The 144,179-nt window shown below is 38.7% G+C and overlaps 4 protein-coding genes, 2 long non-coding RNA genes and 2 pseudogenes across 11 annotated transcripts; 3 read left to right on the plus strand and 5 right to left on the minus strand.

The window, feature by feature from the left end:
• The first annotated feature begins 8,095 nt into the window (after nt 1-8,095).
• LOC104602482 (regulatory-associated protein of TOR 1-like) lies at nt 8,096-60,770 on the plus strand. 6 transcript variants are annotated; one of them, XM_010266176.3, is made up of 24 exons: nt 8,276-8,475; nt 8,592-8,869; nt 15,095-15,197; nt 37,348-37,430; nt 37,516-37,674; nt 37,773-37,889; nt 38,070-38,233; nt 40,730-40,884; nt 40,999-41,143; nt 41,253-41,331; nt 41,458-41,559; nt 42,767-42,850; nt 42,966-43,076; nt 44,186-44,539; nt 44,654-44,840; nt 47,145-47,765; nt 55,700-56,029; nt 56,147-56,270; nt 56,802-56,926; nt 57,285-57,430; nt 57,529-57,630; nt 58,626-58,711; nt 58,886-58,970; nt 59,930-60,770. In XM_010266176.3, the coding sequence occupies exons 2-24, from the start codon at nt 8,597-8,599 to the stop codon at nt 60,266-60,268; spliced, it is 4,074 nt and encodes a 1,357-aa protein (XP_010264478.1). In that variant the 5' UTR covers nt 8,276-8,475; nt 8,592-8,596; the 3' UTR covers nt 60,269-60,770. The 6 variants fall into 6 exon arrangements, with proteins under 6 accessions (XP_010264477.1, XP_010264478.1, XP_088754277.1 ...); XM_010266175.3 differs by having other exon boundaries at nt 8,096-8,869; XM_010266177.3 differs by lacking the exon at nt 8,276-8,475 and having other exon boundaries at nt 8,749-8,869; nt 15,090-15,197.
• Nucleotides 60,771-67,835: 7,065 nt separating this feature from the next.
• Nucleotides 67,836-72,203, minus strand: LOC104602481 (alanine--glyoxylate aminotransferase 2 homolog 3, mitochondrial). The gene is made up of 9 exons (XM_010266173.3): nt 71,848-72,203; nt 70,801-71,031; nt 70,504-70,674; nt 69,316-69,459; nt 68,976-69,155; nt 68,622-68,847; nt 68,395-68,508; nt 68,217-68,303; nt 67,836-68,050 (listed from the first exon to the last, which is right to left on the minus strand). The coding sequence occupies exons 1-9, from the start codon at nt 72,088-72,090 to the stop codon at nt 68,007-68,009; spliced, it is 1,440 nt and encodes a 479-aa protein (XP_010264475.1). The 5' UTR covers nt 72,091-72,203; the 3' UTR covers nt 67,836-68,006.
• A 24,399-nt stretch (nt 72,204-96,602) lies between these two features.
• Nucleotides 96,603-98,673, minus strand: LOC104602480 (transcription factor bHLH93-like). The gene is made up of 4 exons (XM_010266172.3): nt 98,474-98,673; nt 97,792-97,917; nt 97,460-97,630; nt 96,603-96,840 (listed from the first exon to the last, which is right to left on the minus strand). The coding sequence occupies exons 1-4, from the start codon at nt 98,549-98,551 to the stop codon at nt 96,742-96,744; spliced, it is 474 nt and encodes a 157-aa protein (XP_010264474.1). The 5' UTR covers nt 98,552-98,673; the 3' UTR covers nt 96,603-96,741.
• Nucleotides 98,674-111,203: 12,530 nt separating this feature from the next.
• On the minus strand, nt 111,204-112,138 carry LOC104602479 (uncharacterized). The gene is made up of 3 exons (XR_016082868.1): nt 111,792-112,138; nt 111,586-111,676; nt 111,204-111,488 (listed from the first exon to the last, which is right to left on the minus strand). It is a non-coding gene; the product is annotated as an uncharacterized LOC104602479 (long non-coding RNA).
• Nucleotides 112,139-114,839: 2,701 nt separating this feature from the next.
• LOC148802185 (uncharacterized) lies at nt 114,840-115,326 on the plus strand (annotated as a pseudogene).
• Nucleotides 115,327-130,772: 15,446 nt separating this feature from the next.
• Nucleotides 130,773-133,294, plus strand: LOC104602477 (cationic peroxidase 1-like). The gene is made up of 4 exons (XM_010266170.2): nt 130,773-131,103; nt 131,943-132,134; nt 132,237-132,402; nt 132,617-133,294. Exons 1-4 carry the CDS (start codon nt 130,870-130,872, stop codon nt 133,000-133,002), a joined length of 978 nt encoding a protein of 325 aa, XP_010264472.1. The 5' UTR covers nt 130,773-130,869; the 3' UTR covers nt 133,003-133,294.
• A 2,798-nt stretch (nt 133,295-136,092) lies between these two features.
• On the minus strand, nt 136,093-137,088 carry LOC104602476 (uncharacterized). The gene is made up of 3 exons (XR_016081986.1): nt 136,893-137,088; nt 136,444-136,537; nt 136,093-136,326 (listed from the first exon to the last, which is right to left on the minus strand). It is a non-coding gene; the product is annotated as an uncharacterized LOC104602476 (long non-coding RNA).
• A 1,120-nt stretch (nt 137,089-138,208) lies between these two features.
• Nucleotides 138,209-139,365, minus strand: LOC104602676 (subtilisin-like protease SBT3 pseudogene; annotated as a pseudogene).
• Between the last annotated feature and the right edge of the window lie 4,814 nt (nt 139,366-144,179).

Genomic DNA, 144,179 nt, shown 5'->3' on the forward strand with positions numbered 1-144,179 from the left:
TTGACTTGTTTAACTAAAAAGGAAATGAGGAACGCCATTTTTTAGCAGTGCTTTTATCCCATAATCAAATCAATTGGATGGACTAGCTAATCCATTGCTTGATCAAAATTTTGGATCTATTTCCGAAAAGCTTGCCTATAAAAACCATTGATTTAGTCAACATGATGACTTAGAATTATTTTAGTGTGGTTATATATGAGTTAAACAAATAATTAATGTTTTCCTAATTTTTGTATTAAATTTTCATTATTAATAAAAATGTAAAAAATTAGGATGTGGAAAAGACAAGATACGAGAACATAGGCCACACTCACCCAATAACACATTATGGACATCTTATGTACTTTATATCACTGATATTTCCAATGTGTGACTGGATGAACATGACTAGCAATATATTGTGGTCAATACATCTGAGCAAAACTGTATGAATAGGGGTCCTAATATAGTAGACATGTTAGGTAAACACAATGAGTGAACACGTAATAGCTGTGTGACACATGTTCTAGTCATCCAAACATTTTTGATTCATTAGACAAAAAATATCCATTATTTTATTATCTTTTTCCTGATCAATTGTAATTTACAAGTTTTATGAGGTTGCCCTTTATCGGGTTTGATATGCAATTTTCCAAACCGATGCATTGTCAACATTCTAGAACTGTTTATTCGTCAATCGATCACTTGTATCCTAATGGCAACACCGCTTATGCAATGGACACCACAGGGTGCACGCCACAACAAATTAAAGCCAATAATGTTAGTTGAGACGACATTAGAGTGGAACTCCTCCATTCCTCCCCCTCCCCTCTCTCTGCATAATGGTCAAAAGCTCTATCTCTAAAACAAATAGAACTTGGATTAGGATGAGGTAGCTATAGTGACTCTGCTTAAGGTATCTGTCAAATGCTCCAAGTGACCAAGTTCGACCCTAAACCGGGACATGTGAACATTAGATAAGTCGATGTCCTCACAACACCCATCCATGTCTTTCTTTCTTTCTGTTTTGGTTATTGCTGAAAAAGCAGAGATGAAAGCTGTTGAAAAGGTTGTGAATTTGTGATGGAGTAAAATTCATCTTTTTATTAAATGGAAACTTAGATTCTTTAGCCAAAACTTTAACTATATATGGCTTGGAAGGTGGTGGTCGTCTTTTAGAGAGAGAGAGAGAAGGAGCTCTTTTTTCATTGGAGTTTAGGTTTTGCGCGAGAGGGAGTCCACTAACTTGATTCCCGGCCTCTTCAACGCTTTTCTCCACTTCACTTTGGATTCTGAAAATAACCCCACATACATTATTCGAATTCTTGGCTTGACTAATTGATGGCTTCTCTCACTTTCTGTTTATGTTTGTATTCGTTACAGGTCCCCAGTGATGAAAAACAAAGATGTGGGATGGTTGGTGGGCCATTGCATGTACGTAGTAGCCACTGGTCATCATATAGCTAATATTTAAATTTCATTTTTTCTAACATAACGTTCATTTTTTTTTTTTTTGGCGAGCAACAAAATGAATGACTTGAAATTATATATGTACCCTTCACCTTTTTGGTAGGACTATACTACATACTGTCAATCTGTCGCTTGGGTGCGTGGAATGACTCAAGGTCTCCTGCACCTGCAAACAAGACGTGTACAATGGGATTGGGTTACGTAGACCGCTGTATTTGTAGATTGTAGGAGATAGGAGTTGGGCATGGAAATGAGTGAATTGACCTTGTTTCATTTTCTACTTATTATATATATAACCCTCTATGATTTTATATAAGCTCTTCCCAGAAACTAGCTAGCTAGCTTGTCCAGTTAAGGCTCGTAGTGAACCTGTGGGCTAGCTCAAGCTTCACTGTTAGAGAAAATTCCCAGTTTACCTCGCAAGGTGTCTACAACATATACCATTGCCTTACAGTGCATATATAAGTTATTTACGATCATCTCGTATGTACCCAGTTGAAACCATGGCAGAAACAGGAGGGTTCCGGTGAAGATTGAAACCACAACGTTGAGGATTATACGTTTCCGGAGAAGATTGAAACCATGCTAGAGCTGGTGATGAAGCTTTTGCTGAACCGGTTCTGTTTTTGACTTTTTGTCTCTGTTCCCAAGCAAAGGAGGCAGATGGTTGCCGGAGCCGGTGATGAAGCTTCTGCCTATGTTCCCATGAAACTATTTCTACTGAGCCGGTGATGGTTGCCATGGAGCCAGTTTCCATGGAGAACATAGGTGGGTTCAGATCTGCCGCTGCAACTGAGGTGATGGAGAAGAAGAAGAAGGGAGGAAGAAGAATAAGAAGAAGAGAGAGAGAGAGAAGAAGAAGAAGAAGAGAAAGATGTAATAAATACATAAAAAATTTCAATGTATTTATTACACCAATTATCGATGTAATTCAACAATAGCATGTAATTTTACACTGATTTTTGGTGTAAAATTACATGCTTATCAAATGCTTACAAAATCAAATCGGGGTGTAAAATTTACCCTGGTTCGATTTTACACCTTTATCAAACGCAGCCTAAATAAAAAAAAGAGGTCAAAAGAACAGCTTAAAGAGTAAGCATGCCTTCAAATTTGGTCTGCTGATCATATGGAGAAGAATATTAATCAGCCGGGTGGTCCAATTACAAGTTATTTGATTTTTTTTAATCCCCAAAAAGAAACTGGTGGATGAGAAGCCACCGAGGATTTTATTTAACCATTGTCAAATGGAAACATCAATGGTACAAGAGAGAACATTAAGCACTACTGAGCCCCAAAGGAAAAAAGGGACATTATATATCAAAACTAGCAAAAACCAAAATGGAGGAAACCGGATTAAATCCTTCTGCAATTGGGAATGCCATGAAAATCCTTATCAAGCAGGACACTAAGCTCTCTTGGAAGGTGCCATGGAGGGTAAAAGATGGCAAAATTTGCTTCATCAATCCCTTTGTTGGCCAGGAAGTTGGCACAATTTGTTATTACCTTCTTGAAGATAGTTGTCATGGGAGAGAGAAGATGTTTTATCTTCCTCACAAGATGAGTTAGGTTCCAAGGGCAGTGGGATACATCATTCATTATGTCTATGAGAGTTTTATTGTCACTTTCGATTTCCTTAGAGAGCAAATTCTTGCTGCGAAAGCAGATGAAACCGTCAAAGAAGCGCCCAATCAAATTCAGCTTTGGAAGGAAGTTGTGTTACCATAGTATAATTGTGAAAAGCCAGGATTAGTCTGACACAACGATCTCTAATCACTCCACCCTTAAATAGATATTATGGAAATTTTAAAGGCATGAGGGGGGGGGGGGCATGGCTCTCCTCCGCCACCCCTGACTTGGACCAGGGTTACCTCGGCAGGCACCTATCAGTTATTTGATCTTGTACAGTAGAAAGGAGGATACTACGTGATCCTTCAAATGAAAGATTAATTAATCAGTGTCGTCGTCGTCGTCCTCCTCTATAGCTGACTGGGAGAAGGATTATTTAGCTAATTAAGACTTAATTACTGGCTTGCAAAATTTAAAATGAAGTACCGTCTTTCCTTCTTTTCTATTATGTGTCCTCCACTTTCAAATTGTAACCGGATCGTTCTCGGCCGGCTTAGCCAAATCACACGCGCTGACGCGCACGCACCTCAAATTCAAAAATAATTGAAATTAATGCAACAATTAACTTAATTTATTAAATCCACTCAAATTGAGCCAAATGGAGCCCCACTAGATAATGTGTTGGTGCCTGGTGGTCTCCCAAGTCCCAAACTTTAGTAGACTATCTCTTCCTTCTAAATTAATACAACTTAAAAAATAGCATCTCTTTACCAGCAAACTGCAAAGTAGTTGCACGAATATAATTACTTTTTTGTTGTGCACTGAAGTTGAAAGGGACCATTAATGGGACCATTGCACCTTTGCAACCCCAACTTATTGACCCAATCCAAATGCCCATCAGCAGTCAGCAAAGTATCTGTTCAAGAGATTGTGGACATTTGAACGAATGCCTTAATCGAAATACGATTTTTCTATTGAAAAACTTTTAGTTGAACCTTTGCCAAATGGAGGATGACCAAGGATGACCAAATTCGTTGCTTGTCACACGCAAGGCAACGATAAGTACGTGGACGGCCTGTTGAGCTAGTGATGCAAGCAAATGTGTGGTAATAAAGCTTACGATCGTACAAGTAATACATAATGAAATATAATAAGATTGAAGTTTTATTATATAAATCACGGTTATTAAAATTATTGTTATGGCCTTTTCCTGCTGTTGGTATGTTATATCATGCGAGTCTGATTTTTGGTTAAACGTTATTATGTGGATACATCAATTTGATGTTCAGCAAACCCACTGAAAAGATTATTTCTTTGTCCTTCCTATTTGGCTCTTCATACTCGTCCTTTTGTTTGCTTTATTTCATTTTGGCTTTTTTGGATGATAATCCAATTAAAATTAATTAGCAAGATTGATATGATATGATATGATATGATATGATATGATATACAGCAATAGGGCCAATTAAATATTGCTCCAAAAACGTTTCTGTTTGATTTCACAGCATGGGTCATGTTATGGATGACCATGGGCTAGGTCCGGATGAGCCCACGCTAGGTTATTGTATGGTTATTACAAGAGCATTTTGAGCTGTCTAGCCTGGCCCTGCCAGCCTGCATCCCAAGCCTAATATATATATGCTGGGCATCCACACTTGATTGTACATGCTAATGAAATTAAATTGTTTAAATCAAGAATTTAAATAAAGTTTCATTATACATATATATACGAGTGAAGCGATATTTTTGTAGAAAATTTTGGTAACATACATTTTCTAAACACCACAACCATGGTTTTAATAATTGGACCGGACTAGATGGTCAGACCATTTGGCTGATAATCAGTCATGTCTCTGGATCCAGTTTTCGGCCCAAAAACCGTTTAACCGGAATTCAAATGAATGGTCAAATTGTTTGACCCAAAAACCAGTGGCCAAAGCGTTTTGGCCACTTTTGTCTGGTGGGGGCATAAATCATTGCCTTAAATTTGTTTCTGTTCATGGGCTCCAATCCACCTTTTGTCTCGTTATGTTGCTTTGGTGGAATCCGGGGCCGGATTATTTGTTGGAAGTTGTGAGGGAATTTCACCGTACCATGTGAAACTGGTATCACCAATTCAGTCGAGGCATCACATTACAGTAACACAAGCTACCGGAAATTCATGCCAATACAAGACAAATATGACACTGAATGAAAGATTCTACCAAAGGGTTCCTGTTGCAACTGATGCCCCTCCTAAATTCTCTTTGCACCAATATGAATTCCTGTAAGTTAGTTTTATGACTAATACTGGTTTTTGATGACTGCTGGCGCCTAAGTAAAATAAGTAAATGGTCATCAGTTACTGAAATGCTGAACATGACATTTAAAAGTAGGTTACTTTGATGCCGTAATGCCGGAAAGACATAATACCTGAAGAGTTTTTTTGACAATCAACACTCCCAAATGAATATTGTATCATTGATACATACCACCTATATGGTCACTACTTTTATGATATGGATTCGTTGGTTGTAAGTTTTTTTTGGTATCATGTTTGAACCCTAAAGATGGAATCCTTTTCTATCCCACTACTTCTAACACCCATTTCAACAATTACCAAACATCTCACATCTCAACTTACTTAAAAAAAGCAAAATTCACTTGTAAGTAGACTTTTGTTAGCACATCTAATGGGACAAGGCTTAAATTATAATAACGATGATGAAAAAACTTTTAGGGTTCTGGTTTTTAACATAGTGGAAAAATTTGTTATATAGATGATCTTCTAGATTAGTCAGGCATTAATATCCCATCCCATCAAGTTATGTTGAAGGATTTGTGGTGGAACTGTCTATTGGATTGAAGACCCTCTATATCACGAGTTTGGATCTGTGCCCCACAACGTTCCAACATCTCTAGATGATGATATCATCATTTCTGGTATTATCATCGGGAGATATTCCTAATACAAAATTTATGCATTACAAATAATAAAAAATAAAATAAAGTTATTAATCAAATTAACATTTATTTAAATTCAACTCAAAAATATCTTTCTACTTCAGAAACTGATCTAATATAAAAGTTCCTTTGCCCCTCTCTCTCTTGACAAAACCGACGCATGGCACAGGTCCTGACCAGTAAGGCATAAAACCCACCGACTCCCCGCATACTGAGATGCATTTTTTTCCCAAGTGATACCTGTCAAGGTTGAGGGATTCATTGTCAAACTGTCCATTTGATGGATGATGACCCTCTACATCATCTAGGTTAGTGTTCAATTTCCTAATTTATCTTTACTATATTATGTTGATATTTGCCTTGGCTTGACATGAAGACCATCGTACCAAGAATCTAATCCATTGTTTTTCTTCCATCTTGCAGGTGTCATTTAATTAGTATATATGAAATGAAATGCCTAATGCCAATTGCATATTGACATTTCCCCTAAAGTAATATCTCCCATCCCAACTTTCAGTTTTCTTTTGAAGTTTGCCCTGTGAAAAAAGGACTTTGGATCTCCTAAAAAAAATAAAAAAATAAAATCTTGCATTCAATGTGCAATAATAGTCCTCTATACACGTGTACACCTGTCATAGACGGCATGAAAGTGTAGGAGATCCAGATCCATAAAAAGAGAGGCTTGTCTTCAACAGTTTGGATAGGTTTTGGGACTGAAATTGACTCCATTAACAGAAGGTGGTGAGAGGCATGCCCTTAATAGTTGGGGCACTTTCAGCCCCAACCATGTTGCAGGAGTTGAAGCTTCCTGGTCCTGGGCCATAAACAAGTTGCCATCCTAGCTAATCCGTCGTCCCTTATAGAGATATAAACGCGTGTACGCTTGTTTCTTTCTGGGGCAAAATCCATACAATACAACTCATCAAAACATAACAACCAACATATAATCTATAGAGGGGAAGACGGTAAGAACTTTGGACGGCTAGAAGTGGCTACTTCATATAATGAGCCCACTCTATTTGATGATGATATTTGATATGAGGAAATGTATATAATAATGTGGTTGTGGCCCAAATTGGTGATGAAGTCCCAATCGCCAAGCTTCATTAATTATTAACTTCCAACATAACTGATTACATGTATGATTCTACCTGCAGCTTTCTCACGGTCGAATGAACAATTAATCAAATTAATCTCCATATAGATATAATTGCCCATAATTCTGCTTACTCGGAATTACCACAGTTCTTTTAGCAATTAACACCTCCTCTATTAGACTATATATGACTATCCCCTTTCAAATATCATGATAAATATTCTTCATCAATCAATTACTTTGCTTGCTGACAGTTGATTTTCTGTTCGTATTCCGTAGTACTGAAAGGGAAAAAAAGAGGAAAACATGACCATTAATTAAATTGCAGTAGGCTCTCTGATAGTGATATAACAAGCGTGTGCGTGACCCACATGCCATAAAGGGAAGCAGGAGGGTGTTTGCGTGTTTCATTAACGTGCAGAGCAATTACCCCCCCCCCCCCCCCACACGGTGGGATTAGTGAGTGAGCGAGCGGCTGCACTAAACATTATTCGTGCTTGTGTGCTGCATCGCTGCACTAAACAAGTATACGTATATTACGTTACGTTACGTTACGTTACGGAGACCGGGAGACGGGAGATGTCCGATTTCAAGTCCCACATGTGAAGACGACTGAACTGCCAACCGAACACGGTGCTAAAACGACATGGGTTGGTCAATGGCCGAGTTCGCATCTGCCCTCGACAGAATGCACCCCACATTCACATCTCAGCGTGCTTTGAGAACATTTCAATGGCCTATTTTCTTTGTCATATATAAAATTAAATATTTTAATAACTTTTCACATTTTTTCGAACAAAAAAAAAAAAGAGAATGGACGACTGAGTGAGTCCTGAGAGGCAGAGCCCAGGGGCCTGTAACTATGTTCTGTTTTGGGGCTTGCTGAGCTACACTCGACCAAACATAAAATCGCGGGCAGCATTTACGGGCAGTTCGGGTAAAGCAGCGTATGCGCGCAGTATATAGTATGCACACACAGTCGCTTTCTCCCTCACGCACACCTATTATAACGGCGGCTCCGCTCCGAACTTGTGCTTTATAATCGAAAGTTCGGAATGGAGATTAAAATAGAGGAGAGAGAAACGAAACATAAAATAGATAAAAAGGGGTAAAAGAAAAAAAAAAAAAAAGAGAAAGGAAGAAAAAAATAGTAACACAGACTCAACACGCACTCTGTTTCTAAAATCCTTTTTCTTCGTTTGCTCTGCCGCCATTACTATGAATACCCTTCCTCCAATTTTTGGGGTTTTAGGGTTTTCAGAGCGGTTTTAAGGTTTTAGGTTTTATATAAGCTGGATTCTCTATCTTTCTTGCGAAGAATATCATTCATGCGTCGTTGGTTTAGCGGTTTTGTTGATTAGGTCTAGTTTCTGGACGAGTACTCAGCTCTGCTCTGCTCCGCAAGTGTGGAAGAAAAGGTTTTGGTTTTGGATTTTATTATTCTTTATTGCTTGTTTATGATATTTGAAATATAATTGTAACGATGCGATTGAGGCAAGGTTGATTTTTTATGGGATTTGAATGGCATTGGAAGATCTGATGGCATCTCGATTTTCACAATCTTCGGTATCGGTTTCGAATCACTTGGACGAGTTTTCAAGTCGTGAAGATGGGGATTTTATTGGGCAAAGAAGAGATTTAGAGGCTGCTGCTAGTAGCAGCAGCAATGCGGCTGGGATGACAACGACAAGTATGGCGTATTTGCCACATACTGTTGTATTGTGTGAGCTTCGACATGAAGCATTTGAAGATTGCCTTCCATCGGGCCCATCTGAGAATGGGTTGGTCTCCAAGTGGCGACCTAAGGACCGGGTGAGCTATCGTTTCTTCACTTTCTCTTCTGTTTGCGTTTGAATTTTATTATCCTATACGCTCGTCGGTGACATTGTTAATTTGGTGCATTTTTGAACCAATAAACTTGATTTACCAACCTATTACTGTGTCTCTGTCAATAATTGGTGCTTCTATCGACTATTAGAGTTGGTGTTTATTATTGCGATTGGGCATGAATAACAGCTAGGTGGAGTGACACCATCTTCGTTGGAGAATATAGAACACATCAAAAGATGGAATAACTTATTTTGATTAAACTTATTAGGGAAATGCCGCATTCTCAATTGATCTTTCCTTTTTTTGTTATATTTCCTACTCATAGCTCGCCATAGTAGTCCATAAGATGAATCCTGTAGGATTTGGACTTTGGGTGATGGCTTGTAGCTGTCTAAGGTATGGATATTTCCTTTGGATGTTTGACATTTTGTAGTTGGTGCACTTTAAGCTTTTTGTTATTGAGGAAGCTTATTAATTCCCCAACCGGAAGAAAAAGGTGCTGCTAGGACAGGGTGGCAGGTGCTCAAGAAAGATGTTATCTAGGAGCGGTTGTTCTTGTCATTTGTTTCTGTAGTGCGACTCCCAGTTTGTGGTGCAAATCCCTGTGCAATTTCTTGTGCGATTCCCACAGCCCAAGTTGAATTACAGGGCGAGCCCTGTTTGAACACCAAAATCACAGCTCCCAAACAATGAACCACGTAATCGCAACCCAGGAACCCATGTTTGTTAGGCTCAAAAATGTCAAGGAAATTAAGTATAAATGAATGCAATAGGAGAAAGAAGAAGAACAATAACAGGGAAACAAGTGCACAGAGATTTACATGGTTTGGCTTAGCCTACATCCATTACACTCCATGCTCTCTCTCTCTTTCTCTCTTTTGCTTCTATGGCCTTTGGAAAGAGAGAGATTGTGGCATGAGGTGGTGGGAAGCATTCATGGGAGGTCAGAGAATGGATGGGATGTTGGTGTATCGAGGCAAGCTAACCTAGCAGCACCTTGGAAGGCTATTCACAACACCCTTCCTCAATTCCTCAATTTTATCAGGTATGAAGTTTGTTCTGGCAACTCTATCCTTTTTTGGGAGGATATTTGGGTAGGAGACTCACCGTTAAAGGATTTGTTCCCCTCGCTTTTTTCTATTTCTTTGTACAAAAAAGAGGTGGTCTCAAAATTTGTTTCACCCTTGGGAACACCCTTAGATCCTACTTGAGATTTTGGTTTTCGTAGAGGACTTAGGGATGCTGAAATTGAGTCTCTTTCTTTTTTGCTTGGGTGTCTTAATCAGGTTTGTTTGGATCCCTCCAAGCCAGATAAGAGGGTTTGGACTCCTAGACCCAATGGAACCTTCACTTGTGCTTCTTTTTTCAAGTCCATCTCTCAACTTTCTACTCACCAACCCTTTCCGTCAAAAGAAATTTGGTGTAGGCCAGTCCCCCCAAAAATTATGGCTTTTTGTTGGGAAGTTTTCCATGGGAAAGTAAACACTTTAGACAACCTACAAAAGAGAAGACCTTTTCTCTGTATTTCTCCTAATTGGTGTATCCTCTGTAGAGCTCACGGTGAGGATTGTTACCATCTGTTAGTATCTTGTCCCTTTTCTGCAGACCTTTGGGCTTGGCTACTTTCGTTGTTTGGGGGTAGTTGGAGTCTACCAGCAGAAGTTCACATGCTCTTCAACCATTATACCTTTTATTGGCCTACAAAAATAGGGAGAATTATGTGGAGATGTGCTCGTGCTGCCTTGACTTGGACTCTTTGGGAAGAGAGGAATCTCAGAATTTTTCAAGATAAGGAAAGGAACAGCCAAGATTTGAAAGACTGTGTGTTAAACAGGGCAATACATTGGCTGAAGACCTTGGAAATATTTCATCAATTCTCCTTTAATGACATTTGGAGAAATTGGTCAGCAGTAGCAAGGTGTTCATCTTTAAAGGCCAAATCAATTACAAGCTGGTCTCCTCCACCCGAAGGCTCAATTAAGTTGAACTTTGATGGAAGCAGCATGGGTAATCCAGGATTATCCGGAGTGGGGGATGCTTTGAGAAATGAGAAGGGAGAGATTTTGTTGCTCTACTCAGGTTCTTTGGGAATTGGGAATTCCATCAGGGCAGAACTTTTAGCTGCTGTACAAGGGGTCGAATTTGCAAACCAGCTGGGGGTACAACAACTAATAATCGAGGGGGATTCCAAAGTGGTGGTGGGTTGGTTGAAAAATTCTAAAGAGGCTATGTGGCGATACAAGAATGAAATGAAGAAATTTAGTTAGTTGACAAGGAATATGTTGGTCACTGTACAGTGGGTGGGGAGATAAGCAAATACCTTGTCAGATGTGTTAGCTAAGCAAGGGGTAAATAGGGAAGAATTATTTTGGGCTCAGTTGTGATTCTTGTTTTTCTTTCCTAGTTTACTTGTAAGTTTCAAGGAGGGGCTGCAGCTCGCGCCTCTCACTGGGATGATGTATGAACTCACTCTAATTTGCTTCTGAATCAATAAATTTATTATTATTCATCAAAAAAAAAAAAAGATAACACCTTTAGCAGATATCACTCTTCAACTTTTGCATATGCCTAGACTTACATTTCCCCCCAAAAACTTGCAATTTTTTTTTCTTTTCTATCTTCCTAGATGCTTTTTCTCCCATTGGATATGTGGCCTTTGTGGTACACTTTTGGGGCTGATAGATTTCTATTATACCGATGAAAAAATATGAATGGATGGGTGTTGATTAAAAGAAAAACCTAAGCTGGGTTAGTTAAGAAATGTAATGGAGTTACGTGGCCTTTGAAATGGGGATGCTATCTTTGAAGATGCTACAATGCTTAGGCCCATTTAGGATTGAGAGCATAGAAATAGTAAGCTGCTTCGTGATGTGAATTGCATCCTGAATATCCAATATGCTAAACTTGCTTGGATGGTCTCTAACATTCTCTAGCCTCCTGTGGTCTTTTCTCATCAGAATATAAAGTTTTTTTTTTTTTTGTTTTCTTTTCTAACATGTAATTTCTCCCTTTTTACCTATATGCATTTAGTTTCCTCTCCTTGTACAAGCAAGAGTATGCTTCTGCATGTTCTATTAATTATACAAGCTTCATGTTACTTGCACATTTATATTTTGTAACATTTTATAAGGTGAATCCATCATACACGTGCCATTTTCTGATAAAAATATAAAGCTCTAATTGCATTTTTTACTTCAATTATAAATTTTTTTAGTATTCTGCCATAGGTACTAACATTAGGCATCTATTCCTTTTTGAAAAATGAGTAGAGGAATAAATCAACAAATATTTTTAATGGATAAGAAACTAGGAAGATTTTGCAGTGTCAAAATGATAAAATCTGACATGGGATATGGTGATTTTTATTTGGCTTAGAGTGTTGCTTGGTATTTTTAATTCCCTCTCTCTTTGTTTAAAAATTCCAACTAAACATTTTCTTTTGCTCTCCTTTATTTTAGGATCAATTTATTAAAATTCTTGAAGTTTGTATTCCCTCAAGGCATATCCTACTTTATCTCTCATTTATGCCTTTTGCCTTATAAAAAATTTGCACTACCTAGCTTACACCAACAGGTATATGAAAAATTTCTTAAGCTGTAACTTAGAAAGAAAAAAAAAAACGTTCAACAATCTTTTAGACATTGGCACTAAATTTGTCAGCATCCTTTGCTCATTTGTCTTCCAATATGTGCTGAGGGTCTGTGAAGTTTTTTTAAATAATTAAAGCGGATCTGTGGAATTATCCACAAAATTGGATCTACAGAGTTATCATTACAGTATTTATAAGTTGAGTATGGTTTGGAAGAGATGCCTCTGTCAGTGTAAATATTATGAGTTGGAAGAAATTTCTACTTCTGCAATGAATTGCTGTAGTCTAGGTCATAGCTGATCAAATCTTCTAATTATTATGGGAAGCTTTCTTTTGATAGGCAATAGAGTCTTCATTACCATAACGAGTAGCGAGGCAGGTACAATAAATGTGATGTTGAATCGTTGATAGTAGACAAAAAGGATAAGAAATCTGCTAATAATAGATTTCTTCAATGGTGGGGTATCTGCGTTATATAGTAATAAGTGACAAGAAAGGGCTAAGCTATATATAAATGATGTATATAATGCCCAATCTAGCTCATGTACACGATCTAGACATCATCTGGATATGGGAAAGTGATAGAATGCTAGTAATTACAAAAACAATAGAAATTAAAATCTGAGAATTGACCAATGTTGAAGACCAAATGTACATAATGCATTCCTCTTTACCGGTGTCAGACAACTTGGGACAATGGTTGTTGTCATATATATGCTTGTTACATTCTTTCCATATGCACCAGCTGATTTGAGGGTTCTAAATACCAGAGGATGTGTCCCTTTTCACTATTACCCTTCGGCCTTCACAGGCTATGTTTCAACAGTCCATACTCCATAGCAGGCTAGGTCCCTTCATTGGCTTTCAGACAGTGGAAGTGATTCTGGTAGGAATAGTTACAATGAATGAAAAGATGAGAAACTGATTCCTCCTTGGATCTGCAGAGTTGGAATAGGTTGTTGGAGTATCATTCAGTGTTGCCAATGTGCTGAAGCAATAACTACTCGTTTTGGGCTCCCTATACAGTATTTTAGTTAGTTTGAGATAATGATATTTAAACAGTTCAAGATTAGCACAACTAAAATATTAGTTGACCTTTGGTTGTTATAAGCCACATCATCATGGGATTAACTGACTAATGAATGTTGCAGTTGGCATGCTCGTCAACTTAATAGTTGGTTGGCTAGTCAATATTTGATAAGGTGGTCTCTTTCTCTTGAGATAAGTGATCGTTGTAGGATCTTGTTGATATTATCCTTGTTCATGTTTTCTTCTTGAGGGAATCTCTCCCTCTTTTAATACAATTACCATTTATAAAAAAAAGTCAAAAGTAGGATCTTATAAAGATAGGCTGTCCACATAAAGAGACATACATTGGATGGTGTATTTGAAGGCCATACCCATCTTATAGGTAATAAACTGTTATTGCTCCCATTTAGAGTGGTGTAGGATTTACTTGAGTAATTGCATCTAATTAGGGATAATAATCTTTTCTCCTCTTGGAAAGTAAAAGTGTCACTTTTTGGGTATGAAATGCTTTCTTTTCCTTTTCCAATAAAATTTGTTTTTTTTTTTAATGTTGTAGGTGTTGCTACATGCCACAAACTAAAGAACAGTTTAATTTCAATTTTTATTATCACTATTTTTCTTGCCTAATTTATGAACTTCTATATATATTGGTTTTTGCTAGATTTTAGGGTCATGGCCTGACTCCCCTATCGGGATTAGGATGTGGGTATTGGGCCTATTGGTCATAAAGATATTGATGGCTCTGGACTTCTCATGGAAACATTACTTGTGATTTTAAAGTTTTAAGACACCTATCAAAAAAATTGTAAAGTTTTAAGAGGTTTTGTTTAGGAGGACTCATCCAGGAAATGAAATGGACCTTCCTCCTGCCTTACTCCAGATTTCTGGAAATGGATTTAAAAATTATTTAATGCGAATTTCCTTATATCAGTTTGGAAGAACTATTGATCCCCTCCAAAACAAACAATTCATTAGGACAAGAAGAAAGGGAGAAGATAAAGAAGCTTGGAAGAAACCCACATGCTATTGCAGTTGAAGGAACGGTTACCTAATCTTGGCCAATATAGCTTAGAATTATTGAATTATTCTCAAAACTTATTTCTGTGAAGTGTGACCTTAGATGAAGGACAAATAGAAGGTTATAAAAAACTAGACTTTTTCTTTTTATAATCTAGCTGTTGACCTAGAATTATTTGCTTTTACTAGGATCTCTTGAGTTCCATTCTGGCTTTTAATAGTTATTTTTTCAAAGCAAATCCTAGCAATCTAGCGTATAGCTTATGCCATTTATTAATTTAAGCTTTTAAGAACTATCTATTTCGAAACAATGTTGGAGTCAATAGGTATGGAGTAAACAATTATCCTTACCCAGAGATCATGGTATTTCTATGCTCTGCTGCATTCAAATGTTAAATCCAATATTGTCACATGGCTTGATTAGTTGCTTTTTCCCTTAGTCTTCTCATTGGTATTTCTATTGCTGTTCTTATTCCATTTTTATTGTTCTGTAATTGATATATTGCATAGTGCATTTTTCTATTTGACAGCCATGCTAATTTGACAATTTTAACCCTTAATTTCTAGTGCAGATGAAGACTGGGTGTGTAGCACTTGTGCTGTGTTTAAACATTAGTGTTGATCCACCTGATGTTATTAAAATCTCTCCTTGTGCAAGAATGGAGTGCTGGATAGGTAAAGTGATCAAGCACTGCCAAATTTCTTTTTTATATTTTATCTTAGATTCTCTTGTGTTTTACCAGTTTCTGCTGCCTGTAAAAGGTCCATTTGTCAGATAATTTAATTTTTCTGGACATTTCTAACTCTGCAAGAGAAAGAAAAATTTCTTGTCCATGGTTTTTTGTCTTTGAGGACTTGAATGGTCAACTGTTAACATGATATGCACCCTTGCTGAAGTGGGGTGAGTGATTTTAGCCTCGTTGCAGTTTGTGAAGTTTTATGTTATTTCTTTAAAGAAGTGTTGTATTGGTTGGAGGGAATCTCTTGTAAACTTCTAGGCAGGCAGGCTTATATTTTTGGGCCGTGGGGAGTGAGGATGTAGGATCTTATTTTTCTTTAGTGGTGCAAATTTGCTGCTTGATTTTTTATTTTTATTCTAATATGGTTATGCATAAAATTGATATGCACCCTTTCCAAGAATAAAAGAGGCAGTGGCACCAATCATCTGTCTCACATGGTTGTCATTTGCTTCATTTTTGGTGTCTTAATTTGACTTAGTCTGAAGATAAGAAAGTCTTAAATGTCTGTGTAGCAGTGTTTTAAAATGCGAGGGTGTAGTTCATAATGCAAGGTGTAAGCCTCCCGAGCACAAGGATTCTCCTCAAGAGGAGGAAGAGGAAGGAGGATCTCATCTTGTTTTTTTTTTGTTTCTGTTAGTGGTGTTAGTGAAGGGGTATTTCAGTCTTTGTACTTGTTGAGAATGCTGATGTGTACTGTTATGTTAGTTCGAGTGCCTCTTACTTAAAGAAGGGCACTCAAGTCTTTTTCAATAAGTCAATAATATAATAATAGGTCTGGCCGAATCAAGGGATTAACTTTTTTCCCTAATTCGAACCAGCCTTTCTCTCTTTTCTCTCTTCTCTCTTTTCTTCTTTCCTCTCCTACTTCTTGCTGTCTACTTTACTCTACAGTCAACGAACAAGACAGAATTCTATGGCAGGTCAAACTTCAACATGGTATCAGAGCTAGGTTCACCAAATCAGACTTGCTAGAATTCTGCCTTCTGCGCATTCGAATTAGGGTTTCACTTGGGGTTCTCAGTTGTGAGTTGGAGACTGGGAAAAGGGCTGAAAAGGAGTGATCGCCCTCTTCCCTAGGAGGTCTCTATGCCTCCGATTGTGTCGTTGGTGATTGGTTGCTGTGGTTTCTAAGCCCTAGTTAGGGCTGGTACGTGTGGTGCAGTGGTGTCTCAGCCCCTTCGTATGGTTGGCCTTCAGGCGATGAGGTAAAGTTTTTTTTATATATTTTTTTTGTTATGGAATACATGAGAGGTGTAGTACAGTTCGCATGATGGGTTTTCAGATCGCAGTATGCTAGGGTTTATGCTAGGGTTTATTCTGGTTTGTGTGTGATTCGAATGGCAATAGTGTCTACTTAATGGTGAAGCTTCCTATAGTTGTGGATTAATGTTGGTGGTGTTACAAGTGTGGTTTTCAGCTTTTGATATCGCTGAAATCAGTGTGTAGACCTCGGTGAGTAGGGGTTGTGGTGTTGTAGTTTTCAACATTTAATACTGCTGAAATCAGTGTACAGACTTCGGTGAGTAGGGTTTGTGGTGTTGCAGTTCTCAGCTGTTGAAATCAGTGTGCAGATTTCGATGAAGTGTCTGTGTGTAGTGTGCAGTGTGTAGTGCTCCTAATTCAGTGCTCAGAATTAAGGGAGTTCGGCAATGGCAGATAACAGTGATAGTAAACCTAGTGTCATGATATCTACTGACTACCTGAATGTCCAAATGACCTCCATTAAACTGAATGGAGAGAATTATGTCCCTTGGGCCAAGTCTGTAGAGGTTTTTCTGAAGGCGAAGAAGAAAGTGAAGCATATAAGAGAGGAGAAACCCCCCGCTAATTCTCAGGAGTATGAAGACTGGGAACAGGAAGATGCACAGATCATTACATGGTTGTGGAACAGTATGGAACCCAAAATCAGTGTGAACTTCATGTTTCTTGACACAGCCAAAGAGGTGTGGGATCATGCCAAGAAACTGTATTCAGGTCAGGATAATACCACTAGGGTATATCAACTGTATCAGGAATACTTCAATCTGCAACAGGGAAATCAGAGCCTTGAGGAGTACTATGCCAATGTGAGGAATATCCGTAATGAGTTAAATGTCTATCATCCTCTCACTTCAGATGTCAAAGTTCAACAGCAACAGCGAGAGCAGCTTGATGTAACACGGTTTCTGGTGGGGCTGAAGTCTGAGTATGAACCAGTACGAGCCCAGATACTAGGGGGATCTGCTCTTCCATCTTTAGAGGAGGTGTTTGCTCGTCTTCGGAGGGCTTCCATTGGATCTATGGACTCTAATGTCTCCGATAAATCAGCATTTGCAGTGTCAAGAGGCCGAGGTGGCAGAAGTGGGACTCGAGGAACCCAGCCTGGCAGGAGTGGTAGTGGTGGATCTACACATATCCGTGGTGGTGGTCGTACTGGAGGCAGAGATTCAGGGGGAGCTCGTGGTAGAGGACGTGGCTCGGGTCCACGGAAGTGTACTCACTGTGGTTTGGATGGACATACCATTAACTACTGCTATGACTTACATGGTCCTCCCTCGACGTGGGCCAACCATGCCATGACTAGTGACACCAGTTTCAGCCCTACACAGGAGAAACGGTCAGCTGACCCGATGCCTTCTACTCCCTCAGATGGTCCAGGCAAGGAGATGGTGAGTGTTCCTCGTGATGAGTATGAGAGGTTTGTTCAATCCAAGTCGCAGCAGAACACAGCTTCCTTTGCACACTCAGGTATGGCTTGTTTGGCATCCACACCCAACCCCTGGATTATTGACTCTGGAGCCTCCGATCACATGACGGGAACTCCAGGTGTGTTTTCATCTCTCACTCATTGCTCAACATCACAATCTGTTACCCTTGCTAATGGCTCCACGTCATCTATCTGTGGTGTTGGTAATGTTGACCTAGACCCTGTATCCCTATCCTCTGTTTTATATGTACCTAAGCTTCCATTTAATCTTATGTCTGTTAGTAAGCTGACCAAGTCACTTAAGTGCTCCATCACTTTTTACCCTTCTCTGTGTGTTTTTCAGGATCTCAAGACGGGGATGAAGATTGGTGGAGGGCATGAAGCCGGTGGACTGTATTATCTTGATGGTGGTGGACGAACGTCAACGGCTCTTCAGTCATCCATTTCTCCTCTCCAGTGGCACTGTAGATTTGGTCATCCTTCGCTGAAAGTGTTGCAGTCCTTAGTCCCTTCATTGAGTCAACTTTCTGTTTTAGATTGTGAGTCTTGTCAATTTGGGAAACACCATCGTGTTCCCTTTCGTTCTAGGGTCGATAACCGTGTGTCGAGTCTTTTTTCTTTAATTCATTCAGATGTTTGGGGTCCTTATAAAGTGATGTCATATAATGGATACCGATATTTTGTTATTTTTGTTGATGACTGTTCAAGAATGACGTGGCTCTATTTAATGAAAGAAAGAAGTGAATTATTTTCCATCTTCCAGAAATTTTATGCTGAGATCCGTAATCAATTTGGTGTTCACATCAAAATTTTCCGTTCTGATAATGGTCGTGAATACTTGTCTTCATCTTTTCGAGAATACTTGGACCAACATGGCATTATACACCAAACTTCATGTACCTATACTCCGCAACAAAATGGGGTTGCTGAGAGAAAGAACCGCCATCTTGTAGAAACGGCACGCTCCCTCATGCACCACATGAATGTTCCCAAAACTTTTTGGAGCGATGCAATGCTCACCTCTTGTTTCTTAATTAATCGGATGCCCACGTCTATCCTTGATGGTCGTTCTCCTTTTAGTGTCTTATTACCCAACATGTCTCCGTTTCCGCTTTCTCCTCGGGTATTTGGGTGTGTCTGCTTCGTTCATAATCTGAGTCCCGGGATTGACAAGTTAGATGCACGTTCCATGAAGTGTATCTTCCTTGGTTATTCCCGAACTCAGAAAGGGTACAAGTGTTATCATCCTAGTTCTCGTCGTTCCTTGGTATGTGCTGATGTTACATTCTTTGAGTCTACTCCGTTCTTCGTGGGGTCCGGTGCTGCTGCTTCCCCCACATCACCACCTCCTCTTCCTCTTCCTGTGGCTGATCCACCTCCTTTGGTTCCAGTCATGCCTACGTCCTTGCCTCCGGTGCCACCATTGGTTGACCGTCCACCCATCCGTCACGTGTATACACATCGCCCACGTGTACCGGCTGCAGCTCCTCCAGCTTCATCACCGTCGACAGATCCAGCTCCAGCTTCGACACCAGCCTCCGACCTAGATCTTCCTATTGCCTTACGGAAAGGTAAGCGTACTTGCACCCTTCACCCTATTTCCAATTTTGTTTCACTTACCCACCTCTCCGCTTCCCATCGCCAGTTCATATCTTTGTTATCCTCCGTGGTTGTTCCTAAGGATGTCCAGGAAGCCCTTACCTCTCCAGAGTGGTGCCGTGCTATGGAAGAAGAGCTCTCTGCTTTGCATCATAATCACACTTGGGATCTCACCGCTCTTCCTCCTGGGAAGCAGGCTGTCGGTTGTAAGTGGGTGTATAGTGTTAAGTACTTGCCAGATGGTCGTGTTGAGCGCCTGAAGGCGCGGCTGGTTGCCAAAGGGTACTCCCAAACCTATGGCATTGACTACACGGAGACGTTCTCCCCGGTTGCTAAGATAGGGTCAGTTCGTGTCGTCATCTCTCTTGCAGCTATGTCTGGTTGGCCTCTCCATCAGCTCGATATCAAAAATGCCTTTTTGCATGGGGATTTGCTCGAGGAGGTCTACATGGAGCAACCACCTGGGTTTGTTGCTCAGGGGGAGGATGGTAAGGTATGTAGACTTAAGAAGGCTATTTATGGACTTAAACAGTCCCCTCGAGCATGGTTTGGTAGGTTCAGTGAGGTGGTCAAGAAGTTTGGTCTGAAACAGTGCCAAGTTGATCACTCTGTCTTCAGTCTTGACTCTTCGGCAGGTAAAATAATATTGGTGGTGTATGTGGATGATATCGTTGTGACTGGGAATGATAAAATGGGCATTGACAGATTGAAGGCATTCCTACAGGAACACTTTCAGACAAAGGACCTTGGCAAGTTGAAATACTTTTTGGGCATAGAGGTAGCAAGATCTAAGCATGGCATTAATTTGTGCCAGAGGAAATATGTGCTTGATTTACTGGAAGAAACAGGATTGTTGGGTACTAAACCGGCTGAGACACCTATGGAAACAAATACGAGGCTGAGCAGTGATATAGGTGAAGTGTTTGAAGAGCCTGGAAGATACCGACGACTTGTAGGCAAACTAAACTATCTAACCATTACTCGGCCAGATATTTCATTTGCAGTTAGTGTGGTGAGTCAGTTCATGCAGAAACCTTTGGTCCCACATTGGAATGCAGTGCTAAGGATTGTGAGGTATCTGAAAGGAGCTCCTGGTCGTGGTTTGCTGTACAGAAGTGGTGGAAAACTGGTAGTAGAAGGATACACCGATGCTGATTGGGCAGGTTCTATGTCTGATAGACGATCTACCACAGGCTATTGCACCTTTCTGGGGGGTAACCTGGTAATATGGAAAAGTAAGAAGCAAACAGTTGTGGCAAGAAGCAGTGCAGAAGCGGAATATAGGGCCATGGCACATACTGCTTGTGAACTAGTGTGGCTGAGGAACCTTCTACAGGAGATAGGATATGACATCAGTACTCCAATGAAGCTCTACTGTGACAATCAGGCAGCGGTTCATATCTCTTCCAATCCAGTGTTTCATGAAAGAACCAAGCACATCGAAGTTGACTGTCATTTTGTGAGAGAGAAGGTGCTGAATGGGGTGATAGAAACTGCATATGTTAGTACGGGAAACCAGTGGGCAGACTTGTTTACAAAAGGCTTGAGTCGGGGGAGAGTGGACTACATATGTAACAAGCTGGGATTATATGATATATACTCACCAGCTTGAGGGGGAGTGTTAGTGGTGTTAGTGAAGGGGTATTTCAGTCTTTGTACTTGTTGAGAATGCTGATGTGTACTGTTATGTTAGTTCGAGTGCCTCTTACTTAAAGAAGGGCACTCAAGTCTTTTTCAATAAGTCAATAATATAATAATAGGTCTGGCCGAATCAAGGGATTAACTTTTTTCCCTAATTCGAACCAGCCTTTCTCTCTTTTCTCTCTTCTCTCTTTTCTTCTTTCCTCTCCTACTTCTTGCTGTCTACTTTACTCTACAGTCAACGAACAAGACAGAATTCTATGGCAGGTCAAACTTCAACAGTTTCTTTTTGATGAAAAATGTGTTTTTTTTTTTTTTTAAGATGTATGAAGAAGATAACGCTAGCTGAAAGGTGTTTGGGGGGGGGGGTTAATTTTGGGGATGAACCCCCTGGCCCAGACTTTCCCTTCTCTTCCCTTTCCTTTCCTTTCCTTTCCTTTCCTTTCCTTTCCTTTTCTTTTTCTTCTTTTCTTTTCTTTCTTTATGCATGAGGTGTACATGAAGTGTGCCTCATGCAAAAGATGTTGATGCGTATTCCTCATGCACCTGATGCGCCTCAGGGCGTTTTGGGGGCGTCTCACCTGGAGGCACTGATGTTTCTAATCCTAAAAGGAAGTCTTCTGTGGATAATAAGTTATGTCTTTGAATTGTTGGGGGGGGGGAGCATGAAGATATTTTTTTTAGGAAAAGGTAAAGTGTTGTATTAAGATCTCTGAAATGTGTCAGAGTTACATATAGGCCATGTGAAAGCTCAGTATGCATCATGCACAGTCAGAAACTATACATCAATTGAAGGCCAAAAAATCCAGCCCCCACAAAGCAAAAACCAAAAATCTGAACACCCATATGGATCTGTATAATAAATAAATTAACCATCTTAACCATTAAATATGCTACTATGTTCAAAAAGCTGCTGAAAAGGAACTCCTTTGAAGTGATCATCAGCTGCCAGTCATGAGTAGACTGTGGCCTCAGCCCAACCACCAACTCATCTTCAGAGCTTCTCCTGTTCTTAAATACTCTTCAGTTCCTTTCCTTCCAGGTTACCCAACAGATTGCAAGTGGAATTGCCTTCAAAGCTTCTTGCCCCTCTGAACTAGACATGTTAACTTCCAGGATCGAAGCAGTTAAAACATGTTTCTTGGGGGGCACCAGCTAATGTTGAGAGGATCACAAAAATGGTTAAACAATAGACCCGCCACTCTGCAGTGTAGAAACAAGCGATTTATTTCCTCTTCCTCTCTCCCATACATTGCATATTCCAGAACTCCAGTGCCAAACCTGTCCTTGCTAGATGAACCTTGGCAAGGCATTTCCCATTGACGGCAGCCCAGACTAAAAAGCTAACTTCTGTTGGAACGTAGGGAAGCCAAGTGTCCATCCAAGGGGAGTCTAGTATCCTACTTTCTGATAAATTGTTATAAAAAGACTTAACTGTAAATATGCTGTCCTTGGATCACTTCCATCCTCTCTTGTCTGCTTGGTTTGGGGTGAGTTTAAAGCCCTGCAGCTGTTGCAAAAGTCCGGTCAGATTAGCTATTTCCCAATCAGTGACTTGCCTTCTGAAAGTGGGGCACCAAAATCCTTCCTTGCCACTCCCATCGTATTGGTCAGCTACCAAAACATTCCTGTTTCCTGCTATAAGGTATAAAGAAGGGAACTCATTCATCAAGGCCCTGCTGCCACACCAAGTGTCTTGCCCGAACTGCACCCTACTCCCATCACCAACTTTCAGATTTCCTCCCTGCAGGAAGCTTGTGAGTGTCTTCTCTATTCCTCTCCCGATAGAGCAACCATAAGAAGAATTTGAGCTGCCTGGGTTCCACCCATCATTGCTTGTTCCAAGCTTTTCCACTATTATGTTTTTCTCCAAAGACTTTGAGGTCAAGCATTGAAGAGCCAGAACCACCTTCCTAGGAGGGGTGAGTTCATTTGCCTCAGACTTCTCACTCCCAGCCCACTTGTGGCCAAAGCTTTGCAAGCCTTTTCCCATTGCACTGATGAGTCTTCCTGTCCCCATCTTTTTTTTTTGAAAGGTAAAGTAAGAAATTTATTAATTCAGAAAGAACTCATTACGTCAGGAGAGCTAACCACATGTGGCTACTCAGATCACAGGACATGTTACAGATCCCAAATGGATACAGATCTAAACAATTCAGGAACATTCAAATTTTTAAAATCAGGGGCTACAGACACCAAAGAAATCAGCTTGCTGACTGCCTGCTGCACAATCTCCTCAGTGCTCTTAGATTTATTCCTGAAGACTCTTCTGTTCCTCTCTGACCAAATTACCCACATCACAACTGCAGGAATAGTTCTCCAAATTAGATTTCCTTTTTTCTTCAGACCTTGAGAATTCCAGAAAATCAGCAGATCTTTTACTGAATTTGGCGACCAACAAAGACCAACTGCTCCTATAAAGTGGTACCAGACTCTCGAAGAGATAGGACAATGAATACACAGATGATCTGTGGACTCAGGCAATAAACCACACAAACCACACACCAGAGAAGGGAGCTGAATACCCCTTCTATCCAGGTTGAGTCTTGAGAGACATTTGTTCAGTACCATAGTCCACACAAGGAAGATAGACTTCGAGGGAGCACAAGACTTCCACACTTGCTGGCAGGGGAACTCAGTAACCCCTGTACCGCTAAGCTTAACAGTAAGGGATTTGACAGAGAGACAGCCATCTCTACTCCAGGACCAGCTCCATTCATCTTCGCAAGAAATGTCTATCGACTGCTCCTGTAAGATCTGCATTAGTTGCATCACTCCATCAATTTCCCAGTCAAACAAATCTCTTCTAAACTGAGGACTCCTAGTCACTGTGTTGTTAGAATTCACATAGGATTCCGCCACTGATATTTCTTGGTTAACTGCACATTGGAAAAGAAGGGGAAACGCCTCAGGCCTCAGCTAAAGGTTTGTCCAACACCAGGGATCTTTCCAAAATTTCAGCCTGCCCCCATTTCCCACCTTAAACTTCAAACCTTCATCCATCACAGGAAGAAATTTAAGAATCCCTTTCCAAACCAAACAACCCCATGTTGGGTATGGATCCTGAGACTTCCAACTTCCCCAATCCACCCCAAATTTTGAGGCAATAAGGGACCTCCACCAAGAAGATCTTTCTGCAGCAAACCTCCAACACCATTTACTCAATAAAGCCGAATTTACCACATTTAACCGTCTTAGGCCTAAACCTCCCTCTGCCTTAGGAAGACATACTTGGTCCCAATTCACAAGATGCATTTTCTTCCCATCCTCTCCAGAGAAAATCTCTCTGCAACCTCTCAAGTTTCTTTGCAATTTTAGATGGCATAGGAAACAGGGACATGAAGTAAGTAGGGAGGTTTGCATGTGTACTCTTGATAAGGGTCACTCTCCCTCCTATAGACAAATATTTTGCCTTCCAGGAGGTCAATTTTTTTCCAATTCTCTCAATGACTGGATCCCATAAAGCAGAAGAATAACACTTGGCACCTAATGGCAGCTAATAGACAAATATTTTGCCTTCCTACCTGTCCCCATCTTTACCACCGCAAAGGAAGTCCCTAGCTAATTTCTTCAGCCTATCTACCACCTTTGCTGGATTTTGGAACAAAGATAGAAGATAAGTAGGGAGATTTTCAGGGGAGCTTTTTATCAATGTTAATTTGGCTCCCTTTGACAGATATTTAAACTTCCATCCAGCTAACCTCCTCTCCAGCCTCTCAACTACCAGATTCGAGATAGACATGGAGTTGCATTTGACTCCAATAGGTAACCCTAAATACTTTACTGGTAGTCTACCAACCTTACACCCAAGTTCAGCTGCTAAAACAGAACCATTTGAATGAAGTATCTCCAACCAGGAACAACTCGCTCTTCCTTCAATTTGTAAGGTATGACACTCGCTCTGGGAAATTGGTTCTTTTTTGGGAAGACACTTGGGTGGGCAATCAACCTCTAAAAGACCTCTTCCCTTCCCTTTATTTCCTTTCCCTTTATAAAAAGGAGGTTATTTCTGTCTTTCTCCCCCCTCTGGTCTTAACTTTTCCTTGAACCGGGACTTTGGTTTTCGTAGGGGCTTAAGGGAGGCTGAGCTTGTTTGTGTTACTGATCTTCTATCCATTTTTACAGTGTTTGTTTGGACCCTCTTCTCTTGATGGAAGACTGTGGATCCCTATCCCAAAGGTTCCTTCATTTATGCATCCTTCTTCATATCCCTTTGTTCTAGTTCTTCCCTTGATCCCTTTTTTTTGATAAATGATTGAAAATTTATTTATGATAATCAGAATGATATTACAATACAGCCTGCCCAAATGAGAGGCATGAGCTGGTACCTCTCCACAACAACAACAAAGTACTACTTCAGACTAGGAAAAGAAAGTTTACAGTGCTGCCCAGAATAAATGTTCCCTTGATACCCCCTGTTTAGCTAACCCATCCACTATGGTATTAGCTGTTCTACCCACCCACTGATACTTAACAGTCATGTTATTTGAAAACCAGTTAGCTTTCCTCATAAGATCCCTGTAGTACCAAATAATTGAAGCTGGATTTTTCAACCAGCCCACAATGACTTTGGAGTCCCCTTCAATAAGCAATTTCTGAACTCCTAACTGGTCTGCAATCTGAATAACTTGTACTGCCGCTAGAAGCTCGGCTCTAATAGAATCTCCTATACCCACGGAGCCTGAGAATAAAGCTACTATATTACTATCTGTATCTCTCAGCACCCCACCTATTCCTGATGGACCCAGATTTCCTTGGCTGCTACCGACAAAGTTCAGCTTTGTCCAGTCTTCTGAAGGAGGCACCCACACAGCTGGTACCCTGTTGTTCCTGTTACTGCTACTAGCCACAGCAATCCAGTTCCTCCAAATGTCATCAAAGGAATATGTTTTAAAGGAATCCAATGATCTCAACCAATGGATTTCCCTGGTCATAGTGCAAATCCCTTACATTCTGAATATTTGTCTCCTTCTCTTGGAAAATCCTCACATTTCTTTCTTCCCAAATTGTCAACAAAGCAGCAGCTCTAATGCACCTCCACATTGTTTTACCAATTTTTGTGGGCCACACAAAGAAGGAAGGGTCAAAAATCTGATATACGGCTGTGGTCAATCTCCATCTGCAACCAAGCAAAGCAAAGATCCAACCCAAATAGCAACAGAAAAAGAATAGGTTAAAAGTAAGTGAGAGCAACCCTCACCATTAGCCCTGCAAAGTACACACCAATTTGGAGACAGACACATAGAAGGCCTTCTCTTCTGCAATAAGTCTGAAGTGTTGATTTTCCTATAGAACACCTCCCACTAGAAAATAATAATTTTAGGGGGTACAGGTTTAGACCAAATCTTCTTAGCTGGGAAACCCACTTGTCCCGAGGGAGAGCAAAGGGACTTAAAGAAGGAAGCACACATGAAGTAACCTTTTGGATTAGGGGACCAAAGTCTCACATCAGATCTTAAAGGGTCCAGAAAAACACTTTCAAGTAGTGACAAAAGGTCTGAAACACAAGAGAGTTCATGATCCCTCAAGCCCTTACGAAACCCAAAGTCCCAATTCAGAGAGTGAGAGATTGTTTTATCCTTGTAGCAAGAAAGGGAATAAAGAGAAGGGAAACTGTCCTTAAGGGCAGAATTGCCCACTCAGATGTCTTCCCAGAACAAAACAGAAGTACTGGAATTGACATCATACCTGATACAGTTGAGGAAAAAAGGGAGAATACTCTGAATTGCTTTTCAAGGAGTTGCCAATGTGGCTCGATGCGATACACCACCATCCCATCCATTTCCCGAACTGCCATGTATACTATCTATCACCTCATGCCATAGTCTCTCCTGTTCTAAGGGCCATCTCCACAACCATTTTCCTAGGAGTGCTTTATTCTTCAAAACTAAGTTCCCCAGTCCCAACCCACCCTCCTCTTTTCTCCTACACACTATTTCCCAATTTATTAAGTGATCCTTTTTTTCCTCCCCTGGCTCCCAAAGAAAATTTCTCATTAATTTCTCCAACTTCTTGGCCTCCCTAACAGGAATCCTAAACACAGAGAAGTAATAAATTGACAGATTTGCTAAGGAAGCTTTTAGTAAAGTAACTCTACCCCCTAAAGAAATATAGTTCATTTTCCACGAGGCTAACTTTTTCTCAAACTTTTCCAGAACCAGGGCCCAAAAGGTGCTCTCCTTAGGTTGGCTCCTAGAGGAAGACCTAAATACTACAAGGGCCAAGAGGAAATGGGACAACCTAGATACTCAGCCACCGACTCAATAGTCCTCTCATCCAGATTCACACCCACCACACAACACTTTTCCATGTTTATTTTAAGATTTGATACTCTCTCAAAGCGCTTTATCAAAGATTTGAGATTACTTACTGTTCTCCTGTCACCCCCTTCACAAAAAGATTATTAGGTCATCAACAAACCTCTCACTACACCTTCCATGTTTGCCTTAGAGATCAAACTACTGAAAACATCTGCAACTAGGGTAAAGAGGAAAGGGGAAAGGGGGTCACCTTGCCTTAACCCTCTAAAAGCTGGGAAGAAATCCTTGACTACCCCATTAACCAAGACCGAAAAGTGGCAAGAACTTATGCAGCCCTTTATCCATCTACACCATCTAACTCCAAACTCACAACACCATAGGATCTATAATAAGAGACTCCAATCCACAAGATCATAGGCCTTTTCTAAATCCAGCTTGCAAACAAAACCTTGCTTTCTAGACTTTCTCATATCCTCCACACACTCATTAGCTATTTGAATCTAATCTGCTATTTGTCTCCCTTGCACGAATGCTCCCTGGGCTTGACTAATGATGGAGGGTAGCACTAGTTTAATCCTCAAAGATATCACTTTAGCCAAAATTTTGTAAATGCTAGTCACCAAACTGATTAGCCTAAAATCTTTAGAATTTTTTGCTTCTTTCTTCTTAGGGATTAGAGCTATGAAAGTAGCATCAACTCTGGGGCTTACGTTGTTATTATCCTCAAATTCCTTAAACACAACACTAATGTCTTCTCTTACCACATTCCAACAGTCTTGATAAAAAGCCATGGTGAAGCCATCTGGCCCAGGGGCTTTGGATCTGTCCATTGAAAACACTGCATGGCTAATTTCCTCTTCTTCAAAACTTCTCTCTAACCAGATTGCTTGCTCTTCAGACAGCCTGGGCCAATCTAGACCTTCCAGCCTTAGTCTATTATTCAATGGCTTCCCTACAATTGATTTAAAGTGATCAACCAACACTTTTGCTATCTCATCTTGATTTGTGACTTCCTTCCCATCCACTTCTAATTTGGCTACACAGTTTTTTCTTCTCCTCCCATTAGCCAACGCATGGACAATTTTTGTATTGTCGTCCCCTTCTTTGATCCATTTGTGTCTTGACTTTTGCCTCCAGGAAATCTCCTCTCTAAGAAGAGCTTTTTCCAATTCCTTTTTTAAGCTATTTCTCAAAATCCTTTCTTGCTCATTCATAATGCTCTGGGATTCTTTGGAGTCTAGCTCATCAATCCTGGACATCAAAATATTCTTGTGATCCTCTACCCTTCCAAAATGTTCTCAATTCCACTCTTTGATCCTAGCTCTCAATCTCTTCAACTTCTTGTGGAACCTTACACCTTTCCACTTTAGCCTTCTGAAGTCTTCATTCCACCACTCACCAACCTTCCGTTCAAAGTTCGGATGAGTCAGCCACATGTTCTCAAATCTAAAGGGTTGTGGTCCAAAGCCTAGAATTTCTTGACCTAATAGTATAGGGCAGTGATCAGATGTAACTTTAGGAAGGGTTCTAGCCACTAAATTCCTCCAATGGTCCTCCCGCTCTACATTAAAAAGGAATCTATCGAGTTTGGAGTAAAGGGGGTTTTCTTGGAAATTGGACCATGTAAAATTAGCTTGTAGAAGGGGTAATTCCTTTAGCCCATAGATGTTAATTAATTCATTGAAATTTCTCATGCTTGTAGCAATCGATCTTTGGGGATTATTTGATTCATTACAAAACCTGATTACATTGAAATCCCCCCCAGGCACCATGGGCCATCCCACAAGCCTTGAATTCCATACAACTCCTCCCACATTTCCTTCCTTTCTCTATAACCATTTGGCCTGTAGACATTGGTTAACACACCCAAATGAATCCATCTTCCACAGTTCTGAATTTTATAGACAGAGAATCTCCCTATAAGTTCTTCCACGGATTCTACAACATCCTCCGTCCACAAGGTCACTATCCCTCCCGAGGCTCCCCATGAGGGAGCTAAAGTCCAGCACACTCCTCTTGATTTCCACACACTTTTGACCCATCTTCTATCTAGATCTGCCAACTTGGTTTCCTGTAACATGACTATATTAGGCTTCTCTCTTCTCTGCAGATCTTTAATTGCCCTTCTCTTTCTTGCACTCCCTAATCCTCTCACATTCCTACTAATGATTTTCAAAGTAAGACTCCTTTCAAACGCCCCTTACTAACCCGGTTCCATCTCACGAAGAACCCTTCCTTCTTTCTCCCCTTCCACTAAACTCGATATCACCCTCTATATCTGATATTAGTCTCTCCACTTTTGATCTCTTTTTCTTTTTCCTTCTCACATTCCCCTCTATCTTTTTAGCCAACCCACTGACTTCACCCACCTCCCCCCCCAGCCTAGAACTTCCTTGTTCTGAGAATTTGCTTCAGGTTCCCTACCATCTAACCCCTCCTCCTTCGCTTTATACTCCTCCAATAATGCACAGATTTGCTCCCATATTTTTTCTAACTCTTCCTTCCGCTTCTTCTTAACCTTCAACTCTCCCTCACTCCTCTCACCTTCACCAGTGCTAAGCTCTCTGTTTTCCTCCTCGCCTAAAGATTCCTCGGGATGCTGGAGTATCTGTTTCAACCACAGGAAAAGCATCAGTAACTAAAACCGAATTGACAAAAGTACCTTCATTGTTGGGAACCAAATGAGCTTCTTCCAAGGGAACAGGACTGGCATAGGGAGGCAAGTCTAATCCTGTCTCCTGTATTCTGATATGCTTAGGAGAATTTTCATAGGAGTCGACAACTTGTCAACTTCCGCATTTGAGTTAGTCTTCCATTGCTGTCTGGCTTTAGGCAATACATCACAGAGCAATCCGGTAGAGTCTTTTCTTTCCAAACCCAAAACCTGTTCTTCCTGGGATAAGGAGTTAACCTCCCTTGCAAGTATAGACAAAACTTGCATCCCAATTGTAGTTGCCTTCTGCCGTTCCTTCGTACTCTTCAGGCCTCCCTCAAAACTTTGAGAATCATCTCCCTCCTCCTGAAATAATACTTCCGTACCAAAGTTATCTTCTTCAGAAATGTCCTTTGATCTGCTGAGATCGATGCTACCCAGACTCTCAGAATCATCCGATTCAGAATCGCTCAAGTCTTCATTCTTAGAGAGCTCCCTCCTTCTTTTGCTCTAAATCACTTCGTTTAACATACCTTGGATTACGCTTTTCTGGTGACGATTTCTCTAATCTTACCGTCGGAATCCACTGTTTCGAAGCTCTAGTATGCACCGAGTTCAGTCTTCCCGCTGCTCGGTTTGTTGCACTCGAAGAAGAAGAAGATAGATGGTAATAACCATCTATCGAAGGCACATGCTTAGTCACGTGCCTTTTTAAGTAATAATCTTTTGGGTTGGGCCCCTGAAATGGGCTTCCTATATCCACCTGACCCGCCTTAAGTGGGCCTGATTTTTGCGGCCCATTTAAAGCCTCCGCCCCTGATCTTTTAGGGCCTTCTTTAAATCGCCCAATACCCATAGCTTCCGATTTATCCGGCCCAATTTTTAGAGTTCTGGGCCCACCAAACCTATCTTTATCTTTTTCCCCTTGGCCCAAACGTTTAATCTCCCCATTATCAGCATATCCTCCTAATTCTTTCTGGTCTTCTTGCAGAATAACAGTTGTAATAGCTGGTTTAGGATAGGCACCACTAGTAACTGCATGGGCATAAGATTTGTCAGAGGCCCAACAGCTAGCTTGTTGCGCACGATTCAAACTTTCTATCTTCTGCAAGTCTTTTGAACTTCCCAAGTTTTGTTCGCCCTTTTTTGTATAACTTTCCTTTCCTTGCAGGTCCTCCAATCCTTTGCTGCCACGCAAGACTTCATCTTCAACCTTTGCATCTTCCTCCTTCCTAGCTTCCCTCCACAGTTCGGCTTCCATGGAGGAAGCCAACCACACCTCCATGAAAGCACCGTCCACCTTCACATTCACTTTCCTGGGAATATCCTCGGGCTTGATTCCATTTAACAAGATAGCTGCAGACCTGAGATCTCCCCAGAATACACCCTCCAATTTCGCTCCACACACCACTGCTATCGCTTCTGCAACTTCATCCTTCCAAAGATGGAAAGGTAAACCCACAATATGCACTACCACCCCATTTGAAATCGAGGATACCTTTGAGTTGGAAGAAGGGGACCACCTGAAGATATTAATCAAGCCAAAATTGCTACTTCCCTTGAGCCTTTCCTAGTAAAAGAAGTTTGGACTAAGCTTGTTTCCCCCAAAATTGCTATTTTTTGTTGGGAAGTGTACCTTGGTAAGACCAATACTTTGGAGAACTTACAAAAGAAAAAGCCTTTCCTGTGTTTATCCCCAAACTGGTGTGTGTTGTGCAAATCTCATAGCGAGGATTGTTACCACTTACAGGTTTTTTGTTCTTTTGCTGCAGCGCTTTGGGATTGGATGTTTGTTTTGTTTGGATGTAAGTGGAATCAGCCAACAAAGGTAAAATTATTGTTTTCTTCGTCTACCTTTGCTTGCCCAACAAAAAGAGGGAGCAATATGTAGAGATGTTTTAGTGCAGCCTCCCTATGGACAATTTGGGAAGAAAGAAATGCTAGAATCTTCCAAGATAAGGAGAGGTTCGTTACAGAAGTGACAGAATGTATTTTAACCAGGGATATTAACTGGCTGAAATCCTTGGCTTCTTTCAACTCTTTCTCATTTGATGACATTTGGAGGAATTGGGCTGCAGTTGCACACACTTCGGTTAGGAAAACCAGGGCTGCAGCAGTTTGGGTAACTCCTTCGGAAGGGGTTATTAAACTAAATTTTGACGGATGCAATGAGGGTAACCTAGGACTGTCTGGCATAGGAGTCTTGAGAAATGAGAATGGCAACACCATATCCTTATTGTTCTCAGGCCCAGTGGTGATAGGGGATTCTACAATAGTTGAGTTGTTGGCTGCAGTAGAAGGAATTCAGATTGCTAGTCAACTAGGAGTGGAGAACTTATTAATTGAAGGGGATCGTAAGGTGATTGTGGGCTGGTTGTCAAGTCCAGATTCAGTTGTTTGGAGTTATAGGGATCACATTAAAAATGTTAATGTTTAACAAGGCACATATCATATAGATACCGTTGGGTGGGTAGGGAGGCATATGCTTTGCCTGATTATCATGCTAAACAGGGGTCTTCTAGGGATCGGTTATTTTGAGCAGCTTTGTAATCTTTTTTCTCTGACCACTTGTAATGTTAGGGGAGGCTGCATCTTGTGCCTATCCAAGGGATGCTTGTAAAGTTTTATTCTGCTTGATTAATGAAATTAATTTTCAATTATCAAAAAAAAGTTTACCCTCAAACCCAAGACCACTTCGAACCAAGCAAGCACCACCCTAAGATGGACTGTTTGATTCTTATCTGCTTGGAGAAAAAGGAGGATATCATCAACATACTGAAGGAGAGGCACTTTGGCTCCTTTAGAACTGACTTTATAACTTTCCAACAGACCATCCTCCATAGCTCTCTTTGTCATTCTGATAAGTGTCTTCACCACACATTTAAAGAAGCCTAAGAAGAATAGAAACCCAAAACAGGAGATTTAGGATAACTTTGTAGGGCCCACATGGTAGTGGTTAGACTGACTAATTATTGCACCCTTGGAAAGATTAAAAATAACCTATGGCTGGATATGCCATTATTATATGCATTTAGTTGACACTTGACAAGAAAGATCTGATATGGTCTGTTCTTACAATTGTGGGTCTAGGTCTGACAGGATGTATTTTGGTCTTGCTACTAAAGACTTAATAATGACGTATGCATGCATACATGCATGTGGAATCTATATGCTCCGTTATTATATACATGCATATGGCATCTATATTCAATCAGAGAAGAAAATAAATTGGCTAGTGAGGTAGAATCTCAGGATGAAAAAGACTTGGATTGTATGACTTGTCTTGTTTGATCAAGAAAAATAATATAAAACAGATCAGAAATAAGAAGATTTAAGCAAGCAGAATCAGTAGAAGAAGAGAAAAGCAGAGAGAAGGGAACCAAATAAGACGGAGTAACTGTCTTGGGGTGCATGTGCCCCAGCCCCACTCTATTGCTTATATGAACATGTTACAGATAATGGTAAAAGGACAATAATGCCCCTAAATTGGCAGCAATAAGATAATAATAAATACAAAGAAAAGTAAAGCAAATAGAGCCCACTAAGGGCTCAATAACTCAATCAACCCACTTCTCAAAGGTCTGAAGAAGAGATGAGCTTCTGAAAGAATGTTTTAAGGTGATTGACAGGCAAATTTCTCTTAGCAAGAAGCTGGGTTATTTATTTATTCATTTATTTTGGTGGGTGGTGGTGGTGGGAGAGGCACTAGAGCAAATGAATGCTTTCATTTTCTGTAGGAACAGGACTAGCAGGAACAAATGGAATCAGAAAGAGACTTAATAATTTACAGCTAACAGAAGGCAAGGAATTAGGCAATTAGCTAGTGATGTGAATGCAAGTGGCAAACAAGCAAATGGTAAATTTTTACCTTTTATCAGAATAGAAGGGTGGAGGATTCCTTGCTCAATGAGAAAAGGAAGTCTGGATGGGGAAGGCTGAGAGTTAGTACCAGAGAGGTAGGGGTTGTAAAGGAGCCACCTCTAGAGCTCATTAAAGTAGTTGTTGGGTTCTGTGCAATGGTTATGTTGGTTGGCTGTGGGCTGATATTTGATAGGTGGGGATTTTTGTTGAAGAATGTCCTTGCTAGCATGGCTATGTTGATTGAGGAATAATTTTCTTAAGTGTATAGGTTTCCTTTCACATGGACTGAGTTATTCCGTTTTTTTTTTTTTTTTGATAAGTCATAAGTAAAGAAATTTTAGTAATAAAGCAGAAAAGTAACTTTACAATGAGGCTTCCCAAAGAGAGGCACAAGATGCAGCCTCAGTTACAAGTTAGATTGCAATTGTTCCCAAAACAAGTGCTCCCTATGCACCCACTGCTTAGCTAAATAATCAGCTATCCCATTGGCTGATCTTTTTTGCCACAGAATCCTTATGTTCATGTTAGTGGTTAACCATTTACACCTTTGCACAGCTTCCCTATAGGTCCAGATTACAGTTTCTGGATCTGTCAACCAACCCATTACCAGCTTTGAATCCATCTCTATTATCAAACTGTTCACATTCAGTTCTCTAGCTAGCCCTGGAATACAGCTATGAACTCGGAATGGATGGAGTCCTCTACTCCTGCAGGACCCAGTGTTTTAAAAGCGCAAGGTGCAAAAAAGGCACAAGGGCCAATTTGTTCCCGAGGCGCACGCCTTTTTGAAGCAAGGTGCAAAAATACAAAAAAAAATGCTAAAAAAATAAAAAATACCAAAAATTCAGAAAACATTAAACATAATATTAATAAAATATATAAACTTAAATTTTAAAATTAATGTTTTAAAAAACCATTATCTTAAATTAAAATACATAAACATAACATGTAAAGCGTATTCAAATGAAAATTTAAAAATAAAATCAAACATATAAAACATTTTCAAGTATGTAAGGCCCACGATCTCTTTTTTTCTTTAATTGCATTACTTCAAGTAGCTAATGTGATGTAAAACATATTAGATTCCTGTTCTACGAGCTGCCTTTGTGCCATGCCCCTCGAGGCAAGCCCAAACAAGTCCATGTTAGGGTCTTAAAATCTTAATTTTCACACAAAAAGTAATAATTTTATAATTTTAATTGCCTTTTAAGAAGATATTTTATTAAGATAAATGAATGAACAACATTAGCAAATAGGGGGTTCTTGGAGCTTCAGTGAGTGAGCGAACATGGACTTGTTTGGGCTTCCTTTTTTAGGTTTGGGTGTTTAATCATCTTGAATTCTTTGTCAGTCCGACCCTAAGTGCCTTTCTTGGTCTGTGCTGACTACAGATCTTTTGTTTTGTTTTGTTTTTTTTTTCTGACTCCCACCTTTTCTCTATTAGATCCTTCAAGTGATTTTGGAAGTGATCAAAAGAGCTGCCACAGAATTATTCAGAAAAAAAAGGCCTGCCATGAAATTCATTCAATATGGCTCACCACCAATCATCATTGTCTAATTTTCCAATTGAGGCTTCCTTATGTGCACTCTTCCAATGTAACATACTGCTATTTTCCCCACATAAAGACCAGTACAAAGCAAAAAGTAATAGACTCTCGAGAATTGCACCTCTGTTCTGATACTCTTTCATTGGCGAGGGGAGAGTAGCATTGGAAAGGTCACAAGGAATTGCACATGATCTTTTGAATAACCTGATGAAGTAGCACCAAGCTCCACAAGTCACCTTGCAATGTAACAACAGATGTGGAATCAATTCAGCTTCTGACTGGCATAGACAACACATTTTCCACCCCAGAGCCTTCTGATATCAAGTGATTAATATAAAATACATTAATTGTTACCAATCAAAAAATAGTTATGGGAAAACTACAAGGGGATGAGATAACAATGTCTACAAAAAGATGGTTCTGTAGACAGCTGCATGTATAGCATGCACATTTGGTAGCTCAGGGGCATCATAATTCATAAATGGTACCATTCTACTCTAGTGATTATGGAATGATCTAAATTAGTCCCTCCTGAAACCTTCTAAAATAGAAATGATTAAAGATTTTTGCTGTTAAATGGTAAAAGAAAAATATAATCTATGGAAATATTCTTTTACTTGGTGGTTAAATATTGCTGCTAGGCTTTCTTGTATTTTCATAATTTTCTCAAATAACCCAGAAAACAGCTGCAGGGATCATTTCCAAAAAGACTGAAGTTTGATCAGAAAAAATAAATAATATGTCCAATAATTATGATTATATGGGTAGTGATATTTTTTCTCGTGATTGGTCATAGAGGTAGCAATTTAGTGATCAACCATCTGAAAAATCTGATATTCCGAGCTATTTTATCCAATAGACTGAAGATTAATTGGACAGTTTAGGTGAATCTTTTTGGTGGTTATTCATAGGCTCACATAGATGACTTGTTAACCTTTAGGGAGTTTGGGAGGAAAGAAATAAGCGCCTTTTTGGTAAAAAGACCATCTCCCTTGAAGAGTTAATTTCTGATATTAATTATCTTTGAAATCTTTGGGCTGTTAATTTGGATTTATTTAAAGGTTCTCATGTCTCAGTTAATGACCTTAGCAGAAGTGCTCATACTTGTCTGTTCCTCCACACTCTTCTCAAATTGTCTTGAGAGAGCCAGTATTATGCTGTGAAGGAGTGGCGACTCTAAACTTTGATGTAAATGCTTCAGGCAATCCTAGTTTAGGTGGCATTATAAGGGATGTAAGGGGTAATATCTGCTGGGTACAGTGGCCCAGTAGGTTTTGCTGACTGTACTAAGGCCGAAGTGATGGCTTCTCTCACAGGAATCAGAATAGTGAAAAACTTGTGTTTTCAGAATTTAACTATTCCAGGCAATTTAGCAAATACCATAAAATGGCTAAGGGGCAAGGGGAGTGGTCCGTGGAGATTGGGTCATTATTTGGCAGAGGCTAGGGATTCACTGGATTGTTTTAATGCAAACCTGATCTGGATTCCAAGGGAGCTAAATCCTATTGCAGGTGGCTTAGCTAAATTTGGTGTTCTTTTGGAAGTTTTGTATAGTGATAGGCTTCCTCCTGTATAAGCTTTTGGGGCTTCTCCTCTGTTTTGTACATCAACTCATGTACTTATTTTTTTTCTAATGAAATTTGGTTACTATTTCTAAAAAATGACTGGTTAATCTTTGTTTAATTTTGTGGAGGATGGGCTACATGTTTCTTTCTTTTATGTATGCTTAAAGAAAATTTAGCTTGTATTTGCTATGAATAAATTATTCAATGACTTGTAATAACCTTTTAACTTCTAACTCTTCTTCTTCTCCTAATTTCTTTTTTATTATTTGGCAGATCCATTTTCTATGGCAGCTCCTAAAGCACTAGAAGCGATCGGAAAAGCTTTGCATTCTCAATATGAAAGATGGCAACCCAGGGTAAGAGTGTATCTGCTTTATGCTTGTTTGAGAATTTACTGCATCCAGTGCTTTCATAATTTTAAAATCTTTGAGTTGTGGTTAGGCTCGGTATAAGCTTCAACTTGATCCTACTGTGGACGAAGTAAAGAAACTTTGTAACACATGTCGCAAAAATGCCAAATCTGAGAGAGTGCTCTTTCATTACAATGGGCATGGAGTTCCAAAACCAACTGCTAACGGTGAAATTTGGCTCTTTAATAAGGTAGGAAACTATTAAAGAGATCTTTCCATTCTGTTCTTCTACTACATTTGCTAGAGTATTGTCTTTTTCTGGTTCTCACCGTGGTGCACTGCATGCAGAGTTATACACAGTACATTCCTTTGCCAATAAGTGATCTTGATTCCTGGCTGAAGACACCCTCCATATATGTTTTTGATTGCTCTGCTGCTGGCATGATTGTCAATGCTTTTATAGAGGTTAGCAGTACTGTCTCTTTCTTTCATTCACCAAAGGGTGGTTTTCATTGACATAGTGCAGAATAGGGTCTTGCAACATTACTTTGCAGAATGGGGTCTTGCAGCATTTCTATTGCATATCCTATAAAAAAAGCATTACTATTGCATATCTTTTAATTTTATTTCCCTTTGGTTGGTCAGCTCCAAAAAGAATGTAATTCTTCTGGTCCCTCTGGATCTCTTTCGAAGGATTGCATTCTTCTTGCAGCCTGTGAAGCACATGAGACTCTTCCTCAGAGTGCTGAATTTCCTGCTGACGTGTTCACATCCTGCCTCACAACACCAATTAAGATGGCACTAAGATGGTAAGGTCCATTGCCTGTTCTTTATTAGTTCTCACTAGTCCTATTTGTGTAGTTTGGTGTTTGATATTTAAATTATATTGGCATTGTAACTTTTGCAAAACGCATACATAACTTTCTTTGTTTTGAGATGATTGATACAAAAGTTTAGAAAGAAGAAGATTCATAAGGTGTTCTGTTGCGGGCCCGGGAATAGGATCTCGTCACGGGTCGGTCCACGGGGAAAACCTCCTGTTTTCCCTTGTTCCTTCCTGCTCGTGATGAACCTATCTTGGCACCTTCGGTGATTTGTCCAAGAGATCACCAACTCTCCTAACTCACTCTTGACTGAATAATTTGATATCTCATTCAATAATGGGGTCTCCTTAAATAGGAGATTACAAGAGTCCTAATCAAAGGGAGTCTCCTTGCTGAATAGGGAGACTTCCAGTTTTATCTTGCTAAGGATAAGATAAGCTAATCCTAATCTGATAAGATAAGCTAATCCTAATCTGATAAGCTACTAACAAGATAAGATAAGCTAAGCTAATCCTAATCTGATAAGCTATTAACAAGATAAGATAAGAGATAAGAACAAGCAAAATGAGCTAATCTAATCTAGATAAGGCTGCTGTTGCCGAACTGGGTAGGATGAGCATCACTGAATCCTTGCTGCTGCTGGCGGTGGGCCCAGGGCCTGTTGCTGCCGGCGGCGATGGTACGTCTTCCCGAGGAAGGCGTCCATAACATGTTCATTCATTGATCTAGAGAAAGTATATGATAAAGTCCCTACAGAGATAATATGGTGAGTTTTGGAGAAGGGGTTCCAAATATGCATATAAACCTAATTAATGATATGCATGAGGATAGACCAACCAATGTTACATAGATGTGTGCGCCTTTTTGAAGAAAGCTGCAAAGATGCAAAAAAAAAAGCTTAAATTACTGATAAAAAATATAAACTTAACAACTTTGAGGTGGCAGGGGACTTTCAAGTGGTAATAGGATGTCTCTGAAGCAACAACTCAGGGACTTATCTCTGTTTGAATTTCATAAGTCAGAGCAAAACCTTATGGTTTATTTGTGTTCATTCGTGATTAAAATATAGTATTGTTATTCTTTTTCTCATCTCTACCTTCAAACAAGGAATTAAATATCTTTTAGAGATTTGTAATGGACTATGGTATTCTTTTTTGTTCGTTTTTGTAAAGTTTGTTTAATTGCTAACATGTATGCTGATTCTTTGGCCTTTGTCATTGAATATTGGTAATACAAGGTCCCCCTCCTCTTGGGTGGGAGAAAGTGAATAATGTATTGCATTTGTGCAAAAACTGTAAAACATGTATAAATGTGACCCAGGTACAATGAAAAATTATGCAGTTGGGTAAGATAAGTGGCCACTACCCTCCCATATAACACGCATGCATGAAAAATGGCTTTATAAGCCAAAGTTAAACTTTCAGAGAGGAAAACCATATGAATAAAAATTACAATCTATTTTATAAACCCCTTTAAGATGGACAGATAAAGTGCACCACATCCAGCTTTTGTTAATGCCACTTATTAGGATCTTTTTTTATCCATTTTTATTTGATTTTTTCATCAAAATCCTTACCTCTAGATAGGTCATGTGGTAGGAAAGGGATGATTCCCTAAGAGCCTTGGCTCTTCCACTCAGTCTTGTCACTTTCCGTGTTGGAAGGTTGGTGCTTTCTTTTGGTTTGATGGTTCATTTCCTAGAGTAGGGTTGTTCCCTAATCCCTACTCCCTACTATATGCATATAATAGGGCCTAGAGGTGACTTCAACTTTTTATCTACTGTCGCATTGAATAGAATGGATGGATGGATTTGTTCATCATCTTTTTCATTGATAATGGCCTAACTTAGTGGGTTGGTTTGTCGTTGGGGGGTTATCCATTATATTTTGTGTAAAGCAAGTAGCTTTGCATTCGTTGGGATTAATGTTAGGTGGAAGAGGAGGTTGTTGTGAGACAAGAATTGTTTTCTCTGGGATTTGAAATGTTAAGTTTGCTAGTAAATAGGTTTTTCTGTAGTTTCCAGGCTTGGGTAATTTGGTTGTTTTTGATTTATTTGGTCTTTTAATTTCAATTATATTTATTCGATCTCTTTCTTTGAATATGGTACTGGTGTGCTGATGGTGAATATGATATAAGGTTGGTCCCAACTCAGTGACCTGGACTGTGTTTCAAATACTAATACTTTGTAATATCTCCCTGTTCCATTTTGTAATTTTTGCATGAATATACTGTCATTTTTGTATCACCTTCTAATGTTGTATGGTGAGCACCTATTTTCTGCTCTAGGTATTCAGTGGAATCCCCACTCTCTGCACAGTTGTTTCTTGTATGCTTTTAACAGTTGTACTGCTTTTACCGGCAAAATGACAGTTGTTACTATACTATAGTGGTGGCTGTTTCCTTTGCTTCTAATGGTGCTTGTATATTGTTTTGGTGATATTGAGCAGTTTTATCTTTTGACATGTTGCATTCTGTTTTCAGGTTCCGTACACGTTCATTACTTCGTGATACAATTAATCCCATGCTCATAGACAACATTCCTGGCCGCCAAAATGATCGGAAAACACTTCTTGGTGAACTTAACTGGATTTTTACAGCAGTGACTGACACTATTGCTTGGAATGTCCTCCCTCATGGTAACCAGCTACTATACATTTTCTAAGTAATATTTATCTTCTATTCTTCTTTTCCTTCCCCCGCTCTCTCCTTTGGTGTATCCTGTAGTCAATACTGAACTTGGCTTCCTGCAGAACGTTTTCAGAGGTTGTTCAGGCAAGACTTACTAGTTGCCAGTCTATTTCGAAATTTTTTACTTGCTGAACGGATTATGCGATCCGCAAATTGTTCACCAATTTCATATCCAATGTTGCCTCCAACTCATCAGCATCATATGTGGTAACTATCTCTAGAAAAGTCTTCATGACACTCTTTTTAGGTAAACTGAAGCAATACTGTCTCGAATATTCCTACTCATTTCTTCTTATTGGTGTTACTTTTGGTACAGGGATGCATGGGACATGGCTGCTGAAATTTGCCTTTCTCAACTACCTTCCTTGATTGAGGAACCAAATGCAGAGTTCCAGGTGTCTGCTTTGTTTGTATTTCTTCATTCAAGAGTTGTGTAGTTTAGAGAACGATAGTTGAATACTGCACTTTGCATTTTCTATTGCCATTAGAAAAACTTGAGTTGTTTCTGGTTTAACTTGCAGCCAAGTCCTTTTTTCACGGAGCAGCTGACAGCTTTTGAAGTATGGCTTGACCATGGATCTGAGCATAAAAAACCACCTGAGCAGTTACCCATTGTTCTTCAGGTGAGGTGCTTTCTAGGTGGTCCCTCTCAAGCTGAAGGATATATTAATTGTATCAAATTATATATTATGGTACTTACATTTTTGGGCATCTGGGCATCTCCTGGAAAGATCTCTTTCTTTATCCTTTAGTGAGTAGTCTTGGTTGAACTGTCTTAGGTGAACCATGCCTTATCTGTTGCCATACATCTTCAAAGTTAAAACATGTTGATTGGTTAATAATTTATAATTCTACTCATATCCTTTGTTGGAGGAAATGTAAGGTAGTTTCAGTCTTTCAGAGCCACACTATAGGAGGCATGTTTTGAAACATGGAATGTCATTATTTCCCTTTAATGGGGGCGAGGACCCCATGATATTGTCCATGGCATCATTCAGGATTTGCTATGATAATCATTCAACTACACATCGGATTGCATAAAACAATTCAAATTTCATGTTTATATTGGTTTGGATAGAGTTTTTGTGCTGGCAGGAAGGCCTTTACCCTGTCATACCCAGATACTTGTACATGCCTAGTTCCAAAGACTAGATACAAAGTATGATATGCACGTATTATATGTGATACCTGTTCCTGTATCCATGTCTGAGGTTTCAGGAAATAGAGTTGTAACGACATTTCCCGTACTGTATACATGCCTATATCTGGTTATCATACCCATTATCCAGTATCAGTCCCTGCTATACAGGGTCTTGGGTGGGATGAACTGAATATGGAGATAACCTCTGTTTTATTTTATTTTATTTTTTTTGCAGAGTGTATACTCTCATACTTGAAGCTGCATTCTCATGCTTGTCAATGGATATTTTACAATTGCACCAATCAATTCCCCTTTGGCAACTACTCTTCAGATATGAAACAAGATGATAAATACTTAATACTTGAGTGCTACAAGATGAGTACCATCTAGAGATGGTGATGGTAAATGCTGTCATTGCCATTGTTATGGTTTTTTGGCAGTATTATTGCCATTCCCTTGCTGATTTGATGCAAGAGCTAATTGTATAGAATATTGTTGTTTTTGTCCTTCCTATATTTCTTTACTTCCTATATTTTAGAATGTTCTTCACTCATTCCTTTTTGAGTTGTACAAAAGGTGCTTGATTATTTCTTTCCTTTCTCATTTTATTCTTTACAGAAACTGATTTTTGTGGTCTTTGACCTCCCTTGTTATTTCTTTTATGCCTAAATATTGATCCATTGTTGTAGGTTTTGCTTAGTCAATGCCATCGCTTTCGTGCACTGGTACTTCTTGGAAGATTTCTTGATATGGGCCCTTGGGCTGTTGATCTGGTAATTATTTATCTCTTCTGTTTGTCCCTGTACATTGTTTTCTTTGTCAATGTATGACTGTAGTTGCTAGGTATGCCATTCTTACTGAATATATGAACCGCTGCTGCTTTTGTAGGCCTTATCTGTTGGGATCTTTCCATATGTACTCAAGTTGCTTCAAACAACAGCAATGGAGTTGAGGCAAATTCTTGTATTCATTTGGACAAAGATCCTTGCACTTGACAAGGTTTTTCTCTATCCATTTTGGAATTCATGGATGGCATTTAAAATTTAGCACATTCTTTGACTTCAACGCAGAAAAAAAGCGAGGAACCATATGACTTTTTTTTTTTAATCAGTAGAGGAACCATATGATTTTAATTTGTCATGTTGAGTAGTAGTCAGTTACAGAAGCATTTGCATTGTTGACGGGGCCCTTTTTCTCTAGGGTAGTAGTATTTTATCTTGTATCAGAAAGCAAAATGCACATGATTTCAGTCAACTGAGCTCGTTTTACTTATTCTCTATTTGAGGTTATAAAATCTGCTAGTATCAGTCTCATTTCATATTTAAATTTAATTTTTTGTATCCTTTAATATTTAGCAGTGTTGCCATTGTGGTGAGGCAGTGACTAGTTGTATGGCTTCCCTAGGCAATGCAGTGACTAGGCGCTGACTAGTTGACAGGAAGAAACATGTTCTACATTTAAGATATTGATGCAATATTGGTTGTACATCAATACAAACTACAAATATGCATTGAAATAATGATATAGATTATTTAATTTATTGTCTATTCTTTTGCAAACATTAAAAAGAAGGCTGGATAGGTTAAGATAGGGGGTGACAATCCTTGTCTTTCAAGGAATGACTGGAATTTGACTATTGGTGTGGTATCCTTGTAAGTGGCAATTGAACACCAGTACACTGCTGGGTGGAAGAAGTAGAAGAACTTAAAATAAATAGTTTTGCATATACCAAAATAAAGGTACATATGATATTATTTTAAATGGTTAGAGATAAATATGGGAAAATAAAACTTATTTTGTGGTTGACTGGATCATTTAGGCTGCTAGCCTTTAATCAACCTAGTCAATATAGTTGATTCTTGGTCAGTATTCACCCTAGGTGATCACAAAATAAGTGTTGTCTAACTAGTTAGTGATGCAGTTTTTGTGTGTTCCTCGATTGACTAGTCATTTGATTAGTTGGCACTTTGATAACACTGATATTTGGTTTCTTTTCTTTTTCAGTAACAGTATCTCATTGTCTTCTATTATTTGCGTATTTTCTTTTGTCGTCTTGTTAAGTATGCATTTTTGAAATACTATCCATCTTTTTTTTTGTGGAATTTTAGTCTTGCCAGGTTGATCTTGTAAAGGATGGTGGGCACATATATTTCATCAGGTTCCTTGATAGCATGGAAGCCTATCCAGAGCAGCGGGCAATGGCTGCATTCGTTTTGGCTGTCATTGTTGATGGGCACAGACGGGGTCAGGAAGCTTGTATTAAAGCTGATTTGTTACATGTTTGCTTGAAACATCTTCAAATTGCAATTCCCCATGACACACAGACTGAGCCATTACTTCTTCAGTGGCTTTGTCTCTGTGTAGGGAAGCTGTGGGAAGATTTTCTAGAGGCACAGACAATAGGTTTGCAGGCAGATGCACCTGCAATTTGTGCACCTCTACTGTCAGAGCCCCAACCTGAGGTTTTGTTTCTGTATTTCATTATTTCTTGCTTTTCTCTCATTGGGTTTAATAGTTCTTTGAGGTCTCCTACCAAATCTTGCAACCTTGACACATATGAAACTACCATGTTTCAGGTTCGAGCTTCTGCTGTTTTTGCTCTGGGCACCCTTCTTGACATTGGAACTGACTCGTGTAGAGGGGTTGGAGCGGATGATGACAGTGATGATGATGAAAAGATTAGGGCTGAGATAAATATTATTAGAATCCTTTTGACTGGTGTTTCAGATGGAAGCCCATTGGTCAGGGCTGAAGTTGCTGTAGGTATGTAACCAGACAAACTTCACTATTAGGCTATCTCTTTTATATGCTGGGAAACAGCTAGGATTTTAATGTGCTTTTGCTAATTTTAAAAAATTCAAACAGATTATACCCTTCTAGGCATTCATGTCCTATCGTTATAACTTCCTGGTTATTGTCTGAAAGAGGGGGAAGAGCTTGATTGTGAAGGGAAAAGCTTCTTGTTTCCCACAAGAATGATGGCATTTTATCTTGTCTCCTTGTTTTCCCATGTTCCATATGATTGTGAGTCTGCAAGGAACAGGAGGTTGGGAGCATGATTGTGGTTGCACAGAAACTAGGTAGCATGGAATTATTGGAAAAGGGGACTGAGTGAATAGTAGAAATGTAAAAGATAAAGGGTTAATGAACGGAGGGTGGGAGCATGATAGTTGCGCAGAAGCTAGGTAGCATGGAAAGGGGTTAATGGTTGTGAGTCTGCAAAGAACTGGAGGGTGGGAGCATGGTTGTAGTTGCATAGAAGCTAGGTAGCATGGAAAAGGGGGCTGAGTGAATAGTAGAAATTTAAGGTGTGTATGCATGTCCACATCTTTGTCTTTGATAAGTAAGAACTTTAAGGGCATTTTTTAATCTTAATGAAAAAATTCATGGAAAAGAGGTTGACACCTTTATGATGGAAAGTTGTCTAGAATACACTTTAATGGATGCATCAAGCTGAACTTTGATGGATTCAGTCTTGGAAACCTGGGATTATTTGGCATAGTGAGTATTTAGAAATTAGAATTTCTGGACTTTCAGTGAAGTTATTGCAGTTACTGATCAAAAGAAATAGAACTTTTCTTGCAGCTATGGTTTGATTAGAACTTTGGTTGAGCTTTCAAAATTCTTTTGTTTCTGATTTTGAGGGCAACCAAAATGAGATATCTATGGACTGTAAAATCCTTATAGTTTCAGTGAATAAATAGGATAAAACCAGATACGTAGAAGAAATAGGAGCGATGAAATTGAGATTGTGAAAATAATAGCATGGATGTGCTATTTTTAAATATCTTACTGTTTTGAAAACAAAACAACATGAACATGGCATAAAAAAAAGGAAGTGATAGAAATAAAAGCTTTATTTATCACAGTTATCTTTTTTTGATGAATTATTTTTTTGATAAATTCTTAAATTTATGGGTTCCAAAATTAATTCAAAACTTTTTTTTTGATGAATAATAAAACTTTTATTAAGATTGTTGATAAAATCATTTCAAAACTTGGTTGCATATTGAAATTTTAATCCATACCATGGGACTTTTCCTGTAAATGTTCACCTATGGAGTTTTGCACTTTGGGCCAATGATTGATGATGCATCATCCATTTTGGCATCTAACAGCTTTGAATTTTAGTTGTCATAAAGGAGACATTATGACATTTTTCTCAGAGCCAATTGGCCAAGTTGGCTCAATAAGGGCTGAACTGGCAGCAGTGTTGAAAGGCCTTAGGTTAGCCAAATCTCTTGGTGCCAATTGGCCAATCCTTTTGTTCTATTTCCAAAGAACAGAAAGACAGTATTGTGGGTTTATAGAGCATCTTAGGGATATTAGACTTCTGGCAGAGAAGCTAAAAACTGGTTATAAGTGGATCCCAAGATATGCCAAGTACTTGGCAGATGCATTAGCAAAACTAGGAACCACTAGGAATATGCTATTTTGGGGTTTGGTCCCTTAAGGGATTTGCAAGAATAAGAGATGGGTGGTTAGTGGTATTAGGCCAAATGAAGGGGTGCATCTGGCATGTCTTTTACAAAGTATTCTTTTACACCAATAAAAATATTAGTTACTGATGAAAAAAATGTCATGGAGGAAAATTTGCAAGATTATCAAAAAAAGGAGAAAAAAGGAAAAAAAGGAAAAGAAATAAATGACCATCTTGATGTAAAAAGATAGTGAAAAGGTCATTTCGATCTCTGGGATACATGTCATATATACATAATTCTCTCTTTTATGTGTGTTAATTTAGAAATATGCCTTGCCTGTAGTTTCTATTTGGACAATCATTAATAAAGGCCTTTACCACTATACTTATATTTTCTGCTTAGGTTTTAATTTGTGTTACATCTGATATTGCTTCAAGATTTATCAATCTTTCTCTTTATATTTAAATTGGTTTTGCTAACATAGTGTTGATTATGCATGGACTATTGTTTCATCCATTGTGCCTTAAACTGCACTTTCAATAAGTTTATTTGATTCATTTCCATAAATAAAAAATAGATTAGCAGTGATCTGTTAATGATAACAAAAAGCTGGATATATTTTGACAGTTGGGTTATTTTCTGACAGCTCTTGCACGCTTTGCCTTTGGTCACAATAGGCACCTGAAGTCAATTACTGCTGCATATTGGAAGCCACAGTCTACCTCTTGGCTAAATTCTTTACCATCATTGGCTAGCATTAGAAATCCAGGAAGTTGCTATACCAGCACAAGTCAGTTTATCCAGCATGGAGGTGCAATTCCTTCTCAAATTGGTCCTGTTACGAGAGTCAGCAGTGACAGCACAACTATGGGTCGAGATGGTAGGGTTTCCACCAGCAGTCCCCTTTCTGCTTCAGGAATAACACATGAGTCTCCATTGTCGGATGATTCATCTCAACATTCTGATTCTGGCATACTATTAAATGAAAATGTCACTAATGGAGTAATTAACTATTCAAGGTCTAGATCTCTTGACAGTGGAATATATTCACAATGTGTATTGGCTATGTGTACCCTTGCCAAAGATCCATCACCTCGAATTGCAGGCCTTGGTCGACGAGTACTATCCATAATTGGTATTGAACAGGTTACTAAGACACCACGGTTCAATAATGGCAACATTCGGCAGGGGGATGGTGCAACTACGCCTCCAATCCCTAATCTTGTTGGACTGGCAAGATCTTCTTCTTGGTTTGACATGAATGCAGGTAAGTTCTGATTAGCTTTTTATGTGGTATGACTTGCATCTCCTTATTGTTGTTTGTTTATGATGATGCATACAAAAATCCATATATGGTACATTGAATTCTTTCCATGGAGATGCGAACTGCACATTTTATTTAACCTCTGAACCCTCTTCTATTGAAAATCAGCTATTAAAATACAGGGCAATTCGAATCGGTTTGTCTGGAAATAGCCTAGTGATGGAACCAACCAGAAGAAACAAATGATATCTTCCATAATTGGATTGTAGGGAGGCGGTTTCATCTGGTGGAAGAGTGAAGCAGAGATTGGAGTTGTTGGATGCATGCCTAGTTGGATGGTTTGTGAAATCTGTTCTAGACATCAAGGAGGTAGCAGCAGGTTGGGCAATGGCTTAATGGAACACATTACTTCTGGTAGAGGGGAGAAAATTGGTTGCTGACATTGGAAAACAAACATTATAGAAGTCTTGAGTTCCATAACCATTGGTCTCTATTGGCTCGAGTGCTAAGGCTCATTCCACATTGAAGTTAGTGTGGATTAATTTGGTAGAGATACTGCTTCATGCATGTGGTATGGGAACCTTAATTGCTATCGATAACAGTGGGAAAAGTAGATTGTGTAGATGGAAGGAAATTGAAAGGTCAAAAGCATGAAGAAGATAATGAAGTGGCTCATGGGAAAAAAGGGGCAGATGGGGAAAACTAGTGGAGGGTGGGAGACATATGACGTGTATAAAAGAAAATAATTGAGAAAGGTGTAGTATGGGGAAGAATTATGGTTAATTTTGGTATGCGGGGAAGGCTCAATAAATAACGATTGTGCATTTATGAAGTAATGGCAATTATCTGTATAATTGGGGGGGGGGGAGGGGTTGGAGTTGGGTAAGATATCATGACAGAAGACAACATATAAGTTGGATGGTAGAGGAGAGAAGCCAGTTTATAATGGAAGTTCGGATAGTAAGAGAACTTACTATCGAAAAAAATTCATACTACAGAGGGGGACATGAATGTGGAACATGGTGTATTAGTAATATGGTGGAAGATACGTAGACGAGACAAAGCAAACACAAAATCAAAAGGATCATAGTTCAAATGATTGAGTTTTGGTAATCGCCAAATGTTAGTCATATAATGAAGGAATCTTGACTAAAAACAAAATGATAAAAAATAATAGCATAAAAATGGTAAGGAAAGAGAAGTTCATCTTGTGAGGTCAACAAGACTTTGTAGTGAAGAAGATATAGAAAGAAAATCAATGAGAAAAGCCTTTGAAAAAAGTTGTGTGGTGGGAGTCAATATGGATGCTCAAGAAATAGAGGCTATTGCAGGTTGCTTAGAGTGCTCCACCTCATCCTGGCCCTTAACTTATCTAGGTCTTCCCCTAGGAGCTAACCCAAAGGAAAGCCGCTTTTGGATCCCTGTTGTGGAAAAGTTTGGCAAGAAGTTGGCAAGCTGGAAAAAGAATTATATCTATGTGGGGGGTTGAGTGACTTTGATCAAATCCACACTTTCTAATTTGCCGGTTTACTTTTTGTCTGTCTTTAAGATTCCTACTAGGGAAGCTAAGAGGAGAGAGAAGATGATGAGGGACTTCTTGTGGGAGCCAGGGCAAGAGAAGAAGGATCATTTGATTAGATGGAAGATAGTTAGTCGAAGTAAGGAGGAAGGAGGATTATGATTAGGGAATATTACTTTTAAGAATGTAGCTCTTCTAGCTAAGTGGTTGTGGAGATGGCCTTTAGAGAGGGAGAGGTTATGGCATGAAGTGGTGGCAAGTATCCATGGCTGTTCCGGAAATGGTTGGGATGCAGGGGTATCCAGACGAGCAACTCTTGCAACACCTTGGAAGGCAATTCATGGCATCCTCCCACAGTTCCTAAGCTTTGTAAGGTATGATGCTTGCTCTAGGACTCATGTTCTTTTCTGGGAAGACACTTAGGTGGGAAATTTGCCCCCTTAAGGATCTGTTCCCTTCTCTCTTCTCTATTTCCCTTTATAAAAATGAACCTTTGTCTTCTTTTCTTTTGTCCCCGTATACCCCTTTGTCGACAAATTGGGACCTTGGCTTCCGTAGAGGGTTGAGGGATGAGGAATCCTTATCAGTTTCTGAGCTCTTATTGTTACTTGATTCTGTTTGCCTGGACCCACTCATTTCTGATAGGAGGATTTGGACTTTGACTCCGAAAGGGTCGTTTACTTGTTGTGCATCTTTCTTTAATTCCCATTGCTCCAGTTCCTCTCCTCGGGCTTTCCTAGTTAAGGAAGTTTGGTCTAGGCCTATTCCCCCAAAAATAGCTGTGTTTTGTTGGGAAGTGTGCTATGGTAAAATCAATACGATGAATAACTTGTAGAAGAAAAGGCCTTTCTTGTGTTTATCCCCTAACTTGTGTATTTTGTGCAAAGCGCAGAATGAGGACTGTTACCACTTATTGATCTCTTGTCCTTTTGCTGCAGTCATTTGGAATTGGGTATTTGATTTGTGCATCTTTCTTTAATTCCCATTGCTCCAGTTCTTTTCCTCGGGCTTTCCTAGTTAAGGAAGTTTGGTCTAGGCCTATTCCCCCAAAAATAGTTGTGTTTTGTTGGGAAGTGTGCTATGGTAAAATCAATACGATGAATAACTTGTAGAAGAAAAGGCCTTTCTTGTGTTTATCCCCTAACTTGTGTATTTTGTGCAAAGCGCAGAATGAGGACTGTTACCACTTATTGATCTCTTGTCCTTTTGCTGCAGTCATTTGGAATTGGGTATTTGATTTGTTTGAGTGCAGGTGGAACTTGCCAGTTGAGGTAAATTTGCTGTTTTCCCCTTCTACCTTTGTGTGGACCACAAGAAGAGGGAGAATCATGTTGAAGTGTATAAGAGCAGCTCTCCTTTGGACTATTTGGGAAGAGAGAAATTCCAGAATTTTTCAGGAGAAGGAAAGAAGCATTCTTGAGGTCAAAGAGTGTATTGTTACAAGGACTATTTTGTGGCTGAAATCCTTAAAGCTCTTTGAAGAATATTCCTTTGAGGATTTAATGAGAAATTGGTCTGGTTTTGTTAAGCTGAATTTTGACGGAAGTAGTTAGGGTAACCTAGGACCGTTTGGGATTGATGGTGTACTGGGAGATGAGAACAGCAACATCATTGCCTTTTTTTCGGGACTAGTGGGAATAGGAGACCTTCTGAGGGCTGAACTCTTAGCTGCGGAACAGGGGGTACAGATTGCTTATCAACTTGGAGTGCAAAACTTAATAATTGAAGGAGACTCCAAGGTGGTAGTAGGATGGTTGGCTGACCTGGGTACTGTCACTTGGAACCTTAAGGACATCTTAAAAAAGGTCAAATGGCTATTGATGGGCATGACAGTTAGAGTTCAGTGGTTGGGTAGATCAGATCAGCTAATGCCTTGGCTGATTATCTTGCTAAACAAGGGGCTACTCGGGTTTCATTGTATTGGGCTTCTCTGTAATTTTCTTTTTCCTTTGTAATGTTCTTTAACTAAAGGGTTGATGGTTTCTTCCATCTCCCCTCCTTAAAGGGGAGGTAGCATCTCGTGCCTCTCCCTAAATTGTACTATCTTGGGCTTTGATTTAATAAATCTGACAATTCACTGATCAAAAAAAAAAAAAAAAGATAAAGGAGGTAACTATTAGAAGCAATGAATCATCCTTGAAATCAAGGTGTGATAATGGCAACCAAGAGTCTTTGGTATAGGAAACCCTATAGTGTGGAGTGAGGTTATAACAGTAGTGTTTAATTAGCAATGTGACTCCTTGGAAATGAAAAGCTTGGGTGGCAGATGCAGTGTTTTAAATGCACATAGGTAAGGCACATGTCTCACTTTAACCCAAGTGATGCCCCTTATAATAGGTGTGAGCTCTTGGTATGCCTAGTAATTGTCTATTATGTTTTAAAAGAGCAAAAACAAAGACATTTTGAATACCTCAAGCCCTAGTTATTGTGGATAGGATCTCGGATAACAAAATTTCCACTAAAGAAGCAATAAAATACAATTGATCTCTGATTGCTAACCCTAAAATAGAATGAGCTGGGACCAAAATCACAAAACCCACTCCTATATATTTTTTGATAGAATGTATTGTATTATATATATATATATATATTTGGCCTGCCCTTGAATCCTGTTAGGCTGATAACAGTCAAAGAAAAAGGAAGAGAGGAAGAGAGAGAGAAAGGAGAAGAAGAGAAGAGAAGAAAGGGAGAGAAAGGTCTGGTTCGAATGAGAGAAAAAGCTCACTCTCCCATTTGGCCAGATTTGTTTTATATTACTAATACTGTGGAAAAGACATATGTGCCCCTACTTAAGTTAGGGACATTAGATCTAGCATAATCTTACACATCAGCAACCTAAACAGAAGCACAAAGACAGAAATACCCCTACATACTCGACACTAACAGTATATATATGTATATGTATATGTATATATATATATATTATATATCAGTGATTTAAAAGGCATGCCTAGGTGCATAGGTGAGGTGCATTTTAGGGTAGGCGCCTCGCCCAGGTCCTAGGCGCAACACTTTCAAAAGGCGCATGCCTAATGTGCCTAGGCGAGCGCTTGATGTGCCTTGCGCCTTAGCCCAAGCATGCGCCTTTTGAAAATTTTACTCTTTTTTGCTTTTTTTTTTTTGAACCTAGTGGCTCGGTCGAGGGCTCTGCCCCCGGACCCCCAACCACCCCCTATTTGCTAATGTTATTCATTCATTCATCTTAATAAAACATCTTCTTAAAAGGCAATTAAAATTATAAAATCATTATTTTTTGTGTGAAAATTATGAATTTAAGATGCTAACATGAACTTGAGTCGAGGGGCATGGCACAAAGGCGGCTCATAGAATTAGGAATGTAATATGTTTTACATCACATTAGCTACTTGAAGTAATGCAATTGAGGAAAAAAAGAGGTTGTGGGTTTTACATGCTTGAAAATGTTTTATATCTTTGATTTTATTTTTAAATTTTCATTTAAATAAGTTTTTCATTTTATGTTTATGTATTTTAATTTTAGATAATAGGTTTTTTTAAAACATTATTTTTAAAATTTAAGTTTATATTTTTATTAATATTATGTTTAATATTTTTTGCATTTTTTTGAATTTTTTTGGCATTTTCTGACATTTTTTTGAATTAATATTAGTATTTTTAAAATTTAAGTTATATAATCCATAACTGAATGGATTTCATTAAAAAAATTATGCGAATACAAAGAGGAGAGGGGAGATAAACTCTCTTAGCTCCCCCCCACAAAAAGAAGTTACAGCATATCCCAGAACAAACGTTTCTTCCCACCCCTTGCTTGGCCAAAGCATCAGACAAGCAATTAGCATCTCTCTTAATCCAATGAAACATAACCAAAGATTTCCATATACAAAAAAGGAATTATAATCTATATTTTTAAACAACTTATCTGTATTCAGCCATGAAAACATCTCCCCTAACAGCTTCTGAAAAATTGTATTGACCGAGCTGTACATTTGTTCTTGAGCATTCTTGCATTTCTCTTCTCTCCTGGCAAAAACATCAAAAAACCACAGCAGGGATCATATTCCAACTCAATTTTCCTATTTTCTCATCTTTTCAACCATCCAACCCTTTACCAACTCCACCACTGACCGTGGACAACAGCTCTTTACTTCAAACAGGTTCCATATTTTAGACCATAGATTGTAAGAGAAATTGCAATGTAGCATTAGGTGGTTCAGTGGTTTCTAGCGCCCTGCACATGTTTCACAGTCAGTTGAATCCAACACTATTCCCTTCTGTACCAGGTTGTCTATATTCAGAATTCTGTTCAAGTAGGCAGTCCAAATCAAGAAGGTTACTTTTGCGGTTACTCTCTTGGATCAAATTGTTTGACAGGGGCTAAATGCTCTTCTGAACCAAGTACATTGCAAAGAGAATTCGCAGAGCATACTCTTGAATTCTCCCACTGCCCAGTCTTCTATCTGAGCTCCCAAACTCCACCTGTGTGCTGTATAATAAATGTAGCAATTCCACCATAGCATCCAGCTCCCAATCATTCAGGTGTCTTCTGAACTGCGGGAACTACATTACACTTCCATTATAACTGTGGAATCTCTGTCAGCAGCCAGCTCAAACAAGATAGGGAATGCTTCAAGAAGAGGTCACTCTCAGCACCTAATATTATTTCTAAACTTCACCTGAGTACCATCCCCAATTTAAACGATTCCTTTTGAGGATGACTCCACCTTTTTCAATTCCTCTCCAAACTGAGCTTCCATATGACTGATTTGAGGCTCTCAGAACCAAGTCCGAAGTTTCTATCTCCATATTTGGTTTGTACCACCCTCCAAAACCGAGGCTCTCAGAACTGATTTGGCATAGAAGCAATTTTATTGCTCGAATATGCTTGAGTGGAAAATTGCACACCCTAAATTTAGACATTGGATCTTGATCTTGGTTTACATTGGGCTTAAGTGAGAGGGATTGACTGGGAGGATGTGGATCTTATATTTTGATGAAAATCCGTTGTCATACTGATTGTAGTCTTTTTCTTTAATTTAATGAAACTTTTTTTTTACTATAAAAATGATAGTGCGATATTATGAAAAACTCAAAAGGTTGTTGATTAAACTTTCCTCAAAAAATCTGTTCTACTTTTCTTGCTTTAATGAAATTTGGTTAAACTTTTCTCAAAAAAATCAAAGCTTGGCATTCTTATCTTACAATGTAGGTTCTGATATCATTATATCAAATCTCAAGAATTGATTGTGGAAGATGTTCCTCATTGCCCTTTCATTTCTCTGGTTTGGTACCATTTTCTTAACTTTTTCTGGGTTCATTGGGTCTTCCCCTTTGTCTTGGGCTGAGCTTCTTTCTGCTTGGAGGGTTGCTGTATTTTTGGTTAAAGGTCCTTTGGAAGTGCTTACCTTTTTCCATTTGTTGGGTGATTTGGAAAGAGTGGAATAGCAGTTTTTTTTTAGGCGAAGCTAGAGCCCCTGGAAGTGGTTATTGGTAGGGGGGATTGGTTCAGGGAGTTCTGGTTAGCCATTTTTCAGATCATTGGTCAGCAATCTTGTTTTGATCTTATATGTACAGGAGGTAATGTAAATGTTATATATATATATATGTGTGTGTGTGTGTGTGTGTGTATGTATGTATGTATGCATGTATTTACATTCTTGAGGACTGCTTGCCCTCCTATATGTACATTGAAGGAGGTGTTAGGGGAAGCACATGGTTTGGATGGGGGATTGTTGTTGATAAGAAATTGGTTTGTTCTTTTTAGGTGGTGAAGAACTTGCCAGAAAGGTGTTTGTGGAATTAAGAAGAGCAGAGAATTAAAAATTTTAAAACCACAGCTTCAGTTTCCAAGAATTCATCAGGGCAGAGCTTTCTAAGAAGTTGGGGGGAAAGGGAGGATGGAGGCTTAAATATTGGGATGGTAAGATTGATGAAATGGATATATATTTAAAGCAATGAGATGGAGGTAAAGGATTAGAGGTTAATGTATTGGGTGGCTTAGGCCTTTTTTTGGGGTGGGTGGGTGGGGGGGGATAGGCTGTTTTCTGTTGGAGGGATGACAGTCTGTGGTGTTGTAAGTTGGTAAGGAGGGGGTTGTGTTGGGCTTTTCTTTGTATTTTATTACGGGGTGTTGTAAGGAGTACCTCTTCTGTTTCAGTTTTTTTTCATGGCAATTTCTTATTACCTGAAATTGTATCTTCTTTTTTTTTCGTTTAATGTAATTTATCTTTACTATAAAAAAATATGATCATGTGAGTTTTCTCAGGGCACTAGCATCTATTTTGGTTGGTTGTTCCTGTGTGATTTTAATGCACATATAAATCCAAACTGACTTTGTTATGGTTTTCTGTAAAGACGTGTTTGATGCCAACTTCTAAGTTGGTTATTGTTCATTGTGTCTGCATCTGCAATAAAAAAATTTCTTTCTGCTACTTGGATGCAGGTCATTTACCTTTGACATTTAGAACTCCTCCTGTTAGCCCCCGTCGACAAAATTACTTGACAGGAATGCGAAGAGTTTGTTCTTTAGAGTTCAGGCCAAACCTACCGGCCTCTCCTGACTCGGGATTAGCTTATCCACTTTTGGGTTCTAGTGCGTCTTCTGGGACTTCAGAGCGTAGTTTGCTCCCACAATCAACTATCTACAACTGGAGTTGTGGTCATTTCTCAAGGCCACTCCTTACTGCTGCAGATGAGAATGAAGAAATATTGGTTAGAAGAGAAGAGAGAGAAAAATATGCTTTGGATCGAATAGCAAAATGCCAGCATTCTTGTGAGCCTTTGTGATTTATCAAGACATGGGCCTTTATTGTTTTTCTTTTTCTTTTGTTAAGTTTGATCTTATGTGGTGCGGAAAATGTAGTGATCATGGACCATCTCTGTTTTGCAGCTGTAAGCAAACTTCATAATCAAATTGCTAGTTGGGATACCAAGTTTGAAATGGGTACAAAGACAATTCTTCTACAACCTTTCTCTCCTGTCGTAATTGCTGCAGATGAGAGTGAAAGAATTAGGTACAGAATACGTCCTGTCTCTATTCCTGTTTAGTATTGTCCTCATTGAAGCATATAGACTGTCATATGCAATGTCATTTACATGAATGCTAAATGTTTTCATTTATCACCATTCTTACCTGTGTCTGCACATGCATGCATGTGCTTGCACAGTTGAGTGCACTAGCACACACAGCTGTACATGGATGGGTGCATGTGCATCTTGGGTCTTCATGATTAGTTATCTGATGATACATACCACTAATAATCCCCCCTCCCCAAAGTCGGTAGTTGCGGGAATCAGATCCACGTCTATGCTGGAGCGAACCAGCTAACATACCAACTGAGCCACCCCTCGGTAAATTGTTTGCTTTTCTGTGCATGCTGAAAAGGGTACATCTGTGTTTTATGTGAACAATCATTCCCATCTGTGCTGGTTGAAATTCCCTAGATGTATTGATTATTTACTTGGATCTGTAATATTTTTTTGTTTGTTGTTTATGATGTTTCACATTTATATTAACTTATTCTTATATTTTGGTTATTTCTCAGGGTATGGAACTATGAGGATGCTACTCTGCTCAACAGCTTTGATAACCATGATTTTCCTGACAAAGGAATTTCAAAGTTGTGTCTTGTAAATGAGCTTGATGAGAGTTTGCTTCTTGTTGCTTCATGTAAGATTCTTATCTGGTATTTTTGATAAGCAGTATGATAGTTATGGTGGCAATTGTTATATGGAAATAACATTTGGAAAGGCATAAGTCTTGAGAAATAACATTTAGCTTCAAAAAGCTAAATATAAATACATAAGCATATTATTACATGGGATACCTGTACTTGTATCCATGCCAAGTATTTTAGAAAATGGAGATTTCTATCCCCATTTCCTGTATCAATGCCTGTATCCGTATATGTATGTGGGTATCATAGACATGGGCATGACATCCATTTTCAGGTGTTCATGTGACAGTGTAGTAAGCCACTTTCACGGGATGTATATTTAGATGAATCTAATGGTATGCTTATTTAAAGGTGATGGAAACATTCGAATATGGAAAGATTACAGTATAAAAGAAAAACAAAAGCTGGTAACTGCGTTCTCTTCGATTCAAGGCCATAGACCTGGAGTGCGGAGTGTCAATGCTGTTGTGGATTGGCAGCAGCAATCTGGGTATTTGGTATGTGCTTATTTCAAGACTGTTGATAGTATTAATTGTACTGTTGATCCATAAATATTTGTTGATTTTGTTCAAATTTCTCGTGTTACATCAACCAGTATGCTTCTGGGGAGATATCATCAATCATGCTTTGGGATCTAGATAAAGAGCAACTTGTTAGTTCCATTGCTTCATCATCAGAGAGCAGCATCTCAGCATTGGTTAGTTTGTGCCCATTTGGCCCTGCATGTACTTTCCCTTATTTGCTGGCTACTGTAAAGGGTTATATTGAAGAATCTAGAATGTGGTGATGCTTTATTCTGTGTGTGTGTGTACTGTGTACACAAGAGAATGTGGGTAATTGGTAATTCTATCCACTCCATTTCACCTTTGGGTTTCCTAGGATCGCTCCTTGGGATTGCCTATAATAAGAGTTGGTCTTCCACCTGTGAAGACACCATGAGGATCAGTGCACTTTACATAGCATGTCAGTAAAATGCACTAAATCTTCACCATGTCTCCATGGATAAGGCTATGTGGTACACACCTCTAGGTGCTTCTAGGGACAAGGAGTGATTTGGAGGGTTCTGTGTCTCTAAATAAAATGGGGATGCAAGGTCCTCACCTGAATACAGATGAGAGGTAAGAGGAGGAAGACAGAAGATTTGGAGAGTACTAATTTCAGTGCCCTTTGTTCACACAATTCTGCTTTATATAGGCTTACATTACTTACACCATTTAGTTAAAACTAACTTCCTGTCTGACTTGTATATTCTACTTGGCACCTTGATCCCGTTGCAAAAACTTGCTGAAGTGTGGGAAAATGATCATCTTGGGAGGCGCTTATCCGCATGGGCCTGGGCTATGGCTGTGGCCTTAACACTAACATATTGATGTCAGACATAATATGTACAGAACTGGATATTGCTTGGACACTCTGATTAAAAAACTAGATACATAATCATGATATAAGCATATTAAATCCTACCTGTATTCTTGTCCAGGATCTTAGGAAATTAGAGTTGTTTATTGTTTCCTTTATCCATGTTCGTGTCAGTATCCATATCTGAGCATCATCAATGGTCAGTTTGTTTCTCATATAGTCCTATTTCTTTGGTATTACATAACACTCGTCATAGCATGGGGAGATCCTACTTTAATTTGTATGCATTATTTTGCTTTTTGATGGTTTTAATGAGTGTACGCTATTTTGTAGTCTGCTTCTCAAGTTCATGGGGGTCAGCTGGCAGCTGGCTTTGTGGATGGTTCTGTGAGACTATTTGACATCCGCACTCCTGAAATGTAAGCCTGCTTCTCTTCGCATGGAATAATTATCCAAATTACACAATCTTTGAACATTTTGTATGTGGTTTCAAGTGTTTTACCTGAAGCTCCTCTTCATGCTCTCTGCCTTGTAATGTTTCATGCTATCATTTTAATTACTTTTACTTTTTTGCATGTTTCTTTGAATCATAGGCTTGTTTGTGCTACACGGCCACACACACAGAGAGTAGAAAGAGTAGTGGGAATTGGCTTTCAACCTGGTTTAGACCCAGCAAAGGTATGCTTAAGTGCTTTAGTTGGTTTGAGATCTAAATAAGTGAAATTTTATTTAATATGGTACTTCATATGCCTCTTCATATATTTAATTTTCTGAGGAGTGCTAGCGACAACCATTTTTGCAGTTGTCCCATAGCACTCTCCATATACTGGTAACATGTAGGAATGACAACAGGGTGGGGATACTATTATATATATAATCGGGGTCGGGGTGGGGTGGGGACTTCATTCCCCATCCCCAACCCGATGGGGTTGGGGAGGTCGTGTACTCGGTGGGGATGGGGAAAATTGCCATCCCTAGTAACATGTAACCTCTGATATGTGTTTTTGTAGTTTAGTTGTATTGCTGTGTTTTGTCATGGGAGGTGCATTAGAGATTGTAGTCATTATTTCTGTGTTTTAACTCTCCTAAAGATATTTCATTTAGTTTGATTCAACTGTGGATTACAATGTTTCAGATAATGGAGATACTAGTCTTAATTAGGGGAAGTATCTTTGGTGATTACTTGATATTTTGTTATAATGGTTTTTGAGATCATTGCAAGTCTGGTCTTTTCTGATAATTTATAAATATGCAATGCCTATTTTTTTTGGTAAAGATATATTGCTAAAGCTCTGTTACATTTGAAGGGGCGAAAAGAGCTTGGGGCAGATCAATGAAAGACATTGATTGTAGTACTAAGAAATGAATCAAGTGTTTATAATTTAACAATGGATATTTGATACTGAACAGAATGGAATGGCGGAACAGGATTCATGTTGCTGATCTATATAGTTTGCACAGGGTTTAGATGATGATAAAATATTGCTAAAACATAAATATCCAAAGTAATGGTACAATGATGGCCTTTGGATTGGGAAAACTATTGGTAGAAGGCTTTATTCTACATCATTTATAAGGATGAAGTTTACATCTTTGACAACCATTCTGAAGTCTTGATTTCTTTGATTTCTATGCAGATTGTGAGTGCATCACAAGCTGGTGACATTCAGTTTCTAGATATTAGAAATCAAGCTGATGCATACCTCACAATTGATGCCCACAGGGGCTCACTCACAGCATTGGCTGTCCATCGTCATGCCCCTATTATTGCCAGTGGCTCAGCGAAGCAGCTCATCAAAGTCTTTAGCCTAGATGGCGGACAACTAGGTACCATCCGGTACCACCCTACTTTCATGGCCCAGAAGATTGGATCTGTAAGCTGTCTCACCTTCCATCCTTACCAAGTCTTGCTTGCTGCTGGTGCTGTGGATGCTTGTGTCTCAATTTATGCCGACGACAACACCCAAACAAGATGATCACTTTCAATGGCTCAAGTTCCTATTTGTGGGGGTAATGCAGGCACTTGAACATGCATCTCAATCTTGCTGATGTGACTTTATTGGGTCATTTAGATCATTGAGCTGATTACCTCCTGTTCCTTCACATTGGAGGACACAAATCAGGTGCACATGTGAAAATTGTATGTTACATATTCATTAGCCTCCACACCAAGGGTTGCACATCTCTTGAAAGAATTTAATACCCTGGGGGCTTTGGCCAATAATCGGTTATATAGGCAAAAGATGTAAATATTTTTGCTTTTTCTTCCTTGTTTTCTCCCTTTCCATCCCTTTGTTCAATTTGTAAAGACGGGATACTCGGTATCATTATTATAAATTAAGTGCTGCAGACTCTAGAAGTGGCGAGTTGGTGCTTCACCCTGCACAAACATGGGGCTTCAAACCCTCCACTTCCTGAGCTTGTATATTGTTTGGCTGAGCACTACTTGAGAGTAATTAACAAATCTTGCAGATGAAACTCTTGTAGATTCTGAATCTCTGATTGAGTTATATATGCTAATATTGATCGACCCTGGTTTGTTCACTCAAAATGGTATTTTTTTTTGTATGGTTCTTTGAACCGTGGTAGGAAAAGTGGCAAAGGCCCCATTTGGTAGGATCTTATTCATTTTTATCTGTGGCAAGGATTAAAGTATTAGTATCGAGTATCGTATCGGACAACTTTGATATGGATATATACTTGGGAAATGTATTGATATGAATGAAAAATATGGAAACGTTAAGAAAATGCACACAAATTTCATAAATATATTAATAGTATTAAGTTTAATGTCAAAACAATTATAAATAGTATATAAATACATAGGAGCTGTTTATTTAAATATATATATATATATATATATATATATATATATATATATTATAAAGATTTTTACAAGTTAATATATGCAAAAAGCCAATATTATTTTATTATCTATTAAAGTGTACTTATGTAACTATTATATTTGATTTATTATATCATTTTTTCTATTTTTCTATTTTATTTTTAACATTAACAAAAAAATGCAACTAAAAAATTATTTTTTAAATGTTTGATAAATAATACTTATATTTTTGTAAACAATAAATATGTTATTATAAAATGTAAATTAAAATATTAATTAATAATTTATAAAGTATATAATCTTAACTTAAAATATACTAAATCTATTAAAATTTTGAAAATGCATATCTTATAAAAATTCATAAATTTTAATTACTAAAATAGTTATTCCATTATTAATATTTTATTTTTATAAAAATTCGAAGTTAAAAATTATTTTTTATATAAAATGTAGGTTAATGGAGTTGATAAATCCAATTTATATTATATTTTACTTTTATTTTTGTAAATAATAAATACATTGTTATTTAATGTAAATTAAAACATTAATTAATAATTTATAAAAGTTTAAGATATATACCGTATGCAAATTTATAAAATTTAAGTATTAAAATAAATATTCTATTATGAATATTTTATTTGTATAAATTTTTAAGATTAAAATTCATTTTTGATATATATATATATATTTATATATATATGGATTTTATAAATTATTTATTCCATTTATTTATAAAATACTAATTTTGAATATTGTTCTTTTTAATTTATAGTTGAAGTTTTTGAAAATAAATGTATGTTGTTTTTTGTTTGCATGTAAACATTAAGCTTAATAAAAGTTATTTTATTTCACTTGCTAACATGAAATAACAAATGGCTTTGTGGTTATTGTATGCCTAAGCATTGGGTGTGCATTGACCAATGTAGGATCAACTCATGCTATTTTCATTTTTTTTTTTTTATTGTGAGATGGTGTGTCATTAGTCGAAACCATAGTCGATATACTTTTGTATCGGTGCGTATCGGCCGATACTATGAGATACGCATTTATACGGTGGCATATTGAACCGATACGCATGACTGATAGGATATGCCTATAGTCGTAATGTATGATATATCGGTACAGCCCTTCTAGCCAGAAATGTTTTATTTTTGAATAAAAAGTAATAACAAAAAATAACAAAATGAAGATCTGAACCATAGATGCCTTGAATGCCGAAAACCAAGATGAAACAAGTAACTTCGGATAATCATTCAAAGAAATCCACGTAAAACAAATAGTTGTATATGGGAGTGCGTGGATATGTAACCTAGCTAATCCACCTGTTGTCCAGCGGTTGAGTTTCAACATCCACTCCAAGATGCTTGTGACAAGCAAATTGCTTAAGCTGCTAAGTTTGATATTTTTGTGGCGGAATTGTTTTCTCAAGTTCGGTTACAGCCAATAATATGGGTCTATTTTAGCCCATGATCCATTTGCATAGGAAATGTTGATTGACTGGGTCAATGACATGGCTCAGCTAGTCAAATTGTTGAAAGTCTAAACCAATCGGTAGGATATGTTCTAGACATTAAGTATCCTTTTTTGTATATTTTATTTTCATCATTTCCATCGAAGGATTAGCAATTTAGCATATTGATACTGATACGATGAATACCTCTGTTTTAAGCGGCAAAGTTGACCTTACTCCACGCCCAGCTAAAGCAGTCAATTTCATTAATCATGATGATGGTTTTTGGTGTACAAATAAATTCCAACTCGTTATAGATGTCTCAATTCTTAGGGGGCGTTTTTTTTTTATTTTTTTGGATTTTGAGAGGAGGAAAGTTGGTCAATGGGATTTTGGTTTTTATTGATTAAGAATCCCATGTTTTTTTTTTTCAGATTTATGTGAGGATCAGTGAAAGTTTATTTTCCGGGTAAGTGATACTCATCTCCTAGGTGGGTAAATAATTTTCTCACTTAGGCCCTGTTCGCTTTTCGGTAATTTACTTACTCGGGTACCTGGGTAAATTTTTCCTGGAAAACACTTACCTGGGTAAGTGCATTTACACATGTTCTTTTGTTTCTCATGTAAATAAGGCAATGGCCATTTTAGCCATGAAAATCCATTATTAAAATGGGCATTTTTGTCCCATTCAAGTGTTGGCAACTTTCCCCCTAGGGGGGGAGGGAAGTTATTTACCCACCTAGGAGATGGAGGTAAGTGATAACCAGGAAAATAAACTTTCCCTTGTCCCCACATAAATCCAAAAAAAGAATATGGGATTTTTGGTCAATGGAAACCAAAATCCCATTGACCAACTTTCCCCCTCTCAAAATCTGAAAATAGAATGCCCCCTTAGGGGGAAAGTTGCCAACACTTGAACGGGCCAAAAATGTCATTTTTAATAATGGATTTTTATGGCTAAAATGGTCGTTGCCTTATTTACATGAGAAATAAAAGAACATGGGTAAATGCACTAACTTGGATAAATGTTTCCAAGGAAAAACTTACCCAATTAACTGCATTTACTCGAATAAATAACTTACCGAAAAGCGATCAGGGCCTTAATAAAATCTGTAGTATTACACTGACACTGACACTGTGGTTCAAGATAAACTGGTGTGGACCTTTACAAATCAGAGAATTCTAATTACATCCTCAGTTAGAAGGCTCCTCTCAAATGAATTATCTAGTGGGTCCTCCAGTGGTTATTTGCATTCTGAGATGAAACGGAAACAACTCTGGAAGTTAAAAAATCCTTCCTCAACGGCTCAACTTCAAGTCAACAAATTGTTTGTTTGGAAGATATTTTACTAACAAGGGATAATATTTACAGGTTTGTCCCACTTCAAGAGAGATCACACCCAATCTGTGCTGAAGTTGTGGAAACAAGCATCCAGTCTTCTTCTCTGCCCGGGAGTCCAGCCTGTGTGGTTTGGCTCATGGCTTCATTTCAAACCACTGGAAATTCAGGCCACAGAAATATCTGAGTTTATCTATCATTGGTGGAAGCTCGACAATTCTGTAAAAGACAATGAAAAGGGACATTTATTTATGGGAGCAATTATTACGAGGCAAATCTGGTTTGCTCGTAATGCTGTAATTTTCGAGGGAGCTCACTTCGATCCGTATAAGATCATTACCTCAGCCTATGCACAGATCTCCTTTGCTCTGAACAACAATCAACAGCGTCTTATCGGAACTGCTACCTCTACTCCTTGGATGGTGCAGTGGCAAAGCCCCCCTGTGGGAACGGTGAAAATTAATGTTGATGCCGCTGTTAATGCTACAAGCCTACAACAGCTTCTGTAGGGCTTGTAGTCAGAGATCATAGCGGTTTGTTCTTGTTTGCTCGTGCTTTACCTATCTCTCTGTGTGACCATGGCCTAACATTCGCCTTACAAATGCAATTTTCGCATGTTATTCTTGAGGGTGATGCTATAGTCAATCTTCTGTTGGCTGGTTCTGGTAACCCACCGTGGAGACTGCACGTTATAGTCTCAGATTGCAGAAGTATTCTTCTCCAGCACCCTTCTTTCTCGGTCAGACATGTTTCTAGAAAAGCTAATGGCAGCAAGAAAGAGTCTCACTTTAAATAGCTGTTTTACTTGGTCTGTAATCCCTGACTTTCTCGCTACTATCATTGTAACTGACTCTTCTTACCAGATTGATAAATGAATCAGCCTATGACTTTCAAAAAGAAAAGGAGGGCTTTGCCTCCTCTATCAATGACTTCTTCTGGGATGGTTGGACGACAAAAATCGGATTCAAGTACTCTAGAGGAATTCATTTCCAAGAATTTCACCATGTTGACGTTCTTCTGGAATTTTACAGCAATATGCTTGCCTATACAATCAACAGATTCAGCACTGTAGGTGTAGGAGTGAGAAAAAGTCATCCTAGAGAGAGGCAGAGTCTTATTCAGGTAATCCCACTAAGCAAATGTCACTGAGGACATCAAAGCCTCTCAGGGAATTTCCCATATCGAATGTCTCAATACCTAAGATGACAAGAAAGTATCGTGTTTTGTTAGTCTTTTTCAGGTAATCCAACTGAAATTCATTGAAACACAAATAAGTGTTCAACAACATAGACAGCAGAAAGACAAGAAAACTTCGAGGCAGAGTATGAGTCTGTTCGGTGAACTTGGGACTTGAGAGAAAGCCTGCTCATGAGTTTCTTTTATGTCCTCCAAAACAGCTCAATTTTCATTGAGACAAGCTTCATTCGTATTCCTGATTGCGTGAAGGTGGTTCTGACAATCACTCTCAATGCAAACACAGTCCAAGCCAACCTTCGCAGCAAGCTTTAAACTAAGGGTGTTAATGGACCAGTTTTGGGTTGGATTCCTTCCAAATCAAAATCCATTTGGACGGACCAATAAGATATATTGAATTTGGATGGACTGGACGGACCAATATGACATATTGGATTGGACCTGGTCCGTCCATAATGAATTTATATTGGATTAAGCTAATATCTGATCCATTGATAGAAGATAATAACATAATTGTGAATGGACCAGGTTTGAGTTGAAACCAATCTAAATTAACAGGAATTTAAACAGATTGAACAGTCTCCGGACCGGTCCAAAATATTCATTGGACTGGATTGGACCAAATCCATTTATAATGGACTCACATTGGACTGGACCGGATTGGACCAAATCCAGTCCAATTGGCACCCCTGGCTTTAACCAGTGGAGAGCTGCCATAGCCCCTGAAAACAGAGGGGATCTGGAAACATAACTGCACGATAGTGCTCTGCTAAAAGGGTGCCGTCCTGACTCAAAACGATTGCTCCATATACCTAGATCTCTGGTAAGCTTGAAAAGAGCATCAATCCTAATGAAAGCAAATGGAATTCAGCCAGTCCAGGGAAATCTTGGCTTGGGCCTTTTTTAGCAGAGCACTATCGTGCAGTTATGTTTATGTTGATGTTTGAAATAGTAAATTTGATAGATAATAAATAAGATAATATTAGTTAAAAATGTTGTACTTATTAACATATAAATAATTTAGTAATTTTCTATTATTTTTATTAAGATTATATTATCAAAATTTTAAATTTTAAGTTATTATTTGAATAAACAATTATTGTTTTCAATATAATCGGGTCTATAATTTTGTTGTGATTAAATAATCGGTTCAGAATTACTTCTACTAGACCCAACCCATTAACAACAGTAATCAGACTAAGGCTCCCCCACTATAGTTATTTATTATTCTTAAATAATATAGTTATAGTTATTTTATTTAACAAAATAATAATAATTAGAGTAAATTATAGATAGGTTTTCTATACTTTGTGGTAGTGACAGATAGGTACCCTGAACTTTTAACAACACTTGAGTTCTCTGAACTCTTAAATATAGACACTTGGTTCCATCCTTTAGTATTTTGTCCATTAAACATTACACTTATTTGTGTAATTTTGAGATCATTCTGTAGAGTAAATTCATGACTAGAGAATGTCATTATCGGAAAATTTGAATCTATTATTTGTTGTTCTGTGAGAATGTCATCGTGGAGAGACATTCGGTTACCTGAGAATGATAAACATAAACATAAACATATGATAAAAGGGTCTAGTAGCAATTCTGTTAGTTTTTTTTTTTTTTTAGGAAAATAGAAAACAGAAATAATAATGCAAAATCTGGATAGGAAGTTCATAGAAATATTCCACGACTACGATTACAAAGAATGTACTGAGTGAAAAGAAAATATCGAGAGGGAGAGAGAAGAAAGAGAAGTATAACTTTCATATCTAGTCGGGAGCAAAAGTTTATTATTTGTCCTTTCTCCCCCGCTTCTAATTTTACTTGTTCTCATTTTCCGTCCCGGAGCTCAGTGTTTGCCTCTAATGGCGGTCTATACAAGTCGGAGGCGACTCTATATTAGGTTTTAGAAGAGCAGTGGTTTGGGTTGGGATACGTTGAGCAAATAAGGATATCTTGGGTATTTTCATTCATGGAAAAAATTTGAATGGAGGACAATATAGTAAATTTGGAAAACCCACTCATCACTTCCGTAGCAATGCATTAACCGGTGTCCCACTCACAATTAGCTTAAAATTCAATGTCATACGAAATATGATGAATTGAAAATTATAATGCATTAGGATGTACCTCTAATCTGAATTCAATTTATTGTCCAAGCCAAGTTCATCTAGAATAATTAATTATTAAAACAATTTCTTATATTTCATTTATGCAAATTACTAAAAAATGAAGTCGCCTTAATTAATCATAAATTTTTAATATGATGAATAATTAACAGCTATATCATCATACCTCCTTATCCCAACTAGATGGGGTGGGTTACATGGTTCTTGTTTCACTATTACATTCTTTTTAATGCCATATCATATCCCTTGTTAAATTATTTTTTTTATTTGGTATGCCAAGATCACCTTTTCTTATGTTTGTTATAGCTTCACATGAACAAATCATCAAAATCTATTTTCTTTCATTTTGATCACTACTAGGCTGGCTCATTAAGATGACTTGAGGTTTTAGCCTTAGCCTTTTTTAGTTTTTCCATCCGTCCATATTATTATACGTTTCTGGTAAACTTACTTTTTGGACATTATTTCTTTGACTGCTCAATACTCAAGCTAATAGGTTGGGGTTTGATTTCATTTGCTTGGAGGGTGATTTTCATTGTGGTTGAATCAGTAGGAGAGAAAACAGGGGAGAGAACAAGAGAACAAGAGAGAGAAGGAGGTGGTATCTCACCATTTCCTTGCAAAATTACAGCATCTTATTCATAATAAGATACAAACATATATTAATAATTTGCGTTTGAAAATAGATACATATGGATAGAAAATGAAGAGAAAGATGTGAAAACGACCAATATTATCCACATCGATGGCAAAAACTTCACATCTTCGACACTGTGTAGTCCATCACGTCCACAAGGAAGTCTGGAACCAAGGAAATTAGAAAGAACACAAGGTTAAGAGGTAAAAGAAAGAAAGAAAAACTATGAGAAGAGAGAAGCTCTTGTATCTATGCAAGTCTATGTGTGCAATGCTTGCAGCAGTTGCTGTTTTATAAATGGTGAGGTGTCTTAATTGAAATAATATTCACCTGCATCCTCCTTGGTGAAGCATAGGGGAGGTGTAACTCTGAACACGTTACCATAAAACCCGCCTTTCCCGATCAGCACTCCCATGTCTATTAAATTGAGATATGAGGTTAGTTTACGTAATATGTGCAGGATCAGCTCAGAGGGAGAGAAACAATGGAAGAGGGAAATTAAAAAGACCTTTCATCTGGTCCATAATGTGCAAAGTTTCAACTTTGGCTGGAGTCTTCGATCTGCGATCTGTGACAAGTTCAACTCCAAGCATCAAACCCCTTCCCCTCACATCACCGATAACTGCATACACCAAGTAAAACATAACATTCTATTAGGAAGAATTGAGAGAATCCATCATCATCAACTATATGGATGGATTGGGTGGGGTACATTTTAATTCCAGGATGACTTACTTTCATACTTGTCCTTGAGGGCTGTAAGGCGCTCTTTCAAATGAGACCCCACTACAAATGCGTTCTGCTGAAGCTCTTGTTTCTCGATTACTTTCAGAACAGCAAGTCCTCCAGCAGTACATACAGGATTTCCTCCAAAGGTATTGAAGTAACTGCGGCGAGTCAAGACCTGTGCAATCTCTGGAGTGGTTACCACTGCACCAATAGGAATCCCATTCCCAATGCCCTGGATGTATCAGAAGGAATTATTGTTTAGATCAACTGCATCCATTTTGAATGGATGAATAGTTTGATTAGAAAGTGCAGAAAATTTTAATTATAAAGGAAGTTAGCTGTAACTTAAGAACATACGACCTTAGCAATTGTCACAATGTCAGGCACAACTCCATGGGCTTCGAATCCCCAAAAATGACTCCCTGTGCGAGCAAACCCAGCCTGAACCTCATCAGCTATACAGAGACCCCCGGCTTTCCTTATGCTGCTATAAGCAGCAGGCAAATAACCTGGTGCCAGTTCTATAATTCCACCCACACCCTGTTAAAAAAAAAAAAAAAGCGTACAACTACACTTGAGAAATTGAACTCGGAAGAGAGCATCTGTTAAATGAAGCCCATGATTTTCTTCTTCTCATCTTTTTTTTGATTGGGAGGGGGGTGGGGGGGAGGAGGGATTAAAGCATATATAGGAATGGTACCTGTATGGCTTCGGCGATGAATCCAGCAACACGGCCGCATGTTCCAAACTCAATTATCTCTTGAACATCCTTTGCATATTTTTCTCCGTCTGAACCAAAGACACCCCTGTATTCATCTGGGTTCAAGGCATGGTGAATGCCAACCTGTTGGAGAATTTAATTAATATTAATATACAAGAATAACAAAATCACTTCATTCTGGCCTCCATCTCCAATTCTCCATGGGATTGATTTCCTCAACAGTCAACCCCACTAGGTTACAGGCAACCAGCGCAGTGACCATTATTCGACAATGATCTTGTATGAAAGGAAACACCAAGTGATGAAACATACACACACACACAAATACACCAGAACCTCCATGCTAAGCTCCGGAATTTCTGCACTAGCTTCTTTCCTACACTTCCTACACTAATCACGTGACAGATGTCCAAAGTCTCCTTATGGCTGGCTACTGACTACTGTAATAGAATTATAGAAAAAAAGAAACAAAACATCCCAACATAACTAACTACAATCATATACCGCTGAAGCCTGAAGCTGAAACAAAACAAAAAAAAGCACTCTAGCTCAGTGGTCGTCAAAAATCAAAATCAGATGGATATCCGGACCAGTTTGGTTCTTTTTGAAAGGTAAGACCGACCAGTTTGGTTCAACCATGTTAATTCGATGCCATTAAAGGTACACGATGCAAGATAGCCTGGCTATCAACTTTCAGTCAATATCTGTCCGCGTCTTTAGTCGACCATTTCTAAGGAAAAACCAGCCACAGCCAGATCTGTCGGGATGTCCAACCCGACTACCATGGGCACCAGTTCCCCGGATTTACCGACCGGTTCAACAGGTAGTGGATGAGCCGAAACCCGAAAGTCGATGCTGTTAAGTTAAGATATACAAGCTGGGCGCGCGGGGCCCATGATCAAAGACAGGAGGAGGCCCATGGGCCATGGCCATGTCGAACCCATACGCCATAGTAATTAAAATTTAAAAGGTAAAAACAACAAGAAAAACCTTTGAGAATGACCCGAAATGGACAAACTATATATAGCTTCAAGCTATGTATGTTTGTTATGATATCATCCTCATAATCATAACGATAACCACCCATAAGATGTATAATAATATTAGTTTTAAGATTATAATTAAATCGATAATCTCTGGAAATGAGAAAAGAAGCTCACTGCTCACCTGTGGGACGTTGAATTTCCAGTTACATTGTGCAGTAGCTCCCATCGTCCCAGCAGCGTTCCCATGGTACGCATTCCTGAGTGATATGATATCATGGCAGCCGGTGTATAACCGAGCGATCATCATCGCCAGCTCGTTCGCTTCCGTCCCAGAATTCGTGAAGAAAACAACCTATACATTCAATTCGTCCCCAGATTTTAAAGCTAAAGCAACACTCGAAGTAATCATCACTACAATACAATACAATACAATACAATACAATACAATACTTGCGTAGATCGAAGCAAAGTAGGATACCTTGAGATCTCCTGGTAACTTTGACGCCAGAGCCTCGGCGAAGTCTGCAATGACGTTATTTAGATACAACACAGTGGAGTGCTGCAAGCGCTTCGTCTGGTTCACAATCGCTTCAACTACATCGGGGTGGCAGTGTCCACAGCACACGGTAGCTATCCCCCCGAAGGCGTCCAGGTATCGACGGCCATCCTCATCGAACAAATATTGCATCTTTCCATCTACCACGTTCAGCTGCTCATCGTGTATATATATAAGAGGATCAGACGATGGATAATGTACAGTGGGGCCATTACCCATTAGCAATTGGTTCGGTGGGTGGGTCCCATATAATTGTTGTTGCGACTTGCGAGTAGATAATAACTAACGACTATAAGATTGGCTATTGCCTATGGAGTTCGATAGCCGTAAAAGTATAGAACAGCCCCCTTCCATCAACACTCAACATATAGATGGAGAAACTTGTAACCAGAAAAGTAAAGAAAAAAAAAAAGTGGAACTTGATTGTATTCAGAAATTTTCTAAAAATAGGGGATGGGGACGAGAAAGTAAAACAAAGAAGAGCCACGAATGGATGATGGATTATGAAGGCTCAGTCTGAGAAGAGTGCAAATACAGAAGGTTTTGTATTGAAAATATCATGCATTTGTATTTTCCCAAACTGAATACATGCAAAAATCTTGTATACGGTATTTATAAACTTTGTATTTGCATAGTGTACATCTGTATTTGTATTCTTCCTTTCCAAACTGAGAGAATATTTATGTTTGCACTCTTTCGAGACTGAAACGTAAGACTCAGTTTGAAAAGAGTACAATATGTACAGTGTAAATACATAAAAAAATAATACAAAATATAAGGTTTTGTATTCTATATATTTGTATTTATACACCTTCCAAACTGAGAAATCCCATAACGTTTAACGGTTTAAGAAATAAAAAGCATCAAAATGAAGAACAAAAAGATGGAATATATAAAGCCGGTGAGATGTAAATCATAGAAATTGCGAAGAGACAGGAGAAGAAATAGATATTTTGGGGGGAGGCGTACAGGTTTCTGGTAGAAGTAGAACATGGAAGGGCTGAGAAACTCTCCCCGCTTCTGCAAAATTTCAGCCGCCCGAGGACCCGTATACGGAGGCGGAGAGTAGTGGAAGGGGGGCATTTTAGGAAGACCAACATCTCCAAATTCCTCGATTATAGGCGCTGCGCTTTGGGCCAGGTGAGAGAAGCAACGGCGCCTGGAACTATGATCTTTTCGCCGTAATGCCGTCGCCAACACTCTCTTCATCATTCGATACGATACTTCTCTCTCTCTCGCTCGCTCTCACTGTTGTCTTTGTTTACCGAATCGTTAGCTTTTCAAGGGGGAAAGAGTGAGGAAAGAGAGATTAGTGAAGGAAAGGGGCGATGATGGACGGTTTATATAGAGCAGGAGGAGAGATACAATTTTGTTTGTAGTCTACTTTTTTTCTTTTTTCTGTTGATGAGATGATAAGATTACTTCAATTGCTTATATCGTAAGCTTACAAAAATGCCCCTATACGTATTATTGTACGGATTGAAATGGCAACATGCTTATCTGGGTTGAGCGTAATTTAGCGTGAAGTAGATGTAAACGAACCTATCGGAAAAAGAAAGTTGATGTGCAGTAGATTCAATCCCTAATAACATGTGTCTATGCAGGTGTGTTATTATATATAGAAAGTAAGAGAATATAAATTTAGCAACAGGCGGAGGTTTCAAAGGATTAAAGTGCGAGTGGCAGGCGGGACCGGATCTAGTAGGCACGAGTAAGTTGCAAATTTTAAGGAAAATAGTACAAAAGAAAATCTATTGATTGACGTCAGCCATTGCGTAAACAAAAAGCTTTTTTGTTTTTTGGGGTCGAAAACAAAAAGCCATTTGTGCGGGAGAACTCTCTCTCTCGCGAGCTTCCGTTAATTTGGTATCAGAAGGCTCCTCAATCCAAATATGGACAACGAACGAATGGCAACCGTTCTGATTGGTATGCAAACATATTACATATATACCTCAACTCTGGCATCGTAGGACTTACGATAGAGGGTAGCCCGATGGCCCGGCCCGCACCCCGTCGGGTTTGGTCATGTAATTAGGCCCGCGGGCCTGACCTCGGGCCTAACACAGTAAGTCCGACTGTGTTTCGGGCCGGGCTCGGGATTTGTCAAAAAAGCTCGGCCTGGCCTGATTCAGTATTATATATTTTATAAAATATATAATATGTATTTTATATTATATAAAATATATAAATAATATAATATTTATTAAAATATATATTTATAATTTAATATATACATTTTTTATTCTTTTCTTTATAATATCTCTCTCTCTCTCTCTCTATCTATCTATATATATATATATTTAGCTGCTAACAGTATGAGCTAAATTTCGGATTCGGGTGCAGACCCGGGCTTCAAGCTTTTTATGAGGGCCAGGCTCAGACTCGGGCCTTAGAAAATTCTATTAATACAGAGTGAAAGCCCATCCCGAGCCCGGCCCGGCCCCACCCCTGAACAGGTCTACTTACGAGTAACAACTTTGGCCACGATGCGACCCGCAATTAAGGCCTGAGTTTGAGAAGACTATAAATACAAATATGTACCGTGCAAATATGGATTGCAGTCCACTTATCCCTTCTCTTTACTCTCTTTTTAGTTTTTACATTTTACCTTGTTTAATGAAAGGGTCATTTACTTAGAGACCCTGTAATTCCTGAAACATCCCTATAGTTTACACATTAGTAAGACACCCCAATACTTTACAAATTGTAATCAATTTACTTAATCCAAATTTTATGAGAAACCATTGGTATTTTGGGATTGTATCCTCATGAAAAACCCAAAAAGTGCCCCCAATGAAAAATGCATAAGGGGTAATTATATGAAATTAGAGAGGGTGTCTAATTGTCCAAGTAAATGATGTTTAATCAAATATATCCAAAGAAACAAGATAAAGAAGAAAATTTTAAAGAAAATAATAAATGACTAAATTATTTTTTAATTAGGATGTTGATCCTAGGATTGTTCATGCCCACAAAGCGTGAGACGTGAGACACTTCGACAATCCAAAAACCTTTTGTTTATTAATTTAGTTAGTTTATTCAATTTAATATAATGTTATCCAAACATTTGTTTATTTAATAAAGTTAAATTATCTATTTAGTTAGGAATAATTTACTAACGAACTATTATTACTAGCAAAAAGGTAACTAGATTAGAGTTATCAATGGGTTGGGTCTAACTTATGGACCCAAATCGATCAAACCAATTATAATAGTTCTAGTTCTATGATTTTGTCTCGATTAATAATTGGGTTTCTTTCGGTTCTTGCCTGTCTTAAGCCAATTCAAACCCAAAACCAATTATTTTATGATATATATATAATCATATGTTTATGTTTGAAATAGTAAATTTGATAGAAAATAAGATAATATTAGTTAAAAATGTTTTACTTATTAACATATAAATAATTTAGTAATTTTCTATTATTTATATTAAGATTATATTATCAAAATTTTAAAATTTAAGTTATTAGTTGAATAAACAATTATTTTTTCAATATAATCGGGTCTATAATTTTGTCTTGATTAAATAATCGGTTCGAGATTAGTCTTACTAGACATAACCCATTGACAACCATAAGCAGACTAGGGCTTCCCCACTATAGTTATTTATTATTCTTAAATAATATAGTTATAGTTGTTTTATTTAACAAAATAATAATAATCTAATTTATTAGAGTAAATTATAGATAGGTTCCTTGTACTTTGTGGTAGTGACAGATATGTACCCTGAACTTTCAATTGCAACACTTGAATACCCTGAACTCTCAAACTTAGACACTTGGGTCCATCCTAGTATTTTGTCAGTTAAACATTACACTTGAGTACCCTACCTGTGTAATTTTGAGATCATTTCGTAGAGTAAATTCATGACTAGAGAATGTCATTGTTGAAAAAATTGAATCTATTATTTGTTGTTCGTGTGAGAATGTCATCGTAGAGAGACATTCGATTACCTGAGAATGATCTTAGAAATACATGGAAAGGGTATTTTTTGTATTATGTAATATTTAATTGACGGAATACTCAAGTGTTGCAATTGAAAGTTCAAGTACTTATTTGTCACTACTCCAAAGTATAAGATACCTATATATAATTTACCCAATTTATTAATGTATCTTCCGGCATTTTTCTATTTTACCCCTGCGAAGCATGGAAAAGTGTGGGAATTAGTAGAATTGAAAGAGTGTGTTAGGTGTTACTTCCTTCGTGGAGCTGGAGTCCTGCTAGCATGTGAAAATGTACAATGAACAAACCTCAGCCTCTAACTGCGTGGAACTCGGTGGGATCAAATCGCGAGATCTAGTGTTGTAAAAGGAAACTTTTGCTAATATAAAGGGGATGTGTCATTAAAGGCGTACAGTTCATTCCCATAATCATATCATATGAAGGGATTGGTCGGTCACTCCAATATTTCCAATGTGAGAAGAATTTGTCGGCATGGTTCAAAGCTAATTTGGATTAGCTGAATGCCATACAAGGCTGTGAAGTGTGAAAGCAATGATAGTATTCCACCAATAATAAAGTCATGAGTTCCACTGTAAAAGTGTGCAGGCCCCCGTATGTTTTATTACTCGTATAGAACATTATCACTGATTCTACAGCACGAAAAAAATTATTATTTTTCTTTACTTTCATATATTGACAAAGGGCTAATTTAAATGTTGTTCAACATTTACAAATTTTAGATGAAAAACCTTAAAAAAAAAAGTATCAATCACATATCAGTATGATATGATACATTTCAATAGAAGACGTATTGTATCAAAATCTTAAACATTGATTGAGAGTGGTGCCTGCTTTTCAAAATAAAATTGGCGTATCTTGATAAATAAAAGCGCAAGTTATTTTCACCCCCACCTTTTTTTTTTTTTCTCTCTTCATACTGCTCGAGTTTCACTATGAGCCCTGTGGGGCCAATACGAGTACGAAATAATAATAATAATAATGCAAAACAATACAAAGATTGACGAATTCAAAGTGATGATGATATTAGTTTATGAATGACATTAGATTAAGGTGGTGACATTTCTCTTATCTCTTCAGAGATTAGTTTAGCAAAAATTAAGGCTATAACTAAAATAAGAATTTAAGTAATGAATCTGTGGGCGGACGTACACAATGAATCTCCACTGAATTTGTGATTATTTTCTTAGTTCCACCTTACTGTGTCAATAATTGATGTTGTGTTAAAAATTGAGTGTACCAAACACATATACCTAATGTATATATATATATATAAGGAAGAAATGTTTGCTGCCATCAGACTCATTGATTAGAGCAAAATGGCTTTGGTTGCAAATTGCAATTTTCTATTGAGTTTGCCAAGTCTAAAACTATTCCCGATTTCTGGACTACTCTAAAATTCTATGATTTAAACAAGAAGAAAGGTCTACCGTCTACGTATTAAAGGACCATGCTATCCTTATCTAAGTCCTAGATATCCCATCAATATTTTGGACCATTGTGCTTCTTATCTATGCTTAGCCTATCAATATAATGGACAATGGAGAACTTTCAAGTAAGTACTTCTCTAATCATTTAATACACCATTACCGCCACCACCCTCCAGAAGAAGAAAAAAATACCATAAAGATTTTGGGATTTTTAGCCTGATGTTCATTCAAATTCACATGAATTTCTGATTGATTAAATTAAGTATTATAGGTATCATATATATCTATATCTTTCCGGTATGATAGAAGTTGCTATTTTTTATTTATATTTTTCTGCTCTTTGACCATAGAAATTTCGTATTCTTTATCGTATGCATTTGTTTTTCTAAAAGCAAACATAGCCTAATAGCCTAAGATGAAGATGAAAAGATAAGCTAATTCCTAACTGCAAATTAAAATCAAAATGTTGGCATTGATGCTAATGTTGGCACTTAGAATGGTGGACTACTATTTGATCTTGGAGCGACATCTCACATCTGTACGTACGTAAGACAGAGGTCCACAACTTCACCATATTATTTACATTTCCTTGGATTTGGTACGACCAGCTTGTTTGCGCGCAACTCTTATTACACATTCGATATTTTGGTATTTCATTATCATCCACGTGGAACCTATTATAATATATTAGATTTAATATTTTAAAGGTTGTCAAATTCTGTTTGGCCATTTCATACCATGGGATGAAAGGTGCATTAATTTGGACATTTCACCTTGTTGTTGGATTGGATTTGGTTCTAACATGACATGAATGCTTTTTTTCTTTTTGTCCCTACAATTGGTTTAATAAACATTGTTTTTTAAAAGGCACAAATATTTTTTGCCACATATTTTCTTCTCTTTTCAAAATTGAATATAGAAATACAATCTTCAATTTCTGGATTAAAATTTTTGATTTCTTCCAGGACTTATATTATGTTATATGAACAATACAACGCTTGAAAAGAAAATTTTGATCACCTGTATGTTAATTAATTAGTTCATCTTTCTAATTTTTATTTTTATATAATATCTTTTTTTTATAATCTAAATGTAACTCCATTTTAAATGTGGGCTGATGGTACTTGTAATAGGGCTATTGGATATTTCAGTGTATACAGTCGTCCATATCAATTTTTTTTTTTTTTTTTCACTTCTTTTTCTTAAGCCTCAAACTCTAGGGGTGCAACTTGGAAAGGCCCAGCCCGAAATTTTATATGGGTTGGGTTTGGATTTTTGGTCTTCAGGTTAGGTTTGAGCTTAAGAAGTCTGGCTTTTTTTATTTTTTAAGCCAAACTCTGGCCTAGTCCTTAGGTAGTTCGAAAAGGGACATGTATGTATATATGTAAATATGTATGTTAAATTTACACACACATATATAGGGGTGTCAATGGATCAGTTTTGGATTGGACTCCGTCCAAATCAAAATTCATTTGGATGGATTGGACGGACCAATAAGACATATTGAATTTGAACATACTGGACGGACCGATATGACATATTGGATTGGACCTGCTCCGTCCATAATGAATTTATATTGGATTGAGCCAATATCTGGTCCATTGATAGAAGATAAGAACATAGGTGTCAATGGACCATGTTTGAGTTGAAACCAATCTAAATTTATAGGAATTTAAACAGATTGAACAGTCTTTAGTCCAAAATATCCGTTGGACTGGATTGGAACAGGTCCATTTGTAATGGACCCACATTGGACTAGACTGGATTGGACCAAATTCAGTCCATTTGACACCCCTACATACATACATACATACATAATTTTAGAGTGGTTCATTAACCAATCCGATCACGGCCTGGGCCTGAGACTAACCCGAGCACATCAAATTTTCATGTGGACTAGGCTCGGGTTGGAAAGATCGGGCTTGACCTTGGGCTCGGTCCAAGCCCAGGCCTTAAGCTCAAATTTTAGGGCTGGGCTTGGGTTAACCATAAAGCCGACCCAACCCGCCTGACTTGCACCCCTACAAAACTCCACGTGGAGGGGTAGCCATCTTAAAGTTAAAATTAAAAACATGTTTTTATTTTTAAAAACATATTTTTATTGATTTTTAAAAATTAAATAGAGGTATTTTTCTAAGTCAAATACAAATATGTAGAGTGCAAAATCTTGTATTTTGTATGTATTTGTATTCTTTCCAAACTGAGCCTAAGGTTGTGTTTGGTTGCGGTGCAAATTTATTTGCACTATTACAAATTCATGGCAGTACAAAATGTAAAAATGCAAATTTTTGTTTAATTTTGTTTTGGATTTTACATTATTTTGCTTCATGTCTTAATTTCCTTCATTTGAACTGCAATCAAACAAAATAAGCTAAAATTTGAAACAAAAATAGGTCAGAATTTACATTCAAATCATTTGCACTGCCATGATTTTACATCAGTGCAAATTTATTTGCATTGCAACCAAGCACAGCCTAAGAATCAATGACATCTGGAAGAATCACTTGTTTTTGTTGTCAAATATATTGGTTACATGCAACTTTTTTTCTTAAACTTAATCTTTTTTCTTTGAGCTAAACAATTTCTATTCAAAGGCTGGACAATTAATATAGAAGGAACAATGAGGTACATAAAGATAAATCAATTTATATGAGTCAGGCCGGCCTTAAGTAATGAAGATTTTTGGGGATGTGAATTTTTGGTTAAATTTGGCCAAACTCTGGTTTTGCACTTGATACTCGAAATGGAGAAAAAAGGATAATTTGGGTAAATTTATTGTGCTATTCATCATCTGAAATTTCGTTTTTTTTTTCAAAATCAATATTACTAAAGTAACAACTTTTTGTAAAAAATATCAATTAAAATTCTAAAATGGAAAAAAAAACAAAATTTAAAAATTTGATAACTCGAGCTCTCATCTACTGCCACCATCAACACAAAAATTTTATGAAACAATAGTCTGAGTATATTGAGGATATTTGGTATGTTGATGTTTCAAGTTATAATGATTTATTATAATCTATCTTAAACACGTATGTATCATTAAGCCCCAAAATACCACATAGAACTGAAGTGGAAATACACATAATCCAATGGAAAGTCTAAAATAATCGAAACAGGAATGCGACACAATAATATCGAATACAACATAATTAAATAATAGAGGGATGAGATACAGTAAATTAAATGATGATGATGAAACAACTAGATAGAAGAAAAGAAGCGCTGGATCATTTCTTATTTATTATATTGGTGAGAATTAGGTTCAATGACGTAAAGGATGACGTGGCTCATACTGCAGTATGATTAATTATCACATATTACAAATGTAGCTGGATGATGATGATGAATCCCCATATTATATCTATAAGCTTAAGACATATATATAGGGCTCAAATATATTCTCACTGTATCAAGCACGAGCATTCCACACGCTATGTCTTATAAAATTGGAAAAATAATTGTAACCATTGAAGCCAGTGACAAATTTTAAAATGTGATAATTCAGTATATTAATTTTTAAAATATATTATTTCAATATATATCGTTAATTAATTGTTAAATGATATATGAAAAGACACATGCTCTTTGAATATTATCTATTTTTTTTGTCAACCATCTAAATGCCTAAATCTTTCAAAAGAATTATCTCTTCAGCCAGATCCCTAAAGACTTAGGGACATGATGGAGCCTTCCCGGAGTAAGATTGGGGCAAAATTACTTGAATGATAACATCTCCAATGGCTTCCTTTACTTTCTTGAGAATGTAGATTATGTGGAGCAATGCTGGGGACAACAGTGTTAGCAGCTGCACGGCTTTCATATTCCCTTTGACAACAACCAGGAGCCCTAAAATCTCAAATCTTTACAGTCCCCATCTTCAAAACCAGAACACGTCCATTTTCCATCAAATTGGAATCCTATTGCCATAACATTATTAGCATGCGAGTCATAACTCATCATCGGTTGAGGGCTGTTTGAACTGACTTCAAATAATCGAACGTGAGGGTTTCCAACAGCAGCCACCAGCCATGTATTGCTTATTTAGGGTTATTTCGAGACGATTAACTTGAGAATCTGAATATTGAAGAGTCTGATAGGCGATAGCACCGTCCACTCTTTGCCTCCCAAAACCGAATTGTGTGATTATATTCAGCTGTTGCAATCTTCACTGAAGATTGGCTCTTTTTTTAATGAATAAAATAAAGAAAAGAATAATGTAAGTGTAAGACCTGTTCATCAACAAACAAATAAATAGAGGCCACCATTTCAACTATTATCTCTCCTTGAAATATAATGAAGAAAATACATTGCGGCCCACGGTAGAATTTTGAATTTCACTGCATATCTACAATAATTCAAAATGTCAAGTACCCTCACTCTAAACACTAATATTCATCTATGTATTGGTATTAATTCTAAGTTGGCACCTATCCCAATTGTACGGTAGGGCTAAGAATTCTAATAATGGATTGAATAGTCATTCTCCCGAAATATAATTTATTGAAATTCAATAGAAAAGGAAATCAATGAAACCAATTTTATCACCTTTTAAGAGTACTGCACACAACTTTCATAATTGCGAAATACATGTGGGGACTACCTAATTTTGTTCGATCCAAGGTGTTTGGGACCAAGGACACAATCACATAGTCACATCAGCTAGACGAGGCCAAGGTGGAAAGACGAAGCCACGCACTGAGATTTGCAACCAGGAGAAAGGTTAGAGGCTCAAGGAGTTGTTCATCAGGTAGGTACTCCGACACTCAAGTCAATAAGGTAGAGAAGAATGTAGCCGGGATGAACAAGTTGAAACAGCACTAGTCCGAGCTGAAGAGATAGTGCAAAGAGGTATTAAAAGAGCGAAGTTCCAGAAGTCTCTTACCTCGAGTGGGGAATACCTATTTATAGTTGGGTGTCCGTGTCCTAGATGGATAGCGCTTTTGGGGTTGTCAAGATGAGGGCATCCGCCGGGGTCTTCGGGAGGTATCCTTTTTCCTAGCGGAATTCACTTCCTTGTCCATGCAAGACACTCCTTCTTAGTTGTGCACTTCTGTTACGTGTGGCGTCGACGTAGCCTGAGAGGGGGGCAGCTGCAGAGATAACCATGCGGCATCCTTGGCTAGTTTAACCATCACTCAAACACCACTCCCCCAATTTCGAAGTTGAGGAGTGTAGTGCTCGACCGCGGCTGGGCGTGGAAGAGTTTTGCAGTCCTCGGTTGAGGAACTTTAGTTTCTTTGGATTGACTGGCCTAGGGTAAGACCGGTTTTCTAGGAAGACCTGCTGGTTCAATGCTCGTGCCATTTTCCTTACGGGTTGGCACATGCGTCATTTCATCTTCTCGAGGTCATGTGTGTGCGCAATGCGACGTCAAATTGGCGCCGTTGATTTGAGCTGATCTAGACCATCAATCGCCTTATAAAAGGGGAGGTGGCGAGTCATTTTACTTTGTTATTTTGAGTGAATGATCATAGGAGCTCAGTGAGAATTAGTCCTCGGCTAGTGCTTCAGGTGTGCTGCAGTGTGACTCTTTGGTAAGATGTCTTCATCTTCCTTCTTGTCTCGTTTTTCCTCTTCGTCTAGATTTTGCACTTTGGGTAGTGAGTCTGAGCCGAGGTCTCACCCCAAGGCCACCGAGCTCGTGGCCCGTGAGACCGACACCCACGAGGTCGAGGTCGATGGGCTTGAGGGTGAGGATGCCGCGACAAAGGAGGCCGTGGCCCTTCGAGAGGCTGAGGCCGAAGTGGATATTGTGTCAGAAGAGGGGCTCAACGCTCCTGTGTGGTTCGACAATTGCTTTGCGTCTTCACCTTGTGGGTTAACACTTGGAGACCTAGCCCGAATTAGGGCCCTTTACTACATTTTCGAGGAGAACAAGTTGAGGTGCCCTGACATCGGTGAGAAGGCCACCTTGACTCAGTTGGGAGAGCTCTGCATCTACGAGCACAACCTGATAGTCGGGCTGAGGCTTCCTCTGAGTGAAGATATCGTGATGGTGCTGAGGTGGTACTGCGTCCAACTAATCCAACTGATGCCCAATTCCTTTAGATACTTGGTTAGCCTCCTTTGCTACTGCTCGGTTTACAATGTGGACATCACCCTACTGATGTTCACATACTTCCTACACCTGAACAAGCACCAACAGGGCTATTATTACTTCTCAGCTTGGCAATACAGTAAGGTGCTCGTTGGAGCCCCCTCCAAGGTGAAATACTAAAAGGAAGGGTTCTTCGTGCGCTGCTTGGGGGGCTGGTTGTTCCCCGTTGAGCTGTCAATCCCGAGGACCAAGGTGAAGGCGTCGATCGAGGCCAAGCTATCTAGGGAGGAGTTAACGGCCATTAGGCGGATAGAGAGGGTAGACGTGCAGGAGTACACGCCGTTCTCCATATTGATCCATGTCGTGCTGATGGAGCCCCCAGCTGGTCTGTCCTTGCTTCTGTAAGTGTCTTTCTTCTTATTTCATTTCTTTGGCTTTAATTGACTTGTTTTCTTAGGTAGATATGGCGGTCGTTGACAAGGAGGAGAGAACAAGGCGCATCCAGGTTATCGCGTAGAGGGGGGTGGTGGCCTAGGCTGGGGTGGCTCAGTAGTAGCACCGCCCAGAGGTCGTGAACCTTCGGTCGCACAAGAGGCCGAGTTGGTAGAGGGAGACGTGGTGGACGTTGGCTGTAATGGTTCTCCGCTGCACACTAGGCGTGGTCTGCGCCACGAGGAAGTCTTGAGGTCCCCCCTTCAGGTCTGGTAGAGCAAGGGGCCGAAGTGTACAAGCCAATTTGGAGTGTCCAACTAGAGTTTAATGCGGTAAGGTTCTTTATAGTGCCTTCTCTGTTCTTTGATGTGCTCTACAAAGCTCATTAACTTGCTTTTTCTTTTTGTAGGTTGTCTGCATGGTGACAACACTGGTTGATTGGATGTGCACCCTCCGTCAGACGACTAAGGCTCGGGAGGGCGAGTTCTCCCGTCTACAGGTAGAGATGGTCGAGTTGAAGCAAGTAGTGACGACCAAGGATGAGGAGTTATGGCATCTGAAGAGCTGTGCGTGTGAGCTCAATGAGGGTTGTGATAAGGCATAGAAGGCAGCCGAGGAGGGGGAGGCGAAGCTGCTCCATACCGAGGAGGCGGTGGCAAGGTACAAGGAGTCCGAGGAGTTCCAGATCGCCCTCAATGACTATGCTACGGATTCATAGCAGACTAGTTTTGCTTGGTACTAAAGGAGAGTGATGTGCAAGCACCCTAAGATTGCCAATGTGTCAGCACCTGATTTTTGCTCAGTCCGCCGCCTGAGCCTCCAATTCACCCCAAACACCCAATCAGGCCATTCCGACCTCTCTAAAACACCCAAGAAACCAAAAAAACCCAAATTTCACCCCAAGAGCCCTCAAATCCACCGTTAAACCTGTTTGATACCAATCCGATGACCCCAATTGATCGACCCCTACTTACACCTCAACCATTAGATCTAACCCCACCATTAGACCCAGGACCTCCCAAAACACCTCTGCTTACCCCTCCATCGTACCAAAATTTCATTCCGAGGCTCTAGATTAGCCAGATTCGACCCTTTCCAGATCTACTTGATTTGGGCTCATATGGGCCAATCCGACCCCACTAATCAACCCAAAATCCCCGAAAACCCCACCTTGCCAAATTTTAGCCAAAAATACCCATATTTACCCTTTTATCTAAAAAGATTCCATAAACACAATACCTTCTCTATAACCAGACCCATCTCAACCCTCCATTTTCTGACCAAAAAATCCCCACCATTGAACCAGAAACCTGACTTGACCCCCTTAAACCCTCTGACCCATTTTCCCAAAATTACAAAAATACCCCTCCCACCAAAATACTAAAATGCCCTTGACCAAAGTTACCCAAATTACCTCCACCAAAATTACCAAAATACCCCTCCCACCAAATTACCGAAATGACCTTGACCAAAGTCACCCAATTTACCCTACCAAAATTACCAAAATACCCCTCCCACCAAATTACCGAAATGCCGTTGACTAAAGTTACCCAAATTACCTCACCAAAATCACCAAAATACCCCTTCCACCAAAATTACCAAAATTCCCTTGACCATAATTACCCAAATTACCCCCTTTGACTAAAATTACCAAAATATCTGACTTAATACCCCTCCTACCAAAATTACCAAAATACCCCTCCTTTTAAATTCCCAAAATACCCCTCACACCAAATTACTGATTTATCTCCAAATTACCATAAATTACCCTTTGGACCCCAAATATTGAACCCTCTTATCCCTTTAAACCCTGACTTACCTAAACCCCCCTTTCTTTTTTTGAGAATTGATAAAACCTCCCCTTGCCCTCCATTATAAATAGAGACACCATTCCCAAGGCAAGGGGGGAGTTTTTGAAGAGAATAGGAGAGGCTCTCGGCTTTCCTCTTTGGAGAGCTGTCGAGTCAAGAGCTGAGAGAAACAAAGAAATGAAAGAGAGAGGTTAGAGAGACGAAAGAGAGATTAGAGAGACAGAGGGAGGAGACACAAACTAATCCATCAGCCATTCCTACCATCATTGGTGGATTTCAATGTCACCGCAAGTGCCTACGATCTGCTTCCTCTGTCACCTCTAAGCCTGAGTTTCCCCAACTTCATCAAGTTATCCTAAACCTGTGCATTCGAATCTAGTAGCATCAATTTCTTCCTTCGAAGGTTACAAGAGGTGAGATTCGTACCTCATCTCCCTTGTAGTTTCATTCTTTTTTCTTACTGCTTTTTTTTTGGGTTTTCATAAAAGCCATAGGTTGTTTGCATCTTCTTGCAATCAAAGGAATAAATCCAAGGGCTCTCTCCTTCTTCCAGCTAATTGGTCGAGTAAGATTGTTGGGTCCTAATAGAAAAGGGGTGGGAATGTATTCTTACCCCTTTGCTCAGGCCCCTGTATCTAAAAGGAGATTAAATGGGGAGGAAGGTTACAGGAGCTCCCTTCCATTGCAGGTGGACGACAATCGCCTTCTTCTTATGTGATTTCAGGGAATGGAGTTAATATTTGCACTGATCAGAGAGAGGAGTGCCCAACCCCTTCCCCCTTTCTCTCTCTCAGCTTACCTACATCTTCGGTGGACTCCCCTATTTTTTTGGTTTAATTTCATATTCAAGAGACCCATCACTCCCTATTTTCTGGTTTTGGTGAGTGGTGAGTCTAAACAATCAGCTAGGAAGTGAATTGCTGGTTTTTTCCGACGTTCACACCGCGGTAGTGGAGCAATGCGGTCCTTTCGGTGTCGAGGAGTCGTCGCCTGAGCAGCCCACCCTAAACGATAGTGCAACGACTCTCGAGGAGGTGATACCCGCGGATAGCATGACTGACCTAGAGTGACATTCCCCCCTTTTTTGTTTTTGTATGTAGCTCGGTATGTTAGGCTTATGATTGTACTGCCTTTTTGTTAATGTAGATTTTCTTTGCCGAGCAGATTTTTTATTGTGCACTATTCACTCCCCCTTTCTTTTAAGTTATCATACTTCAGGGTTTAGTGGTGCTTGGTCTTATGCTGGTCAAGGTCTTTGGCTTTGTGGCCTCGGTCTTATGCTGGCCTCGGTCTTTAGCTTGATGCTCGGCGATTGTGGTCTTTGGCTTCGTGGCCTCGATCTTACATTGGTTGAGGTCCTTGGCTTAGTGGCCTCAGTGTTAGGCTAGCCGAGGTGCTTCCAAGCTCTCAACATTGCCGGGAAATTCGGTGTTACTTGGGCTTGGAGAGCTTCACGCTCTTTGACTGGGCGAGCCATGGTTTTCAGTTAGCTTTGCTCCGACTACAAGTCAGGAGGGTGCATGGAATTCGATGGCCGTCTTCTTGATATTATGTGGCATGGATGTCGTTTCCGCGGTACCTGTCAATGGCTTGTCCTGGCCTCGACCATCTATGGTCGGTTGGGTCTCGTAATGGTTGTCAAGCCTCGACCGTTATAGGTCAGGCGGGTCCTTGATTAGGTTGTCGTCGTGCTACAACCATTGGTCAACGTGGAGTTCGATCGTCGGAGTTTAGCCGGATTGTGTGCAGGTGTTTGGTCATTTGTGCTTGAAGGAAAATTCTTTATTCATTGAGTTTGTACAACCCAGTCTCCGTTAGTGCTAGGCACCAATTGTTGCCACTACATTTAAATTCTTGGCACTCTAGCTCTTCGGTGTGGGTCTTCCGTGGTTCGCTATTCTCCTCTCTAATGGCCTTCCCACTCAAGATGACAACGATGACCCCGACGGGTGGAGTTTGGGTCGGGGGCTTGTCAGTGAGGTGTACCTCTTCTCTGGGTTTATGCTCTTTGATGTCCTTGAATCCATTGAGGTATCCATGTCAGATGATGTCTTCTAGGTGGTGGCAGAGGCCAAGGTAGTTTTCGGTCTCTTGTTGCCCCGGGTTTTCATCTTCTCAGGCCACTTGACGAAGCTGCGGTCGTGGATTTGCATCAGTATCTTGGCTCGCAGACTGTTGTGTAGAGTGAAGTTGTGATACGTTGGGGGTGGGGTTCTCGGTCAGTGGTCTGGTCGGCGATCTTGCCTCTTGGCATCTTGGTCCAGTCTTCAGTCATTGTTGTCTCTACGATTCCAGTCGTGCTTGGGTCTCTTTGGTGTTCATATACTTCTGCATGTGCTTCATGAGCATGGTCATGTTGGCAAAGGGTTCTTTTACAAAGAGAAGCTAAACATTGAGGAGCACAGCCTCGCCAAGTATTCCCTCATGGTCTCTCCTTTCCTTTGACGCACATGCATGAGGCTAGTCGAGGTCTTCTGGTGCCTTTGGCTGACGGTGAATTGTGCTAGGAACTGTGTCTCCAACTGCTCCCAGGAGGAAATGGACCGTGGTGGAAAGGAGGCATAATAGGTCCTGGCGACTCCTTGGAGGGTTGTGACGAAGGCCTTGCACATGAGACCCTCAAAGGATCCATGCAGCATCATTATCACCTTGAACCCCGCAATGTGATCGTTGGGAATCGAGGCTCCATGGCACTTCTCAAACTTAGGGGGTCTCCAGCCGGCTAGGGGAAGCTCATCAATGATCTCTGGGATGAAGATGGGTTCCTTTGTGGGCTAGCTGTGGTGCTGCTCTAAGGGCCAGGCCGTGGAAGAAGTTGTGCTTCTATCTACTTGGCTGAGCTCCAGTTTGGCCAACCTCTCTCTTAGTTCTCTAATTTCGGTGTCTCTGTCGGCTGGGACCACATTTGCGGACTTTCTCTTTTTAGGATCATAGGTGGGTCTTGGACCGAGCTGTATTTGGCTATTAAGATCAGTGGCTCCTATAGACGTTGGTCAAGCTGTTCTTTCGTTGGTACCCGATCAACGAAGTGGTGGGATCTACTATGGGCATCGTGTGTGTGAGGCTGGGTTTGGGAGTCAGATCTTCTAGATGGATGCGATTGTTTGCAGTTGGATTAGGTCCTGTGCCTATCTGTGTGGCGCCCTTTGGGGTCATCGGTGCGAGGATCGACTATAGTAGGTGCCTACATGGTAGGGCGAGTAGCTTGGGGGGCGTGCACCAGTTTCTCTAGTGTCTCCATCATGGCTAGGATACGGTTGACCTTCTGCTACATGGATTAGAATTCTACGAGGTTGATTGCTGCCTGATGTTGGGGCTCTCAAGGCGGGGAGCTATGGAATCAATGGGATCCCTAAGGTAGGGAACATGCTCTAGAGTGATTGGATATGTTCGTAGGCATGGTTGCTTTTAGTGAACGGAGAGAAATTTGGAAAATGATTTTTTGTATGTTTCCCTTAGACGGTGCCAATTTGATGCTGTCAGATCCGAGGTGTTTCGATCTGAGGACCCAATCAGATAGTCGCACCAACTAAATGAGGCTGAGGTGGGAGGACGAAGTTGTGCATCGAGATTTGCAACCAATAGAAAGGTCAGAGGCCAAAGGCGTTGTTCCCTAGGTAGGTACTCTGACACTCAAGTCAGTAGGGTAGAGAAGGATGTAGTTAGGACGAGCAAGTTGAAATAGCGTTGGTTCGAGCCGAAGAGTTAGTGCAAAGAAGTATTCAAAGAGTGTAGTTTTAGAAGTCCCTTACCTCGAGCCGGGAATACCTATTTATAGTTGGGCATCCATGCCCTAGATGGGTAGGGCTTCTAGGGTTATCGAGATGAGGACGTCCATCGGGGTCTTTGGGAGGTTTCCTCTTCCTCAGTGGAGTTTGCTTCGTTATCTGTGCAAGACACTCTTTCTTAGTCATGCTCTTCCGTTACGCATGGCGTTAATGTGGCCTAAGAGGGGGGTGATTGCGGAGATAGCCACATGGCATCCTTCGTCAGCTCAACCATCACCTGAACACTACCAACAACCTTGCATGTTTACTTGTTTTTAGTTGCTAGAAATGGTGAATTATCATGGTGGTGGTCTGCTTACAACATCACCGTGGCACTAACAAACCAAACTACTTAAAATAGAAAACATTAGAGTGCAGGAGAAGTACGATAGAGGGTACCCTAAGGCTGAGAGAGAGCGTGACAACTCCTCGAGTTTGAGCTTATGCATGAAGTGAGCCTCGCAACGGCAACCACTCTATGGAGAGGCAACGGGCGTTGCAGGTAAACACCTGCCATGGTAGAGAACACCTGAAAGATTTAAGAAAGTCATAAAAAGTTACAAGGTGTTGCTTGCAATTCTCTCCTTCTTAGGTAACATCACCTTAGAAGATGGAGCCCCAAATGTCCCTCTCTTCAAACTCTCGGGCAATAAGCTAAAAAATTTCACCACTATCACCAAGAACTATTTCGGTCTCAAGGTAAAAGATGATGAACAATGTTTTTTGAAGGGCAGTTTTGACATTTTTAAAAGTTTTAGATTGCACATGTTATCATGTGATATAGATAATTGATGGACTACTAACGACAAGTACTAGATTGACACATTTTGAAATTTTGGGTACTGAATTATCGTGTTTTAAAGTTTAGGGGACCAAACTGGCACTAGACCGAAAGTACAAGTTACTAATTGGGAATTTTTCCTAAAATTAATTTGGATGGACCAACAAGACATATTGAATTGGACAAGTCTGGAATTAATGGTTCAAAGTATTTATTGGATTGGATTGAACCTGGTCCATTCGTAATAGATTTATATTGGATTAGACTGGACTGGATTACCAATAGCATGTTCATTCATAGAAGATAAAAATATAGATGCCAATAGACCATGTTTGGATTGGAACCAATCTAAATTAAAATCAATTTAAAAGGATTGGACAGTCCAGACAATGAATTGGACTGGTTTAAAATGGTCCAAAATATTCATCGGATTGGATTTGGATTGGGCCTGGTCCATCTGTAATGGATTCATATTGTATCGGATTGAATTGGACCAAATCCAGTCCAATTGACACCCCTACTCTTTCAGTAGAATCAAATAAATCAATATACATGTGACACCCAAATTAAAGCATGGGGTAGTCGACCACTAATCCAGCAGGGAATAACTCTTTTTTTTTTTCATGTTTTCTCCCCTCCTTTTCTTGAGGAGAGTCAGGGCCCAATTAATGGCAATCTGCTGAAATCTTTTCCTTGAGGAAGGTTAATCTTAGGCTGTGTTTGGTTTGAAAGAGAAAGTAGAAAAAGGTAGGGAAACTTTTACAAACTTTGTATAGGTTTCCCTACCTTTTCCTTCAAACCAAACATAGCCTTAAGGAGTGGAGACGAGCGGTGTCTGCCTTGCACCAAACCAAACCCCACATTAAAAAGGACAAAAAGAATACCCTTGACAGCTTAATGAAACCATGCAAAATAAAAGGCGTGATAGTAGATATGTTTTTCTGTTTAACCTTCCTGTTTTAACGCAAGTCTTAAAATATCAGCACCTGACCTCTCCCCTACTCTGAAGAGATGAAAATGTAACAAACGCATGCATGTATCACCTAACTCAATTCCATACAACTGATCTGCAAATAATACAAATCTTGGGGCTATTGTTTGGAAGAATGGAAGGTACCTCATGATAGGCAGGCAAAGGTTTGCTATCCAATATCCGAACATCACTGATTCCAGCAAAACTCTCTGCATTGCAAGGAGCCTTGTCATCTCCATACAAGAAATGTGCTGATCAGCGATCATCCATAGAGGAGGAGAAAGACAATGAAAAGATCCAATAATTTCTTTCTTTCTTTGTTGTTGTTCAAAGTGTGTACTGTTAAGCTCAGTAACAAATAAGAATTCTCATTATTTGCATGACCATTAAATTAGCAGCCACCTTATAAAGACAAAGTGTCTCGTTCTCACACCAAAAAGCTAGCTGTTGGAATGTTGGAATGATTCAAATCGAACCCAAACATTTAAGACCGTAACATGCTGCTATGCTTCTGTAGTCAACATCTCGGTGGCTTCACTTGCTGAAGTTTTTAGTCTGTTGGCAGACAGCCCTTTCCCTGTAACAACTTTCATTCTGCTCCAGTTGCAGCCTTTTCTCTGTTCTAGATAGCCTTTCTTCCAAATAGTCCTCTCATCTAGGCTCTGATACTATTTAAGAAATATGCCAAAAGCCTTAAAACTGTTACGTTGGAATGTATTATTAAGTCCAGTCCTTCAATATTTAGGACTGTAGCACAATTCGTCAAAGATACAGTAGGAGAATTTGCACAGTTTATTAATATTGCCAAGACACAACATCTCCAGATGCATTCAAGTTTTTGTCCAGCTTGGGAAACTGGTTGATAGAATCTCCGGGATTATTCAGAGAAAGTTCCCACCATTTCTTTACAATTTTGATCAGCTAGATGTAGACGCTGCCACACAAGTACCAACACTTGACATAGAATTAGCTACAATGTAAGGGTAGAGGGATATATCTTAAGATCTTCTATGGAATAATTCTCGGGCTCCCTCTGTTCTTTACAAATAGAATTGGAGTTCGTCTTAATTTAGACCAGGCGGATATCAAAGGCAGGTTTGTTTAAACTTAAAACATTACTTTCTTAGCGCAAATATACCACCAATATAGGGTAAAGAAGAAGAGGTAAATAGTGTCATTTATGCTCCCAAATGTATTTTGATGGAAAGTTTTATGGAGTAGTTGATGTTGTTCAACTAGAATAGTAGTCTACCCACAGAAAGCTGACTGAAGAAGGAATTACAGAGTTTCAGAAAATTGGCATTACCATTTACCATTGCTCCAACCTTGTCAATTAAACGAGATAAAAGAGAGAATAAGGAGTAATTAACTTAATGGACCAAGCACAAGCAGTCATTCAAATAACAATGCTAGAAACATATATAGCCTAACTCAATCAGCTGTCACATTTTTGGTCTCAACTCAACCTTAATTTGGCTTGTCACTAATGCCAGAGACATCGAACATGTGTACTCGCTCAAATAACAAAAGGACAAAATGTAACCAAGGATTTTGTACAAATACAGGGGTTGATAGGTGTTGTTAAACCTTGCTCTTTTGTGATCTCAGGGCTCCGTACATGGCCAAAGGTTGTCTGGAGAACTGGAAACTAGTCCAAAGTCCAAACTCAAGACTTGGGCCTGGACTTTCTTATTTCTTTTTGTTATAGAACTCAAATAAAGGCCCAGTCTGCTGACTCCATTATATTATATATTAGCAAAACTCAAAAGAAGAAGAAGAAGAAGAAAAAAAAAAAAAAAGAGTTAAGTAAAGCCCATTCAATTCATATATTAGGTCCTAATGCTAGGGATAATACCACCAATGCCGGACTATGTCTATGCTCACCGTTAAACCAGGTTTACCTGGTGCGGGCTGTGCGGCCATTATCGAAGGCCCTACCCAGTGATTCGGGTACGAGAACCAGGGCTGAAATTTTGCAGTGCAATCGCAAACTGGCATATTAATAATTAATTAATTAATGGTTATGGGTCAAAAATAAAGAGAACCCTAAACCTAAAGGCTTATGTGAAGAGTCCCATTATACATGGTAACTTGCAATTTGATTCTTGGAGGACTACAATTAAAGCAGAAAAAAAGGCGTATGAGAGAGGGGGGAGGGCGGAGGGGCTATATTATTATATATGATTGAGATTGAGCTTTCTATGATGATTGATGAGAAAGGTAAGGACTGAAGAGAGAAGCCCAACTATTTAAACATTTGTCAGAAAGAGAAGCGAACCACACGGACACGGCCGGTGGTGGAGCTGCAAATCGATCCCAAAACAAAAACGATGCAGTGTTCAGGTGTTTAGGTTACTGACTCTTGAATTTTGATCTTGATTGTTTGTTGTCTTATGTGCAAGTTCAATTACTTGATTATAGGGATACAATTTGCAGGCTACATGCATAGCCCTATGACTCTATGAGGTTCAACATCTTCCAGTTCCAAATCTGAAGAATTTATACACTCTATTGGGCATGGGCCCTGGGCCGAATCCCATCAAATTTGGACAAATGCTCAACCCAAGCCAAAGCCTGCTAATGTGGATAAAGATAGGATCACACTCATTCTTACTACATACAGAATATTTATGGTTCTATATATGTTTATCTTTTTTCCAGTTTTCATGGAAAAGAATGTTAGATTAATTGATGGTTTTTTTTGGGAAATGCAAAGGCATTGAAGTGGATGAAAGAAGTGAAGGAGAAATTGGCCTTCTTTGGTGGCCCAGTTCTTGCATTTTGGGATGGAGTCCATTGTGACGTTCAAGTGAAGCCAGACATTGGACCTGCTATGATTTATGGACTGCCCATAAAGCTGTATTGTGTGAATTTGTCTCTACATTATAAAAAACTTTTAATGACAGTCGAATGGTAACTACACAAGCACATATATTCGAGTAAACGAGGGGGTTTTTGAATCATTCAACTGACAAATGGGAGTCATGTGACCACCGTATATATTTGTCAGTCATTTTGGTTTGGCCGCATGTCTGTTTTAGCTTATCGTAACCACTCCAAACCCTAAGTTCATCTTCTGAAATGGAGTAATTACCATAATACAGTTGACCTGGCTTGATCAGTTATTTTCTTTAAAGAAAAACCAAGAGAGAGAGAGAGAGGATAATGCTAGGAGACACTGGTAGAATCCCAGAAGAAAACCATGGGACAGATTCATAGGTTGTCTTATTGGATAGAATCTTTCTAAAAGATTAAAACTGGGCTGGACTGAGAATAGCAGGCATGAATGAAACCCCACTTGGGGACCACCCTAGGAGGCCGCAGGCTGAAGAGGCACCGTGCAAATTGCCAAGGACAATATTCGCATGCAGAGGCCCAACTGTGGGGTTTCGGGGAACATTTAATCCTTTTTACTCCGGACAAACGTACCCTAAAAGTCTCCCAGAACGGACGAATTGACCCTGATTGCACTGAACCAGCAAGGTCCTTTGGCTTCCTAAGACAAGCTCGTCTAACAAACTTCGATCAGATCAGATTGTAGGGCTGGACTAGGGCAGACGGCTCGCTTCTGGCCCATGGAGATTGGAGGGAGGAGTGGTGGAGTGTTTCGGTTTGGCATACACTTCATTCGCCTGAAATGTGGACCATTGGACTATAGTGATTGCCAAATCTAGCTCATTTCTACCCCACTACATCTGAAAATTGAAGGGATATGAGATTGATCCAATCATCAAGATCAGGTGTGGTGTGCCTTTAAAATACTAAGGAGGTGTTTTTTTTTTTCTGACGTTGCAACGTTGCAGTTGTTTTTGTTTTGAAAAAAACAAAACACATATATTGGGCAAACACCTTAAACAAGTCATTTCTTTGCAGTTTGTGGCCCATATGGGAGGAATTAAAACTTTGTTTGAGTTGCTTCAGCGCAGCTTCCTTGAAGAAGTTACTAACAGTAACAGAGGCAGAGAGCCATCCGTGTAAGGGGGGGTGGCTGAATGAAATTGAGTTTGGGCTCTCCAGGCTTTTTTACCAAATGTTGTTTGTTGCCCATTGGGCTTGAGCGTGAACAAGTATACAGGCGCACCCATTGGGCTTGTGGGCCCCGTCTATTTTATGACCGGTGTTGAGTGTTGTCATGGGTTCCACAGCCTGCCACTTTTTATAATGGGGGCTAAAGCATTCAGCTAATTTGAATTCATTATAATGGGGGGCGTTGAGGATAGAACATTAGACATTTTTGGTTGGTTAAACAAGCTCTGAAACCAGATCAAGTAACTGTTCAACCTGGATGAGGTCCCTGAATATTCAGGCTTTTATTCTAACACTGATAATGAATAACGGAAAAAAAAAATCTCAATTATTGAGAGAGAAAGGGAGAAAGAGTGTTAATTTTGGGATCTTTAGACTTGAAAGAATTAATCTATTCTCAATAAATATGTTAAAAGAGTGTGCCAGCTTCCACTTCCAAAAGGAGACTAGTACAGATGTGACTTTGTATCATCTAAGATACGCTCCCGACATGAAAATCCCATATGTCACCTCTTCCCCTCTTAATACATAAACATTATAGCTTATCTACGATAAATTGATAATTAATTAGTAGTATAGGTCTACAAGTTAAACTAATAAATTCCCATTTGAAGTCACTCGGGCTTTAAGATTATAATTATTTCAACGATCTTGAGATCATTTGAAGATGGTCTATACTTGTGCAGTTCCTTGGCATCCCTTTGCCAACCTGTACATGTTCTCTTCCTACTTGTAACAAGTGGGAAATAGCAATCATAATGTTGCTTTGATTATTTCATGCCACGTAAGGATCGCAATTTTCCCTATCTTCTTTGGCACTCAGAATTTCCTATCCACCGTGAATTGGAGCCACACATCTCTATTATGAATTAAGAGATGTGTGGCTCCCATTCACGACAGGTAGAGAGTGGGTAGGAAAAGTTTATAGGAAATCTGGCCTCCTTTGGGTATCCAAACTCCCTCCTCCCTAACACATAGGGAGTGAGGAGTGAAGTCCTTGCCCCACCCCGATTCCAATTATATCTATCTATCTATATTTATATATATCCAAAAAATATTTAAATATTATTTATATTTTAAATAAAATTATTTTTTAAAAAATATTATTAATTAAAAAATTTCTGAGATTTAAACCCTGTGGCAAACTTGTCTCTAACATGGATCAGGATCATGTATGGACATTTAGACTATGTTTGGTTTGGAGGAAAACATAGGAAAACCTCTACAAATCTTGTATTGGCTTTCCTGTGCTTCCCTTCTATTTCTTACCTTTTCCTTCAAACAAAACATAAAGTCTGAGTTGGGTGGGGATAGGAATATGATCCCCCCCGTTGCCATTACTCCACTACAAACATTATATGGAAATAATTATTTCACTTCCATTTTTCAAAAGCGTCTTCTCTTAGAATTTATAGAGAAAGGTGATTTCAAAAATTAAGAGATAGATCTCTTAGTCCATCAAATAAGTGGTGCTGCTACTGACACCATCTCTTAGATACAAAAACTCGTGGTTGGTGGTTTTGTTCATCCAAAAGGATAATGGTGCGCATTTCTATGAGTCTGAACGGTTGAGTGTTGATGTTTAATTCTCGTTGAAATAAGCCGAATTAAAGAATATTAACTAAGAATCAAGTGAGTTAAACAGATTAAAATGAACACAGTGTGTGGTACGTTTGTCCAGAACCAGAGTAGTTCGTCAGCACATTTTAGATACTTCTGCATTGCTAGCTACAGTACTGGGTGAAAGGACAGATGGTATATATCAGCACTTCGTCTAGGGATCTATATTTGGAAATTAAGAAGACAAGATTCTGCACCACACAATTTGCAATTTGATTGGGTTGACAAGGAAAAATATCATTTAAGGGAGCTTTTCAATCAAAACGCTTCAATATTTATTCTCATAAAGATGCATGAATGAATTCTTTATCTCTGCTGCCAGGCATGCCAGAAATTAATAGAAATTTACACTAGCTTGATCAATCTCCTGCACTTTTCTCCAACACGTACTATGGAGATGTAAGAAAAAGTGCAGGGGAAAAAGTTTAAGATGTCCGGCCTCGATCGGTTATAAATAAAAGTGATGTTAAAGCAAATGAAGTAGAACATTCTCATGAGACCCCATTCACATGTTTTTTTTATCATAATCTCCCTCAAATTTGCTACTCAGGGGATTTTCTTCCGTTCAAGCCTATTGGTTAGCTTGAGGGTCTATCCCTGTGTGGGTGTGGTATCAAATTAAGGTCGTCATATTTGGTCAGAACAAGTATTTTTTTGTATTCCCCCCACTCGTTCTGTATATTTATATAACTAACTAACTAACTAACTATATAGATATCTTAGCAAAATAAAAATAATAGTAATAATTAATGATGAAGGCAATTGTATAATTATCAATATCGAGAAGAAAAGGGTTTTAATCTTTTTTTTTTTTTTGCCATTTTTCATGAAATAGTGGTTTTGTGGATTTTGGTTTAAAATTTGCGACCAAAACAGTATTGGATAAATTAGTTATATAGAAGATTAATTAATATTTTGCTTCATTAGATAAATTACTCAGCCTACATGAAAAAAAAGAAAATTAGGCAAAAGATAAGCATAGGATAACAAGAGATTTTCCTCTTTTGGTTTTCACTACTATTGTTCTTGCTCATTACTTTCACTCCAGCTCTTGATAGCTTGCAACACTGCTCGTTTCACCATTTGAGCATCTATGCTTTCAACTTGTCCTTGACTCTGAAAATGGATATATAAAATCCGCTTCAGTGGCATTCCTTGAGAAATAAATATATACAAAGACAATTAACACATGTACATATAGTAGACATGTATTCATGGGCACGTGTAGGATCATATATATATATATATATATATATATACACCAATCAAAATGTGATTGATCATGCAGTAGTACTCATCTAAAAGCATGATTCATACAAAAATGTATCCATCCATATAAACATACATATTGCATGCATTATATATGCAGCGAGTAGGGTAGGGTCCCAATATATGGATTGAGATGGAAGTCTGCAATTGAAATTCTGTCTTAATGCTAACCACCCATTATCTTGTCCCTCCAAATTATATATATATATATATATATATATATATATACATATATATATAGTGTGGTTGGAATACCGATAAATTTAGGCAGAGAAGCCACTGGGTGAAGCAAAACCTCACACGTGATATTTGTTTGAACGTATACGGTTGGTGTTAGAGGTGTAGACAGTTTGTCATTCTTTACAGGAATCGTCTGTGATGATATGTTATAGAGAGAGAGAGAGAAGTAAGTTGGTTGTGTAAAATAGAAAACATATATAGAGATAGAAAGAGTTCACATTCTTACTTCTCCACCAACTGCTTCTAGACGAAAACTGTCCGTACAAGAAACTCTGGCTTCCAGCACGTTGAGGCCCAGCTCCTCAAAGGCTTCTAATATCGAGACAAGCAAACCGGGGCAACTCTTCTCTGAAAACACATTGATTAAAAAACCTTTTTCTACGGTTTCTACTGTGACCTGCCCATGAATTATAAAATCGGAATTTAAATACAGGTTTTGTCACTTTGAATTTATATATATAGAAATAAACAAAGACAGAGACAAAGTTAAATATTGAAATTATTAAGACAGAATTAACAGAGGAAAGCTAACAATAAAAAGAACTGATTGGAGCGTACCACTGGCAATGGATTTTGGCAATTGGAGTTCTGCGCATTTGCAATATCTTGATTCAGTCTTTCTACCTTTTGCTTCAACTCTTCTATATACTTGGATGCGTCCACTATAATTGAAGTTTTATTGAGCTGCCACCGATGCACACAAAGGAAATAGTATATTAGATGCATGGTAATTGCACCAATAACTTGGCTGGATTTTTCTTCTCCCTTTCAATGATTTCTTTACTTTTCCCTTGTAAACTAAATAGGCTAGCTATCTATATCTCTTCTTTTCCTTTCTCTTGTTGACAGATTTCCAAACTAGATTGCAAAATCCCGAAAATATAAACTTTGGTACACAAATTTTCTCTCGTGTAACATAATTAAAGATTATCTTAGATTTCAGGTTTTAATCTCCTTTGCTATAATATTATATGTTTATTGTTATTTCCCACATGTTTCACAAAGAAGATGGAAGAAAATAAGATAGAGAAGGAAACAGTTAAGTTAGAGCGAGAGAAAGATGTTCAACCAATCGCAAAGGAATTTTCAATTTTCTTCCGAGAATGTTCTTTCAGATATACGTGAATATAGAGAAAAAGAAAAACCAGAACAGGGATTGTTATCAACGACATGCAAAGACAAAGAAAACCCAAAGGAGAATGCTAATTGAAACAAACGTTCAGAAATACAGAGAAATTACTGCGCGAGAGTTTGTAACGGAACGAAGTAGTTGAAGCTTCTCATACAAAGCAGCCCTCTTGTGCTCCCTCGAAACCATCTCTTTCTTTCTCCCTCTCCTTCTCTCTGTCTCTCTCTCTCAAAATCTTCGGTCTGTTTTAAAGAGGGGGATGAGCCCTCAAATCTATGTGATCACCTGTTTCCTTCCCACATGAGTGCTTCAGCTTCTTCGCAACAAAATATATAATATATATGCTCTTCAAATTACCGTGTTGCCCTTTGTCATTTTCCTCCACAGCTCTATGTATATCTGAAATGCTCCCGGTTCTTTTTCTTCTTTCTTCTCCTTTTGGTTTCCAAATAATTTTTTGGTACTTGGTTATTACGGAAAATTGATTTAGTTCTGTAGTAAGTCATGTTGTGAAATTAGGATAAACTTAACCCTTTCCACCCAGTAATTATGCACTGTATTTCAGTGCCACTTTATTTCATTGTTTTCGATCTCTAGTTTTGGGATAACTGTTGTTTCCCATGAGCGAGTATGAGTTTTTGCTTAAGAGTAATATTAGTTGAAGCTACAACGAATAGGGTTTATGGCTTACAAATTTTTTGTCATCTTCAGTTCTCAATACTTGTTTAAGCATGTAGTTAGTTCAGATTACATTCATTAGTTGTATGATTAACAAATGTTTGGAATTAAGTATCATGATTCATGAACTTATTAAAAACAATAAAAATAAAAATAAATACAAGACCTAGTACCAATCCAATGGAGACAGGGAATCATTGAAAAATTAAAAAGAACACCCAAAAAATTATAAGAAAATTACAGTGCAGGATTTGCAATTGGAGCTAGCCCGTGATTTCTTTTAACTTGTCATAAACGGAAAATGTATGAATAAATAAACAAAAAAGGCAACATCTCTTGGCCAAGAATGGGACCAGAGAATCAGGGTTCTCTTTATTTTAAAAGTTGGGTGCAATACAAATAATAGAAGGAGCAGAGATGTAATGCAAATAATGGGCATTAATTGCCTATTATATATCTTATTGATTTCGTCATCTCTAAGCATCATTAATTAAATAAATACGTACCCACTAGGTTGTGCGGCATGTCATATTATATTAATTAATTAACAGAAACAACATGTGTATAGTATCTAATTCTAAACTGATATAATTGAGAATATTATAAAGAAAAAGTAATTAGAACAAAAAGAAAGAATATCATGAAGCCCATTTCGTCTGTAGGTATTCTATTTGTAGGATGGGTGTCTTCGTATTTTCAAAATTTAATTAATAAAGAAATATGTAATAAGTGGAGGAGGGAGGGAATGAAGGAATGAACAAGGGCGGTGGGGACATTTTGGTAAATTGAGGTGAAGAGAATGGCGTTTTGCTTTTGCATGGCAGGAGCCGGGGGTTGATAGAGGAGGGGTCGGAGGGGAGAGAGGGAGTGGGGCTAACGCGGAGGAATCTGCTCGTGATCGGGGCGCCATCGAAAGCTGCGAAGGAAGCGTCAAAGGATGTTTAGTTGTGAATGCCTCCAAACACTCCTCACGGGGGACGTGTCTCTCTCTCTATTCTCTCTCTCTCTCTCGCCGTCACCATTTTGTCCTTGCCTTTTCTCTCTCTCTCTCTCTCTCTCTCTCTCTCTCCTCCTTCCCTCCTCACAGTCACAGGTGCGAGGTGCCATCCATCTCAATTTCTCGCTCCCCCGGCATTTCCCAGCTTCTCATGTCATGCCTACGAATATTTCCCTTTTATAAATTATCATGGAAAATTTAAAAGAAAAGAAATGTAGCGGTAGCCTAACAAATAACAATATATAAAAAAGAATAAAGAAAATTAAATTTGAAGAAAAAGAGAAAAAAGAAAATCAAACTGTTAGATGGTAGACCACCACCATGTCTCATGGATGGGACCTACTACCACATAAATCAAAACCTTTATACGTAGAGTTGAGTATGACTTTCTGTTGAGAATGTCTCAAAATTGGGGGTTTTACATTTGGGTTGACACAAAGGTGATTATGATGCGTGTAAGGGATTTTTCAGACACTTGATATAACTGTTGCTTGCCTTGTTGTTTAGTTTCACATCTTTACTACCGGCCACCTCACATTTGTGGCTGTGGCTGTGGCTGTGGCCATTTCCTATCTAGACCTGGCCATGGACCGGATCGGACAGCTGAGTCCACGAATCGGAGACCCATCCCACCCACTGACCCTTATATTGCAAGCTTGCTCCTAAAGTACTCCTGATTTTTAAGGGTTGAACGATTAAATCAGCACCGGCCTGTGCGGGTTTGACAATACGGATATCCTATGGCATTTATGATTGAAGTCCAAGCTAACATGCAAGTACCCTCTGATCGAGTTCAATAAACCAAGAAGTTGGCAAAAGAAGAAGAAGATAACTGAGCAGCTGCGGCCTTTTGCAATTTAATTGCATGTGACTCTTAGCTTTCTCTGCCTTTGCTGATTGTCTTTTATAACCCCACCTTCACCGTTTTCTTTGAAAATTACTTATTAGGAGCTAGCTAAAGCTAAAGCTCAAATAATATTGTCTCATGCAACCTAACCTAATTAATGATCAGTACTGTATATATATATATATATATATATATATATATATATATATATATATAATGTCTTTTGTTGAGTACTAGTCACCCAGAATTAGCAGTGTTAATTGGTGGTTCTGAATCAGTTTGAATCCAAGAAATGATCACTTACGTGAGAGGCTAGCTCCAACCATGGTGCATGGTGCATGGTGACAGACCTCCAAAATTCGAGTCAAAAAAGAAACCCGTATTTAACTAATAATTTGTGTACCTGCAGGCTGCAGCTGAAATTTGAGTCCAAGGAATTTATTTATTTAGGTAGCTAGCTAATATTTCCAAGAATTTTGTACCATGCATAGCTAAGCTAGCTATATCTGTCATCAAGGAAAATGATCTAAAAAAGGTGCCCCCTGAGAAATGATATATATGGACCATGACCATGGGGGTCGTCTATTACCGTACACCTGGTTCACATGTGCATCCATTTTGGACTTATACATCTCTGCTCCATCTATGATCTCATTTCCAGTATGCTTAAATGGCCCATTGACTTGTATTCTACAGTGGTCCATGGACTTTCGCCATTCTCAAACCTAGATAGTTTTTGTATTAAAACTCCATGGATCCGCACCAGCTCCAAATGGGCCTACTCATCAGTTCCTACGTTAATTAATTTCCTAGCTAGCTAGTTTTTACTTTTTAGTTTGTGTGTGTATGTACGTATGTTTTGTAGTATTTGATCTCACGGTGAGATGAGATGTAGTAAATTAACTTACAGCCTTTCATCATCAAATGTAAAATCTGCCTAGGCCTTCTCTATTGCTTCCAGCGTTGTCTCTATTCCACCACGGACAAACCACGTACCCACCCATTCACATGTGTGCCCTTTAATCATTACAACACAACAATCTACCCACGCACACACACTCTCTCTGCTCCGACCTTGTCTATTGCCCTAGTGTGTATATGTTGCTCCTCCTAAACTTTTCAGGCGTTTAGGTGTTAATTTATTTGTTAATTGTTAGGGTTCATCAAGAAAAGCAACTTCTCTATTTCCTTAATCCTTTTATAGCTAGCTCCCCTTTTTCTTTGATCTCAATTGGTTTAATTAGCCTAGAGAATAGAGATTACATTAATTATGTTATATATATATGTCACCCTGATGAACATCCAGTTTCTCTCCTCAATCTCAATTTATTACGACTTTGAGTTTTTTTCTTTTTCAGCCTAAAATGCTAAATTTCTCCACTGGGTCATTCAAATCAATATCAAAGTCTCAATGTTCCATAGAATGATATGCCATGAACCAACTTCTTGCTTAAATAATAATTCTTTTCATTTCTTTGCAACCAACTTATTCTGTGGCCCCCAACATCAATCTTGAGTTTAATTGTCTTCATAATAACAAAGAGGATTAATTACATCATGTCACAGAGCTTTGTCTAAGAATTTTAAATATAACTTCACCGTAAATTGTCTTAACTTATTTGGAATATTTCTATCCCTCCATTCAGCTTTTGGTCTTAAATGCTACCATTCGGATAAGCATTAATCCTTGGCGCGCTTTTTCTTGGTTATCGTAGTAAATTATCATTTATTGGTTTGATTATTTTGAACTTTTCAGTATTTGTCTTTGTATTTTTCCCTAAGAAAATCAAAGCACTTACGCTGTATTTACCATTTGGTTTGAAAGATAAGGCAGAGAAAGGCTCTTTCGAACCAAATACAGCCTTAAAGAATTGTGAACAGCGTAATTATGCTAAATCCAACTTGAACGTTGAATCTCGATCTCTTGTCAATTGAGGGTCGATGATGCTTATCGAATGATGTTATTACCAGTTCGAGTAAAAAATTTGCAAAATAAAGAGATATGATAGATGGCTAGCTATTATATATATAATAAATCGACTTGTTAGTGCTGATACTCTATAACCCAATTAATGGTGCTATTTCGTCTACTTAGACAGTGTTGGTCGAGTTCATTAATTTCAGTGTAAGATTTCCAAATTTTACCCAGCAAAACAAAAAAGGTAAGTGGTCATAGACCGTAATAATAATTAACTAAGGAATAATACAGTTCATATATAGCTAAGAACTCCATGTTATTATAATAAGCTTGTATATATAGATATTTACAGACACCCTCACTGAAATGCTCATTTTACAACTTCTATTGATTAGAAAATTCTTCAAAGGAATGAATATAATTTAAAAGAAAAATAGCAAATTGGTTAATTAATGAATGAATGAATGAAGTAATCAGCGTTGAAAATTAATAATAACAAAAAGAAGTGCATAATTAATTAGGATGTTTTAACCTTAGGTGATTATCTTAAATATATAACTATTGTGTTTTGGGGTTTGTTAGTTGCAAACAAGTGGGAGCTTGAGAAGATTCTTTGGCCGATTTGATTGTTCTCTTCACATGATGAAAAAGCCTTAACAGCTATATAGAATAAAGTGTACGATAGAAAGCTTTTGGCGTAGCCTTCTCATTACAGGCTGATACCTAATATGGCCATATTGCTAGATACATTGCTACGTGCTAACTAAAATATTGTAATCAACATGGGATATGATTTGAGTAGTGCGTTGATGACCTGTACGCGTTTTTGTGTGGACCTTTTCTCTCTCTCTCTCTCTCTCTCACACACACACACATTTTCTTAGTCTAAACATGTGAAGAAATAAAACAAGAGAGAGAGAGAGAGGGTGGGAGAACAAATTTGAGGACCCTATCATAGTATCATGCAATGAAGATATTACTAAATTTGGAAATGCTTCTCGTGACGTTTCACAATATTCTGTAACATAGTTTCTCGTAACTGGGGTTTCAAAGCGTTTGTAAGATGACAATAAGCAAAGACATGTACATCAGCCAAAAGCCAAAAGGTAGGGCTGTGTAGTAGTATAGGTGTGTAAGTTCCCAAATCCCAGTAGTAAATCAGGTATGTACGCTACTGTACCAAGAAGAGAAGAGTAGTTCAAACACAAAATTACCACCCTCACGCTCATATTACTGTTTATCATCACCAGCTATATATATCAAAAGTTGAAGTTAGTTAACATTATTATCACAACCCACATAGTTTTTTGTTTCTTATTTTGTCCAATCCCTGTTATTTTCCACTTTTTTTTTTCTCTCTCTCTAACATAATAAAAACTATCCCTATTGTAGGACTCTTGTGACTTGCTAGCAAAGGTCACGTGAGTTTCACTTGGGGAAAGTACATTCACATGCAAATGTGCCAAAGAAAACAAATTTAATTAAAGTATAAAGTTGAGAGATAAATACCTTATTTTTGCATGAGAGAGAGAGAGAGAGAGAGAGAGAGAGCGGACAATATCTTGTGGGCATTTTAAAAAGAATCTAGAGAGATGAGATAAAAACACCAAAGACAAGAAGTTTGGCTGGTTACATGCCTTCCCATCTCCATACACATTCAATTGCAAGTACCAGGTAGTGTTGGCTTTAGTGGAAAAGGGGGGGCAAAATGGAGAAATAACATTTCAGATATATATATATATATATATATATATATATATATATAAAATATAACTTGTAACCTGAGTTGAATTGGTTACAATCTAATTAAGGAGCACACATAATATCCCCATTAAGCATTTTCTACTTTGCTAGGGACATGTCACTTTCAAAAACCACATTAATTGCTAGCTAGCTAGGCTCTATCAACATATATGTATATAATATATAAGTTGAGAGAGAGAGAGAGAGAGAGAGGAATTAACAAGAAAAAAGGAGAATGAAAGAAATGGAAAAATGGTCGCTTTCCACCGGTTGTGAGTCTTACAATTCTCTCATGCAATGCTTACAACGCAGATTTCCTATTACATGCGTGTTTTTGTACGTATAGAAGTCTATCCATGCGTGCAAAGAAACCTCACAGTCTGGAGACGACAGCTCACAGCTATATTTTTCTGTCTTCTTCTTCTTCATCTCAACTGTATCTTTCCTTGAACCACATTCTCTTCAACACTAATTCTACATCTACTCTAGCTCCGCACTTATTGTGTTAGACTGTAAGCCATTATCCATTGCCCAGTTGTGAAGCAGCACTACTGATTTCATAACTAGCTAGCATTCACAAATCACAACAAGCAAGCAAAAGGTCGTTTTAATTAATAATAATTTTCCATCATATCCCATCCATTAATTATCATGCATATTCCACATAATCTGTCACTCATTCTTCTTGAAGCATTTTTGGAATTTGGAATTTGTATTAAAACGCAGAGTCGTTTCACAAATATTTTGTTACCAAATTGCGACGAAACAGCAGGTCTTAACAAACAAGAACTCATATTAGTTGTTATTAAAGAAAGAAAGCAATAAAACCTATGTCTAGCTAGCTGCAGTATATCTATTATCTAAGTATCTATCAATTCTGCTGTGTTTGGACCAGGCAACTGGTGCTCTGGACATGGCATGGAGGGGGAGCCAGTTAAGCGCAGTACCATTCTGCGTTGTTTAGGGAACACAGCATCGCGAGGAGAGCCAGTTACAGGCAGTAGGGTTGTCATATATTCGGGTCGGGTCTGCGTTGTACCGCAGTGATTGAGACAACATTGAGGTCACGGGCTAGCTAGGTTCGAATTAAATTGAATAAAAATTATTTTTAAGAAAAAAATTAAAAGCAATAATAACAATATATTGGGCAAACATCAAGAAGACACACGTGTTTGTTTGTCCCATCTTCTCACAACTCACATGTGGGCAACCACCAAAATCCACGAGAGGATTAAACCAGACCACATAATGGCACGAGCGTACAAGACCCTTCAGAGCTGCAGTAAGGAGTTTTCAACTGTTGTGTTTCTTAGTTGGCTTTGGATGGTTGGTATATGCATGAAATGTTGAGAGTGTTGGATTTTGCATTCCTTCACTCCATTATATGCACTGTTTGGAACTCAGCATAATATAACAAAAAGAGAACCCACCAAGTACCCCAATATAATAGCAAGAGTCTTCTTTATCTGATTTGTTTAGGGGATATCAGGATTCATGGCTTTAGCTTTTGGAAAGTGAGTCGTCTCCACTCCACTCTCCAGGGCCCATGCAAATGCAATAAATACTAAATAGTGGTTTGAGTTGAGATTGCCTTAGCCCTGAGGAGGAGTCGCTACTCGCTAGAAAGTAGAAACCAACGTATATACAATACACCCTAGCTCCAAGGCTCCAAGGCTCCAACTCCAAATAGGGATATGAATCCCTTCAAGAAATTATAGGTCTTTATATTGACATTTGACAGCAGTTGGGATGTCCATCTATTTATTATATTCTCCAACATTTTGCCTAAATGTTGTGCTATTCAGCTACTATGGGGCTTAATTAATTTCTCTCAAAGTCTCAACAACTATATCGATCATGAGTGTTTTGGCTAACAACAGCAACTATCTTCACTTCCACTCAAAAAGGTAATGACCATATATATGTTCACTGAGTGCTGATGAACTTTAACTGCTATTAATTAATTTGCTTGCCTTCTTCTTATTCTAACCTGACCCTACAAAAAGCGAAGATCATAGAGTTATTTGCTTTAAACTTTTAACTCGTCCGTGCCATGCACTCGGGACTCGGGATAAGCTGATGAGTGAGTCCCTTCTTGAATAACGTTGCTCTATGACTTGTTTCCCTCTGAAATCTGAATCCAATCTCCACCTCATATATATCATGGTTTTTAAGTCTTGGATATATAAGCAACTTCACATTCTAGTCTGAACCTTTTTTTTTTTTTTGAAATTCCAAATCTTTTAGCATTTTATTTGGAATTTTATATATTTCTTTTAGCATGTGTTTCACTTAATTAATTGACAGTGTTCTTAATAATATTGTTTATATTACTAGTTTTCGTAACAAATCAATAATTGTGTAATAGATTCAACACAAAATAACCTGCAAAACAATCCAACATTTTCTAAAAATTTAAAACCATGTTCTGTATGGGAAGAGTTATTCAGAGAAACTTGGATGAATTTAACCTCTTTATGTTTGTTTCTATACTCCCTACTTCTATTATTATATTTCATTTTTTAGTGTCAATATAACTTTATATTACTTCTATTCTTTAACTTTTATGATCTTCAATATTTTTTTCATTAAAATCTATAAAATATTTTGAAATAAACATATAACTTAACTAACCAAGTTAGTCCACTCAATAAATTTAAGGGATTTTTGGACTGCAATACCCTCAGAAATCTAATTTGCAACCCCCTCCTAGTCTACTAGTAGCCCCCCCCCCCTCCTATAAACCGCATCCTGTCCGTGAATCTGGCATCAATGCACAGGCAGGATTCAGTCCACCCCTAGTCTACTAGTAGCTCCACCTAAGGGTGGACTGAACGGTAAAAACCCCTAAATTTTAACCAAAATTACAATTTTTGTTAGTAATTGAGGTAAAAAAATGTAAATTAAATATTCTATTTTCTATCACATGTTATTGTTCTATGTAACATTGGAATTATTTCAGAGAAATAGAACAAATCAAATATTGTTCACTTGTACTTATTCTCAAATTTTCTTGCTAAATTATAAAATTGCTGTTGATTTTTATCCTTCCATTTATTTAATTCCAAAATTTACAATGGGTTGTCAAGAGGTTAAGTTTAGACAGGATACTATATATTCCATTCAGTTACATATATATATTTACGAGATCTAAATTCAAATTGATTATAATTAAACTAAATCTTTGTTTTTCTTATATACTTAGATGTTATAACATCATAAGAAAACCGACTAAAATGACTTCTAGAAAATTTAAACATGTAAATTTTGGTTGAATATATAGTACAAAACCAAATATCCTTTTCTTTTTTTATTCGGATAAACAAACGATGAAAAGACGATCCGTTACCCGGCCCCCACTCCCGGCAAGTCAATCAGAAGCTTTGCTAGGTTTCTTGAAACAGAATCAGGCTAAGAAAGATCGCCATGGGCCTCTTGTGTCTAGTGGACTAACAGATCTTCTGCTTTCTTACCTTTTCGAAGATTATGAGATCATGTCACAGTAGTACTACCTGAAGTCATCATCTCTTGAGTATGCTCCAGTATATTATCCAGATGTTCGGGCCTGGATTCGATAGGAATTCTTCAAATCAGGCACCTAATTTACACCATTTTATAGAAAGAAAAGGAAGAAGAAAGAAAAAAGAAAAGAAAGATAAATAGATAAATAGATAGATAGCAATATTGGTGAATTAGATGGGGATGATTTGGATTTAGTCCAATGAAATAAAAAAAAAAAAAAAAAAAAAAAACATTTTGGACTTCATATGTGGTCCATGTGGCTCCTTAGAATATCATAATATGAACGAATTTGGATCATGTATGATCATATTCACGGGAAGCCCTAATACTATTCCATGTATGAATGCTGATGAGCAAAGAACCTTGGATTCTCACTTTAAAATAAACATAAATAGTTGGAAACTAAGTTCTTTTTTCTTCATGTAACTGGAGGTTGTGGGCTTTCAATTAGCTATGGGTTATGGACTAGAGTGGACCCAACATTGGAATCAAATTTGGGAAAGCAGAAATGAAAGAGCTGAAACCAAATAAAACATTGATGAATATGACATAGTCGAAATCTTGGAGTTATCGTGAATCCATCAACTTTTTTGAAATCCATGAATCCACGAACTTATCATAAGTGCCTAATTAATGTTCACATAAGGCTGCATTTGGAAACGATGCAGATGGAGTGTAAATCCTGGTTCAGGGTAAATTTGTACTCTGATTCACTTTTGCCAGTGTTTGATAACATTACATTTATGCATTGACAAATGACAGCCCAATGCATATATACATTGATAATAAGATGTAAAAGTACATCAATAAAAAAGAATTAAATTTGCATCTAAATGGGCTTTTGATAAAAAAAAAAGAAGCATATACTTTATTGAAATTCATGTTTGCATCCATTACCGCTAAATGTCTATTTAGTAAGAAGATAAATTTGTCAATATAAAACTAACCCAATTTTACAATTTACATCACTTATTTGCATCATTTCCGAACACAGCCTAAAAATTCTTTCCTTATAGTTTATTTATAGAGCCCAAGGTGATGTCATGTACCCACAAGATGAGTCACATCAGTCTTCACCAGTGAAGCATTAACCGGATATCCAATACACTTGAAGAGGCTTGTCAGATATTCTTGAAGACCCACATGAATATTTTGCCATTGGTAAAGATTGACGTGTATTCATCTTGTGGGTGCAATAATAAAATTAAACCTGACAAATTATCTCCAGACTTCAGAACTTGGTTTACCATGAGAATGACAAATTTTGAATGAACAAAACGAGCAAGGGTGTATGGTATAGCAGCAGTGTGTCGTTGTTACATTTTAAGGTTGATCAATACAAAATTGTGAGAGAAATTTTTCTATGTAAGATATTTAGAAAATAAATATCTTGAGTTAGTTAAAACAAATTGCTATTTCTATTTAAAAACTCACACATGTATGTTTCTAGTTGAAATGGAACTCAGATTGATTAACCCAAACTGTTTCAAGTAGAAACAGCAATAGTATCAAATACAACTCACGGAGGAAAGGTGTAAAGAAGAAGAAAGAGAATATTTAATAGCTCCTATTGAGGGAGGGAGTGATCATGGACCGTGACGAGCCAAATTCTGAGTGGCCCAGCTCATACGGAGCCTAAACACAAACCCTGGGTCCAAGGCTTGAGTTCTTAGGCCGGGCTGCAAATGATCGTCATCTCTATTGAATTCAACTGAGCCAGAGCTTCAATAGTCAATACCAATGCTCCACATGCCCCCCAACCCTCGGCAGAGATTTCTATATGAAAACCAACCGGGCCTTGGCACCTTCATTCGCCCAATTTGGGAATTCCTTATTATTTTCAGCTGATGCTAATTTTTGAGATGATAAGCCTTTTATTTTATTGGATGAAGTGCAAAATGTAAGGTAATTCTGTAGAGATCACATCTGCGCCTACACAGGGGGTTAACTTTGGCTATTGGGGCCAACAGCCTTTCTTGTCGAAAGAGTTTTTGGGATGGCATTTCACTAATTCACTCGCATGCTTTTGTTTTTACTTAAACTCCAACAGTCAAAGTTTTTCCTAGTACATCTCAGCGTGTATTGGAAATATCTTTCAAAGTTGTCAGATACATGGTTGAGATATGCTGTAGGGCATTTGTGGGGTACAGATGTGGATGAAATTGAAATCTCATTCCCATTATTGGTGAAATGATATTTCTCCCATTTAAGGAATCAGCTACTGACCATTCCCTTTCCTCGAAAATGAAATCTCATTCCAACTGCTCTTAATTCCATTTTGATTCCTGTCTGAACCAAACAGATTAGGAAAAGTTCATTCCAATTCCGATTCTAAAAGTTTTTAATTCCTATTCTGATTCTGACCATGAATCAAATGAATCCTTAGTATATTTAAAATAAAGATCCATTTGGTTCATAGTTGGAATCAGAATAATCATTCCTATAATCTATTTAGTTCAGACAGAAAAGGGAATAAAAATTAGAATAGCAGGAATGGCCAAATGGGATTTCATTCTCAAGGAAGAGAGAGGAAATAGGTATTCTCTCAAATGAAAAAATACCATCAATTCCACCCATTGGAATCGAAATCCGTAAACCAAACAGAAACTAATTTTAAAAATGATCAATTTAAGTGTTTAGCGTTTTAAAAACAAGTTTAACTACCTGTCAGTGCCACAACGATGTTCGACTACCATCTCTCATTACCTTTTCCCATGAAAGCGGTTTGATTTATGCTTTCGCTGTGAGCAAGGATTGAAATCATTATTAATTTTTTTGATTTTATTCATTTTAATTTTTTTGGATGTTCCACAATCCACTTTCAAACACGTATCCGGTGACTTGGTCATTAGATCTAAAGAAATTTCTCAAATTAAAGGTTCGTCCTTAGTGAGATTGAATCAAGGTCACGCCTTTTGGCGATAGATCTCAACGTTTTTAATCATAATGTGGTGGTCATTGGTCACCAACGCCTTTTGTAGCTGCAGTCTCAGTGTTTGTTAAATGGAGGAAGAAAAATTCTGAGAGATTTTTGTTCGATGACTTGCGAGATGCAGCTATGTACTTTTACTTGGATTAAAACCGACTAATCCGATAATGGTAATCCTTAATCCTAGTAGCAAAAAGAAAAAGCGAGGGAAAAAGAATATACAAATTCTATTCATATAGTTCCGTCATATATGTATATACATACATAAAAACGAAGGCATTCATCCTTCGTCTAATCATCTATCTAAAAGACAATAACCCATGATATTACCAACTTCCGCAATAAAAGTAAAAGAAAAAACAAACACTGATTTAGCTGTTTAAGGGAACTTGGGCAGAGTTGGGGAGCTGATCGCCAGAATGGTTGTTTTCGTAATAATGGACAATCGCTGCACCAGAGAGCACTGCCAAGGTTAAGGCTTGTGCATGCATCCTGCACCCATAAAAAATTCAAAACATTAATGCTTGTTTGGATAGATGATCTCCAGCCCACATTGTTCCTAATTTATGAATGAAGGGGGTCTTCTTACCGAGCATGTATGAGCCTCATGCTCGTCTTAAGTGGGGTTCTCGAACGCGTATAAACCAGTGATGCCCCAATTGCCGATGCCCACATTGCGCCTGATGCAGAGAAAACCTTTTAGTCTTTTTCATTTTAGGAGATGTACACTACATAATCCACAAGGACAGAGAGGAAAAGCAAATAATTGAAAAGGAGGAGGAATTAATTACTTACTGATGCTGGTGAGTTTGTGTTCGGAAACCCAAGATTTCAAGGAATCCATCTTCTGGTCTGATATGGTGTGGAAAGAAAATGGGCTAAAATTTCCACAAAGAAGAGAGGAGAAGAGAAAGGAAGCAGGAGAAATGGGTAGCTCTATGTGATCGGGTGGGTAGAACTGGAACTGTGTGAGTGTTAATCCACTCAATTGTGAGGTAGGGAAGGTTAGGGCTGTGCTACTTATATAGATCTATCATATTGTAGCCCCAGCACCCGGTTTGTGCTTCTCTCTCTCTGTTTCACAAAACCTGGGGGAGGCTGCTGAGCTACAAAACTACCGGCAGACTGAGGTTAGTGGTTATGGGAAGTGGGAATCCCCATCTTTCATTTTAAAAAGCTACATACGATAAATAAAAAAAGGATGAAAAATGTATATGCACCGTCGGATGTGGTGGAAAAGCGAGATTCTTCTAACTTACAAAATACGGGTGTCAGAGGTCCCTTTCAAGTTTCAACTTCTCTCGAGGACTATGGTTATTTGTTATTTATTATTGATGGGAAAGACACGTGTCTAGGTACACAGAGGTCTGGTTTCTTCATTAGTCAATGGATGGTCCCCACCTAAACAGAGATATTTACACCCACCATGTAATTGGCTCGATACCTTTATTTTTTGTTTGGATTCGGGCTCTCGCAGCTCGCTCGCTGGCACTAGCAGCATTTGATTTTGGAATAGAAATCATGATTCAACAACCAAACCGGAGGCGTATCAAACCACCCGCCTCTGGCGACTACCGACTGCCGCAAGCTCGACTGGCTGGGAAATGAGAAGTGAGCCAGTAGTAAGGACCGACCTATTAACATGCAACAAAATACATCTTTGATTCAGCTAAATGACTTTGATTATATTTACCCATAATTTCTGGGGGGGTGGAAAACCAGGTGCATGCATATTTACAAGTTTAACGACATAAGAACAATCAAACTGAACTACTACATCTCTTATGTAGAGCAGAGCAATCTTGCTGTTTACAACCTCAGCCGCAGCTTGTTAATTAGCAATTTGGCAAGGATTGTCAATTGCTCGGACCTGACTTAATTATTAAATGGAACAAAATTATAGAACACACCTGTTTCAATTATTTAACAGGATAATCGGGTGTGATCCAATTAAACCAATTAAACAAAATTTATACTTATCTATGTTAATAGCAACTTAAAATTTTATTTTTGATAATTTAACCTTAATAACAAAATATTATTAAAATAATAAATTGTTTATATGTTAATGAATCAAATACTTTAAATCAAAATTATCTTATATATAATTTATCAAGTTTATCCTTTTAGACATAAAAATATAACAAAAATTATAAGAAATTAAAAAAGAAAAACCTTTATATATTATTTAACTCAATAATTTATTAGATTTAGAGAATGGTTTTGAAAACCAAATCGGATTGGATAATTGAACCAGTTGACCCAGAAATGCGTCACGTAACCAGTTCCGTTTCACCTTAAAAATTAAAATTGCTCCAAAGCCATAAACTGTTGATTTGGTTAGTGACCATTGACCCGGGAAATAGAACCATCGACTCGGATAATGGTATTTAGCCATTTTTTGTTTTGTTTATTTTTTAAGTCAAAGCATCAATAACCAGTCCCAACAATTATTTTTGTCGCATACACAAAATATCCACGCTATCCAACAAGCTTTGATCACAAAAGGCACCATCAACTTGAATTGAAACAAAAGGCATGGTGCTACTTCCATCTGATTCGGGCTGCCCTTATTGAACTGCTCTGGCTATCTTCTCTATTAACCATTTTGGAGGGTTGAGCTCAAGCCTTAAATAACTGCTGTTGAAACAGACAGCTGTTAAAATGATTGATGGACAATCTATTTGGGCTTTTTCAAATTTTCACTAAACATAATTTGTAGGCTGTCCATATAGGGTCCACCCCAAAGGCCAAAACCGCACTTCAACCTTCTCAAATGGGCACATAGTCCTATTATTCTCAAGCAGAGACATGGGGTGGGAACACTTAAAAGATATTACCCAATGGCTCTTCAGAGGGTAGACTAGGTACACTCCTAACATTTGGTAAATGACCCCCTACATGTGGTGAGAGCATTGACCTATAAAAATATGAATAAAATACAAAAAACTTCCGCTGAAGTTTTCTATAATCATAAAAACTTCTCCTCAAATTTTATTTTAACAAAAAACTCCCTCAACTTTTGGAAAATTCAACATAAACCTCTTTTTAAAGTACCCATTTTACCTTTTGCCTCTGGCAAAATTATGGCCTTCTATTCTATTCTTCTTTCGGTGTAAAATAGATAAATACGGCACCCGGTGCTTCTTTTATAGATGGTATCTAACCGCTGGCGAGTGCCAAGCTGAACTGACAATCAAATGAAGAACCATTGGAACACGCATTTGAGCAAGAAGCTTCGGATAAGAAAGTAAAAAAGGCAAACTTGGTGTCTCTTCATCACTAACAAGCTCTAAAATATGCAATCAAGTAGAGAAAGTTCTCAAGCTCCCCACTAATTCAATTTCTGATCTTCAGCTACTTGTGACAGCAACATTACTAAACCTGTCCAACCCAAAGTGAACTAAGCTTTCAAAACACTGTTGAAGTGTTGAACAAACAAGATCCGACAGTTGGTGAATGTTTTGAGAGTTCTTTTTGGCCTTTCATAGATGATTTAAATTCAAATGCCCTTAGCTTGACAGAGCTTCTTAATGGATATCCCCTTGATGCAGCCTAGCATGCCTTATAATCTCTCTCTCTCTCTCTCACACACACACAAGAAGAAGAAGAAAAGGTAAATACTCCTTTGTTGTCGGTTTTAGCAACCTCTAAAGGTAATACATGGGTGTTATATTAACTTTCCATGCATCTCTAAATAAGAGATGCACCCAAACACTTATTTTACTAGATAAATAATGTTTAGAATTCAAGTGAATGCAAATGAAATTGGAGTAGTTATTACTTATAAAACTGTCAAACATCCAAGGAAGGGTGCATATTGCACTCCTCTTTTTGCACGAAATGGAGAACACAGCGATTCTGAAGGATTCATGGTTCAAACTGGTTGATTCAGACAAGACAGGGAGCATCACTACCCCTCAGCTCAAGAGAGCTCTAGTAGTAGGAAACTTAGAATTCCCTCTCTCCGTTGTTTAGCAAGAAAATGATCAAAATGTATGATTTCGATCGAAATAGAACAATGAGCTTTGAAGAATTTGTTGCTCTTAACAAGTTTCTTCTTGAGGTTGTTCAGCAAGCTTTTTTAGACCTAGGAAGGTGTCGTAGATTTCTTGTTCCTAATGATGTTTATGAGGCTTTGATGAAGGTTGGGTTTTCCCTTAACTCTCTTGCTTTTTATACAGTCTGTGAGAGCTTCAATCAAAAGATGAATGGAAGATTCCAACTAGATGATCTTATAGCACTTTGTATACTTTTATAGTCTGCCAGGAATCTATTTAATTCATTTGATACAACTAAGCAAGGTCAAGTAACACTGGATCTCAACTAGCTTGTTTCCTGCACTGCCAACTATAGAAATATGAGAAATCAAACTACTCCACCATGTTCTCCTCTTTGTCTAAAGATACCCTTAGAATTCTTTTGGTGCTTGAGGAAATTGTGGCAAATCTAGGCATTTTGTGTATGCCTATGTGTGAAGTTCTTTCTTCATCACTATTCTAGTACCTGGATTGAAAGTAAACCCAAGATCTGAGATCTGTTGTCCATGTTTCTTTGTATAAGCATTATAAGTGTGTATTTATTGTTGGATTTCCAATGAACTGGTGGACATTTTGAGGTAAAAACAATGGAGTGCTTTCTACCAGATTGGTTTATCAATAGTAAGAACTGCTTGCTTTTACCATCACAGGTTTGTATATCGTCTCCATGGCATGTGTCTGAACTCAATGAAGTTTCAAGTAGAAAAAAAGGTGGCATGAGTATGAACTCGATGGAGTTTCAGAGAGAAAAAAGGGCGGCATGAGTTTGAACTCGATGGAGTTTCAATGGGAAAAAAAGGGCAGCAAAAATGGGTTTTTCAAGTTAAAGTTTATTTCATTTTATGTGACATCATATACAAAACGGTAAAATGTGTATTTTAAAAAAAAATAATGCATCAATCAAACCTTTTCCCATCTGGGAAAATGAGGGAAGGGAGGTTTATGTTGAGTTTATCAAAAGTTTAGGAGAGATTTTTGTTAAAGTTAAACTTGAAGGGAGGTTTTTATGATTGTCAGAAACTTCAGGAGAGGTTTCAATTCATCCATAAATGCCATACCACAATTGTAAAATGTAAGTGGAAAGCAAGCTTGTCATCTTCAAATAAAGATACATCACTAAAGCCCAATGTGTTCATCCTCTCAAACAAGGGAGTCTCTGACAAAAGATAATAACATACTATAAAAATTCTTTCTTATTTTGACACAGAATATGGAAAGGAGGAGTTGACCTTTCCTTTTAAAATAGGTTCTGCATGACAGGGAGGCAGGGAGGCTAGCATGATCATGAATGGATCTCCACAACAAGAGCTTAGTTCTAGAGGTCTTTAGTTTCCAAAGTTATTCCACAACCTTGAGCTCTCCTAGTTTAACTCACTAAATGATTCAGCTCTTCTCACCCATATGGTCATCTGCTTACCTCCTAGTTTAACTCACTAAATGAGTGAAAGTTCAAAACTTTATTTGTTAGTATTTCCCTCCTATCAAACACAATTCTTGAGAAGCACATCTCTACTTGCAATGAGGCTTCTCTACTCCCTTCTATAAATTAATAATCATGTTTAACTTCATGCAATTAATCTTAAGCTCACATTTAGAAAAGCTCCACTAAAATCTCCTTGTCAACTTGTCAACTCCATACATAAAGATTGAGGAAACAATAAGGATGGCATAATAGGAGAGTCTCAAAAACATATTCTATGAGAACCAATGTTTTAAAAAACGATCCAGAAACGGAACTGTTTTGGCCATTAGTTTCCAGGTTAATGGTCCAATCATCCGGTTTGAATGGACAGTCCATTCTAGCAAATAAATAAATAATGGTCAAAAACCGTTGTACGGGTCAATGGTTCAACCGTCCGGGTCAATGGGTTGTTGACTTTTTCAACGGTTTCTTACCAAAATCAGGTTGGGGGTAAAACGAAACCAGTTGTTTAGATGGCTCCCGGGCCAAATGGTCTGACCATCCGGGTCAACGATGGTTCGAAAACCTTGATGATAACCACTTTCCCTCTTTGGGAAAGATGTTTCACTTTCCACCACCCTAGAGTTCTTTGTTATTGGAAGAAGAAGAAGAAGAGAAGAGAGAAAAGAGCAATGAAGAGAAGAGAGTTTGCCAAAAAGTGTTTAAGGGGCAACGCCCCACTAGCTTATATATTAGGGTGTTCAAATAAATAGGGGTTATTACAAGAATACCCTTAATAAGACATAAACAGAATTAAACACATAAACAAGCCTATTAACAATTAGAGGTGTCAATAGTATTCGAAAATCCAATTTTGAATTTGAGATTTGAGATAATCGAATTGAATTCGGAAATTCAAATATCTAATCGGTTGAATTCAGATATGACCTGATTGGATTTGATAAATATCCGAATTCGATTGATTATTTAATTCTTATATATAATATATAAAAATATTTAAATGTTTTATATAATTTATATATAATAATTAAATGATATAAATAATTTATATATTTATATACTTTATATAAATAAAATATTTATTCTATATATATTAATTACCTAAAATAATTAATATTGGTCAAATTCGAATTGAATATTTGAATATTTAATTTAATTCCAATTTGAATGTTAATTTTTAATATTCGTTGGATGTCGATTTTTTCTAATTGGATTCGAATTCGGATATTACCTTATTCGATTCAAATCCGATCCCACTCCTACTAACAACCCATTTACGGTCCATTAACGGTTTTAACAACAAGTTCTATTAGCCACTCTTTCTATAACATAAATGAAAGTTGTACTTTTTAATCTCGGAATTTCAAGAGGATATCAAGAAAGCAGCCCTAAATATAAACTCAGCTTCTGAAGTTTTATTTTTATTTTTAAAGCTTTGAAGATTAATCTTTAGAATTTTAGAATAGTGTCTTACTAAAGAATTCCTCTTATTTTTATAGATTGACTATTTGACATGTTGCCTTTCATAGACATCAAGGACTCCCAAGAGCTCCTCCTATTCTTTAAAACTAGCCTTCATGAAGATATATAGCTATCATTAATAAAAAGGTGGGATATTCTTTGGCATTCCCTATAATTCCAATTCAGGAGATTTTACTATCATATTGGGTAGCTTAGAGACAAGAAGACAAAGTCTCTGAGACAATCGAGAATAATATTGGGGAAACCTGATACCCCCGAGATAGGTGGATGACCTTATTTGAAGACCTATTGGTAATGATGCAGTAAGTTACATACATTGCATAACTCAAACTCACACATAGTTGTTGATTCAAACTCACACACCACTGCTAATCCAAACAAGATGAGGCAACAGGTCCTATCAAGCTAATCTCGCACATTACTGTTGTTAAGGCGAAGAGGTGCAAAGTCTCAATCCCACTAGCTCAGTAAGGCAGATCTAACTCTCTTCCCACCTGACCCATTCACCCACATCCTCTTCCTAGCCAAAGCTTTTCACCTCCCATTAGAGCACCCCGCTGCTTCATTAATGGCGGAGACGCAAAGCCATGCAAAAAACACAGAAAATAGAATCATCATCAGCATTAATGGATAGACAGATTGCTAAGCTAGGCGAAGAACTGGCTCAACATGCAACTTTTTTAGGCTCAGTCTATGAAGTACATATCGAACCTGCCTTGGAAGCCCTCAACGTGGTGGCAAGAACATTACAGGGAAGAATCTTCCCAAGGATCCAAGTGAGCGAGGAAAATATCAAGTCCTTTGTAAAAAATACTTGAAATCTAAGCTCAGGGGTTGAAATTGACCATGACGACAGCAAAGGATGGGTCTTCATCTTTGACAACGAGGGTGACATGCAACGAATCTTGGAAGGTGGCCCCTAGTTTATTTGCTCAAGCTGGATGCTCCTAGAAAAGTGGCATGAAGGATCTTCGGGAGAGAAAACTAAAATATGGCACCAAAGTTTATGGGTGCAACTCATCAACATCCCTCGCAGCCACATCTCGAAGAAGAACTAGAAGTTAATTGCCAGTGCAGCCAAAAGGGTCCTCGACATCCCAAACCCAATCTCACCAGGCAAACCCTCACGAGGTAGAATAATCCGTATGTGCGTGGAAGTAGACCTCAGAAGACCTCTCTTTCGAGGATTCTTTCTCAAAAACTCAGAGAACCTAATGTGGATCTTCTTCGTGTATGAAGGCCTTACTAGAATTTACTTCTTCTGTGGACTGGTAGGTCACCAATGGAAAAAATATAGACACCTCCCTCAAGGTATCCCTCACGAAGAGATCCTCACTGAATTGGAGAACCACTCACTGCAGGCACCAGGAGAATGGTTGAGAGCTGAATTCAAGCTGGAAAAACCCCTAAAAATTCCGGTCCATCAAGTTGCACCGGTTGCATGTAGGCAAAGTTAATTCAGAGAGATGCCAGCTCGGATGAAGACTCCGAAAATGAGCTTATGGAGAAAAGGCCAAGACTTCTAGAAGCATCAGAGAGTCTAAGGAACCGCCAAGGGAAACCACCCTCTCAGATGAAAGAGAACATAACAGACGAAGGGGGCGAATCGTCCAAGCGGAAGCACTCTGAGTCAACCCAGGCTCCAACTTGGAAGAAGAAGAAAGAAAGTCAGCCCTCGGAACTTGTGCAAAATGTGGCTGCAATACCTGCGCAATCTCAAGGTTCAGAATCCAGTTTGGATACTAAAGCTATAATTAATTCCCAAAACAAGAAAAGTAGAGGAAGATCCCCACGCTATAAAGTCTCAACTGCCTTTTGATAATCCGAAACTAAAATGAATGAGCAAGACTTTGAGACCCTCTACAGAAAGCTTCACTACTACAACTCAACAAGTATTGGAGCTAAGGGTCTCAGTGGTGGACTGCTTTGTGGTTGGAAAGATGGGTCTCTCTTTTAGAATAATTGATTCCTCTCAAAGACATATAGAACTGAGAGTTAAGTCAAACCCTCAAAACCACAATTGGACTATCTTTCTTCTCTATGGCCAACCTAGTAGAGGAGACAGAGAGGACTACTAGAACTCCCTGATCACATCTAAAACTTACCTCCTAAATACTCCATGGATTGTGATTGGAGACTTTAATAACATCACCTGCACTTCGGACTATGAGGGTATAAGCAGTAGAGTTCACACATCACAACCCCTACAGATCTTCATAGAGCAATTTGGCCTCCTTGATTTAGGTTGTTCTGGCCCATTTTTTACATGGACAAATAACCAAGTAGGGAGAAGAAGGGTCCATGAAAGACTAGACAGAGCCTATGCAACTACGCAATGGCTAGATTGGTTCCAGGACATAAAGCTCCATGCCCTACCAGCATTAAATTCAGATCACAACCCTCTCATACTTAGTACCTCCCCCCTATGCTATAAAGGGAAAAAACCCTTTCACTTCCTTCCAATGTGGGCAGAACATGAGGAATGCAGTCAAATCATTCAGGAGCAATGGAAGAAAAAAATAAACGGATCAAGGGCATACAAAATAGCAGCCAAGATAAAAGCAGTCAAAAAAGAGTTGCGCCATTGGAACAAAATGATCTTTGGAGATATCACCACTACCTTGAAAGAACTAGAAGCTGACATATTAGAGGAAAGAAAACATTCAAGCATTAGACTCAAAGAACTGGAGGCCCAGTATAACAGTTGGCTGAAATATGAGGAGCAACTTTGAGGCTAAAGTCAAGGGAGCTACGGCTACAGGAAGGGGATCATAACACCAACTTCTTCCACCAAAAAACAAATTATAGGCATAGATGGAATGGACTAGAATGGGTTTGGAGCAAGCATGGAGAATGGTTCTCAGACCCCAACCAAATTGCAGATACACTCAAGAACCAAATCCTGGATGTAAGTGGAGTAGATGAAGACTTCATCCAAGCTTGGCTTGAGGGACTCCCATTAAAAGAGATCTATGAAGAAGACAAATATCTCTTATCACTACACCCACTCCTGAAGAGGTCAAAGCAGCTCTTTTCCAAATGAACCCACACAAAGCCCCGAGCTCAGATGGATTCACAGCCTATTTCTTTTAGCATTACTAGAACATTGTAGGGAGTGACATCATTGCTATGGTACATAACTTCTTTCATAGCAGAACACTCCTAAAACAATTAAACCATACTCTCCTAGCCTTTATCCCCAAAAGAACCGGCCTAGAGATAGCAGAACATTATAGACCCATAAAGCCTATGTACCACAATATACAAAATCATTGTGAAAGTAATGGAAAATAGGCTCAAACCTATACTAAAAGTCCTAATTGATGATAAAGTTGCCTTTATTGAGGGCTGAAGCATAGTAGACAACATTATCCTAGCCAAGGAAGTTATCCACAAACTGAAAACCCAAAAAGGCAAGAAGAAATGGGCAGTGCTCAAAATTGACATGGTTAAATCCTTTGATACAATGGGTTGGTGATTCCTTATTCAAGTAATGAGAAAAATGGGATTCCCAATGGAGTGGTGTGAAATGACATGGCAATGCATCTCCACAACTTCTTATTCCATTAAACTCAAGGGTAGCACTTATCAACACTTTCTAACAAAAAGGGGTCTCGGACAGTGAAACCCACTCTCACCTTATTTGTTCATTATAGGAATGTAGGTCTTATCAGCCCTACTCTATAAAGGCGAGCAAGATGGAAGTATCAAAGGAATCCAAATTGCTAAAGATTCAGCCCCAATCTCCCATCTCTTGTTTGCCGATGACTGCCTCATTCTTAGCAGAGCTACTCCAGAATCCCTCCTAAATATAAAGAGCAACCTAATCACCTTCGAAAGACTGTCAGGCTAGTACTTCAGCAAGGGCAAGTCCAGAATCTTATTTAGCAAAAATACCCACAGAGTCCATCTCCTCAGTTGGCTGGTAAGCATGAAGCTAATGTCTTTCCACTCAAAATACTTAGGAGCAAAGTTGTTAAAAGGTAAAAATAAAACTATAGTAAATAGTGAAGTAATAGACAAAGTCAACAAGAAACTGGATTCCTGGCAGGCCAAACTCCTATCTCAAGCAGGCCAGCTAACCCTCCTCAAGGCAGTCTCTCAGAGCATACCCATGTACACAATGTTGCACACTCTCCTTCCTTCAACAATCTGCAAAGAGCTTGACTAAATCTAGAAGCAAAGAAAAGAAAGGAGGTCACAATATTAAATGCAGTCAAATATGCAAACCTAAGAAAGAGGGGGGACTTGGCTTATATCTCATGAAACCATTCAATAGAGCTCTATTCTCCAAACGAATCTGGAAACTTATAAACTCACTCAAAGTCTTATCAGATCTCAAGCCACATGTGTTATGGAGGAAAGGTAATGGTAGCACAGTTGATGCCTTAAAGGATCCCTTGAATCCTAGGCAACATCTCGAGGCCAAAGATAAACTCCCCTCAAAGTAGCTTGAAAGTCAAAGACCTAATGTTGGTAGGCTCAGGATGGGACTATGACAAACTGCAGGAGTGGTTCGAACCAAAGATAGTCGAAGCCATTTAAATCAATGGTTCGACTCCTATGGACCATCTTCTCTGGTTGGCATCAGGCAATGGTGACTTCACAGTAAAATCGGTCTACTCAGTTCTCTCACAAAATAATAGGGAGCTGAAAACCACAGAGATTAATTGGTTAAAAGTTTGGTCTAACAAAGCTCCATACAGATGTCAATTATTCCTTTGGAAATTCCTCCCCAATGCTATTAAAACGAAAACCAAATCATGGGGAACTATCGGAAGCAACGAAACAAGTTGCACCTTCTATGGTGATGAAAATGAAACACAAACCCACCTTTTCCTCCAATGCCCATTCACACAGGCTGTCTGGCTGCAAGCCCAAGTGGATCTCAACCCAGAAGCTTTCCTGCAACCAGGCTCGAGAGACATCCTATCATGGTGGTTCTCTTACAATAAAGCTGCCATAAGGAAAGAAGACCGTAAACATTACCTGGCTTATATCATCTCTATTATCCGAGCCATCTAGGATACCAGAAATGCTGCAATCTTCAAAAATGTTAAACCAGTCCCATCGGCTATTCTCAGAAGAGCCAACCAATATTACAAACTTCAACTTGTTGATCCAATTGACCAACAAACTCCAGGCCAGGAGCTGGACTTAGCTAACTTATTTGACATGCATGAAGACATTGTCTTGATAGATGGATCTTGGGATCCGTGCAGCATGGATACTACTACAGGGCTTTTCTTTATTTCTCATGCTCTGAATCACTCTTTTGCAGAAGGACAACCATGTCTGGCCTCTTCCCTAGCTGTAGCGGAGATGTGGGCGATTGCAAGAGGTCTCAGATACCTTGTGAAGCAAAACATCACAACAACAACTCTTCTCTCAGATGCCAAAGCAGGTCTTATGACTTTAAAAGGAGCCGGAGCAAACATTAATGGGAACGTCCAAATTATTCATGAGCACATCAAACATTTACTCTCTTTTTTTATTAATATTAAACTAGTTTTTGTTAACAGGTCTGCGGTCATGAAAGCCCATAGTATAGCTAATTTAGCCAAAATCCGCATATCTTATGTCTATGCTCATTATCCCCTCCAAACAAACAATAGTCTTTTTGCCAACTGTAAAAAGGGGATAATAATGTATCGTTAGTGTTTTTCTGGGTTCCTTTTAATATACTTTCTTTTACCAAAAAAAAGATTTCTCCATTTGATTTAAAGTGAGAGGAGTGAGAAGAATAAAGCATGGAGGAGAGAGAAAGGTAGAGAGAGGGGGAATGGAAGGATGGAGGACCTACTGGGTTTTCTTCGCCACCTTGGTTATCATTTATTGAGCGAAGAAGATGAACAGTGTTTTGGGTATTTTGCTAATTTTATATTTGAGTTGATAGATATAAGGGCAATAAAGGTATTTTCATAAAATAAATGTATTATATAATCCTTTTTCATCTGAAATGATGATGGATGGGAGGCAAGTGTATGTTTTTTCAAAATTATAAGGGAGGTTTTTGTTAAAGTGAAAATATAGGGGAAGTTTTTATGATTGTCATAAAATTCAGGAGAGGTTTTTATATTTTATCCTTTTCATAATGCTAAACGTCATTGGATAACCATTAAACTGCTGACCCATTTCTACGTTAAGCTAAAGGGAAGTGTGGTTCCGAATCTGTACCGGTTTTAAAACACTATAGAGTCTGGAATCAGAATGGGTTATTTTGTTTAATTGTTTGATTGAGTGCAATCAGAATCTCAATTTCATTCCTGCTGGAATGGCATTCCCTCATTTAAGGGAATGATAATTTTCTGTCCCTTGGGAATGAAATCCCATTCCTGCTGATTTCAATTCTCATTTTATTCCTGTCTGAACCAAACAGGCTATGAAAATAGACCATTCCAGTTCTGATTATGAAAGATTTTGATTCCGATTTTGACTATAAGGCAAATGGACTCTAAGTTCAGCATCTCCTAGCTGATTCCAAAAGAAACTACATCAGATTTAGGCCATGTTTGGGAGTGCTTAAAAATAAGTGCTTATTTGGGCCATTAAGCACTTATTGGTATTTAGGAAATAAGCCTGAAATAAGTGCTTATTTTAAAAATAAGGGCTTATTTTTTAAGCCCAAATTCCCAGCTTTTTTAAAGTGCATATACAATAAGCACTTATTCAACTTTTTTCTTCCAAAATTATCTATAGTTGAATTTTAAAATACCACTTATAAAATTATCTCTAGTTGAATTTTATAAAAGCACTTTTATGAAAGTACCTTCACAAAAGCACTTTTATAAAAATACTTTGTGAAAGCATTTTTATGAAAGTACTTTACAAAAAGCACTCTTATGAAAAGCACTTTTATGAAAGTACTTTTATAAAATGCTTTCCATAAAAGAAAATGAAGGACAAAATAGTCACAAATGCTTACTTAAGTGCTTATTAGAGAAAAAGACTATCAAACACCCAATAAAAAATAAGTGTTTATTTTAAAAAATAAGCACTTGAAAAAATTGGGTGCCAAATGCAAATAAATGTTTATTCGAATAAGTCCTTGTTTTTAAGCACTTATTATTAACTTAATCACTCCCAAAAATGTACTTAAACAATTTGGGGCACCGTGAATCTGTGATATCATTAGAGAGAACAGGTTATCCATTGAAAGATGTCATCTTGAGGATCTGTGGGGTTGTTCTACCCCTTGTTGGTCGTAGACTTTATTTTCTCTTCCTGTGTACAAAAAAAAAAGCATTAGGTTTTTCTTTTTTTCATTTTTTCATGGGGTTTTAATAAAGGAAACTTTTTGCCTTTAATATAAAAAAGAAATAATATTTTTATATAATAACTAAAATAGGGTAAATTTTTTAGCTAATAGTATCGCTCCCTCACTTCCTTATCAAAAACCAACAAAAGCAGAGCTTTACACTCATAGCGGACGAGACAACTGAAACCCGAAACAACGCCAAGCTAGCTTCTTTGGATAAGCCGAAAGCGCGATCCTCAGGCGCACAAGCAAATCAGAATCGGAGCACACCTGTCACAAGCAAATCAGAATCAGAATCGGAGCCTAGACAAAGGAAAGGCTAGAACACATCGCGGCTAATGCCACTGTCACACTTTACCTACGTGACAAAGCCTTTTGGATTCAAATCCGCAAACAAACCCTCTTTCGCTTGGCGTGCACTCCTTTCAATTTGTCATGGAAGGCATTAGGAAGATGGTATTAACTATTGGAAGGCCATGTTGGGAGTATCCGTGCCGTTCATGAAGGCGACCTTAGAGGACTGCAATGGGTTCAGTGGAGCACCGGAATGTTATGATCATTCGCATGAATAGGAAGATGAATTGTAGTGCCCTTTCTTGATATTTTTTTTTTTCAAAAAATTTACCCTATTTTAATTATTATATAAAAATATTACTTTTTATTGATATTAAGGGCAAAAGGTTATCCTTATCTGTAAGAAACCCTTTCTTCATAGGAATGATAGAGAGAGATTGCAACTATAATGGACATTTATGAGTAAAATAACCCCATTTGGATTATTATTAATGATGTGGTATACTCACTAATATTTATTGTTTTACGCTTGCTTTTATGTAAAACATCTTTAAAAAAAGTCTAGAACTATTTTAACTTTTAAAATTTTCTCATTTTAATTTAAAAGAGTTGAATGGTTGAACCATTGAACTTATGGCCCGGTCACAAAATGGTTCTCTTTGTGCTCCAAGTTTAACATCATTGAATGGAAGATCAAGAAGGCCACTAACCAACGATGATGCAGGTTATAGCCTATAGGCTAGAGTTGGTAGACTGGTAGTGGCCTAACCTTTGGCAATTTTTTACACAGTGACTATGGGTGCAACTCGGGTTGGCCCATTTTAGCATTTTACTTTATTTGGGCTCAGGAACATTGAAATTGCACCCCTAAAAGTGGAAACCCTGTTATCAAAGCTTGTCAGCCCATGGTTTTATCGTCAAACCAAGCAATGGCTCTTGAAAATACCTCATTTACCAGCTGAATCTGAACAACCTATCAGCATTATATTTGTCACTTTCAGTTACCAGCTGGAGTTTCAGGCCCATTAATGAAATTTTTTGAATCAATTCTACAGAGCAATCCGAGTGATCAAAGACTAGAAACTCCAGCAAACACTGTGCAAATTAATGTAGATGAAGCTACAAGAACTCATAGGCGGGAGCAAGAAGATCACAATGGTGTACACCTCTTCTCACGAGCAATTCCTACGCCAAGTTGCACCACAATGGAGGTTGAAGCTTTGGCTTTTTATCACGGATTGCAGTTTGCTAGTAAATTATCCTTTGAAACATGTCATTACAGAAGGCGACGATTTAATCATCACAAAGCTTCTGTTGGTAGGCTCTACTGAACCACTTATCTCAGTCAATTCAGTCCCATGTAGAGGAAATTAAGCAGCCCACTATGTTGCTAGAAAAGCTCTTTCATCTCTCTTATCCATGAATTTGGTCAACATGCCCGGACTTTTTGAAAAACATTGTAACATCTGATATTTACCCACTGAGATAATGAAATTGTTCATCTAGCTAGCATTTCAAACATAAAAAAAAAAAATACTATAAAATATAAATATAATATTTCAACTTTTTACATGCATACAACTTTGCCATGCATATAAGAACATAAATAGAGGGAAAAGTCGAAAACCCTGCTATTAAGTGAGAGGCAAATTTAGAAATGAGCAATCAAAAAGGAATATGATTAACATTTCCTTTTTCTTGTAAGGTCATGCTTATGATTTACTAGAGATAACCAACCTCACATAAGATTCTGATTTCCCAGAAGAACTGAAAACAAAAAGGTGCTCATGAGAAGAAAGGGAAGTAGTCCCATCACTAGCAGAAATTAAAAAAAAAAAAAACGTTATTTTGTATTTAGGCATCAAAGTAAAGCCGTTTGTCAAAGCTAGATTCAGCAACACATGATAAGAATGATGAAATTAATTGAAAATAACTTCCAAACTCTGATATGCTGGGTCGTTCACACTTTCATGTAAACTGCAAATTACCATTAGGGCTGTGTTTGGTTTGTGTAAAAATGAAGGTAAACAAATGATTTTCTCTGAAATGGTGTTCAATATGAAAATGTAAATTGGTGAGTTACCATGGATGTCGTGAATGAGAGGTCCATCCCTGATCCTCTTTGCAGAAAGTAATTTAAAAAAGATTAGAAAAGATGCCATTTTTTATTTTCCTATCTATTACTACATGTTATTTTATGCAACCAAAAAGGAGTTTAGAGTCCTCAAAATGGAGAAAACCATCTGGATGCAATGCGCAATAATTGAATGTCGGAGAAAATGTTGTCCAAGTTATAAAATGAAAGCTCCAAAGTTTTGGCCCAAATAATAAATAGAGTGATTGTTATTACATCCATAAATTTAGTTGAGATTGGTACCCGAATACCCGATAATTTAAACATGGACGGGGCCATGTTAGGCCCATCTACAAATCTTCTGTCCAGAGAGGCCCAGACCCAACACATGACCCATAAGATAAAAGCTACTATGAGTATGAGGATTGAGGACCAATACAACAATAACTGTAATATCTTTCTCCGCAGTTAACTCCGATCCGATCCTTGCCGCGTAAAACGATTGACTTCAGAAGTCGACTAGTTGACGGTAATATTAAAATCAGATGGTGAACACAAGTCAAAAAAGGAAGGAAGAGCCGAAGAGGGAGGCGTGCCTCAATTTCAAAAGAGTTCTCACGTCTCAATCCTCACTGCACATTTTCTACAAACCCCTCAAAGGTTAAAAGCAGTCCACAACGCTGAATTTCTTTTCGTCCAACTCTTCTAGAAAAGGAGAAAGCATATTTGATAAAATATTTGTGGAGTGGATTAGTTATTCACATTTCAGGAAGAAAAGATTAGGGGAGCCACCACTTGAACTTTTTTTCTTTTTTTGTGTGTGTGTGGAGAAAACGTTTTTTTGAATTTCAACTTCATGGCTCCTCAAAATTTGCGATTAATAATTCTTTTTTATGTGACTGTCTCTAATTTTATCCTTGTTTGTGATTAGCAAAGTGTTAAAGCAAATCCCTACCAACTTCATTATTTTAATAATTATAAAATGTAGTTTTGATATATAAATTTCCATTAGTCGGAAAGATAAAAATCATTCAAGATGCGAGGTTGCAATTAATTGGATTATGAGAAGTCAATAAAATTAGGCTGATTAAAGATAATTAAGCTTTTCAAAAAAGATGTTGGAATATTTTGGAAAACAGTGTTTATTTAATCTGCCCTGTATTAATTTAATTTAATTAGGGGAAATTTATTAAAAAGAAGCTTGTAAGATCCAAACTAAGTATCAACCGAAAATATAACACCTACCAACCTCACCAAATTGTATTTCTACTACAGACTAAAAGTGACCAACTGAGCTATTATGTGGTTGAGCCTAATGTACCAGCTGTCCTTGGCCTATCTTAATTGCGTTATTATGTCCACAGTCTACACGCACACACAGATACACATATACATATATACTTGGATATTAAGCATACCCTGTAGATAAAACTTTGTGAAAGAATAGAAGATTTGAATGGTAGACAGGAGGAAGTAGCTTTCAATAATCAAATTCATTGTAGAAATTAAAATTACCACGGATTGGACGCTGGAATGGCAAACCATATCTATCACCATAAGCTTAAGGAGTGTGTGGGGTAGGGAGGGCAATTTCTACCCTAGCCCGCCAAGTATCCACCTCTACCATGGGGTGGGTTCTTTTACTTGAAAAACAGATTTTGGGGTGGGTATGACTTTGGGGATTTTACAAGTTACAACCCATATAGATATAGGTAGGGTACAGTATTAGACTAAGTCAAATCCTCCCTGATCTATGTATTGTTGGAATGAATATGGATTAATGTATTAGGTGTTTAATTTAATAATATTTTGGATTTTATTTGAAGAATAATTGATAATTTATGTATTGTTTGCATGTTTTAATTAAATAATTAAGAATTTTGAATTATGTTTATGTTATTTTATTACATATAATAGAAAATAATAGAAGAAATTAGATGTAGATTCTAGACTCAACCTGCCATCCAACCCACCCCACCCTCTAATGAGGGGAGGGTAGTGTTGGGGAGAGTTGCATTTTCATGTGTGGGAAAGGGTCACTGTTGCCATTCCTAGAGTGGGATTCTTCAAATGTATATCAAAAGGCTTTCTTAGTGCGCAAGGTCATTTAGGCCTCCATGGTTTTTTCCTTGGTTTCTTTGCACCATTCAAACGTTATGAAGATGACATTTGTAATAGACAAGTCAATCCAGACCCGACCCGTCCCGACCCAAACTGCACTTCTACCTCTTAGTTCTACTAATTCGTTGACGTTGGACAAACAGTTATAAGTTTGGGGAGGTTCCAAATGATAGCTTAGAAGTTAAATAGGCAGCAGATGATAGATTCTTTTTCTACCGATTTTAATTATATTGACCAAAAATCCACCAAATCGAGAGTGAGAGATCCCAAGTGGTGGTTCCGTTCACACGCTCCTCTGATTAAACACCCTTGACATTTTAAAGAAATACCGAAATTTCACTACTTGTACCACTAATTAAGACCTAATCTTAAATACTCAAAGCTTGAATGGTCGAGGCTTTCTTGCTGGTTTCGTTGATTCCTCCTACAAATTCAAGATGAAAGATGATTGGGTTCACTCCTACCTAAAAGACTAAGGTTGTGTTTGGTTTGAATGAAAAAGTAGAAAAAGGTAAGAAAACCTTTACAAACTTTGTATAGAGTTTCTTATCTTTCCCTTCTTTTTCCTTCAAACCAAACATAGCCTAAGAGATTGTGTCCACCTAAGGCTGTATTTGGCTTAAAAGAAAAAGGTATAGGAACTTCCTTTTCCTACCTTCTCTTTCAAATTAACCAAACACAGCCTAAACAGAAAAGAAAAGGAAGACGTTTGGGCATTGGATAACTAATGCCCAATGGCTATGTCATTCATCTAAACGAAGAAAATAGAAGAAGGATCGAGTAATTAAACGATCGAAGCCCTTGGGATTTTGTATTTATCTGTCAAGAGTGAGGGTATTTTCGAACTAATAATAATAAAGCAGTAGGTGTAGGTGCAGACGAAGAGATACGACCGGGCACTTAAACAAAAGAGTAGTGGGACTGGGAGGATTCAGATTAGTTAACCTTTACAAATTGTACTCTTGTTTTTTGACCTTTGGCTGATGATGGCAGCAAATAAAGTAGCTAGGAAATGCACAAACCGCCCACTATATATGAGCATAAGAATTATTATAAATAGGGATCGAGTCCAGAGTCCAGAGAGTCGACCAACACCAAAGCATCTCCAAGGCATGCAATAAGCAGCTAAGGCTAAATAATTTTATCAGTGGTACTGCAGGGTAGTTGTGTACGTGAAGTCCATGGCAGTGGCAATTGCATCTCCCTCCTCCAGCTCTATAAGCTTATTGTGGGTGATTGCCATGTTGGTACTCTCGGTGGGGATGGTATCCGCTCAGCTATCCTCCACATACTACGACACTTCATGCCCCAAAGCCTTTTCTACCATTAAGTCTGGCGTGACCGCTGCTGTTGCCAAAGAGAAGCGCATGGGCGCTTCCTTGCTCCGTCTCCATTTCCACGATTGTTTCGTCAATGCAAGTCCATGCCTCGCTCTTACCTACTAATTTAAATTTAACATTTCCATTCTTGAGAGTCTCTCTCTCTCTCTCTGTGTTAGTCTTTATACCATGCATGCACGTACGTAGTTTTCTTTGCAATACTGAGTCTTCAACACTTTCCCCAGTTCGAAAGGAGGTTCGTCCTTTCCTATATCACTTAGCATTTGGTTTCACTGCATTTACTTTCATCATCGTTCTCGTTATAGAAAAAACCCAGCTATATATGTTCATCAAAGCCCCAAAGGAAAACCAATATCAATGGCCAGTCTAAAGCTGCCAACCATGCATGCATGCAACTTCTAATTTCCTTGCTGGAAACGCGGATTCATGCACAGATTGGGTTCATTTTGAGGCGAAATCGATTTGTCTGGTTTTTATCCTATACATCAACATTAACAGGGCACAAGTCTTGACAACCACCCACCACACCAAGCCCTTACTTTCTTCTTTCATTTGTTTTAGCTAAAAGCAATAGTACATCATCGAGTTATAGACCCAAGTCAATTCATAAATAATAGGCCCGGTGTGGTACTGTAGATTGAAAAGTAATTTCGTCCCGTCCCTTTTGAACTCGATCGAGCCATGCATGCATCTATGTAAATCATCCCGATCAATTTCTGTCCCGACCGGCCCCTAGATTCCTTAACACCCTTTTTTTTTGTTTCAGATAGACAGGAGGAATCACCCGGGCCTCTACATAGAATATTCTATGTACATGTCCGTAATATGAGAGAGAGAGAGAGAGAGAGAGAGATTTATATACAATACTTAGCAGGTAGGAGAAACCAAACGATATATGTGTGTGTTTTAAACAGGGATGCGATGGATCTATACTGCTGGACGATACCTCGAGCTTCACGGGGGAAAAGACGGCAACCGCAAATGCAAATTCAGTGCGAGGGTTTGATGTGATCGACACCATTAAAAGTAAAGTGGAGAGTGTGTGCCCCGGTGTTGTTTCCTGTGCAGATATTCTTGCTGTTGCAGCTCGGGATTCCGTTGTTGCTGTAACAAGCCAAAACCCTCACTTTCTTTTGTTCGATCATATATAAGCACTAATTTGTGATTTTTGCATGGTAACGATGGTGTTGCATGTTTTGATGTTTCAGTTGGGTGGGCCTTCATGGACAGTACAGTTGGGCAGAAGAGATGCGACCACAGCAAGTCTAAGTGCTGCCAACAGCGACATCCCTGCTCCAACCTTGGATCTTAGTGACCTTACATCCGCTTTCTCAAAAAAGGGTCTTACTGCCAAGGAAATGGTCGCTCTTTCAGGTAAGTAAAACCAGTACAAATGCCAAGAGCATTTGGATTCTCATCTCATCTGTCCTTCTGAATTAATTCAAGTGGTTGTCAAATGCTCTGTTCCATTAGCTGAGTACTACGTACAATCCATGCCATGAATGAATCCATCTGATCATTAATTCTCCTTAATTAATTATATATCATATATCTTCTTCTGTTTTAATTTGTTTGTATATATGCATAGGAGCTCACACCATAGGGCAAGCTAGGTGCACAAGTTTCAGGTCTCGCATCTACAACGAGACTAATATAAATTCTTCATTGGCGACATCATTGAAGTCCAACTGTCCGAGTACTGGTGGAGACAGCAATCTCTCTCCCCTTGACGCTACAAGCCCTACAGCTTTTGATAATGCTTATTTCAAGAATTTGGTGAACAACAAAGGACTTTTACACTCGGATCAGCAGCTCTACAATGGTGGCTCCACAGACTCTCAAGTTAGCTCTTACAGCAGCAATTCCGCAACCTTCTCTTCAGATTTTGCAAGCGCAATGGTGAAGATGGGCAATATTAGCCCGCTCACCGGCAGCAACGGTGAAATAAGGACCAATTGCAGGAAAACCAACTAAGCCGTCCTGGCGATCACACTCCACACTGTTTTGTCTACTCTGTTACTTAAGCTGCAGATGTAGCCTAAGAAATAAAATAAAATAAATTGGGATTGCTGCTTATAAATGTTGTGCAATTGGTGTCCATTACAGTGAACTTGTTCACTGTTTGTTCTATATATATATGACTGATCAAAAATATATTTTTGTTTTGGTCTCTGGATTTAAGCTATTTCTTTCTTGACATGTTTTTCAACGTTGTTAAAGGCTGTGTTTGGTTGCAGTGCAAATTTATTTCCACTGATGCAAAACTATGACAATACAAATGTTTTGGGTGTAAATTTTAATTTATTTTTGTTTCAAAATCTACCTTATTCGTTTGGTTGTAGTAACAAATGAAGTAAAATAAGACCTAAAACAGAATAAAGTAATTAAATTCAAAACAAAATTAAATCAAAGTTTGCATTTTTTTCATTTGCACTCCCATACATTTATACTAGTCAAATAAAATCGCATTGCAACCAAACACAGCCAAGGCATTATCTTGGAGAAATTCCACCCTTTCTCCCTAGGTTCAAATTAGGGATGTCAATGAATTGGGTTAAATGGTAAACTCGGCTTGAACCGACCCTATAGGGTTAGGTTAGGGTCAAGTATATTTGTTTTAAGGTTGGGTTAAGGTGTTGATTCTTTGACCTGAGTTGGGTTCGATTTTTTGTTGACCTGCCTCACCAGGTCATGATACCTTGCATATATACCAAGTATTCTTGGAATTTTTTGACTTTGAACTTTATAGACTCAAAGTTTATAATTTATTTATTTGTAGATTTTGATTTTCTTTTTTTTAATGGAAAAAAATAATACCTTAAAATCTATAAAACAATTTCTTTATTTAAATTAATATATTGTAGGTCTTCAAAATGTGTTAAAAAATACATTTAAAATTATATGGGTCAAGTTAAGCCAGAACCAAGTTAAACCCTAAAGGGTCAAGTCAGGTTCGGTAATCATGTATTTTTTTTAAGTCAGGCTGGATTGGATTTGGGATGGAGTGCTGGAGGGTCGGGTTAGGGTTGAGGCAAACCAACGCCAAACCTGACCTGTTAACATCCCTAATTCAGATTAGTTTAATGCGATGGCTGAGGGTAAACCCCCATGGTTCATGCTAGGGAGAGCTTGAATGGCTGTGGGTCGTACGTTTTTTTTGACCTGCGTGGGGCCTTATCATTGGTTCTACAGCACGCTACACAGCCATAGCGTTCAGTTAATCCTATCTCCAAACAAACAAATTAAAAAAAAAAAAAGAAAGAAAAGGAAAAATTTTGGGACGAATTAAAATATGATTTTCATTATCCACGCTAAAAATTAATACGAGACACATCTACGTACTGCTGATTACATGATCTGTTTTTAATTTTCATCGCTGTCCGAGTGCAAAAGTGCAGGGGATTAAATCCTAAATTTAGCACAAATCCAATTCAAGTTTCTTCATTATTTTATGAATTAGGAATAGAAACAAAAACGTTTATTTGTAATATTTTTTCTTACTGTTATGAATTAAATTTAGCCTATTGAAATCAAACCCAATATGGGACAATTGATTGATAAAAATGAAAAATAAAAAATAAATACATTTTAGCTTTATAAATACATTTTTAACTTTACAAAAAAAAGTATAAAAACAAAATGAAAAAAAGAATAGAAAAAAAAAACACTTCTGATGGATCATAACATTTAACAGAAAAAGCTATTGGATGACGAAAAAGCTTTATTACAACTAGTTAAACAAAGGACCAACCAGTCACAAGTTTTGTTGGTGGAATTTTTTTAGGGATTCTAAAAGAGAAGGGCAACTTTTGGGCCTTAATATCAAATTATAAAGACCCCCTTGTATTATGGGGTTAGTGACAAAGATCCCTTATACTTCAGTTTGCAATAAAAACTCCCTCTGTTAGTATTGCATCAGTTAACTTCGAAAAAGATTATTGTCCAACTGTTTAAAGTTTTCTAAATACTCAAACTACCTTTTTCTTTAATTTATAAAATTATCTTACCTTTTTTATACTGTTCATTATCTTTCCCTGCTCCTCTTTTTGGTTCGTTCATGCATTCCAAATGCGTGAATGTTTACATGCTAAGGTTATATCAGAGGTCTAAATCTTTTAAATTTGAATGACCCCTATTGTCTTGAGAAAAACAAGAGATGTGCTCATGGAAAGAATTTCATTTCTAGTGCACTTGTTTTTTATTTTCTTCATAGTGCTTCGGTGAATAATGGATATTTAGAACTGGATGCTAAATTCCTCCACCCACCAAGACTTAAGCTTCCCTTCATCTTGGATTCTCAAGCGAGTTTCCGGAGCGAACAGTTAATACAAATTATAAGGTTTTGCATTCTATAAATTTGTATTTGTATGTATTTCTACCAAATTGAGCCCTAATTACAAGTGAAAGCTCACAAGGATAAAAGGTAGAAATTTGGCCCCATTTGGCATGTTTTTTTGTGCGGATTGTTGGATTTTCAGAAGCCCGTCAACTTGTCTTTTAGTATTTTCTCTTTTGGTTGGGAAAATATCTAGCCACAGAAAGCTGCAGGAAGCTCATTTTAGGCTATTTTTGAGAAGTTTCAAATGGAGTTTTTCACCTTTTTTTTCAACTCATCTTCATGTGGAAAGATGCGTCTTAAATGGTCTTCAAGCTGCTAAGATCTTAATACAAAAGGTCACATTGTTTTTAGACTGTCAGGTTTATCGAGAAATCTTCTAAAAAAGACTTGCCAAACAGCACCTTCATCTGGTTCTTTTGGTCTTTACAGTATTTGCTTGGACCGAGTTAGAAAATTCTTCAAATTACAAGTCCGACCAGATGGAGCTTCTGATTAACGAATGAGCCACAATTAACGGGATGGGATAGAAGTAGTATTTTATTTTTAGGGCAAGACTTTGTGTTAGAGAAAAGGGATTTTTACTGTTCAATCCACCCCTAGAAATCTTAACTCCACTTACAAGTGGGGAGAATCTTTATCATGAATTAATGCCAAATCCACAAAATAAAAAGGGGGAAGGGAGCTATAATTTAAGATCTTAGCAGTTAACAAGGTCAGGATTTGGACTAGGAAAAGGAATAGTTGATCTTGTCACTAGAATAAAATGTTGGAATCCACAGTTCCTTAAATGCAGTAGAAAATCAGGACAAACAAATATGTTTAGGAAATGTAGACCACAGATCTAGCCAAACCAGGCTGAATTTTACTAGGCTATGGTATGGTAACAAACCTAGGCGCATGTAGGCCCTAAACATTACTGGGCTGTCCATTTTCAATTGACAGTTTGACAGTATCACCGTCTACCAAATCAAAGAAAATAAATAAATGAATAGTGAATAAACCTGAGTAATGTTCTTTATTGCTAAAAAAAGAAGAATGGAAGAAAAGAAAGGGAAAAATATGAATAAAACGCATACCAACTTTATAACAAGTTCCAACAGACAAAGTCGAGATAGTGACTCTTGAATCTTGATCCGAACACATAACAAGATGGCAGTCTATAACCTGAACCTGAACTAACAAAGAAATTAAAACTTAAAAGCAACCAACTTTTTTCCTCAATTTCAAGTGTGCATAATTTTTAAATAGTAAATTATTAACTATCAACTTTTTATTTACATTTTGCAGATTAATGAGCTAAAATGGTGATGGAATCATAAACTAAAATATGTAGAAGAATAAGAAGAAAAAATGTAGGGATGACCAAGAAAAAGAGGGTGAAACCCCATTATTTTTCTTTAAATAAAATTAGAATGGGGTGGGGTCCTTGTTTTTCCAGAAGAAATGAAGGAGAAAAGGGCACTATTGGTATCGTATGAAACTATAAGCAATGGTGGAGAGAGAATGATGATACATACTTACAGACCTGTGCTGTGACTCACTGACTTTGTGCCTCTGTGAGGAGAAAAAACGGTGAGGCGTTGACCATGAGAGATTGATGACAAACGAACGGACGGACGGTGTCGGCCTTTCTTTCTCTGTTCGGCATCGGTCTTTATCTATTCACGGAATCACAGTTCACTGTTTGGCGTCGGAGGTTAATGCTCAGCCTTTCGATGAAAAGAAATGAAAGGGGCAAGCAAATGTGAAATGACATTTCGATAGGGTTTTGAAAGAAACCCTGCCGAAATTACCATTTTAGACATATTTTGTTTAAATATTACAACATATATATAATTTATATTATAATTATATATTTAATAATATATATATATATATATATATATAGGCTCGGTTCGGGACATGGTGGACCCGGTTCCAATCCGATAATAATCAGAAAAATATATTTGGAATCAGAATCGATCCATCGGTACAAATTCTAGAACCAGTACTGGTCTAATCAATCCGGGTCCATCGGGTCGGACCCAACCCATTGACAGCCCTAACCTATTATGGTAGATTCTACTTAGTACCATTGCTGTTTCTACCTCAAAAGTTTTGGATTAATCAATGTAAATTAATTTATTTTTACACCAATTACAAATTAACTGAAGAGAAATATATTTTGTTACATCATATGAGTCATTTTAATAGAAAAAAGCATATGTAAACTGATCTTTGACAATTATAGTTGAAACGTTAAATTTAACATTTGAGAAAGAAACGGAAATTTTCATTGATCAATTCAAAAAGTTTCAGATAGAACTCTCACCAATTTGTATGATCAATCCAAAACGTTTCAGAATTCAGATAGAAATCGCAATGTTACTAAATACATATATATCAACTCTGTACTCCCAACCTCATTGGGTGCTTGCCGATTTCATATAGCTTCTCACAGATCAATTAGTTAAGTGAAGATCAAACCAAATATGCAGTAAGCTGGTAAAGATTATAATGCGTTCATGCGTTCTTACATTTTGCGTGTACATAGTATAAAAAGGAAGCCTAAGCCTCTTCAAAGCTTTGCTTGGTGCTTGCAAAAACAAGTAAAAGGTGGGGGGTCTGGAGACAACAGAGGTCAGTGGAAATCAGTGGCAATCTGGGCGTCATAGCTTGCCACTTGTCATATATCCAATGGACCCCCCCAAACATAGTGCACTAGCTAACAGCCCACGGTTCGGATTTCCTTTTAACATTTTCTTCTCCTCTCTACTAACCCACTCAAATCAGGCCACCTGTCCCTATCCGTCCAATCTCCCAATAATTCTCCAACAAAGGTTAATCCTCCATTAACTTTCTTTATGGATTAATCTTTTGGGAAAATAGATATTCACGCCACGAGAGGAGAGGCAAGTTGATCAGCGAATGATTTTCTGGGTCCAAAGATGCACCCGACACTGAAACACCATCCCATAGTAACGATTCCGCTGAATTCACGACCGGCTGTACCTGAATCAACAGTTAGTAGCCATGGTGCATCATTGTGAAGGGTAAGTCTGAAAGGTCCATCATTTCCTGCCTATGCGGCAACGAAATTGCCCTTCTTCATGGCTGAAAAGGAAGCAATGGCAATGGGGTCTTAATACAGAGACAACGAGTATCTGCCCAAGGACAATGAGATGATATCGACACCGTCAGCAATTGCTTGGTCTATGGCTGCAATAACATCAGATGCGAAGGTGCCTGTTTCCCAGAGAGCTTTGTACATGGCCATGCGTGCTTTTGGGGCCATGCCTTTGGCAGTCCCCTTGGCGTAGCCAAAGTAGGAAACGCCTTCCACGTAGTTACCGGCGGCTGTGGAAGAAATATGGGTTCCGTGTCCATCGGTATCACGAGGGGAATTCATCGATGTACTGAAACTGGGTGTGTTGGCAGCTAGACCTTTGTTGAAGAACCGAGCTCCAATGAGCTTCCTGTTGCACATAGAAGAATTAAAATCAGTTCCGTTCATACATTCTCCTTTCCACCGTTATGGTACTTGAGTCATTCCGTCATCTCTAAAGGTGGCACTCTCTGGCCAAATTCCGGTGCCGACTAGCCCAATATGACAACGGCGCCATAATTTGATGCCGTGTAGTTGGAGTTCAGACCTAAGGAATTCAGATGTATGGGTTGTATCAGCCGCAAGAGGCACGTCTTGATTGGAGGAAACATAGCCCGGTGAGCTTTTAAGCAAGTCGAGCTCGGAAGGGGAGAGAATTGCAGCCAATCCATGGATGGCATTGCTGTAAGTGTGTGTAGATAAGTTTAGAGGCCTTGGAGGTCGTAGAAACAACAGCATAAGTTTTTTCAGATACAGAAGAAAGCATAGCCATGTACCAACTATCGTGGCTACTGAAAGTTTCAGGCATGGCGGATAAGTCCATGTGGACGATGTACACATTTGATTGTGCGAGTATGGAGGAGAGGCATGAGAAGGTGATCAAAAGGAACAAGTGATGCACAGTAGTGTCCATGAATGAACGAACAATGAAAAGGGAGTACTGGTTAGAAAAACTGTATAGTATGAACTATATCTAATCTATCTAAGAACCCAAATGGATTTATTTGCAGAGAAATGAGCGGGGGGATTAGATTTTGATGTGGCACGATCTGGGCACTCCTAACTGGCTACTGACTGGCTCCTTGTTGGCAACGGACGGCACCTGAGAAGATGAAAATGAAGGATTCCCGGGGATTTTATCCGATGGGAATACTCCGATGCTTAAGTTAGAACGCAAGAAGGAAGGAAGGAAAGAAGAGTGCGGTGCTAAGTGTGTAGGTCGTGCTTTATCACTATACTCGAGAGATTTGAAGTCTCAAAAGAAGTTTCTCTTCCGCCCTGGGAGCTTTTATAGGGGCGTTCTTGTCAGGTCGGGCATGACCGCCACTGGGTCCCTGCCACAGCCGTTACCTGCCAGGGCTGCGCAGGTGGCCGTTGTGACGTACTCCTCGCCCGGGTGAGTGACATGTCCCCAAAGTGGCAGACACGCCTCCACCTGCTGAGAGACGTGGATGCAGATTGTTGAAAGGACAGGGACTGCGCCGTCAGTAAGGGACGTAAAGCAGTCTGATCGGTATGGCCTATCAGATAGAAGCTTCCTGATGAGTGCTCGTGCGACTCATTCGTGAGCTACTTTGTGGCGAGCTAGGAATACTTCAAGGTTACCTTTAATAGAATTGGTCCTTGGGATGACTTGTCCGCTTGGGAGCTCAGGCGAGCTAGTTCCCCTAACTCACGAGCTAAAGTTGCCTCAGAGTATCCCTTCAAAGGTAGCTCGGGGAACCCGGAGCTCGCGTTGTGGCGAGCTTCTCCTTTTGTGAGCTACGACGCAGCGAGCTGCTTTATGGGCCCGTCACTTGGTTGCACTAGGCAACAATACTGAGCTGTTGCTCGTGCTGAGTCAGTGTCCACGTGTCACCATTTCATAGGTCGGGTCAAATCGTCCTCCATCAATTGCCCCCCACTCCTTGAGCTGAGAGTGTTGCCTTAGCGCGAGGAGTTCATGAAGCGTGATGGACTGATTTGACCAAAATTCAAACTTGATTGACTAATCACATTAAATGCATCTGCGGGAATCAAGAGATTTCCTGACTTTTCTGACTTTTTGGATTCCCAAAACGTGCTGAAGTGGCTCTTAATTTCGAACGTCGTGCAGCCCTCATTACCTTAATCATGGAAGACGTGCCGCCAATCACCTTCAGTTTTCAGAAGGCGTGCGGTCAGTGCGCCTGCGAGCCGTTGGATCTACTTTGATCTGGGCCATCGATTCGAAGATGTGGGGGCTATAAATAGATGGGCCCTCTAGGCCTCGTTTCCCTTCACGCCATCTTGTTGTATTCGGATTCTAAGGTCATGCACCTGTCAAGTCTACTCGAGTTCCTCAACTTATTTCATCCCATCCCCTTTCATTGAGTCTTACTTATTGTCAGTCATGTCGGGATACCCGTACCATGTCCGTCACCAGGGCAGTGACCAGGATGATGATGCTCCCTCGAGCTCGGGGGGAGCTTGAGAGCAGGTTCCGGGGGCTAGGGAGGTCTCCGGCGAAGGAGCTTCCACTTCGCGAGGAAGGGAGCCCGATACTTTCGGCCCTTCCTCAATGACAGAGGGGAGACTTAGGTCTCTGATTAGCTATTTTCACCTTCCTAGGGACCTTCTCTACTGCATCCCCACTGGAAACTTTCTGTGGGAGCATGGCCCTAATGATATAGTCATTTATCAAGAACAGCTCGAGGCTGGCATGCATCTCCCCCCTGCACCCCTTGATAGTGGAGGTGCTAAACCACTTCAATGTCACTATTGACCAACTCCATCCCAATGCCATCCGGAACTTGGTTGGGACGATATCCTTGTGTTGGGAATACTGTCTTCCCTTGAGTCTGGACATCTTCTCCGCTATCCTCTGTATAAAAAATGCCACTCCCGGGGCTCCGCCGGAGAGGCGTCTCTACTACTTCTCTCCCCGCCGTGGGTACAAGCTCTTGCATGAGCTCCCAAAGAAAATCCCCGCCTAGAAGCGGGATTATTTTTTGGTCCGCAACCCCGAAGGGTGGCCCTTCCCTACTTCTTGGAGGGGTGCCATCCAGGACTCCGGGGTCGAACTGGACCCTGAAACTCAGAAAACGATGTTGTCCTAGGCATCAATAGGCTTCCTCTGTTCTGACAACTTGGCCGAGGAGAAGCTCGTGCAAGCCGGCCTGAGCCCGGGTAGGTTGTCCTTTTAGGTCGCGTGGTTTTTGTCACGACATTGTATTCATACGCATATGTATCTCGTTCTTACCGAACTAATACTGTGGTTTCTTCTTGGCAGCTATCATGTCTGGTATCGACTCACGCCGCCTTCTTTCAAGCAACCAGAGGCGCAAGGTGAACAGGTCGCGTCCCGACCAAACTCCCCCCTCGGGGGGTACTGAGTTCGGATTTGCCGAGCCGACTTTATCTTCCCCTCCACCTGAGATCCCGCCACCTCCATCCGAGGGAACTAGTGGGGCTGGTCTCAGAGGGGGCGAGCTCCCACAGCAGGGGGTGACTTCCCGTAACCCTCTCCAGCCATTCCCTTACCCTCCGTTCCCAGTGGGGAACTGGGAAGGGGTGAACGACTACATCGTGGCTCGCCGAAGAAGCCGGAAGGCGATTAACAACGACGAGGTCGCCCATTGGGGGAATATGGAGCCCGGGGACCTCGCCGCGTTTGCCTCTTCCCACTGCATGGTGGTAAGTGATTCTTTCCTTTCTTCTCTCATTTTGCTTCCTTTTGATGTCCTCTGATCTTCTTTCTATTGGCAAGTGAATTCCGTCATCCATGTTATGGCTCTCCAGACATGCATCCACCACGTCGACGCCCTCGACTAGCGGGCCACTGATAAGAAGCTCCAGGGCGAGCTCCATCACACTCGCAAGGGGAGTGAATCTCAGGAGCTCCTCATCCGCAACCAGGAGGCCCAAATTGCCCGGCTTTCTGAAGAGAGCACGCGTTACCGGGAGGAGTTGTCGAGGGTGGCGGCGGAGAGGGAGCTCCTTCAGCAGCAGGTACGGGACTTGGAGTCTACTCTTCTAGATCGGACTCGAAATTTCGACTAGATGGTGGAGGTCGAATGAGAGAAGGCGGTCTGGGATTTCAAAGACTCCCAGGAATACCACGACCTCCAGGTGGAATATGGCTCGAGTTCGTACCACTCTGGGGTTAAAATCTGTCAGTGGTTGGTTCGGAAGAAGTTCTTCGGGCTCAACCTTGACGGCGTCACTATGAAGGGCTTGTCTCCCGAGACTGCGGATCAAGCGGAGGAAGAGGAGCCTGACTCCCTGGAGGATGAGGATGAGGAGGCGGATCCCTGAGGCGGTGTTTTTCTCCCGGGTGCCATAAATCCGGTCTTTCAAAGATCTTTAGTTGGGCGGTTGTGCCTTGTGATTGTGAAAGTTTCCCGAGCTGCTTAGCTCGGTTATTGCCTTGTCATTTTTCTTCTTTTTTTGTTTTTTGTAATGGTAATGAAAGTTCTTCTTTTTCTTCTAAGTATGGTGTGCACTCTTTATCTTTGCTAGGGCGATCTCAACACCCGAGCTATTAGAGCTACATACTCGAAGTAGGATTTCTCGATAATCGTTATTTCGAACTGTCTCTTAAATCATTCAAGGCATCTCTATGGTACACGGCGAAGTGATTACCATCTGTGCCCGAACCATATACTCGTCGGTTATTCTGTAGTTCAATCAACGTACCAGAACGAGCTACGCTTGTCGGTGTTTAAACCCTAGTTGCTCACGCTTTTCATACTTTACCCCCATCGTCAAAATTGCTAAGTCCTTCTTGATGCCAAGGTGTTGGTTAGCTCGGTGCCTTAGCCCGTAAGCTGGGGGGTGACTTGTGGTCTACCCTTGAAGTTCGCCCATGTCATGGAGACAACTGGGTCTTATTGTGTCGAGGTCATGTTAGCTCGGTATTTTGGCCCATAGGCTCGGGGAGTGGCTCGTGGCCTACTCGGTTGTTACAAATAGTATTGTCTTAAGTTGACAATATTCCATGCCCGAGGTACTTGTTTCCCTTCGAGGGTCTCGAGCTCGTACGTTCCTTCCCCGAGCACTCATTTCACTTGGTAAGGTCCTTCCTAGTTGGACCCGAGCTTGCCAGCGCCGGGCTCAGGTACCATAACTTTCGCTTCTTGACCCTGGCGTTATAGTACCGAGCTACTCTCTGCTGGTAGGCTGCGGTCCTGATGTACGCGAGGTCCCTTACTTCGTCGAGTAGATCGAGGTTGGTACGCAGCTCATCTTCATTCGTCTGGTCACTGTATGCTTCTAGTCGCAGCGTAGGTACTTCGATCTCTGCGGGGATAACTGCTTCGATGTCGTAGGTGAGGTTGAAGGGAGTTTCTCCCGGGGCGGTGTTTTCCATGGTTCGGTAAGCCCATAGAACACTGGGTAGCTTGTTTGCCCACAACCCTTTAGCTCGGTCTAACCGTGCCTTTAGTCCGCGGAGGATGGCTCTGTTTGTGACTTCTGCCTGACCGTTTGCTTGAGGGTGTGCGACTGAAGTAAAGTTTTGTCGGATCCCCATGTCTTGGCACCAGTCTTGGAATTTGATGTCCCCGAACTACTTGCCGTTGTCAGAAATCAGTACCCGAGGTAACCTGAAGCGGCACACGATGTTCTTCCAAAAGAAGTTTTGGACGTTCCGGGTTGTGATCGTTACAAGGGGTTCAACCTCTACCCACTTGGTGAAGTAATCCACTGCTACTACTAAGAACTTCCTCCCACTCGTTGTTGGCGGTAATGGCCCGAGTAGATCGATGT

The sequence above is a fragment of the Nelumbo nucifera genome, chromosome 2, assembly GCF_055504915.1.
Source record: "Nelumbo nucifera cultivar China Antique chromosome 2, China Antique-T2T, whole genome shotgun sequence".
NCBI classification, from domain to species: Eukaryota; Viridiplantae; Streptophyta; class Magnoliopsida; order Proteales; family Nelumbonaceae; genus Nelumbo; species Nelumbo nucifera.

Excerpts from the sequence above, each read along its gene's own strand:
- LOC104602482 (XM_010266175.3), top strand. The coding sequence starts at position 8,579 with ATGGCATTGGAAGATCTGATGGCATCTCGATTTTCACAATCTTCGGTA. Across the intron at positions 42,851-42,965 it reads GCCCTTGGGCTGTTGATCTG|GCCTTATCTGTTGGGATCTT; the intron begins GTAATTATTTAT and ends CTGCTTTTGTAG. Across the intron at positions 44,841-47,144 it reads CAGGGCTGAAGTTGCTGTAG|CTCTTGCACGCTTTGCCTTT; the intron begins GTATGTAACCAG and ends ATTTTCTGACAG.
- LOC104602481 (XM_010266173.3), bottom strand. The coding sequence starts at position 72,090 with ATGATGAAGAGAGTGTTGGCGACGGCATTACGGCGAAAAGATCATAGT. Across the intron at positions 69,156-69,315 it reads TCATCGCCGAAGCCATACAG|GGTGTGGGTGGAATTATAGA; the intron begins GTACCATTCCTA and ends TTTTTTTAACAG. Across the intron at positions 68,304-68,394 it reads CATTATGGACCAGATGAAAG|ACATGGGAGTGCTGATCGGG; the intron begins GTCTTTTTAATT and ends TCAATTTAATAG.
- LOC104602480 (XM_010266172.3), bottom strand. The coding sequence starts at position 98,551 with ATGGTTTCGAGGGAGCACAAGAGGGCTGCTTTGTATGAGAAGCTTCAA. Across the intron at positions 97,631-97,791 it reads GCCAAAATCCATTGCCAGTG|GTCACAGTAGAAACCGTAGA; the intron begins GTACGCTCCAAT and ends ATTCATGGGCAG. Across the intron at positions 96,841-97,459 it reads TAGAAGCAGTTGGTGGAGAA|AGTCAAGGACAAGTTGAAAG; the intron begins GTAAGAATGTGA and ends ATCCATTTTCAG.
- LOC104602477 (XM_010266170.2), top strand. The coding sequence starts at position 130,870 with ATGGCAGTGGCAATTGCATCTCCCTCCTCCAGCTCTATAAGCTTATTG. Across the intron at positions 131,104-131,942 it reads TCCACGATTGTTTCGTCAAT|GGATGCGATGGATCTATACT; the intron begins GCAAGTCCATGC and ends TGTTTTAAACAG. Across the intron at positions 132,135-132,236 it reads CTCGGGATTCCGTTGTTGCT|TTGGGTGGGCCTTCATGGAC; the intron begins GTAACAAGCCAA and ends TTGATGTTTCAG.